This window comes from Somniosus microcephalus, unplaced genomic scaffold (assembly GCF_052327205.1).
Source record: "Somniosus microcephalus isolate GS21.2 unplaced genomic scaffold, FLI_Smic_1.0 unresolved_chr4, whole genome shotgun sequence".
Taxonomy (NCBI): Eukaryota; Metazoa; Chordata; class Chondrichthyes; order Squaliformes; family Somniosidae; genus Somniosus; species Somniosus microcephalus.
In genome coordinates this window covers 5509499-5653677 of record NW_028225182.1, presented here as the reverse complement: position 1 = coordinate 5653677, position 144179 = coordinate 5509499, and the positions used below count along the sequence as shown (strand labels likewise).

Below are 144179 nucleotides of genomic sequence, written 5' to 3'. Positions count from 1 at the left end.
GAGTAAGAGAGAAGGGGAAAAATACTGTTTCCACGGAGAACTAATGCAGAATCCCCTCTGCTGCGCCTGGGGTGGCCTCCTGCAGCCCGGATACATTAACATCCTAACAGCTCATTAACTGTACGAGTGGGACCGGGCGGCGCTTCAGAAGACAGGGCGAAAAGGCAAAGACACTGTGTCGGTCTCAACTGCTCTGCTCATCAAGAATAGCCACACACACAAAATGGTTTTAGCATGGTTACCTCTTATCTGCATTACCGCCAATCAGTCGGCTCTTTGGTCTAGGGGGTTTGATTCTCGCTGCTTGAAACTTGCGAGATATTGTGGGTTGAAATCCTGGACGTACACTACTTTTGTCCACGGATTTTGAACTTGCAGTTGAAACTATTGCAAAGAAAGTCTCCCATTGACACAGCGCTTTTCACGAGCTCAGGACAGCCCAAAGCGCTTTACAACCATTGCAGTATCTTTGAAGTGTTGTAAGGTGGGGAAAGATGTGCCCAAATTCCCCCCACGTGAATCTAAACTCTTTGGGAAGGAGTTTGGTGGAAAGACTCAGGCTCCTCAATGTCTTGGACTTTCTTTGAATGAGTTCTGCCTGTAACTGCACTCGAGCTTGAAACAGCTTCTGGGACTCCATCTCACGGGAGCAGAGTGTGGTCGCTGTGCAGCGGTTAGCGAGTCGGTGACGAGCTCGGGGGTGAGACACGTCGCTTTCAATCTATGAAATTTCACCAAGGGCCAGAGAATAGAAACGCTGAATGGAACAGTCCCTGTGAGCGATGGATTGAAGGGGACGGCGCACCGAGCACAGCTGGAGAACGCGCAGTGCAGCCAAAGTGTTCGCAACATTAAATGTCAGAGTTATTAATCCTGCAATAATTAGACATATAATTAACAACAGCATTTAGACAAATTCTTGCGAATTTTAACCGGAGAACTCAAATACGTTATAATTCCGATCTCGATATACAAGTTAATCAAACCTGTATCGGATTCCAAAGTATCTGTTCCAAACGTCACTTGTACATCCTTTCCTCGCCTCTTCTACGCGGCCCCTCAAACTATTACAGCTGTTCAAATGGATGCTTCACCTCACCTAATACAAATTCTCGAACTGATACACTATCTCAAATTAATACACCTCAAAAAAATATAGCACCTCAAAGTAATACAGCACCTCAAACCAATTCAGCTCCTCAATCTAATGCAGCACCTCAAACTAATCGAGCACCTCAAACAAATACAGGTCAAACTAATATGGCACATCAAATTATTACAGAACCTCAAACTAGTACACCTCAAAATAATACACTACCTCGAACGAATACAAATTCTCAAACTAATACACTATGTCATAATAGTACAACACCTCAAGCTAATACACTGTGTCAAAATAATACAACACCTCAAAATAATACAGCCCCTCAAACTAATATCGCGGCTCAAACTAATGCAACAGCTCAAAATCATACACCTCAAAATAGTACACTGCATCAAACGAATACAAAACCTCAAACGAATACAGCAACTCAAACTAATACAGCCTCTCAAACTAATAAAGCACCTCAAACTAATACAGCACTTCAAAATAGTACACTACATCAAACGAATACAAAACCTCAAACGAATACAGCAACTCAAACTAATACAGCCCCTCAAACTAATAAAGCACCTCAAACTAATACAGCACCTCAAACTAATACAGCGCCTCAAACTAATAGAGCATCTCAAACTAATACAGCACCTCAAACTAATACAGCACCTCAATCTAATACAGAGCCTCAAACTAATACAGCACCTCAAATGAATACGGCAGCTCAAACTAATACAGCACCTCAAACTAATACAGCACCTCAATCTAATACAGCACCTCAAAATAATACAGAGCCTCAAACTAATACAGTGCCTCAAACTAATACAGCACCTCAATCTAATACAGCACCTCAAATGAATACAGCGCCTCAAACTAATACAGCACCTCAAACTAATGCAGCATCTCAAACTAATACAGCCCCTCAAACTAATACAGCACCTCAAACTAATACAACACCTCAAACTAATACAGCACCTCAAACTAATACAGTGCCTCAAACTAATACAGCGCCTCAAACTAATACAGCGCCTCAAATTAATACAGCACCTCAAACTAATACAACACCTCAAACTAATACAACACCTCAAGCTAATACAGCGCCTCAAATTAATACAGCACCTCAAACTAATACAACACCTCAAACTAATACAGCGGCTCAATCTAATACAGCACCTGAAACTAACACAGCCCCTTAAACTAATACAGTGCATCAAACTAATGTAGCACCTCAAGTCATAGAAAGATAGAGGATAGGAGCAGGAGTAAGCCATTCGGCCCCTCGATCCTGTTCCTTCATTCAATGAGATCATGGCTGATCATCCAAATTCAGTACCCTGTCCCTGCCTTCTCCCCATATCCCTTGATCCCTTTAGCATTAAGAAATATATGTAACTCCTTCTTGAATATATTTAATAAATAAATTGGCCTCAACTGCCTTCTGTGGTAGAGAATTCCACAGGTTCACCACTCTCTGGGTGAAGAAATTCCTCCTCATCTCAGTCCTAAATGGCTTACCCCTTATCCTTAGACTGTGACCCCTGATTCTGGAGTCTCCCACCATCGGGAACATCCTTACTGCATCTAGTCTGCCTATTCATATTAGAATTTTTTAACTTTCAATGAAATCCCCTCTCATTCTTCTAAACTCCAGCGAGTATAAGCCCAATCGACCCAATCTCTCCTCATACGTCATTCCTGCCATCCCAGGTAAATCAATACAGCATGTAAAACTAATAAAGCACCTCAAACTAATACGGCACCTCAAACTAATACAGCACCTCAAACTAATACAGCACCTCAAACTAATACGGCACCTCAAACTAAAACAGCACCTCAAACTAATACAGCACCTCAAACTAATACAGCACCTCAAACTAATACAGTGCCTCAAACTAATACAGTGCCTCAAACTAATATGGCACCTCAAACTAATACAGCACCTCAAACTAATACAGCACTTCAAACTAATACAGCACCTCAAACTAATACAGACCCTCAAACTAATACAGCACCTCAAACTAGTACAGCAATGCAAACTAATACAGACCCTCAAACTAATACAGCACCTCAAACTAAAAGATCACCTCAATCTAATACAGCACCTCAAAATAATACAGCACCTCAAACTAATACAGCCCCTCCAACTAATACGGCACCTCAAACTAATACAGCACCTCAAACTAAAAGAGCACCTCAAATTAATACAGCACCTCAAACCAATACAGCGCCTCAAACTAATCCAGCACCTCAAACTAATCACAGAATCAGAGAAACCTCACAGTGCAGTTAGAGGCCATTTCGGCCCATCGAGCCTGCACCGACACATATCCCACCCGATCCCCGCAACCCCTACACCAACACATATCCCACCCTATCCCCGTAACCCCACATATTTAATCCCCCTAACACTAAGGGTCAATTTTTATCATAGCCAATCAACCTAATCCGCACATCTTTGGACTGTGGGAGGAAACCGGAGCACCCGGAGAAAACCCACGCAAACACGGGGAGAATGTGCAAACTCCACACGGACAGTCACCCGAGGCCGGATTCGAACCCGGGTCCCTGGCGCTGTGAGGCAACAGTGCTAACCACTATGCCACCGTGCTGCAATACAGCACCTCAATCTAATACAGCACCTCAATCTAATGCAGCATCTCAAACTAATAAAGCACCTCAAAGTAATACAGCACCTCAAACTAATACAGTGGGTCAAACTAATAAAGCACCTCAAATTAGTACAGCATCTCAAACTAATACAGCACCTCAGACTAATACAGTGCCTCAAACTAATACAGCACCTTAAACTAATGCAGCACCTCAAACTAATACAGCACAAACTAATACGGCACCTCAAACTAATACAGCACCTCAAACTAATACAGCACCTCAAACTAATACGTCACCTCAAACTAATACAGTACCTCAAACTAATACAGCACCTCAAACTAATACAGCACCTCAAACTAATACAGCACCTCAAACTAATACAGAATCTCAAACTAATACAGCACCTCAAACTAATACAGCACCTCAAACCTAATCAAAAATAAAGAATGTCAGAAGTGGGATCTGAACCCACACCTCCAGGGGAGACCGCTCGACCATCCTGACTTCTAAACGTTATGTCGGGGCACCTGCAAGTTGATTCTGAACGAATATCTGTGATCGTGTCTTATCCGCTTATTTAACTGATGCCATCAGGCTCTTCTCTCCCTGACTCTGGGGAAACAGTGAGACAGAATTTCGAGCAAGCGTCTGGTTATTGTGAAACAGCAAAGAAAATATTAAATCTGGATTTATCCAAAAAAGTTGTGACCCGACCTGATTTGAACACACAGCTAACGTTGTGCCATGAGGTCGACAACAACAAGCGGGGATGTTTATATATATAAACGTTCCTCAATAAAAGGGCTTTAAAATCCCACTCCCACTCGGTGTCAGACAGCTGCAGAAGCAGCGCTTACCTGTCAGTCACCGGACGTCTTTTGTTAAACTGTGGTCTTTTTTTCACGGGAAAGCATCATTAATTATCCGATTATTATCTTTTGCACAACTAAAGGAATGCTAACGGAGCGAAAATCGATTCTTCAATCATTTGTTCTGTGCTTTGCATGTTAACTGTTACCCATATCTCATTTTACAGACTGTGCTTTAGGAACCTGGTTTAAAATGTTCATTGCTGATGACACCAGGAATCTGGGCCAAATTTTGTCAAATTGAACAGGACCGGTTATATCTACCGTGCACAGAAAATAGAATCAGCAGTGAATATCAACTCCAATGGTGCTGACTTTCAGATTTAACGCAGTCAGATTTGCAATCAAGTGAAATAATTTCACAGTGAAAAGATTGTAAGTGTTACTCGCATTTGTGCCTTTAATTAAAGTTTGTGGCGTCTGACTCCCGTTCATGTCTCTTCTTCCTCCGTTGAATAAAACAGGAGGGGCTGGACGTTGACCAGACTGCACTGCCCCTGATGTCTGTGAGCTCATCCTTTATATTGAGTGGTTTCTCGCCCTTTGATCGGCTGCAGTGTGGCGGTTACCGTGTCCGCCTCACACGCGATGGATCACTCGGTGAATCAGTTTACTCTCACTCAAAGTTATCTATTTAGTGAAGTGAAATAAGAGCAATTGAAGAGTAAGTGAGCAGTCACTACAGCCCTTTTGGTTAGAGAATGAACTCGGAAGCAAGCATTAAACATAACGCTCACGCCCGGGATCGAATCGGGAACCTACTGCGTGCAAAGCGAACGTGATAACCACTACACAAAAGGCACCGCTGGCTAAGGACTTTTAACAGAGGGGAACTGACCAGTGAAGCAACTCTCTGCTGATTGGTTCACCTTAAACAGCATCACTCATGTAAAGGATGAGCTCACTAATATCAGGCGCAGTGCAGTCTGGCTAACGTCAAAATCCTGCTTTCTTATTAAACAGAGGAAGAAGAGACATGAACCGGAGTCAGACGGCACAAAATTTAATTAAAGGCACAAATACGATTAACAATTACTAACAATCGTTTCACTGATAAAATCTTTCACTTGACGTAAAAGCTGACTACGTTGAATCTGAAAATAAGCACCGTGGGATATTTTGTTCACTACTGATTCTATTCTCTGTGATCACCTGTGCAGCAGTGTCCGTAGTGTATCAGTTATTACGCTCCCCTCACACGCGGAAAATCCCCGGTTCGAGCGCAAGTAAACACAATACATTCGCAAAAATGTTATTCTGTTCAGTGAATAGTCCTGTTAATTTTAGCAAAAGTTGCCCCAGATTTATGCTTTGATAATCAATTAATATTTTAAACGAGATTCCTATAATGCAATGTGTAAAATGAGATATGGTTAACAGTTGATTACTTACAAAGGGCAAAATGCGTTATTGAAGTGTGTTTTGCCTTTCTTTCATTCTGTAAATTATGGTAATCGGTTATTTAATGGTGATTGCAAAAGATTCAACTGCAGTTTGAATAGTGGCCGGCGACACGAGCGCTCGTTTGGGATTTGGGGCTTTATTTATTCAAACAACCGAAGCGAAAAATCGATCCCCGAGAACGCCGGTTCAAATCTAGCCAGGTGAGGAGCTAACCATTGCAAAACCATTTTGTGTGTGTGCCTATTCTTGATGACCAGAGCACTGGAGACCGAGACAGTGACTTTGCCTTTTCGACCTGTCTTCTGAAGCGCCGCCCGGTCCCACTGCTACAGTTAATGAGCTGTTAGGATGTTAATGTATCCGGGCTGCAGGAGGGCGCTCCAGGCACAGCAGAGGAGTCTCTGCATTAGTTCTCCGTGGAAACGGTAATTTCCCCTTCGCTCTTCCTCCTCTCTATATCCCTGTGCTTTTATGTCTCTATTTCTCCCCCGGCTCAGTTTCCGGAATCATAACACGGTGTGGGGCATTTTTGGAGACGCGTTTTCTTTGTTTCTTATTCAATGGACACTCAGGCAGACCGATTGAAACTGCACTTTGAATCCCGTCGCTGACCCTGTGTTTTCCTATTAATCTGTGTTGTTTTGCTTCCACATTCTCAATGAGAAACTTCCCAGCCTCAATTTTTAAATAAAATAAGGCCCACCTCGTCAAATTGCGACACGCGCGGCGGAGATTCCCTAAATCAGCGCCAACTTTCCCCAAATCCTCCTTACAGTACCGCAACCCAAACTGTGTCCTATATGGGAAATACCATTGAGAATTACTTCACTCATTGTAACGCTGCCATTTGAATGGCATAATTCGCCTGTCCATAGGAAGAGGAGAAGGCCATTCAGCCCCTCGAGCCTGTTGCGCCATTCAATTAAATCAGAGCAGATCTGTATCTTCACTCCATCTACCCGCTTTGGTTACGTAACCCTGAATACGCTTACCCAACAAAAATCTATCGACAGTACCGGCAATCTTCAGCCGGAAGCCATCACCTCTCCCGGATCCAGACAGAAACGGTTTCTTACTGACTGCCACCCTGCAGATTCATGGATTACATTTCTGAACTTCAGCGATTCGGAGACTCCAGTGTTTAAAAGTGAACATAAGATGAAATGGGTCTCACTGTGGATCGGTTTTCTCTCACTCGAAGTTATCTATTCAGTGAAGTGAAATAAAGAACAATTAAAGAACAGGGGAGAAGCCGTTGTGGCCCTTTTGACAGGAAGATAAATTCGCCTCTGGTTGCTCGCCAAACCTCGAACGTGACAACCGCTACACTGCGGACACCCCGGCTCTATAGCAGCAGCAGAGGGGACCTGACTCAGTGAACTCCCTCTGTGCTGATCGGCAATGTGTTGCCTCACTTTAAACAACTTCTGTCCCACACTGAAAGCTCTCAGTCCTTCTTCTCCGCTGCCCTTTACAAAAAATGTCACTGATTCCCCCCGCACACCCCTAACGTGTTCTCTTCTGCACCTACACAGTGGGGCCGCTCAGCCTCCCCCTGCCTGATCACGATCAGCCATGTCACCCAGTTTGTAATATTAAACCCAGAACAAGCGCCCCGCAAAGAGAGTCTGTAACCTAAATCTGTAACAGAAAGTACTGTGTTTATTAACGGTGATGGAAGCAATTATAACTCGTCTCACAGACTAGAATTACTTATATAAAGTGAACTGTAGCCAAATCTTTTGTCACGCTGAATTCCTTGATTAAGAATCATAACCGGGTGAGTTCCAGTCGACCACCAAGGACCAGCAATGATTCTTGTCAACCTGAATATGATTGGGAGCTGTCTAGTCCTCGTGTCGCAACGGTAGTGCGCCTGATCCCGAGGCTGCGTGTTCAAATGACGTCGGGGTCATGGTTGCTTTGCAGCTCATATGAGTCTGGATAATTAATATATTAATGGTTATCTCACAACAATGAGAACTTGAATTAAATGTATTTTATTAGATTGGTTTCTGGGATGTAGGTCTCGCTGGCAAGGCCAGCATTTATTGCCCATCCCTGAGGTGCTGGTCAGCCACTGTAGTCGCCTTTCACCACTTACAGAACTACATCATAGAATCAGGGAATGGATACAGAATAGAAAGAGGCCATTCGGCCCGTCCAGCCCGCGCCGGCTCTCTGCAAGAGCCCTTCAGCTAGTCCCACTCCCCCGCCGTTTCCCCGTAGGCCTGCACACTTTATTCCTTCAGTTACTTATCCAATATTTACATGTATCGGTATTATTTATTCATTTATTTGGGTGAAGCTGTCTCATTCAAAAATATGTTCTGGCTATTTATTTCTGTCTTACTTTTAAATTACACGCAAATGACTTTAAGCAGAACACCGATACACACAAAGACATTGATCAATAACACACAGATACATTCACATTTATTCATCACCAGCGCAATGATACACCCAAAATCCATTTAGAAGAATCATAGTTTTAAACACAGATATTTATATATTAATATCCTGAAGTATGTTATAAAAATAAAGAAAATAAATGTACAACTGACTCCAGTATTTTTACATGTATGTGTAACCTTTAGGTCGATGACCTTTCACCATGAATTCTCTATGTACATATATAGAACTGGAAGATGCCAGCACACCGTGTGAGATTACACTTGATTTGTGGCTCTTGTACAGCCGGCATGATGGAAATAGAAGAGGTTCGAGCACTTTAATGAGGTTTCCAATGAAGATAGATGCACCCCAATAAATGGCAAAATATTTCAGATATAATGTAAATAGATCTATAAGCCGCAGAGTCATGAAATTCTTTACATGTAAACACGCGAAATTAATTTGTATTCAATACAGATTGACTCATTCTAATTACGATTATTGCGTCACTTCACTTCAGTGTTCCCTGGCAGTCTCATGATTAGAATTCGGCACTCTTACTGTCTGGGTTCAATTCCCGGTCAGGGAAGACATTTTTATAACAGTTTTTTATTAAATTAAACTAATTTTGTTTCAACTCTAACACGCATCTAACCTGGAAAATTGTCTTAATTATTATGAATTAACCGATAATCTTAATTTACAGAATGACATAAATGCTAAAGATACTTCACTAACATATATTGTGCTTTCTATGTGATGAACTGTTATGCATATCTTATTTTACACCATGGCCCGGATTTTACGGTGCTTCCTACAGCGAATGCACAGCATAGGCGATTGTATGCCTTCAGAACGACTACACAAGTGCCAGGTATCCGCACGGCCAGAATTTGTGATCTGTCAAGTTTCGCTTTGACAGATTCACCGCATCCGCTACAACATCACTTTTGCTTTCACAGAGTTGGGCTAGCTACTGTCCAGCGAATGCCCAGGCAACCCTTACACCTGATGATAGCAGGCATAAGGCTTTCTTTTACCATCGTAAGGGTTAAAATCAATATTAAAATATATTTTTAAAGTGATATAAACATACACTTACATTTAAAATTCGTTTAAGTAAATTTTGTTACGATTTAAAATGTTACATTTATATTTCAAAACATTCAATTTGAATTTTAAATCATAGATTGATAGAATCACAGATGATACGGCACAGAAGGAGGCCATTCAGCCCATTGAGTCTGCACTGGCACATTGAAAGAGCTCTTCAAATAGTCCCACTCCACTGCTTTTCCCCATAGTCCTGCAAATTTCTCCTTTACAATTATTTATTCAATTCACTTTGGAAAGTTACTATTGCGTCTGCTCCACCGCCCTTTCAGGCAGCGCATTCCCGATCACAACAACTGGCTGTGGTAAAAAAAACTCATCTCCCCTCTGGTACTTTTGCCGGTTAGGTTCAATTAGTCTCCTCCAGTTACCGACCCTCCTGCCACTGGAAACAGATTCTCCTTATTTACTCTTATCAAAACATCTTGTAAATTTAGCAACCTCGATTAAATTTCCTCTTAACCTTCTGCAGGAAACAATTCCAGCTTCTCAGTCTCTCAACATAACTGAAGTCAACTCATCCCTGGGACCATTCGCTCTTTGTGCTTGTCTCTATTTCTTTGTCTCTATCTGTCTCTCTCTTTGTCTCTGCCTCTCTCTTTGTCCCTGTCTCTCTCTCTGTCTGTCTGTCCCTTCTGTCTCTTTCTCTCTCTGTTCACAGGTCCATTCTAGTTCTGATCAAACACTGCAGTTTTCAGTTCTTCGTTGGTATTGTGGTGAGTATCCCCGCCTGTCACGTGAGCGACTGGGGTTCACATCCACGACGAAAAGGATTTTTTTTTTACAACCCCAATTTTAAACTTCTTCCCAGCTCCTTGAAATGCTCCTTTGAAAAGTTCAATTGAAATAATTTTAAAAGATTTACTGGCATATGAAGAACTGTATAAAACTTCCTGCACCTGTTCCTCGTTGGAATCGTGCTCGCCCTCTATTTCCCTCTCACTGTTCTGTGGGACAGAGAGGAGTCATAACGTCACAGAATGAGACCATTGAATGCTTAATTAAATTCATTTATTTTGAACATGTGACCATTTATTCTTACTTCCGTGGTGTGAAATGTTATTTATTTGGAGATTTCTATTATGCTTATGGGATTCCGTACATAAAGCATCATAGGAATCCCCCCGTTAGATTGGTTGGCCTGGCCAACGTGAATCCAGGGATGCTGCCGAACCGTGAGTGCCAATGGTATCCGTGGGCCTTTATGCAGGCGTACGCCAGCAGGCCCAAGACCGCAAGTGTGCGAAACTCCGGAGACACCAGTGAATTGGGATTTGTTTCTCGGTTCGGAGGCGTAAGCCGGAGCCAAACCTCCGATCGCAATTTCAAGGCCCATCGTATTTTAGGAGGCTGGTTTAAAATGTTCATTACTTACGACATCAGGAATCTGGGGCAAATTTTGTTCAACATAAACGGACCGGTTATTGCGCAGAATAAAAATGTTCCACTCGAACATATCCACCCGGGCTCGATTTGGGAACTGTTCATGTAGGAGGGGAACATGATAGTCGCTGCACTATGGAAACCGGAGCGTTAGTGTCCACGGAAAAGCGAATCAGCAGCGAACATAAAATCTCATGGTGATCATTTTCAGATTCAGTGCAGTCAGCCATTAAATAAAGTGAAATAATTTTACAGTGAAAAGATTTGGAAGTGTTACTTGTATCTGCGCCTTTAATTAAAGTTTGTGGCGTCTGACTCCCGCTCATGTCTCTGAATAAGAAAGGAGGGGCTTGACGTTGACCAGACTGCACTGTGCCTGATGTTTGTGAGCTCATCCTTTATATTGAGCGGTTTCTCATCCTTTGATCGGCGTTAGCATCAGCTCAGCGGTAACTTCGCAGCCTTAACTTAATTGTAAGCTCGAATCCTCTCTCACCACGGATGTTGTATGGTGATTTTATAGTCATATTCAACCCCCTTCTTCTGCACCGAAACAAATTGTAGCCGTGATTTTAAACCTATGCTGCGTGATTCATAGCGATCACCTTTAAATGATTCAGAAAACCAGTCCTTTCACCTCCGCAACACGATTTCGATTCCTGGTCAGGAAAGTGACTTTTATAACACAGTTCTTAAATCACAACCTGATGAAATTGACTACATTCAGCTGATTTGAAAAAAGTAGAATTGTATAAATTACCATTACTTACCCCATAACTTTCATTTGCAGAACGAAAGAATTAATAGCTTTGCACCATTAAAAATTATTCTGTGTGTCTATTCTTCCTACCAAAGTGAATAACCTCACATTTCCCTACATTATATTTCTTCTGCCACCTTCTTGCCCGCCCACTCACTTAATCTGTCTATATCCCATTGTAGGCTCTTTGTGTCCTTCTCACAGCTTACTTTCCCACCAAGCTTTGCATCATCAGAAAACTTGGATACATTACACTCTGTCCCTTCATCTAAGTCAGTAATATCGACTGTAAATAGCTGAAGCATGCGCACTTGATCCTTGCGGCACCCCACTATTTACAGCCTGCCAATCTGAAAATGACCCGATAATTCCTACTCTCTATTTTCTGTCCATTAACCAAACCTCTATTCTTGCTAATACATTACCTCCAGCCCCATGAGCCCTTATCTTGTGTAACAAGCTTTTACGTGTTTGCTTATCGAATGCCTTTTGGAAATCCAAATATGCTGCCTCCACTGGTTCCCCTTATAGTTCCAATGAATGCCTGAAGCAGAACATCCCGTTGTGCGAATGGAGCCTGTTTGTCGGACAAGGCTACATGTAAGGAACGAGTGTGGTAAGGAGATAAGGGAAGTGATACTCTGGTAACAAGGTCGGGTAATAAAAATATAAAGTGCTGGAAACACTCAACAGGTCAGGCAGCATCTGTGGAGAGAGAAGCGGATTTAACGTTTCCGGTCGAAAACCTTCCACCAGAAAGTGGGCAGTTGTGTTAGGTTACACTATTAAACGTGCACATTGTCACGTAGTAGAGGTAAGGAAAAGATATCAAAAGTTTGGAACAGATACTTTAGAATTCGTTAAAGGTTTGATTAACTTGTATATCGAACTCGGAACTATAACGTGTTGGAGTTCCTCGGCTAAAATTCGCAAAGATTTGTTTCAGAGCTGTTGTTAATTATACAAAATTTGTCTCCACTTGGAGAGGCAAGGATTAATCAGGGATAGTCAACATGGCTTTGTCAAGGGAAGATCATGTCTGATTAATTTGATTGAATTTTTTGAGGGGGTGACTAGGTGTGTGGATGAGGGTAACGCAGTGGATGTGGTATACATGGATTGCAGTAAGGCCTTCGATAAAGTCCCACACAGGAGACTGGTCAAGAAGGTAAGAGCCCATGGAATCCAGGGTGCCTTGGCACATTGGATACAAAACTGGCTTAGTGGCAGAAGGCAGAGGGTGATGGTCGAAGGTTGTTTCTGTGACTGGAAGCCTGTGGCCAGTGGGGTACCACAGGGATCGGTGCTGGGTCCCTTGCTGTTTGTGGTCTACATTAATGACTTGGATATGAATGTAAAGGGTATGATCAGTAAGTTCGCGGATGATACAAAAATTGGTAGGGTGGTAAATAGCGAGGAGGGTAGCCTCAGTCTGCAGGACGATATAGATGGGTTGGTCAGATGGGCGGAACAGTGGCAAATGGAATTTAACCCGGAAAAGTGCGAGGTGATGCACTTTGGGGGGACTAACAAGGCAAAGGAATACACAATGAATGGAAAGACCCCAGGCAAGACGGAGGGTCAGAGGGATCTGGGTGTGCAAGTACACAGATCCGTGAAGGTGGCGGAACAGGTGGATAAGGTGGTAAAAAAGGGATATGGGATACTTGCCTTCATTAGCCGAGGCATTGAATATAAGAGCAAGGAGTTTATGATGGAGCTGTATAAAACACTGGTTAGGCCACAGCTGGAATACTGTGTGCAGTTCTGGTCGCCACACTACAGGAAGGATGTGATCGCGTTAGAGAGGGTGCAGAGGAGGTTCACCAGGATGTTACCAGGGCTGGAGCGCTTCGGCTATGAAGAGAGACTGGGCAGATTGGGTTTGTTTTCCTTGGAGCAGAGGAGGCTGAGGGGGGACATGATTGAGGTGTACAAAATTATGAGGGGCATAGATAGGATGGATGCTGAGGAGCTTTTTCCTTTAGTAGAGGGGTCAATAACTAGGGGGCATAGATTCAAGGTAAAGGGCGGGAGGTTTAGAGGGGATTTGAGAAAGAACTTTTTCACCCAGAGGGTGGTTGGAGTCTGGAACTCACTGCCTAAAAGGGTTGTGGAGGCAGAAACCCTCACAACATTTAAGAAGCATTTGGATGTGCACTTGAAATGCCATAGCATACAAGGCTACGGGCCAAATGCTGGAATATGGGATTAGATTAGGCAGGGCTTGATGGCCGGCGTGGACACGATGGGCCGAAGGGCCTCTATCCGTGCTGTATTACTCTATGACTCTATGACTTCTAATTATTGCATGATTAATAAATCTGACATTTACGGTTGCGAACCCTTTTACTGCACTGCGCGTTCTCCAGCTGAGCTCGGAGCGTCGTCCCCTTCAATCCATCGCTCACAGGGACTGTTCCATTCACCATTTCAATTCTCTGGGCCTTGGTGAAATTTCATAGATTGAAAGCGACGCGTCTCAACCCCAAGCTCGTCACCGACTTGCAAACCGCTGCACAGCGACCACACTCTGCTCCCGTGAGATGGAGGCCCAGGAGCTGTTTCAAGCTCGAGTGCAGTTACAAGCAGAACTAATTCAAAGAAAGTCCACATCATTGAGGCGCCTGAGTCTTTGCACCGAACTCCTTCCCAAAGAGTTGAGATTAATGTGGGGGTGATTTGGGCACATTTTTCCCCACATTACAACACTTCAAAGGGACTTCAATGGGGATAAATCCCTTTGGGACGTCCTGAGTTCGTGAAAAGCTCTGTTTAAAAGCCAGTGTTTTTTTTCTCCAGAAGTTCGAACAGCAAGTTCATAATTCGCGGGCAAAATAAGGGCTCGTCCGGGATCTCCCGCAAGTTTCATCCAATAACCCCGAAGCGAGAATCATACCAACGAGCCAACTGATAAATTTGACTGGAGATAAGAGGTAAGCATTGTAAAACCATTTTGTTTGTGTGGTTGTTCTTGATGAGCAGAGCACTTAAGACCGAGACAGTGACTTTGCCTTTTCGAACTGTCTACTGAAGCGCTGCCCGGGCCCACTGCGACAGTTAATGAGCTGTAGTTGAATATTGGATGGGATAAAAATTGAAAAAGAGGAGGTACTAGAAAGCTGGCTGTACCAGGACCAGTTGAAATGGATCCTAGGATGCTGAGGGGAGTAAAGGTGGGAATTACGGAGGTGCTGACCATAATCTTCCAATACTCATTGGATGTGGGGTGGTGCCAGACGTCTGGAGAATTGCAAATGTTACACCCTTGTTGAAAAAAGTGCATAAGGTTCAACCCAGCAACTACACGCCAGACAGCTTAACGTCGGTAGTGAGGAAGCTTTTAGAAAGGATAACCCTGCACAAAATGACCAGTCACTTGGACAAGTGTGGATTAATTAAGGAAAGTCTGCTCGGATTTGTTAAACGCAACTCGTCTTTTCCCAACTTGATTGAATTTTTTGATGAGGTGAAAGAGAGGGTTGATGAGGGAAATTCATTTGATGTGGTGGACATGGACTTCCAAAAGGCATTTGATAAAGTGCCACGTAACAGGCTTGCCGGCAAAGCTGAAGCCCATGTAATAAAAGGGACAGTGGCAGCATGGATGTCAAATTGGCTAAGTGACAGGAAACAGAGAGTAGTGCTGAACTGTTGCTTCTCTGACTGGAGGAATGTACACAGTGGTGTTCCCCAGGGGTCGGTAGTAGGAGCCTGCTCCTTCATTCAATGAGATCATGGCTGATCATCCAAATTCAGTACCCTGTCCCTGCCTTCTCCCCATATCCCTTGATCCCTTTAGCCTTAAGAAATATATCTAACTCAGTGAAGTGAAATAAAGAGCAATTAAAGAACGAGGTAGAAGCCGCTGTGGCCCATTTGACAGGAGAATAAATTCGCCTCTAGTTGTTCGCCACAGCAAGTTTAAAGCATATATTTTACCACCCGGGCTCGAACCTGATAACCGCTACAATGTGGAAACCACCGGCTCTGTAGCAGCAGCAGAGTGGTACTGAGTCAGTTAACGCGCTCTGTGCGGATCGGCAATGTGTTGCCTCACTTTAAACACCTTCTGTCCCACACTGAATGCTCTCAGTCCTTCTCCCCCGCTGCCCTTTACAAAAAATGTCACTAATTCCCCCACACACCCCTAACATGAATCCTTCCACATCCTGACAGTGGGGCCGCTGAAGCTCCCACTGTCTCCACGTGATCAGCCATCTCACCCAGTTTGTAAAATTAAACGTGGAACAAATGTCACGCAAAGAGCGTCTGTAACCGAAATCTGTAACAGAAAGTGATGGATTTATTTGTCAAGATTAATGCAATTATTACTCGTCTCACAGACTTGAATTATCTTTCTGCAATGCACTGTTCCCAAATCTTATGTCAAGATGAATTCCTTGGTTGTGAATCGAAAGCAGGTGAGTGTCATTCGACCAGCACGGACCAGGTATGATACTTCTGTATATATGAACCTGAATACACAAAGAAAGTTGTCGAGACTTCGTGGCGCAACGGTAGCGCGTCTGACTCCAGATTATAGAGTCATAGAGTCAAAGAGTTTTACAGCACAGAAAGAGGCCCTTCGGCCCATCGTGTCAGCGCCGTCCATCAATCCCTGTCCAGTCTAATCCCATTTTCCAGCATTTGGTCCATAGCCTTGTATGCAATGGCATTTCAAGTGCTCATCCAAATGCTTCTTGAATGGTGTGAGGGTTCCTGCCTCTGCCACCCTTTCAGGCAGTGAGTTCCAGATTCCAACCACACTCTGGGTGAAAAAGTTCCGCCTCAAATCCCCTCTAAATCTCCTGCCCCTTACCCTGAATCTATGCCCCCTTGTTATTGACCCCCCTACTGAGGGGAAACGTTCCTCTTTATCTACCCTATCTATGCCCCTCATCATTTTGTACACCTCAATAAGGTTCCCCCTCAGCCTTCTTTGCTCCAAGGAAAACAACCCCAGCCTGTTTAGCCTTTCTTCATAGCTGAGGCGTTCCATCCCAGGTAACATTCTGGTGAATCTTCTCTGCACCCTCTCCAAAGCAATCACATCCTTCCTATAGTGAGGCGACCAGAACTGCACACAGTACTCCAGCTGTGGCCTCACCAGCGTTTTGTACAGCTCCATCATAACCTCCCTGCTCTTATATACTATACCTTGGCTAATGAAGGCAAGTATCCCATATGCCTTTTAACCACCTTATCTACCTGTTCCGCTGCCTTCAGGGATCTATGTACATGTACACCAAGGTCCCTCTGACCCTCTGTACTTCCTAGGGTCCTACCACTCATTGTGTATTCCCTTGCCTTATTTGTCTGTCCAAAATGCATCACCTCGCACTTTTCAGGGTTAAACTTCATTTGCCACTTTTCTGCCCATCTGTCCAACCCGTTTATATCGTCCTGTAGCCTGAGACTTTCCTCCTCGCAATTTACCACCCCACCAATTTTCGTGTCATCTGCGAACTTACTGATCATACCTTTTACATTCTCATCCAAATCATTTATGTAGATCACAAACAGCAAGGGACCCAGCACCGATCCCTGAGGTACCCCACTGGACACAGGCTTCCAGTCACAAAAGCAACCTTCGACCATCACCCTCTGCCTCCAGCCACTCAGCCAGTTTAGGATCCAACGCGCCAAGGCACCCTGGATCCCATGGGCTCTTACGTTCTTGACCAGTCTCCTATGCGGGACTTTGTCAAAAGCATTACTGAAGTCCATGTAAACCACATCCACAGCATTTCCCTCATCCACACACCTAATCACCCCCTCGAAAAATTCAATCAGATTGCTCAGACATGATTTACCTTTGACAAAGCCATGCTGACTATCCCCGATTAATCCTTGCCTCTCCAAGTGGTGACTAATTTTGTCCCTCAGAATTTTTTCCAATAATTTCCCTACCACAGATGTTAGGCTCACTGGCCTGTAATTCCCTGGTTTATCCCTGCTACCCTTCTTGAATAATGGTACTACGTTAGCTGTTCTCCAGACCTCTGGTACATCCCCTGTGGCCAGAGAGGTTCTGAAAATTTGTGTCAGAGCCCCTGCAATCTCCTCCTTTGCCTCACACAACAGCCTGGGACACATCTCGTCCGGGCCTGGGGATTTATCCACTTTTTGGCCTGCTAAAACAGCTAGTACCCCCTCCATCTCGATGCTAATATGTTCAAGTATGTCACAGTCCCCTTGCCCGATTTCTATGTCTGCATCGTCTTTCTCCATAGTGAACACAGATGCAAAAAATTCATTTAAAACCCCGCCTACATCATCTGGCTCTACACAAAGATTGCCACTTTGGTCCCTAATCGGCCCTAACCTTTCCCTGGTTATCCTCTTGCCCTTAATATACTTATAAAACATCTTAGGTTTTTCCTTTATTTTGCTCACCAGTGTTATTTCATGGCCCCTCCTCGCCCTCCTAATTTCTGTTTTAATTATGCCCCTGCACTTTTGATACTCCTCTAGGGCTTCCTCCGTCTTTAGTCTTTTGTAATTGCCAAAAGCCCCCCTTTTTTCCCTTATGCATTTTTGTATATCCCTTGTCATCCAAGGTTCCCTTTGCATGTTGGTCCCACCCTTGACCTTTACAGGAACATGTTGGCATTGTACTCTCTCTATTTCCCTTCTGAAAGTCTCCCACTGTTTTGATGTGGATTTTCCTATAAGCAGCTGCTCCCAGTCCACTTTGGCCAGATCCTGCCTTATCATATTAAAATCGGCCTTCCCCCAAATTAGAACCCTTCTTTCCGGGCCGTCTTTGTCTTTTTCCATGACCACCTTAAATCTGACCGAATTATGGTCACTGTCGCCAAAATGCTCTCCTACTGACACTTCCACCACTTGCCCGACTACATTCCCGAGAATTAGGTCCATACCGCCCCCTCTCTTGTAGGACTTTCTACATGTTGGCTCAAAAAGCTCTCCTGGATGCACTTTAAGGATTCTGCACCCTCTAAGCCTTTCACACTCTGACTATCCCAATTAATATTGGGGAAGTTGAAATCCCCCACTATTATTACCCTATTATTTTCGCACTTCTCTGAGATTTGCCTACATATCTGTTCCTCTATCTCCCCCTGACTGTTTGGGGGCCTATAGTACACTGCCAGCAAAGTGCTTGCCCCCTTTTTGTTTTTAAGTTCTACCCATATGGCCTCATTAGAGGAACGCGCTAATATATCGTCCCTCCTTACAGCAGTAATTGACTCCTTAATTAATATTGCAACACCCCCTCCCCTTTTACACCCCCCTCTGTCTCGCCTGAAGATTCTATACCCCGGAATATTGAGCTGCCAATCCTGACCCTCCCTCAACCATGTCTCCGTGATAGCAACAATATCGTACTCCCATGTGTTCAACAACAACTTCAGTTCATCCACCTTATTTGCAAGGCTCCTTGCATTAAAATAAATGCCTTCCAGCCCTGCCATATTCCCTTTTGCCTTCACATATTTGCTCTGCCTTCCCAGCTGACTTGTTTTTTCCTCCGTATTTGGCTGTAAATCACCCCCTACTATAGCTCCACTCTGTATCCCATCCCCCTGCCAAGTTAGTTTAAACCCCCCCAGCAGTGCTAGCAAACCTCCCCGCAAGGATAAGAACATAAGAACATAAGATATAGGAGCAGGAGTAGGCCAATCGGCCCCTCGAGCCTGCTCCACCATTCAATAAGATCATGGCTGATCTAATCCTAACCTCAAATCTTCTATCACTCTGCATCCCCCCGAACCCATGTGATCTCCCGGGAGAGGCGAAAAACCAGATAAAGACCCAATGGCCAATTTGGGAGAAAAAAATCTGGGAAATTCCTCTCCGACCCAGCTAGGCGATCGAAATTCTTCCAGGAGATCACTCTGTCCCTATATTTTCTACAGTACTTACCTTCTGTAAAGGCGATCTCCACCCCAGCCAGGAATAGGTTCAGGTGTTAACCGTCCGACTTGTACAAGACCCACCTTTCCCAGAAGCAGACCCAATGATCCAGGAAACTAAAGCCCTCCCTCCTGCACCATCCCTTTAGCCACGCATTCATCTGCTCTATCTTCCTATTCCTATATTCAGTAGCACGTGGCACCGGGAGTAATCCAGAGATTACAACCTTTGAAGTCCTGCTCCTTAATCTTCCACCTAGCTCCCTAAATTCTTGCTGCAGGAACGCATCCCTCTTTTTTCCTATGTCGTTGGTACCAATGTGGACCACGACCTCTGGCTGTTCACCCTCCCCCTCCAGAATGCCCTGCAGCCGCTCAGTGACATCCTTGACCCTGGCACCAGGGAGGCAACAAACCATCCTGGATTCACGTCTATGGCCACAGAAACGCCTATCTGTTCCCCTTACTATAGAATCCCCTACCACTATTGCTCTCCCACTCTTTTTCCTCCCTTCCTGGGCAGCAGGAGCACCCCCAGTGCCAGAAAGTTGGCTGCTGCTGCCTTCCCCTGGTGAGTCATCCCCCTCAACAGTATCCAAATTGGTATACCTGGTATCAGAAGCCTGCGTTTTCAAATCACGTCGGGGTCACTGTTCTTTTACAGCTCATATCAGTCTCGACAATTAATATCTTAATTGTTAACTCACAACAATGAGAAATTATATCAGATGTATGTTTTATATTGGTTAGATGTAGGTCTCGCTGGCAAGGCCAGCATTTATTGCCAATGCCTGAGGTGATGTTGTGTCACTGTAGTCGCCTTTCCCCACTTACAGATCTACACCATAGAAGCAGAAAATGGATACAGCACAGAAGGAGTCCATTCGGCCCGTCCAGCCCGTGCCGGCTCTCTGCAAGAGCCCTTCAGACAGTCCCACTCCGCCGCCCTCTCCCCGTAACCCTGCACATTTTTTTTCCTTCAGGCACTTATCCAAGATTTATATGCATCTGCGTTATTTATTCATTTATTTGGGTGAATCTGTCTCATTCAAAAAGCATGTTCTGGCTATTTATGTCTGTCTTAACTTTAAATGCCACGCAAATACATTTATACAGAACACCAATACACACACATCCATTGAGAAATAACACACAGATACAATCACATTTCTTCATCACCAGCCCACTGATATTCACAAAATCCATTTAGAAGAATCTCACTTTCAAACACAGATATTTATATATTGATAACCTGATGGATATGATAAAAGTCAAGAATATAAATGTACAACTGACACACAAAGGGAGACTGGATAGGCACTTGAGGGAAATAAACTTGCAGAGCTACGGGGATAGAGCGGGGGGAATGGGACTGACTGGATTGCTCCACAGAGAGCCAGCACGGACTGGAATGACCGAATGGCCTCCTTCTGTGCTGTTATGACTCTATGACTCAATGACATGCAAAGGATCGCACTCAGAACACAAACACTCGCTTGATATAGAAACATGCCACCCATGTACACCCACTCACAGCTCATATTGTCACCCGAAGCCGGTTCCATTTCTGTGAAAAGTTATTCTGTAGAAATTCAATCATTTATTTAGCTCTGAGCATGTGATGAGCCTTTATCCCTAGCTCATTGTATTTTAGGAACCTTGGTTTAAAATGTTGAGTGTTTATGACACGCACCCAGCCCCAGAATCGCCACTGTGAAAGTAGGGAACTGCTCGAAATACACAACAGGGCGGGCAACTTCTGAAAAACAATTAAACTTTTGGCGTGTAGACTGTTCACAGAAATGGAACCAGCTTCCTGTGAAAATATGAGCTGTGAGTGGGTGTACATGGGTGGCACGTTTCTATATCAAGCGAGTGTCTGTGTTCTGAGTGCGATCCTTTGCATGTCATTGAGTCATAGAATCATAACGGCACAGAAGGAGGCCATTCGGCCCTTCCAGTCCGTGCCGGCTCTCTGTAGAGCAATCCAGTCAATCTCATTCCCCCCGCTCTATCCCCGTAGCTCTGCAAGCTTATTTCCCTCAAGTGCTTATCCAGTCTCCCTTTGTGTGTCAGTTGTACATTTAATTTCTTGACTTTTATCATATGCATCAGGTTATCAATATATAAATATCTGTGTTTGAACGAGAGATTCTTCTAAATGGATTTTGTGTGTATCAGTGGGCTGGTGATGAATAAATGTGAATGTATCTGTGTGTTATATCTCAATGTATTTGTGTGTATCTGTGTTCCATATAAATGTATTTGCGTGGCATTTAAAAGGAATACAGACATAAAGAGCCAGAACATGCCTTTTAAATGAGACAGATTCACCCAAATAAATAAATCAATAATACAGATGAATGTAAATCTTGGATAAGTGCCTGAAGGGAATAAAATGTGCAGGGCTACGGGGAAAGGGCGGGGGAGTGGGACTAGCTGAAGGGCTGTTGCAGAGAGCCCGCATGGGCTGGACGGGCCGAATGGCCTCCTTCTGTGCTGTATCCATTCTCTGATTCTATGGTGTAGATCTGTAAGTGGTGAAAGGCGACTACAGTGTTTCACCACCACCCCAGAGATGGGCAATAAATGCTGGCCTTGCCAGCGAGACCTACATCCCAGGAACAAAATAAATTAAATATATCTAATACAAGTACTCATTGTTGTGAGTTAACAAATAAGATATTAATTATCCAGACTGATATGAGCTGTAAAAGGACAGTGACCCCGACGTGATTTAAACACGCAGCCTTCTGATCTGATGTCAGACGCGCTACCGTTGCACCATGAGCTCTAGACAGCTTCGATAGTGTATTCAAGTTCATATATACAGAAGTATCATACCTGGTTCCTGGTGGTCGAATGACACTCACCCGCTTTCGATTCTCAATCAAGGAATTTATGTTGACAAAAGATTTGGGAACAGTAAATTGCAGAAAGATAATTCAGGTCTGTGAGACGAGTAATAATTGCTTTAATCTTGGTTAATAAATCTATTACTTTCTGTTACAGATTCTGGTTACAGACGCTCTTTGCGTGACATTTGTTCCGCGATTAATTTTACAAACTGGGTGAGATCGCTGATCGCGGGAAGACAGTGGGAGCTTCAGCTGGCTCCACCGTCAGGATGTGGAAGGATTCACGTTAGGGGCTTGTGGGGGAATCAGTGACATTTTTTATGAAGGGCAGCGGGGGTGAAGGACTGAGAGCATTCAGTGTGGGACAGAAGCTGTTTAAATTGAGGCAACACATTGCCGATCAGCACAGAGGGAGTTAACTGACTCAGTAGCCCTCTGCTGCTGCTACAGATTGTAGCAGTTATCAGGCTCGAGCCCGGCTGGAAACATATATTTTTTAAACTTGCTGTGACGAGCAACCAGAGGCGAATTTATTCTCCTGTCAAAAGAGCCACAGCGGCTTCTACCTTGTTCTTTAATTGCTCTTTATTTCACTTCACTGAGTTAGCTATATTTCTTAATGCTAAATGGATCAAGGGGTATGGGGAGAACGCAGGGACAGGGTACTGAATTTGGATGATCAGCCATTTTAATATTGATTTTAACTCTTACGATGGTAAAAGAAAGTCTACACGCCAAAAGAACCACGCAGAGCTAGAGACAGTACTAGGCCTGGTTAACTACTTAGCCAAGTTTGCCCCGAGTCTCTCCAAAATCAACGCACCCATGCGTCAGTTGCTCAAACAATCCAATGAGTTCCTGTGGGACAAACAACACGGCACAGCATTTCAGAAAATGAAAGACCTAATCACCAGAGAACCAGGACTAAAGTCATACATGAAGGATGGCCTGAGGAAAGGAGGAAACGCCCTCAGAGCATTTCTGAATTCTGGAACCACAGAGACAAACTGTCACAAGTCAACAGAATCGTCTTCAAAGGGGAGAAAATCGTCATTCCTACCAGTCTCAGAGAAGAGATGTTGACAGAAATTCATGCTGGACATATGGGCATGGAAAAATGCAAACAAAGAGCACGTGACATTATGTTTTGGCCCGGAATGTGCAAACATATTGAGGACATTGTCGGAAAATGTTCCATTTGTCTCGAACGCCGCCCATCAAATGTGAAAGAGCCCATGATACATCACCGTATCCCAGACAGGCCCTTGCAGGTCACGGCAATTGATCTGTTCACATGGAACAACGAGGACTACATAGTGACTGTTGATTACAACAGCAGATTTGTTGAACTGGACAAGCTTCACAGCACCACATCTGCAGCTGTGATCCACATGCAAAAGGCAGCCATTGCCAGGCATGGCATGGTAGAGACTTTAGTCTCAGACAATGGCCCCCAATATAAATCAAAAGAGTTCGAGTCGTTTGCCAAGGCATGGGATTTCACACATGTCACATCAAGGCCACATTACCCTCAAAGTAATGGCCTTGCTGAAAAAACTGTCCAGATTGCAAAAACACTCATGGACAAAGCCAAAGCGGGCAAAAGAGACCCCTACGTCAGTCTCCTTGAGTACCGCAACACTCCGGTTGACAACTTCAAGTCACCAGCACATCAGTTGATGAGCCGCAGACCTCGCTCAATCCTTCCACGCACCAACCAGCAGCTGCAGCCAGAGCTCGCCAGCTGCAAGCAAGTGCATGCAAAACGTGTACAGAGACAGCAACACCAAAAGAAATATTATGACAGGTCAGCTAGACTACTGCCGCCACTGCAAAATGGAGAATCCATCAGAATCCAGGAGCATGACTACTGGAAGCCAGCAGTCGTCATCCAGCCAGCTGACACTGAGGGATCGTATCACGTCTGCACCCCAGAAGGACAGGTGTACCGCCGCAATCGCAGGCACCTCCTGAACACCAAGGAACAACACCGTCATTCCGACGAGAGGATCAGTTCAACAGAGTGTGATGAACAGAGCAATACACAAAACATATCATACTTACCTGAACCTAAACCTGAACCTGAATTGTTGACCGATTCAGAGGCATGCTCAGTTCCATACCACACAAGGTCGGGACAAAAGGTCAAGCCTAGAGTTATCCTTGACTTGTGAACTGTCAAAGGGTGTAAGCTGATCGCTGCCTTTAAAAAAACTGTACATCATTATTGAAACGTTGAGATGTTTTCACTGTTAGTTAAATGCTGAGTTTACTTATATGTTGATGCTACTGAGAACATTATGTAGAAGAAAAGTTTAAAAGTAAAGCATAACATTTTTCTTTTAAAAGAAAGGGGCTGTAACATTTGCATATTGAATTTTCATTGGCCCGCAGGCATCTGTAAGGAATACCTAGTATATTCACATGTGATCACATGATGAGTTGTCATTGGCCTGCAGGCATCTGTAAGCACTGCTATTGTTTTGAAGTACAGGCTAGGGGTCCTTACTCCATCTTGTCTCCACGGTACTGCTGTGAGTAAGATCAGAGCTAATGCTTCATAAAAGAGTTTAAACTGCAATACTCCGTGTCCTGCAAGTTATTATTTTGAACAAAGTGTGCAAAACAAGACAGGTATGATTCTCGCTGGTTGAAACTTGCGAGATATTGGCCCAGAATTTCGGGTCGGGGGCTTCCCGTGGGTGTAAGCCCCCGACCTGCACTTAGCTAGTGCGCCGGCAGTTGAGCTGTAGGGCCCCGTGGAATTCCGATCCGGGGCCTGGTCCAGCTGCCGGCGCGCAGTGCTTCGTATCGCAGGGGCGCAGTTAGTGCGATGCATCCCCTGGGATCACGTGAGCCATGGGCAGCCAATCGGAGGAGGGAAAGCCCATTCATAAATCTGACAGGAAGACCTGTCAAGACTTATAAATACTACGGCCCCAAAATAGCATTAAACCTTCAAATAAATTTTTAAAAAATAACACTTTTTAAAATAAACTATAAATTACATTAAATAACTATTTAAAACAATAATTTAAGTTTTTGAAAAAAATAATTTTATATTCTAACAGGGCTAAAAATAAACTTACCTTGCTTTAAAGTATTTAAAAATAATAAACCTGTGGAAAAAATGTTTTAATTTTAATTAATTGACCACTTACCTTGTAAAAAGCAGGCCTTACACCTGCTTTTGACATTTCTAAATCCTGCAGGCTTACGATCCCGGGAAAACCTGCAAAAAAAACCTAAGTTCAACGCGCACGCGCAGCCTCTTCCGCGCACGCGTTCGACCTCTGAACCTCTTCGTTCAGGGGAACGGAAGTGCCGGAGACACGAATTTCTGGGCCAATATTCTGGGTTCAAATCCCCGACATGCCCTTCTTTTGTCCGCGGATTTTGCACTTGCAGTTGAAACTGTTGAAAAGAATGACTTGCATTGATACAGCGCTTTTCATGAACTCAGGACATCCCAAAGCGCTTTATAAACATTGAAGTACCTTTGAAGTGTTGCAATGTGGGGAAAGGTGAGCCGAAATGCCCCCCACATGAATCTGAACTCTTTGGGAAGGAGTTCGGTGCAAAGACTCCGGCTCCTCAATGTCTTGGACTTTCTTTGAATGAGTTCTGCTTGTAACTGCACTCGAGCTTGAAACAGTTCCTGGGCATCCATCTTACGGGAGCAGAGTGTGGTCACTGTGCAGCGGTTAGCGAGTCGGTGACCAGCTTGGGGTGAGACACGTCGCTTTCATTCTATGACATTTCACCAAGGGCCAGAGAATTGAAACGCTGAATGGAACTGTCCCTGTGAGCGATGGATTGAAGGGGACGGCGCTCCAAGCACAGCTGCAGAACGCGCAGTGCAGTAAAAGGGTTCGCAACATTAAATGTCAGAGTTATTAATCATGCAATAATTAGACATATAATTAACAACAGCATTTAGACAAATCCTTGCGAATTTTAACCGATCAACTCAAATACGTTATGGTTCCGATTTCGATATACAAGTTAATCCAACATTGATCGGATTCTAAAATATCTGTTCCAAACGCCACTTTTACATCATTTCCTCACCTCTTTTACCTTATCATTTGCACGGTTAATTGTGTTACCTATCACAACTGCCCAACATCTGATGGAAGGTCATCGACCGGAAATGTTAACTCTGTTTCTCTCTCTACAGATGCTGCCTGACCTGCTGAGTTCGTCCATCATTTTCTCTTTATATTACCGGAACTTGTAACCAGAGTATCAATTCCCTTTTCTCCAAACCACACTCCTTCCTTCCATGTAGCCTTGTCCAATCAACAGAGGGGAACGGACCAGGGAACTCCATCTGTGCTGATTGGCTCACCTAAAATAGCTTCACTCAATATAAAGGATGAGCTCACAAACATCAGGCACAGTGCAGTCTGGTCAAAGTCAAGCCCCTCCTTTCTTATTCAGAGACATGAACGAGAGTCAGACGCCACAAACTTTAATTAAAGACACAAATACGAGTAACACTTACTTCCAAATCGTTTCACTGATAAATTCTTTCACTTGATGTAAACGCTGACTGCTTTGAATCTGAAAATGAATACCGTGGGATAGTTTGTTCACTACTGATTATATTAGCTGTGAGTAGCAATGCAAAGTTTTCCGTAGTGTACTGGCTATCACATTTGCTTTACATGCGAAAAGTCCCGCGTGCCAGCCAAGGCGGGCGGGAACATTACAATAGCCAGTATTTTATTCTGTGCAGTGACCAGTCCTGTTAATTTTTATCGAAAGCTGCCCCATTTTTCTGCTTTCATAAGCAATGCAATTCTAAACGAGGTTCCTAAGATACAATGTGTAAAATTAGATGTGGTTAACAGTTCATTACTTACAAAGGGCAAAATGCTTTATTGAAATGTTTTTCGCCTTTCTTTCATTCTGTAAATTATGGTAATCGGTTATTTAATGGTGATTGCAAAAGATTCAACTGCAAGTTGAATAGTGGCCGGCGACGCGAGCGCTCGTTTGGGATTTGAATCGACGACTTCACGGAAACTTAAACAACCACCGAAGCGAAAATCGGACCCCGAGAACGCCGGTTCAAACCTAGCCAGATGAGAAGCTGACCATTGTAAAACCATTTTGTTTGTGTGGCTATTCTTGATGAGCAGAGCACTGGAGACCGAGACAGTGTCTTTGCCTTTTCGACCTGTCTTCTGACGCGCCGCCCGGGCCCACTCCAACAGTTAATGAGCTGTTAGGATGTTAATGTATCCGGGCTGCAGGAGGCCACCCCAGGCGCAGCAGAGGAGTCTCTGCATTAGTTCTCCGTGGAAACAGTATTTTCCCCTTCTCTCTTCCTCTTCTCTATATCCCTGTGCAGTTTCCTGAATCATTAAAGGGAGGGGACATTTTTAGAGACGCGCTTTTTTATTACTTATTGAATGGACAGCCAGCCGGACCGATTGAAACTGCAATTTCAATCCTGTCGCCGACCTTGTGTTTTCCTATTAATCTGTGTTGTTCTGCTTTCCATATTCTCAATGAGAATGCTCCCACCCTCAATTTTTAAGTCAAATAAGGCCCACCTCTTCAAATAGCGACACGCGAGTGGGAGATTCCCTAAATCAGCGCCAACTTTTCCCAAATCCTTCTTACAGTATCGCAAGCCAAACTGTGTCCTTTATGGGAAATATCATTGAGAATTACTTCATAATTCGCCTGACAATGCGCGTTTTATTTATATTGAACCAAACATGAAATTATTCCAGTTGTCATATTTACTAAACTTGAATGGAGAAAATACCTTAAATTGCCTCTACCCACTTTCGAACCGTTGAGTTTTCGTAAAGCGATCACCAGTACACACCGGAAAACCTCCAACACTTGGGTGCATTGCATTGCAGCGCCTCAATAGGAACAGGAGGAGGCCATTCAGCCCCTCGATCCTGTTGCGCCATTCAATTAGATCAGGGTTGATCTGTTTCATCATTTCATCTACCCGCTTTGTTTCTGTAACCCGTAATAACCTTACCCAACAATAATCTATCAACAGCAGCGGCAATCTTCAGCCTGACTCCAGCTGCACTCCCGGATCCAGACAGAAAAGGCTTCTTACTGAAGGCCACCCTGCAGATCAATGAATTACATTTCTGAACTTCAGGGATTCGGGGATTCCAGGGTTTAAAAGGGAACAAAAGATGAAATGGACCTCACTGTGGATCAGTTTTCTCTCACTCAGACGTATCTGATTGGTGAAGTTAAATAAAGAACAAGGGAGAAGCCGCTGTAGCCCTATTGACAGGAGAATAAACTAGCCATACATCTCTCACGTTTCCCAATTCTAACAGAAGTGTAATCGAATTGAAACGTTCACTCTGTTTCTTTATCCACATATACTGCTTGACCTCTTAAGAATTTCCACCATTTTCATTTTCTATTTGCGATTCCCAGCATTTGCAATAATTTTCTTTTGTCACTTAAAATAAACCCGCTGGTTGTTCATCCACAGCAGCATTAAACACAATGTTCCCGCCCAGGCTCAAACCAGGAACCTTTCGCGTGTAAAGCAAACGTGATAACCACTACACTACGGGAACCGCTGGGTACACATCGTCAACAGAGGGGAACTGACCAGTAAAGCCTCTCTGTGCTGATTGGTTCAGCTGAAACAACATCAGTCAATATAAAGGATGAGCTCACAAATATCAGGCGCAGTGCAGTCTGGTCAACGTCAGCCCCTCCTTTCTTATTCAACAGAGGAAGAAGAGACATGAGCGGGAGTCAGACGTCACAAACTTTTATTAAAGCTACAAATACGAGTAACACATACTTCCAAATCGTTTCACTGAAAACTTCTTTCATTGATGAAAAAGCTGACTGCATTGAATCTGAAAATGCGCACCGGGCAATATTTTGTTCACTACTGATTCTATTCTCGGTGGGTTACGCCGCAGCGGCTGCCGTAGTGTACCGGTTATCCATTTCGCTTCACACGTGAAATACCTGTGGTTCGAGCCCGGTCAGATATACGATATTCGCCAGGATTTCATTATATGCAGTGACCGATCCTGTTGGCTTTAACAAAAGTTGCGTCAAATTTCAGCTTTCATAAGCAATTAACAATTTAATCGTGATTCCTAAAATACAATGTGTAAAATGAGATATGGTTAACAGTTGATTACTTACAAAGTGCAAAATGCGTTGTTGAAGTGTGTTTCGCCTTTGTTGCATTCTGTAAATTATGGTAATCGGTTATTTAATGGTGATTGCAAAAGATTCAACTGCAAGTTGAATAGTGGCCGGCGACACGAGCGCTCCTTTGGGATTTGAACCGTGGGCTTCTCGGAAATTTAAACAAACACCGAAGCGAAAATCGAATGCCGAGAACGCCGGTTCAAACCTAGCCAGGTGAAGAGCTAACCATTGTAAAACCATTTTGTGTGTGCGGCTATTCTTGATGAGCAGAGCACTGGAGACCGAGACAGTGAGATTGCCTTTTCGACACGTCTTCTGAAGCGCCGCCCGGTCCCACTCCTACAGTTAATGAGCTGTTAGGATGTTAATGTATCCGGGCTGCAGGAGGCCGCTCCAGGCGCAGCAGAGGAGTCCCGGCATTAGTTCTCCGTGGAGCAGTATTTTTCGCTTCTCTCTTCCTCTTCTCTATATCGCTGTGCAGTTTCCTGAATCATAACAGGGTGGGGACATTTTTAGTGAGGCGCATTCTTTGTTTCTCATTGAAAAGACACACAGACAGACCGATTGAAACTGCACTTTGAATCCTGTAGCTGATCTTGTGTTTTCCTATTAATCTGTGTTGTTCTGCTTTCCACATTCTCAATGAGAAAGTCCCCAGACTCAATTTTTAAATAAAATAAGGCCCAGCCCGTCAAATAGCGACACGCGAGTGGCAGATTCCCTAAATCAGCGCAAGCTTTCCCCAATACCTGCTTACAGTACTGCAACCAAAACTGTGTCCTATATGGGAAATATCATTGAGAATTACTTCACTCACTGTAACGCTGCCATTTGAATGGCATAATTCGCCTGTCAATGCGTATTTTATTTATACTGAACCAAGCATGCAAATTATTCCAGTTTTCATATTCACTAAACTTGAATGGGTAAAGGGCATTAAATTGCCTCTACCCACTTTCGAACCGTTGAGTTTTCGTGCGTTAGCGGAATGCGATAACCATTACACACCGGAAACCCTCCAGCACTCGGGTGCATTGCATTGCAGTGACTCCATAGGAACAGGAGGATGCCATTCAGCCCCTCGAGCCTGTTGCACCATTCAATTAGATCCGAGCTGATCTGTATCTTCACTCCATCAATCCGCTTTTGTTCCGTAATCTTGAATACCCTTACCCAACAAATATCTATCGCCAGTATCGGCATTCTTCAACCTGAAGCCATCTCCTCTCCCGGACCGAGACAGAAACGATTTCTTACTGACTGCCACCCTGCAGATTAATGGATTACATCTCTGAAATTCAGCGATTCGGAGATTCCAGTGTTTAAAAGAGAACAAAAGATGAAATGGCTCTCACTGTGGATCAGTTTTCTCTCACTCGAAGTTATCTATTCAGTGAAGTGAAATAAAGGGCAATTAAAGAACAAGGGAGAAGCCGCTGTGCCCCTTTTGACAGGAGGATAAATTCACCTCTGGTTGTTCGCCAAACCTCGAACGTGACAACCGCTTCTCTGCGGACACCCCCGGCTCTATAGTAGCAGCAGAGGGGACCTGACTCAATGACCTCCCTCTGTGCTGATCGGCAATGTGTTGCCTCACTTTAAACAACTACTGTCCCACACTGAAAGCTCTCAGTCCCTCTTCTCCGCTGCCCTTTTCAAAAAATGTCACTGATTCCCCCCGCACACCCCTAATGTGTTCTCTTCCACACCCACACATTGGGGCCGCTCAGCCTCCCCCTGCCTCAACGCGATCAGCGATGTCACCCAGTTTGTAATATTAAACCCGGAACAAGTGCCCCAGAAAGAGTGTCTATAAACTAAATCTGTAACAGAATGTACTGGGCTTATTAACGGTGATTCAAGCAATTATTACTCATCTCACAGGCTAGATTTACTTTTATACAGTGCTTTATACAATCTTTTGTCACGCTGAATTCCTTGATTAAGAATCGTAACCGGATGAGTTCCAGTCGACCACCAGGGACCAGCTATGATTCCTGTATATATATATAGATATCAACCTGAATATGATTAGGGCGCTGTCTAGACCTCATGTCGCAACGGTAGTGCACCTGACTGCAGATCCAGAAGCTGCCTATTCAAATTATGTCGGGGTCACGGTTCCTTTGCAGCTCATATGTGTTTGGATAATTAACATATTAATTGTTATCTCACAACAATGAGAACTTGTATTAGATGTGTTTTTTATATTGGTTCAAGTGATGTAGGTCTCGCTGGCAAGGCCAGCATTTATTGCCCATCCCTGGGGTGGTGGTGAGCCACTGTTGTCGCCTTTCACCACTTAAAGGTCTGCATCATAGAATCAGAGAATGGATACAGCATAGAAAGAGGCCATTCGGCCCGTCCAGCCCATGCCGGCTCTCTGCAAGAGCCCTTCAGCTAGTCCCACTTCCCCACCCTCTCCCCATAGCCCTGCACATTTTATTCCTTCAGTTGCTTATCCAATATTTACATGTATCGGTATTATTTATTCATTGATTTGGGTGAATCTGTCTCATTCAAAAATATGTTCTGGCTATTTATTTCTGTCTTACTTTTAAATTACACGCAAATGACCTTATTCGGAACACCGATACACACAAATACATTGATCAATAACACACAGATACATTCACATTTATTCATCACCAGCGCAATGATACACCCAAAATCCATTTAGAAGAATCACAGTTTCAAACACAGGTATTTATATATTAATATCCTGAAGTATGTTATAAAAGTAAAGAAAATAAATATACAACTGACTCAAGTATTTTTACATGTATGTGTAACCTTTAGGTCGATGACCTTTCGTCATTAATTCTCTACCTACATATATAGAACTGGAAGATGCCAGTGCACCGTGTGAGACTGTGGCTGTTGTACAGCCGGTCTGAGGGAAGTAGAAGAGGCTGGAGCACTTTAATAAGGTTTCGAATGAAGATGGATGCACCCCAATAAATGACAAACTTTTTCAGATACATTGTAAATAGATCTGTAAGCCGCCGAGTCATGAAATGCTTTTACATGTAAACACGCAAAATTAATTTGTATCTAATACAGATTGATTCATTCTAATTACAGTTATTGCGTCACTTTACTTCAGTGATCACAAATAGTCGCATGATCAGAATTCGGCACTCTTACTGCCCGGGTTCAATGCCCGGTCAGGGAAATCATTTTTATAACAGTTATTTATTAAATTAAACTAATTTTGCTTCAACTCTAACACGCAGCTAACCTGGAAAATTGTTTTAATTATTATTAATTAAACGATAATCTTAGTTCATAGAATGACATAAATGCTAATGATACTTCATTAACATATATTGAGCTTTCTATGTGATGAACTGTTATGCAGATCTCATTTTACACCATGGCCCGGATTTTACGGTGCTTCCGACAGCGAATGCACAGCATAGGCTATTGTATGCCTTCAGAATGACTACACAAGTGCCAGGTATCCGCACGGCCAGAAATTGCGGTCTGTCAAGTTTCGCTTGGACACATCCACCGCATCCGCTGCAACATCACTTTTACTGTCACAGAATTGGGCTAACTACTGCCCAGCGAATGCCCACGAAACCCTTACACCTGGTAATATCAGGCGAAAGGCCTTCTTTTACCATTGTAAGGGTTAAAATCAATATTAAAATATGTTTTAAAAGTGATATAAACATACACTTACATTTAAAATTCGTTTAGGTAAATTTTGTTATGTTTAAAAATGTTACATTTATATTTCAAAACATTCAATTTGAATTTTAAATCATAGATTCATAGAATCATAGATTGATATGGCACAGAAGGAGGCCATGCAGCCCATTGAGTCTGCACTGGCACTTTGAAAGAGCTCTTCAAATAGTCCCACTCCCCTGCTTTTCCTCATAGTCCTGCAAATTTCTCCTTTACAATTATTTATTCAATTCTCTTTGAAAGTTACTATTGCGTCTGCTCCACCGCCCTTTCAGGCAGTGCATTCCCGATCACAACAACTGGCTGCGGTAAAAAAAAACTCCTCATCTCCCCTCTGGTACCTTTGCCGGTTAGGTTCAATCGGTGTCCTCCAGTTACCGACCCTCCTGCCACTGGAAACAGATTCTCCTTATTTACTCTTATCAAAACATCTTGTAAATTTAAAAACCTCAATTAAATTTCCTCTTAACCTTCTGCAGATAACAATTCCAGCTTCTCAGTCTCTCAAAATAACTAAAACAGCGATTTACTTGTACTTCTTGCAATTTAATATACTGTATTCGCTGCTCACGATACGGTCTCCTCTACATTGGGGAGACCAAATGCAGATTGGGCGACTGCTTTGCAGAACACCTCCACTCAGTCCGTACGGGTGACCCTGAGCTTCTGGTCGCATGTCACTTTAATTCACCGCTTCACTCCCACTCTGATCTCTCTGTCCTCGGGCTATTGCATTGTTCCAATGAAGCTCAACGTAAGCTCGAGGAACAGCACCTCATCTTTCGATTGGGCACTTTGCAGCCTGCCGGAATCAACATTGAGTTCAACAATTTCACATAATTATCCCTGCCCCCATTTTTCATGCAGCATGATTTTTGCCATTCCCATTTGCAACATTTTATCTTTCCTGCCTCTTACAAAAGTACAAGATGCTCTTTCTATTTCTTCCTCCCCTCCTAACCCCGCCCCCTGTCTCTGCACCTGCTTAATATCTGTTACATCTCCAACTTTTTCCAGTTCTAATGAAGGGTCCCAGACCTGAAACGTTAACTCTGTTTCTCTCACCACGGATGCTGCCTGGCCTGCTGAGTATTTCCAGTATTTTCTGTTGTTATTTCAGATTTCCAGCATCCGCAGTATTTTGCAATTATATTGAAGTCAACTCATCCCTGGGACCACACTCTCTTTGTGCGTGTCTCTCTTTCTTAGTCTCTATCTGTCTCTCTCTCTTTGTCTCTGCCTCTCTCTTTGTCCCTGTCTCTCTCTCTGTCTGTCTATCTCTTCTGTCTCTTTCTCACTCTGTTCACAGGTCAATTCTAGTTCTGAGCAAACACTCTGTTTTTCAGTTCCTCGTTAGTATAGTGGTGAGTATCCCCGCCTGTCACGTGGGAGACCGGGGTTCAATTCCCCGACGGGGAGGCTTTATTTTTTTTTATTACAACCCCAATTTTTTAACTTCTTCCCAGCTCCTTGAAATGCTCCTTGGAAAAGTTGAACTGGAAAAGTTCAAGTGAAATAATTTTAAAAGATTTACTGGCATATGAATAACTGTATAAAAACTTCCTGCACCTGTTCCTCGTTGGAATCGTGCTCTCCCTCTCTTTCCCTCTCACTGTTGTGTGGGGCAGAGAGGAGTCATAACGGCACAGAATGAGACCATTGAATGCATAATTAAATTCATTTATTTTGAACATGTGACCAATTATTCTTACTTCCGTGGTGTGAAATGTTATTTATTTGGAGATTTCTATTATGCTTATGGGATTCCGTACATACAGCATCGTAGGAATCCCCTGTGTGATTGGTTGGCCTGGCCAACGGATGATGCCGAACCGTGAGCGCCAATGGTATCCGTGGGACTTTATGCAGGCGTCCGCCAGCAGGCCCAAGAGTGCGAAGCTCCGGAGACACCAGTTAATTGGGATTTGTTTCTCAGTTCGGAGGCGTAAGCCGGCGAAAAACCTCCGATCGCAATTTCAAGGCCCATCGTATTTTAGGAGGCTGGTTTAAAATGTTCATTACTTACGACATCAGGAATCTGGGACAAATTTTGTTCAATATAACCGGACCGGTTATTGCAGAGAATAAAAATGTTCCACTCGAACATATCCACCCGGGTTCGATTTGAGAACTGTTGTTGTAGCAAGGCGAACATGATAGCCGCTGCACTACGGAAACCACGGCCAAGCGCATCAGCAGCGAACATAAAATCTCATGGTGATCACTTTCAGATTCAATGCAGTCAGCCATTAAATAAAGTGAAATAATTTTACAGTGAAAAGATTTGGAAGTGTTACTCGTATCTGTGCCTTTAATTAAAGTTTGTGGCGTCTGACTCCCATTCATGTCTCTGAATAAGAAAGAGAGGCTTGACGTTGACCAGACTGCACTGTGCCTGATGTTTGTGAACTCATCCTTTATATTGAGCGGTGTCTCATTCTTTGATCGGCGTCAAGGTTTAGCTCAGCGGTAACTTCGCAGTCTCAACTTAATTGTATGCTCGACCTCTTTCTCACCGCGGGCGTTGCATGGTGATTTTATTGTCATATTCAATCCCCTTCTTCTACACCGAAACAAATTGTAGCCGTAATTTTAAACCTATGCTGCTCATAGCGATCACCTTTAAATGATTCAGAAAACCAGTCCTTTCACCTCCGTCACACGGTTTCGATGCCTGGTCAGGAAAGTGACTTTTATAACACAGATTTTAAATCACAACCTGATGAAATTGGCTACATTCAGCTGATTTGAAAAAATTAGAATTGTATAAATTACCATTACTTACCCCATAACTTTCATTTGCAGAACGAAAGAATTAATAGCTTTGCACCATTAAAAATATTATGTCTGTCTATTCTTCCTACCAAAGTGAATAACCTCACATTTCCCTACATTATATTCCTTCTGCCACCTTATTGCCCGCCCACTCACTTAATCTGTCTATATCCCATTGTAGGCTCTTTGTGTCCTTCTCACAACTTACTTTCCCACCTAGCTTTGGATCATCAGGAAACTTGGATACATTACACTCTGTCCCTTCATCTAAGTCAGTAATATAGACTGTAAATAGCTGAAGCATGCGCACTTGATCCTTGCGGCACCTCACTACTTACAGCCTGCCAATCTGAAAATCACCCGATAATTCCTGCTCTCTATTTTCTGTCCGTTAACCAATCCTCTATTCTTGCTAATACATTACCTCCTGTCCCATGAGCCCTTATCTTGTGTAACAAGCTTTTACGTGTTTCCTTATCGAATGCCTTTTGGAAATCCAAATATGCTGCCTCCACTGGTTCCCCTTATAGTTCCAATGAATGCCTGAAGCAGAACATCCCGTTGCGCGAATGGAGCCTGTTTGTCGGACAATGCTACATGTCAGGAAGGAGTGTGGTAAGGAGATAAGGGAAGTGATACTCTGGTAACAAGGTCGGGTAATAAAAATCGAAAGTGCTGGAAACACTCAACAGGTCAGGCAGCAGCTGTGGAGAGAAGCAGATTTAACGTTTCCGGTCGCAAAACCTTCCATCAGAAGGTGGGCAGTTGTGTTAGGTTACACTATTAAACGTGCAAATTGTCACGTAGTAGAGGTAAGGAAAAGATATCAAATGTTTGGAACAGATACTTTAGAATTCGATAAAGGTTTGATTAACTTGTATATCGAACTCGGAACTATAACGTGTTGGAGTTCCTCGGCTAAAATTCGCAAAGATTTGTTTAAGAGCTGTTGTTAATTACATGTCTAATTATTGCGGGATTAATAAATCTGACATATAATGCTGCGAACACTTTTGCTGCACTGCGCGTTCTCCAGCTGTGCTCGGAGCGCCGTCCCCTTCAATCCATCGCTCACAGGGACTGTTCCATTCAGCATTTCTTTTCTCTGGGCCTTGGTGAAATTTCATAGATTGAAAGCGACGCGTCTCAACCCCAAGCTCGTCACCCACATGCTAACCGCTACACAGCAACCACACTCTGCTCCCGTGAGATGTAAGCCCGGGAAATGTTTCAAGCTCGAGTGCAGTTACAAGCAGAACTCATTCAAAGAAAGTCCACATCATTGAGGCGCCTGAGTCTTTGCACCGAACTCCTTCCCAAAGAGTTGAGATTAATGCGGGGGTGATTTGGGCACATCTTTCCCCACATTACAATACTTCAAAGGGACTTCAATGGGCTTAAAGCGCTTTGGGACGTCCTGAGTTCGTGAAAAGCTGTGTATCAAAGCCAGTGTTTTTTTTTGCAAAAGTTCGAACAGCAAGTTCATAATTCGCGGGCAAAATAAGGGCTCGTCCGGGATCCCTCGCAAGTTTCATCCAATAACCCCGAAGCAAGAATCATGCCAACCTAGCGAGCTGATAAATTTGACTGGAGATAAGAGGTAAGCATTTTAAAACCATTTTGTTTGTGTGGTTGTTCTTGATGAGCAGAGCACTTAAGACTGAGACAGTGACTTTGTCTTTTCGAACTGTCTACTGAAGCGCCGCCCGGGCCCACTGCTACAGTTAATGAGCTGTGTTGAATATTGGATGGGATAAAAATTGATAAAGAGGAGGTACTAGAAAGCTGGCTGTACCAGGACCAGTTGAAATGCATCCTAGGATGCTGAGGGGAGTAAAGGTGGGAATTACGGAGGTGCTGACCATAATCTTCCAATACTCATTGGATATGGGGTGGTGCCAGACGTCTGGAGAATCGCAAATGTTACACCCTTGTTGAAAAAAGTGTATAAGGTTCAACCCAGCAACTACACGCCAGTCAGCTTAACGTCGGTAGTGAGGAAGCTTTTAGAAAGGGTAACCCTGCACAAAATGACCAGTCACTTGGACAAGTGTGGATTAATTAAGGAAAGTCTGCTCGGATTTGTTAAACGCAAATCGTCTTTTCCCAACTTGATTGCATTTTTTGATGAGGTGAAGGAGAGGGTTGATGAGTGATATGCAGTTGATGTGGTGGACATGGACTTCCAAAAGGCATTTGATAAAGTGCCACGTAACAGGCTTGCCAGCAAATCTGAAGCCCATGGAATAAAATGGACAGTGGCAGCATGGATGTCAAATTGGCGAAGTGACAGGAAACAGAGAGTAGTGCTAAACTGTTGTTTCTCTGAATGGAGGAATGTACACACTGGTGTTCCCCAGGGATCGGTACTACGACCACGGCCCTTCTTGACATATATTAATCCTTTGGAGTTAGGTGTCCAGGGCACAATTTCATAATTTGCAGATGATACAAAACTTGGAAGTATAGTGAGCAGTGAGGAGTATAGTGATAGACTTCAAGAGGACATGGATCGGCTGGTGGAATGGGCGGACATGTGGCAGATGAAGTTAAAAACAGAAAAGTGCGAATTGATACATTTTGGTCGGAAGAATGAGGAGAGGCAATATAAAATAAAGGATACATTTCCAAAGTGGTTGCAGGAACAGAGATACCTGGGGGTGTATGTACACAAATCGTTCAATGTGGCAGGACAGGTTGAGAAACCAATTTAAAAAGCTTACAGTAACCGGGGCTTTATAAATAAAGGCGCAGAGTACAAAAGCAAGGAAGTTATGATGAACCTTGATAAAACATTGGCTCGGCCACAACTGCAGAAATTATGTGTTCCAGAAAATTTTATCCCGTGCAATAACTGGTCCCATTAAATTAAACAAAAGTTGCCCCAGATTCCTGGTGACATAAGCAACGAGCATTTTAAACCAGACTCCTGAAATACAATCGGCCTGGAAAATGCGATCGGAAACTCGCCGCTGGCTAACGCCTCTGAATCAAAAAACCAATACGACTTACCTGGTGTCTCCAGAGCTTCGGTCTCTTGCTGCCCTGGGCCTGCTGGCATACGCCTGCATAAAGGCCCATGGATCCCAGGGGCACACACGGTTCGCAAGCCTGGGTGTCCTTGTGCACCAGTCGCTGAAGGTAAGCATGCAGGTGCAGCAGGCGGTTAAGAAGGCAAATGGTATGTTGGCTTTCGTAGCGAGAGGATTCGAGTACAGGAGCAAGGATGCCTTGCTGCAGTTGTACAGGGCCTTGGTGAGACCACATCTTGAGTATTGTGTGCAGTTTTGGTCGCCTTATCTGAGGAAGGATGTTCTTGCCATGGAAGGAGTTCAGCGAATATTGACCAGGCTGATACCTGGGATGGCAGGAATGACATATGAGGAGAGATTGGGAGGATTGGGCTCGTACTCGCTGGAGTTTAGAAGAATGAGAGGGGATCTCATTGAACTTATAAAATTCTGACAGTACTGGAAAGACTAGATGCAGGAAGGATGTTCCTGATGGTCGGGGACTCCAGAACCAGGGGTCACAGTCTAAGGATAAGGGGTAGGCCATTTAGGACAGACATGAGGAGGAATTTCTTCACCCAGAGAGTGGTGAACCTGTGGAATTCTCTACCACAGAAGGCAGTAGAAACCAATTCATTAAATATATTCAAGAAGGAGTTGGATATATTTCTTAAGGCTAAAGGGATCCAGGTGTATGGGGAGAAAGCAAGTTTAACCAGAGGAATATCCGCAGTCAGGAGCTGAAAAGGAACAAGAGCTGAAGAAACACCAGAAAAAAGATAAGAAATATCAGCAATTGCGATCAACTCTTTAATGCGTGTTCTCGTAGTTTAGTGGTTTAATTGTTGTAATCAACATTCATTAACCGAAAGCGTTGTTTTGCAGAATGGAAGAAATGCTCACAGTAAGGGACAGTCGAAAGTTGAGTAATTTAACTTTAATAATTTGTGAAAGTTTATTCATTGACGAAGATTTATACCCTATCAGAATTTACGCACTGTGTATTTTAGGATTCTGCTTTAAATTGTTCGTTGCTTCTGACACAAGAAAGCTGTTAAATGTATTTCACAGAAAAATAATGTTTCTGTCCGGGCTCGAAACGGGGACATTTCGCGTGTGAATCGAACTTGATAACCGCTACACTATGGAAACCTCTGCTTAATTGAGCATCGAGAAAGCACTGTTCAGACAGAAGTGACACTACAGAATCGCTCTTTCTGCAATGATTTCCTTTCACTGGCATTTCTCTGACCGAACTGCACAAGTCAATAATGTTCCTTTCAAACTCATTAAACTGCCGAATTTCCTTCCCTCTGATTTAACGCATAGGTTTAAATTGTTCTGCAAACCATGAACCAGGTTCACCTGAATTCCAAGGTGTGTAAGGAAATCAAGCATCAAAAGCCCTTTCATTAACCACAGGGATTCAGGCAATTTTCTGATCGCAAAGCGCTTTCTCACCTTGTCAATATCTCTCGTCTATTTGCCGGTGTTTCCCGATTCTGCCTGTCTCTCTGGCTCTGTTTATTCTGTGTGGCCACCTGCAGGTTGATTTTGAGCGAATACCTGTGCTTGTGTCTTGTCACATTAAATAAATGAGGAATTGTGGCGCTTCTCTCCCTGACACTGGGGAAAGAGTGAGACAGTCGTTGGAGCAAGTGTCTGGTTATTGTGAAACGGCAAAGAAAAGAATAATTCTGGAATTACCCAAAGGAACAGTGACCCCGACGTGATTTGAAAACGCAGGCCTTCTGATGCGGAGTCAGACACGCTACCGTTGCGCCACGAGCTCCGACAATATAAAACGCGCTGTTTTCATATACACACGTTCCACAAACACTGTTTCATTCCTCCTGCCTTCTCCTGATTCCTCAGTGTCATTCGCAGAAGCGCCTGATGCCCTCATTTGTTTAACGTAACAAGCAGACACAAACACAGGTATTCCTTCAAAATCAAGCCGCAGGTGGCCACAGACACAATAAACAGAGCCAGAGAGAAAGACAGAATCGGGAATCTCCGGAAAATAGACAAGAGATATTGACAAGGACTAAAGCACTTTGCGATCAGAAAATTGCCTGAACCCCTGTGGTTAATGAAAGGGATTTTGCTGCTTGAGTTCCTTATACGACTTGGGCTTCTGGAGAACTTGTTTCGTAGTGTCCAGAAACGCGGCCCAGACATGCTGTTGTGACCGGGCCGGGCCTGACTGCAATCAGCGACAATGAAATAGAGTTTCGACCGGCCCGGCTAGCTCAGTCGGTAGAGCATGAGACTCTTAATTTCAGTAGTCGTGGGTTCCAGCCCCACGTTAGCCGGTATTTATTTTGTTAAACTTTTATGTTGCTTTCAAAGCGTCATTAATTGAGCGATAACCTTGTTTAGCACAATGAAAGAAATGCGAACTGAGAAAATACTGCAGATGCTGGAAATCTGAATTGAAACAGAAAATGCTGGAGATACTCAGCAGGTCAGGCAGCTTCTGCGAAGAGAGAAACAGAGTTAGCGTTTCAGGTCGATAACCTTTCGTCAGAAATGGAAAAAAGAGGTAATGGAACAGATTTTTAAGCAAATGTAGGGGATTCTATGAGATCATGGCTGATCTCCTGCCTCAAATCCATTCACCGGCCCTATCGCCATATCCCTTGATGCCCTTACCAGACAGAAATCTGCCGACTTCTGCTTTGAACATACCCAATGACTTGACCTCCACAGCCATCTGGGGTAGAAAATTCCAAAGATTCACCACCCTCTGTGTGAAGAAATTTCTTCTCCTCTCAGTCCTGAATGGCCTAACCTTTATCCTGAGGCTGTGGCCCCTGGTTCTAGACTCGCCAGCCAAGGGAAACATTCTCCCAGCATCCAACCGATCAAACCCTGTAATAATTTTGCATGCTTAATGAGATCCCCTCCCATTCTTCCGAATTCAAGAGATTGCAGGCCTAGTTTACTCAATCTCTTCTCATACGAGGTCAGTGACAGTCTTGCAAATGGTGACTTGATATTCGGTAGTGGGGTCATGGTCCAGGCGGAGGTAGGAGGAGGTGTTGGAGAGTTGGCGTACAGCTTCCGCTAGGTAGAGGTCGGTTCGCCAAACAGCAACAGCACCACCCTTGTCAGCAAGTTTTGTGCTTTGCATGTTAACTGTTAACTGTTACCCATATCTCATTTTACACAATATATGGGCTACTCCAGCTCCTAATTCTTTTGTTTTATTTGTTATTTCCACACACAGGAGAGCAATCTCGCCCCTGGACAAGCAGAAGGAGCAAGTTCCAACAAAATGATTCCGCAAACGTGATAACTGCTACACTGTGGAACCGTCTCCACTTTCAGTACCAGGTCAGATGGAAATGTTAGACTTTTTTGAGGATGTAACTGGTAGAATAGATAAGGGAGAACCAGTGGATGTGGTGAATTTGGACTTTCAGAAGGCTTTCGATAAGGTCCCACATAAGAGATTGGCGTGCAAAGTTAAAGCACATGGGATTGGGGGTAAGGTACAGACTTAGAGAGAGAACTGGTGGGCAGACAGGAAGCAAAGAGTATGTCTAAACGGGTCTGTTTCCAAGTGGCAGGCAATTACTAGTGGGGTAGGGCAGGGATAAGTGCTAGGACTCCAGCTACTCACAATATATATTAATGATCTAGAAGGTTGAACTAGATGTAATAACTCCAAGTTTGCAGATGACACAAAGCTGGGTGGGCATGTGTGCTGTGAGGAGGATGCAGAGAAACTCCAGTATGATATGGACAGGTCAGGTGATTTAGCAGAAGCATGGCAGATGCAGTATAATGTGGATAAATGTGAGGTTATCAACTTTGGTGGCAAAAACAGGAAGACAGCTTATTATCAGAATGTCAATAGATTGGGAAAAGGGGAACTGCAATGAGACCTGGGTGTCCGTGTGCACCAATCGCTGAAGGTAAGTATGCAGGTGCAGCAGGTGGTTAAGAAGGCAAATGTTGGCCTTTATAGTGAGAGGTTTCGAGTACAGGAGCAAGGATGTCTTGCTGCATTTGTACAAGGCCTTGGTGAGACCATACCTTGAGTATTGTGTGCAGCTTTGGTCACCTTATCTGAGGAAGGATGTTCTTGCCATGGAGGGAGTGCAGCGAAGATTCACCAGACTGATACATGGGATGGCAGGAATGACGTATGAAGACAGATTGAGATGATTAGGCTTATATTCGCTAGAGTTAAAAGAACGAGAGGGGATCTCATTGAAACTTACAAAATTCTAACAGGACTAGACACACTAGATGCAGGAAGAATGATCCCGATGGTGCGGGAATCCAGAACCAGCGGTCACAGTCTAAGGATAAGGGGTAAGCCACTAAGGGCTGAGATGAGGAGGAATTTCTTCACCCAGAGAGTGGTGAACCTGTTGAATTCTGTACCACAGAAGGCAGTTGAGGCCAATTCATTAAATATATTCAAGAAGGAGTTAGATATATTTCTTAAGGCTAAAGAGATAAAGGGATATGGGGAGAAAGCAGGGACAGGGTACTGAATGTGGATGATCAGCCATGATCTCATTAAATGGCGGAGCAGGCTCGAGGGGCCGAATGGCCTACTCCTGCTCCTATCTTCTATGTTTCTATGTGAATGGAGCAGGTGAACTGCTGAATCCCACTTTTAAGGGATGCCCCAATGTCATTGCAGTGGTGTGAAATTAAATGAGTTCCGCTAGGTAATTAGAAGTAAAGACTGAAAGCAGCGCCTTAGACCGCTCGGCCATCCTGACTCGTCCAGTTAATTTCTGCATCTCATCACTTCCGCATGAAGAACGTTTCCGTCCGGGTGCTTGTTCAATGCTGATGAAGGCTCAGTGACCGGGATATCATCTCCCCCGGGGTTTTCCTGAACTTGTGCTCGGTGTATGGGAAGGTTTGTCCTGGGTCCCTGGTATCTTGCAGCTCCAGGGATGGGCAGTAACAATCTGAGCTCTGGAGCTGGGGAAAAGCGAGTAATTAATGGATTTAACCCAGGGGTTTAAATTGTTCTGCAAACCATGAACCAGGTTCATCTGAATTCCAAGGTGTGTATGGAAATCAAGCATCAAAAGCCCTTTCATTAACCACAGGGATTCAGGCAATTTTTTGATCGCAAAGCGCTTTCTCACCTTGTCAATATCTCTCGTGTATTTGCCGGTGTTTCCCGATTCTGCCTGTCTCTCTGGCTCTGTTTATTCTGTGTGACCACCTGCAGGTTGATTTTGAGCGAATACCTGTGCTTGTGTCTTGTCACATTAAATAAATGAGGAATTGTGGCGCCTCTCTCCCTGACACTGGGGAAAGAGTGAGACAGTCTTTGGAGCAAGTGTCTGGTTATTGTGAAACGGCAAAGAAAACAATAATTCTGAAATTACCCGGAAGAACATTGACCCCGACGTGATTTGAACACGCAGCCTTCTGATGCGGAGTTAGACGCGCTACCGTTGCGCTTCGAGCTCCTACATTTCAAACCGCGCTGTTTTTATATACACACGTTCCACAAACACTGTTTCATTCCTCCTGCCTTCTCCTGATTCCTCAGTGTCATGCACAGAAGCGCCTGATGCCCTCATTTGTTCAACGTACCAAGCAGACACAAACACAGGTATTCCTTCAAAATCAACCCGCAGGTGGCCACAGACACAATAAACAGAGCCAGAGAGAAAGACAGAATCGGGAATCTCCGGGAAAAAGACAAGAGATATTGACAAGGACTAAAGCGCTTTGCGATCAGAAAATTGCCTGAACCCCTGTGGTTAATGAAAGGGATTTTGCTGCTTGAGTTCCTTATACGCCTTGTCTTCTGGAGAACTTGTTTCGTAGTTTGCAGAAACGCGGCTCAGACATGCTGTTGTGACTGGGCCGGGCCTGACTGCAATCAGCGACAATGAAATATAGTTTCAACTGGCCCGGCTAGCTCAGTCGGTAGAGCATGAGACTTTTAATTTCAGAGGCGTGGGTTCGAGTCCCACGTTAGGCGGTATTTATTTTGTTAAACTTTTATGTTGCTTTCAAAGCGTCATTAATTGAGCGATAACCTTGTTTTGCACAATGAAAGAAATGCGAACTGAGAAAATACTGCAGATGCTGGAAATCTGAATTGAAACAGAAAATGCTGGAGATACTCAGCAGATCAGGCAGCTTCTGCGAAGAGAGAAACAGAGTTAACGTTTCAGGTCGATAACCTTTCGTCAGAGATAATGGAACAGATTTTTAAGCAAATGCAGGGGATTCTATGAGACCATGGCTGATCTCCTGCCTCAAATCCATTCACCGGCCCTATCGCCATATCCCTTGATGCCCTTACCAGACAGAAATCTACCGACTTCTGTTTTGAACATACCCAATGACTGAGCCTCCACAGCCATCTGGGGTAGAAAATTCCAAAGATTCACCACCCTCTGTGTGAAGAAATTTCTTCTCCTCTCAGTCCTGAATGGCCTAACCTTTATCCTGAGGTTGTGGCCCCTGGTTCTAGACTCCCCAGCCAAGGGAAACATTCTCCCAGCATCCAACCGATCAAACCCTGTAATAATTTTGCATGCTTAATGAGATCCCCTCCCATTCTTCCGAATTCAAGAGATTGCAGGCCTAGTTTACTCAATCTCTTCTCATACGAGGTCAGTGACAGTCTTGCAAATGGTGACTTGAGATTCGGTAGTGGGGTCATGGTCCAGGCGGAGGTAGGAGGAGGTATTGGAGAGTTGGCGTACAGCTTCCGCTAGGTAGAGGTCGGTTCGCCAAACAGCAACAGCACCACCCTTGTCAGCAAGTTTTGTGCTTTGCATGTTAACTGTTAACTGTTACCCATATCTCATTTTACACAATATATGGGCTACTCCAGCTCCTAATTCTTTTGTTTTATTTGTTATTTCCACACACAGGAGAGCAATTTCGCCCCTGGACAAGCAGAAGGAGCAAGTTCCAACAAAATGATTCCGCAAACGTGATAACTGCTACATTGTGGAACCGTCTCCACTTTCAGTACCAGGTCAGATGGAAATGTTAGAATTTTTTGAGGATGTAACTGGTGGAATAGATAAGGGAGAACCAGTGGATGTGGTGTATTTGGACTTTCAGAAGGCTTTCGATGAGGTCCCACATAAGAGATTGGCGTGCAAAGTTAAAGCACATGGGATTGGGGGTAAGGTACAGACTTAGATAGAGAACTGGTTGGCAGACAGGAAGCAAAGAGTATGTCTAAACGGGTCTGTTTCCAAGTGGCAGGCAATTACTAGTGGGGTAGGGCAGGGATAAGTGATGGACTCCAGCTACTCACAATATATATTAATAATCTAGAAGGTTGAACTAGATGTAATAACTCCAAGTGTGCAGACGACACAAAGCTGGGTGGGCATGTGTGCTGTGAGGAGGATGCAGAGAAACTCCAGTATGATATGGACAGGTTAGGTGATTAACAGAAGCATGGCAGATGCAGTATAATGTGGATAAATGTGAGGTTATCAACTTTGGTGGCAAAAACAGGAAGACAGCTTATTATCAGAATGTCAATAGATTGGGAAAAGGGGAACTGCAATGAGACCTGGGTGTCCGTGTGCACCAATCGCTGAAGGTAAGCATGCAGGTGCAGCAGGTGGTTAAGAAGGCAAATGTTGGCCTTTATAGTGAGAGGTTTCGAGTACAGGAGCAAGGATGTCTTGCTGCATTTATACAAGGCCTTGGTGAGACCATACCTAGAGTATTGTGTGCAGCTTTGGTCACCTTATCTGAGGAAGGATGTTCTTGCCATGGAGGGAGTGCAGCGAAGATTCACCAGACTGATACATGGGATGGCAGGAATGACGTATGAAGACAGATTGAGATGATTAGGCTTATATTCGCTAGAGTTAAAAGAACGAGAGGGGATCTCATTGAAACTTACAAAATTCTAACAGGACTAGACACACTAGATGCAGGAAGAATGATCCCGATGGTGCGGGAATCCAGAACCAGCGGTCACAGTCTAAGGATAAGGGGTAAGCCACTAAGGGCTGAGATGAGGAGGAATTTCTTCACCCAGAGAGTGGTGTACCTGTTGAATTCTGTACCACAGAAGGCAGTTGAGGCCAATTCATTAAACATATTCAAGAAGGAGTTAGATATATTTCTTAAGGCTAAAGAGATAAAGGGATATGGGGAGAAAGCAGGGACAGGGTACTGAATGTGGATGATCAGCCATGATCTCATTAAATGGCGGAGCGGAGCCGAATGGCCTACTCCTGCTCCTATCTTCTATGTTTCTATGTGAATGGAGCAGGTGAACTGCTGAATCCCACTTTTCAGGGATGTCCCAATGTCATTACAGTGGTGTGAAAATAAATGAGTTCCGCTTGGTAATTAAAAGTAAAGACTGTCAGAAGTGGGATTCGAACCCACGCCTCCAGAGGAGACTGCGACCTGAACGCAGCGCCTTAGACCGCTCGGCCATCCTGACTTGCTCCGTTAAGTTCTGCATCTCATCACTTCCACATGAAGAACGTTTCCGTCCGGGTGCTTGTTGAATGCTGATGAAGGCTCAGTGACCGGCATATCATCTCCCCCGGGGTTTTCCTGAACTTGTGCTCGGTGTATGGGGAGGTTTGTCCTGGGTCCCTGGTATCTTGCAGCTCCAGGGATGGGCAGTAACAATCTGAGCTCTGGAGCTGGGGAAAAGCGAATAATTAATGGATTTAACCCAAGGGTTTAAATTGTTCTGCAAACCATGAACCAGGTTCATCTGAATTCCAAGGTGTGTAAGGAAATCAAGCATCAAAAGCCCTTTCATTAACCACAGGGATTCAGGCAATTTTTTGATCGCAAAGCGCTTTCTCACCTTGTCAATATCTCTCGTGTATTTGCCGGTGTTTCCCGATTCTGCCTGTCTCTCTGGCTCTGTTTATTCTGTGTGACCACCTGCAGGTTGATTTTGAGCGAATACCTGTGCTTGTGTCTTGTCACATTAAATAAATGAGGAATTGTGGCGCTTCTCTCCCTGACACTGGGGAAAGAGTGAGACAGTCTTTGGAGCAAGAGTCTGGTTATTGTGAAACGGCAAAGAAAACAATAAATCTTAAATTACCCGGAAGAACATTGACCCCGACGTGATTTGAACACGCAGCCTTCTGATCTGGAGTCAGACGCGCTACCGTTGCGCCACGAGGTCCGAAAATATAAACCGCGCTGTTTTCATATACACACGTTCCACAAACACTGTTTCATTCCTCCTGCCTTCTCCTGATTCCTCAGTGTCATTCACAGAAGCGCCTGATGCCCTCATTTGTTTAACGTACCAAGCAGACACAAACACAGGTATTCCTTCAAAATCAACCCGCAGGTGGCCACAGACACAATAAACAGAGCCAGAGAGAAAGACAGAATCGGGAATCTCCGGGAAATAGACAAGAGATATTGACAAGGACTAAAGCGCTTTGCGATCAGAAAATTGCCTGTGGTTAATGAAAGGGATTTTGCTGCTTGAGTTCCTTATACGCCTTGGGCTTCTGGAGAACTTGTTTCGTAGTTTGCAGAAACGCGGCTCAGACATGCTGTTGTGACCGGGCCGGGCCTGACTGCAATCAGCGACAATGAAATACAGTTTCGACCGGCCCGGCTAGCTCAGTCGGTAGAGCATGAGACTCTTAATTTCAGAGTCGTGGGTTCGAGCCCCACGTTAGGCGGTATTTATTTTGTTAAACTTTTATGTTGCTTTCAAAGCGTCATTAATTGAGCGATAACCTTGTTTTGCACAATGAAAGAAATGCGAACTGAGAAAATACTGCAGATGCTGGAAATCTGAATTGAAACAGAAAATGCTGGAGATACTCAGCAGGTCAGGCAGCTTCTGCGAAGAGAGAAACAGAGTTAACGTTTCAGGTCGATCACCTTTCGTCAGAGATAATGGAACAGATTTTTAAGCAAATCTGGGGATTCTATGAGACCATGGCTGATCTCCTGCCTCAAATCCATTCACCGGCCCTATCGCCATATCCCTTGATGCCCTTACCAGACAGAAATCTACCGACTTCTGTTTTGAACATACCCAATGACTGAGCCTCCACAGCCATCTGGGGTAGAAAATTCCAAAGATTCACCACCCTCTGTGTGAAGAAATTTCTTCTCCTCTCAGTCCTGAATGGCCTAACCTTTAGCCTGAGGCTGTGGCCCCTGGTTCTAGACTCCCCAGCCAAGGGAAACATTCTCCCAGCATCCAACCGATCAAACCCTGTAATAATTTTGCATGCTTAATGAAATCCCCTCCCATTCTTCCGAATTCAAGAGATTGCAGGCCTAGTTTACTCAATCTCTTCTCATACGAGTTCAGTGACAGTCTTGCAAATGGTGACTTGATATTCGGTAGTGGGGTCATGGTCCAGGCGGAGGTAGGAGGAGGTGTTGGAGAGTTGGCGTACAGCTTCCGCTAGGTAGAGGTCGGTTCGCCAAACAGCAACAGCACCACCCTTGTCAGCAAGTTTTGTGCTTTGCATGTTAACTGTTAACTGTTACCCATATCTCATTTTACACAATATATGGGCTACTCCAGCTCCTAATTCTTTTGTTTTATTTGTTATTTCCACACACAGGAGAGCAATCTCGCCCCTGGACAAGCAGAAGGAGCAAGTTCCAACAAAATGATTCCGCAAACGTGATAACTGCTACACTGTGGAACCGTCTCCACTTTCAGTACCAGGTCAGATGGAAATGTTAGAATTTTTTGAGGATGTAACTGGTAGAATAGATAAGGGAGAACCAGTGGATGTGGTGTATTTGGACTTTCAGAAGGCTTTCGATAAGGTCCCACATAAGAGATTGGCGTGCAAAGTTAAAGCACATGGGATTGGGAGTAAGGTACAGACTTAGATAGAGAACTGGTTGGCAGACAGGAAGCAAAGAGTATGTCTAAACGGGTCTGTTTCCAAGTGGCAGGCAATTACTAGTGGGGTAGGGCAGGGATAAGTGCTAGGACTCCAGCTACTCACAATATATATTAATGATCTAGAAGGTTGAACTAGATGTAATAACTCCAAGTGTGCAGACGACACAAAGCTGGGTGGGCATGTGTGCTGTGAGGAGGATGCAGAGAAACTCCAGTATGATATGGACAGGTTAGGTGATTAACAGAAGCATGGCAGATGCAGTATAATGTGGATAAATGTGAGGTTATCAACTTTGGTGGCAAAAACAGGAAGACAGCTTATTATCAGAATGTCAATAGATTGGGAAAAGGGGAACTGCAATGAGACCTGGGTGTCCGTGTGCACCAATCGCTGAAGGTAAGCATGCAGGTGCAGCAGGTGGTTAAGAAGGCAAATGTTGGCCTTTATAGTGAGAGCTTTCGAGTACAGGAGCAAGGATGTCTTGCTGCATTTGTACAAGGCCTTGGTGAGACCATACCTAGAGTATTGTGTGCAGCATTGGTCACCTTATCTGAGGAAGGATGTTCTTGCCATGGAGGGAGTGCAGCGAAGATTCACCAGACTGATACATGGGATGGCAGGAATGACGTATGAAGACAGATTGAGATGATTAGGCTTATATTCGCTAGAGTTAAAAGAACGAGAGGGGATCTCATTGAAACTTACAAAATTCTAACAGGACTAGACACACTAGATGCAGGAAGAATGATCCCGATGGTGCGGGAATCCAGAACCAGCGGTCACAGTCTAAGGATAAGGGGTAAGCCACTAAGGGCTGAGATGAGGAGGAATTTCTTCACCCAGAGAGTGGTGAACCTGTTGAATTCTGTACCACAGAAGGCAGTTGAGGCCAATTCATTAAATATATTCAAGAAGGAGTTAGATATATTTCTTAAGGCTAAAGAGATAAAGGGATATGGGGAGAAAGCAGGGACAGGGTACTGAATGTGGATGATCAGCCATGATCTCATTAAATGGCGGAGCGGGGCCGAATGGCCTACTCCTGCTCCTATCTTCTATGTTTCTATGTGAATGGAGCAGGTGAACTGCTGAATCCCACTTTTAAGGGATGTCCCAATGTCATTACAGTGGTGTGAAAATAAATGAGTTCCGCTTGGTAATTAAAAGTAAAGACTGTCAGAAGTGGGATTCGAACCCACGCCTCCAGAGGAGACTGCGACCTGAACGCAGCTCCTTAGACCGCTCGGCCATCCTGACTTGCTCCGTTAACTTCTGCATCTCATCACTTCCACATGAAGAACGTTTCCGTCCGGGTGCTTGTTGAATGCTGATGAAGGCTCAGTGACCGGCATATCATCTCCCCCGGGGTTTTCCTGAACTTGTGCTCGGTGTATGGGGTGGTTTGTCCTGGGTCCCTGGTATCTTGCAGCTCCAGGGTTGGGCAGTAACAATCTGAGATCTGGAGCTGGGGAAAAGCGAATAATTAATGGATTTAACCCAAGGGTTTAAATTGTTCTGCAAACCATGAACCAGGTTCATCTGAATTCCAAGGTGTGTAAGGAAATCAAGCATCAAAAGCCCTTTCATTAACCACAGGGATTCAGGCAATTTTTTGATCGCAAAGCGCTTTCTCACCTTGTCAATATCTCTCGTGTATTTGCCGGTGTTTCCCGATTCTGCCTGTCTCTCTGGCTCTGTTTATTCTGTGTGACCACCTGCAGGTTGATTTTGAGCGAATACCTGTGCTTGTGTCTTGTCACATTAAATAAATGAGGAATTGTGGCGCTTCTCTCCCTGACACTGGGGAAAGAGTGAGACAGTCTTTGGAGCAAGAGTCTGGTTATTGTGAAACGGCAAAGAAAACAATAAATCTTAAATTACCCGGAAGAACATTGACCCCGACGTGATTTGAACACGCAGCCTTCTGATCTGGAGTCAGACGCGCTACCGTTGCGCCACGAGGTCCCCGGTTCGAAACCGGGCGGAAGCATTTTGTAAATCATGTTCATTTAAATCGTAGAAAAATGGATCAATTCGCATTTGTTATGCAATGTAACAAAGTCCTGTTACATTTGTGTTAATCTGTACAGTTGTACACACACACAGAACACTACGGTTTCGCTCGCTGACTTCCGTTTCCAGCCCTGACCGTGCAGACAGCCCCTCTCAAAGTTGCACATTCCGGCTGCTTTCAGTTGAATTGTGAAAGATTATTCAAGGATCCTGCAGCTTTACCTCGGTTCACAACAGCAGATCTAAGCCCCGTTTCTGCAAACTACAAACCATGTTTTCCAGAATTCCAAGGTGTATACGGAACTCAACCATTAAAATTCCCTTCATTAACCACAGGGGTTCAGGCGATTTTCTATGATTCTATAAAAAGTTATTGAAGTTTGACTGTCATCCGGTATACATGTTAGCAATTCCTGCAGTGTGCAACAAAATGTTGTGGGTTGATTAATGATAATAGAAACAGTTATGAAGTGTCTCACAGACTTCAATGATCCCTTAATACCGTTGGTTAACTAAAATCTATCAATTGCAGGTTAAAATGAGGAATTCATATTGCATCTTTGAAAGAGCTATCCAATCAGTCCCACTCCGCTGCTCTTCCCCCATAGCCCTGCTGACACTCCTGCCAGTGGAAACGGTTTCCCCCTTAATTTTGATCACCTCTATTAAATCTCCCCTGACCAGTGAATAATGGAGCTCAACGCGGGCAAGTGTCAGATCATCCACTTGGGGCCTAGCAAAGATCAGTCAGTGTGTGGTCTGAAAACATCATGTGAGAGAATCGGTTTTTTCTGTGAAATAGCCGGTCCCGTTAAATTTTACAAATGTTGCCCCAGATCGCTGCTCTCTCAAGCAATGAACATTTTAAACCATTCTCCTGAAATGCAATGTGTAAAATGAGATATGGGTTAACAGTTCAGGAGATGCAAAGAGCAAAATAAATGAATGAAGTTTCGACTGTCCCTCAGTAACCATATTATTATGTCTTTCATTCCGCAAAATAAAGTTACCGGTTAATTAATGGTGATTAAAGCAGTTCTTATTTATTCACATTAGATGCATGTAATTAATTTAATAAAGTTACATCGCATTCATGAATAAGAAACGGTGATATCAAAATTTCTTCCCTAACCGTGAATCGAACCCAGCCTGCAACACTGATAGGAATAAATTATTGAATCATTTAATGGTGCCTCGAAAAATATCACACTACTAAATTAAAATCACTGCTTTAATGTGTTTCGGTGTTGAAGGGGATTGAAAAAAGCCCAGACTGCGCCCGCGGTGAGACAGAGTTCGAACTTACAAAGAAGTTGGTGCTGCGAAGTAACCGCCAAGCGAAAGCTGACAACGATTAAAGAAGGAGACAGCGCTCAATATAAAGGAAGAGCTCACAAAAGTTAACTTTCTGTATTCTATGTAAAAGGACTCTCAAATCCTTGAATATACTCAATGACTGAGCATCCACTGCCCTCTGAGGTTGAGAATTGCAAAGATCACAAGCCTCTGAGTGAAGAAATGTCTCCTCATCTGAGTCTCAAATAGCCGGCCCCTAATCCTCAGACTCTGCCCCCCAGTTCTAGACTCTCCAGCCAGGGGAAACAACCTCTCAGCTTCTATTCTTTCAAGCCCTCCAAGAAAATTGTACCTTTCAATGACAACACATCTCGTACTTCTGAACTCCAGAGATTATAGGCCCAATCTACTCAATCTCTCCTCATAGGACAATCCAATCATCATTGAATACAATCAGGTTTGATTCCCAGTCAGGGATTTCAGTTCTGACAAAGACAATTGAAGTCTGTGAGAATCTTATTAATTGTATTAAAACGAACAAAAATGTGTGTTGCACACTGAAGGAAATTGTAACATGTTTGCTGGGTGACAGTCAAACTTAAATAACTTTCTTCATAGATTCATAGATTTATAGCCAAAGGCGACTGTTTTATCCAGCGTTTCCGTAGTGTAGTGGTTATCACGTTCGCCTAACACGCGAAAGTCCCCGGTTCAAAACCGGGCGGAAACATTTTGTAAATCATGTTCATTTAAATCGTAGAAAAATGGATCAATTCGCATTTGTTATGCAATGTAACAAAGTCCTGTTACATTTGTGTTATTCTGTACAGTTGTACACACACACAGAACACTACGGTTTCGCTCGCTCACTTCCGTTTCCAGCCCTGACCGTGCAGACAGCCCCTCTCAAAGTTGCACATTCCGGCTGCTTTCAGTTGAATTGTGAAAGATTATTCAAGGATCCTGCAGCTTTACCTCGGTTCACAACAGCAGATCTAAGCCCCGTTTCTGCAAACTACAAACCATGTTTTCCAGAATTCCAAGGTGTATACGGAACTCAACCATTAAAATTCCCTTCATTAACCACAGGGGTTCAGGCAATTTTCTATGATTCTATAAAAAGTTATTGAAGTTTGACTGTCATCCGGTATACATGTTAGCAATTCCTGCAGTGTGCAACAAAATGTTGTGGGTTGATTAATGATAATAGAAACAGTTATGAAGTGTCTCACAGACTTCAATGATCCCTTAATACCGTTGGTTAACTAAAATCTATCAATTGCAGGTTAAAATGAGGAATTCATATTGCATCTTTGAAAGAGCTATCCAATCAGTCCCACTCCGCTGCTCTTCCCCCATAGCCCTGCTGACACTCCTGCCAGTGGAAACGGTTTCCCCCTTAATTTTGATCACCTCTATTAAATCTCCCCTGACCAGTGAATAATGGAGCTCAACGCGGGCAAGTGTCAGATCATCCACTTGGGGCCTAGCAAAGATCAGTCAGTGTGTGGTCTGAAAACATCATGTGAGAGAATCGGTTTTTTCTGTGAAATAGCCGGTCCCGTTAAATTTTACAAATGTTGCCCCAGATCGCTGCTCTCTCAAGCAATGAACATTTTAAACCATTCTCCTGAAATGCAATGTGTAAAATGAGATATGGGTTAACAGTTCAGGAGATGCAAAGAGCAAAATAAATGAATGAAGTTTCGACTGTCCCTCAGTAACCATATTATTATGTCTTTCATTCCGCAAAATAAAGTTACCGGTTAATTAATGGTGATTAAAGCAGTTCTTATTTATTCACATTAGATGCATGTAATTAATTTAATAAAATTACATCGCATTCATGAATAAGAAACGGTGATATCAAAATTTCTTCCCTAACCGTGAATCGAACCCAGCCTGCAACACTGATAGGAATAAATTATTGAATCATTTAATGGTGCCTCGAAAAATATCACACTACTAAATTAAAATCACTGCTTTAATGTGTTTCGGTGTTGAAGGGGATTGAAAAAAGCCCAGACTGCGCCCGCGGTGAGACAGAGTTCGAACTTACAAAGAAGTTGGTGCTGCGAAGTAACCGCCAAGCGAAAGCTGACAACGATTAAAGAAGGAGACAGCGCTCAATATAAAGGAAGAGCTCACAAAAGTTAACTTTCTGTATTCTATGTAAAAGGACTCTCAAATGCTTGAATATACTCACTGACTGAGCATCCACTGCCCTCTGAGGTTGAGAATTGCAAAGATCACAAGCCTCTGAGTGAAGAAATGTCTCCTCATCTGAGTCTCAAATAGCCGGCCCCTAATCCTCAGACTCTGCCCCCCAGTTCTAGACTCTCCAGCCAGGGGAAACAACCTCTCAGCTTCTATCCTTTCAAGCCCTCCAAGAAAATTGTACCTTTCAATGACAACACATCTCGTACTTCTGAACTCCAGAGATTATAGGCCCAATCTACTCAATCTCTCCTCATAGGACAATCCAATCATCATTGAATACAATCAGGTTTGATTCCCAGTCAGGGATTTCAGTTCTGACAAAGACAATTGAAGTCTGTGAGAATCTTATTAATTGTATTAAAACGAACAAAAATGTGTGTTGCACACTGAAGGAAATTGTAACATGTTTGCTGGGTGACAGTCAAACTTAAATAACTTTCTTCATAGATTCATAGATTTATAGCCAAAGGCGACTGTTTTATCCAGCGTTTCCGTAGTGTAGTGGTTATCACGTTCGCCTAACACGCGAAAGGTCCCCGGTTCGAAACCGGGCGGAAACATTTTGTAAATCATGTTCATTTAAATCGTAGAAAAATGGATCAATTCGCATTTGTTATGCAATGTAACAAAGTCCTGTTACATTTGTGTTATTCTGTACAGTTGTACACACACACAGAACACTACGGTTTCGCTCGCTCACTTCCGTTTCCAGCCCTGACCGTGCAGACAGCCCCTCTCAAAGTTGCACATTCCGGCTGCTTTCAGTTGAATTGTGAAAGATTATTCAAGGATCCTGCAGCTTTACCTCGGTTCACAACAGCAGATCTAAGCCCCGTTTCTGCAAACTACAAACCATGTTTTCCAGAATTCCAAGGTGTATACGGAACTCAACCATTAAAATTCCCTTCATTAACCACAGGGGTTCAGGCAATTTTCTATGATTCTATAAAAAGTTATTGAAGTTTGACTGTCATCCGGTATACATGTTAGCAATTCCTGCAGTGTGCAACAAAATGTTGTGGGTTGATTAATGATAATAGAAACAGTTATGAAGTGTCTCACAGACTTCAATGATCCCTTAATACCGTTGGTTAACTAAAATCTATCAATTGCAGGTTAAAATGAGGAATTCATATTGCATCTTTGAAAGAGCTATCCAATCAGTCCCACTCCGCTGCTCTTCCCCCATAGCCCTGCTGACACTCCTGCCAGTGGAAACGGTTTCCCCCTTAATTTTGATCACCTCTATTAAATCTCCCCTGACCAGTGAATAATGGAGCTCAACGCGGGCAAGTGTCAGATCATCCACTTGGGGCCTAGCAAAGATCAGTCAGTGTGTGGTCTGAAAACATCATGTGAGAGAATCGGTTTTTTCTGTGAAATAGCCGGTCCCGTTAAATTTTACAAATGTTGCCCCAGATCGCTGCTCTCTCAAGCAATGAACATTTCAAACCATTCTCCTGAAATGCAATGTGTAAAATGAGATATGGGTTAACAGTTCAGGAGATGCAAAGAGCAAAATAAATGAATGAAGTTTCGACTGTCCCTCAGTAACCATATTATTATGTCTTTCATTCCGCAAAATAAAGTTACCGGTTAATTAATGGTGATTAAAGCAGTTCTTATTTATTCACATTAGATGCATGTAATTAATTTAATAAAATTACATCGCATTCATGAATAAGAAACGGTGATATCAAAATTTCTTCCCTAACCATGAATCGAACCCAGCCTGCAACACTGATAGGAATAAATTATTGAATCATTTAATGGTGCCTCGAAAAATATAACACTACTAAATTAAAATCACTGCTTTAATGTGTTTCGGTGTTGAAGGGGATTGAAAAAAGCCCAGACTGCGCCCGCGGTGAGACAGAGTTCGAACTTACAAAGAAGTTGGTGCTGCGAAGTAACCGCCGAGCGAAAGCTGACAACGATTAAAGAAGGAGACAGCGCTCAATATAAAGGAAGAGCTCACAAAAGTTAACTTTCTGTATTCTATGTAAAAGGACTCTCAAATCCTTGAATATACTCACTGACTGAGCATCCACTGCCCTCTGAGGTTGAGAATTGCAAAGATCACAAGCCTCTGAGTGAAGAAATGTCTCCTCATCTGAGTCTCAAATAGCCGGCCCCTAATCCTCAGACTCTGCCCCCCAGTTCTAGACTCTCCAGCCAGGGGAAACAACCTCTCAGCTTCTATCCTTTCAAGCCCTCCAAGAAAATTGTACCTTTCAATGACAACACATCTCGTACTTCTGAACTCCAGAGATTATAGGCCCAATCTACTCAATCTCTCCTCATAGGACAATCCAATCATCATTGAATACAATCAGGTTTGATTCCCAGTCAGGGATTTCAGTTCTGACAAAGACAATTGAAGTCTGTGAGAATCTTATTAATTGTATTAAAACGAACAAAAATGTGTGTTGCACACTGAAGGAAATTGTAACATGTTTGCTGGGTGACAGTCAAACTTAAATAACTTTCTTCATAGATTCATAGATTTATAGCCAAAGGCGACTGTTTTATCCAGCGTTTCCGTAGTGTAGTGGTTATCACGTTCGCCTAACACGCGAAAGGTCCCCGGTTCGAAACCGGGCGGAAACATTTTGTAAATCATGTTCATTTAAATCGTAGAAAAATGGATCAATTCGCATTTGTTATGCAATGTAACAAAGTCCTGTTACATTTGTGTTATTCTGTACAGTTGTACACACACACAGAACACTACGGTTTCGCTCGCTCACTTCCGTTTCCAGCCCTGACCGTGCAGACAGCCCCTCTCAAAGTTGCACATTCCGGCTGCTTTCAGTTGAATTGTGAAAGATTATTCAAGGATCCTGCAGCTTTACCTCGGTTCACAACAGCAGATCTAAGCCCCGTTTCTGCAAACTACAAACCATGTTTTCCAGAATTCCAAGGTGTATACGGAACTCAACCATTAAAATTCCCTTCATTAACCACAGGGGTTCAGGCAATTTTCTATGATTCTATAAAAAGTTATTGAAGTTTGACTGTCATCCGGTATACATGTTAGCAATTCCTGCAGTGTGCAACAAAATGTTGTGGGTTGATTAATGATAATAGAAACAGTTATGAAGTGTCTCACAGACTTCAATGATCCCTTAATACCGTTGGTTAACTAAAATCTATCAATTGCAGGTTAAAATGAGGAATTCATATTGCATCTTTGAAAGAGCTATCCAATCAGTCCCACTCCGCTGCTCTTCCCCCATAGCCCTGCTGACACTCCTGCCAGTGGAAACGGTTTCCCCCTTAATTTTGATCACCTCTATTAAATCTCCCCTGACCAGTGAATAATGGAGCTCAACGCGGGCAAGTGTCAGATCATCCACTTGGGGCCTAGCAAAGATCAGTCAGTGTGTGGTCTGAAAACATCATGTGAGAGAATCGGTTTTTTCTGTGAAATAGCCGGTCCCGTTAAATTTTACAAATGTTGCCCCAGATCGCTGCTCTCTCAAGCAATGAACATTTTAAACCATTCTCCTGAAATGCAATGTGTAAAATGAGATATGGGTTAACAGTTCAGGAGATGCAAAGAGCAAAATAAATGAATGAAGTTTCGACTGTCCCTCAGTAACCATATTATTATGTCTTTCATTCCGCAAAATAAAGTTACCGGTTAATTAATGGTGATTAAAGCAGTTCTTATTTATTCACATTAGATGCATGTAATTAATTTAATAAAATTACATCGCATTCATGAATAAGAAACGGTGATATCAAAATTTCTTCCCTAACCGTGAATCGAACCCAGCCTGCAACACTGATAGGAATAAATTATTGAATCATTTAATGGTGCCTCGAAAAATATCACACTACTAAATTATAATCACTGCTTTAATGTGTTTCGGTGTTGAAGGGGATTGAAAAAAGCCCAGACTGCGCCCGCGGTGAGACAGAGTTCGAACTTACAAAGAAGTTGGTGCTGCGAAGTAACCGCCAAGCGAAAGCTGACAACGATTAAAGAAGGAGACAGCGCTCAATATAAAGGAAGAGCTCACAAAAGTTAACTTTCTGTATTCTATGTAAAAGGACTCTCAAATCCTTGAATATACTCAATGACTGAGCATCCACTGCCCTCTGAGGTTGAGAATTGCAAAGATCACAAGCCTCTGAGTGAAGAAATGTCTCCTCATCTGAGTCTCAAATAGCCGGCCCCTAATCCTCAGACTCTGCCCCCCAGTTCTAGACTCTCCAGCCAGGGGAAACAACCTCTCAGCTTCTATCCTTTCAAGCCCTCCAAGAAAATTGTACCTTTCAATGACAACACATCTCGTACTTCTGAACTCCAGAGATTATAGGCCCAATCTACTCAATCTCTCCTCATAGGACAATCCAATCATCATTGAATACAATCAGGTTTGATTCCCAGTCAGGGATTTCAGTTCTGACAAAGACAATTGAAGTCTGTGAGAATCTTATTAATTGTATTAAAACGAACAAAAATGTGTGTTGCACACTGAAGGAAATTGTAAGATGTTTGCTGGGTGACAGTCAAACTTAAATAACTTTCTTCATAGATTCATAGATTTATAGCCAAAGGCGACTGTTTTATCCAGCGTTTCCGTAGTGTAGTGGTTATCACGTTCGCCTAACACGCGAAAGGTCCCCGGTTCGAAACCGGGCGGAAACATTTTGTAAATCATGTTCATTTAAATCGTAGAAAAATGGATCAATTCGCATTTGTTATGCAATGTAACAAAGTCCTGTTACATTTGTGTTATTCTGTACAGTTGTACACACACACAGAACACTACGGTTTCGCTCGCTCACTTCCGTTTCCAGCCCTGACCGTGCAGACAGCCCCTCTCAAAGTTGCACATTCCGGCTGCTTTCAGTTGAATTGTGAAAGATTATTCAAGGATCCTGCAGCTTTACCTCGGTTCACAACAGCAGATCTAAGCCCCGTTTCTGCAAACTACAAACCATGTTTTCCAGAATTCCAAGGTGTATACGGAACTCAACCATTAAAATTCCCTTCATTAACCACAGGGGTTCAGGCAATTTTCTATGATTCTATAAAAAGTTATTGAAGTTTGACTGTCATCCGGTATACATGTTAGCAATTCCTGCAGTGTGCAACAAAATGTTGTGGGTTGATTAATGATAATAGAAACAGTTATGAAGTGTCTCACAGACTTCAATGATCCCTTAATACCGTTGGTTAACTAAAATCTATCAATTGCAGGTTAAAATGAGGAATTCATATTGCATCTTTGAAAGAGCTATCCAATCAGTCCCACTCCGCTGCTCTTCCCCCATAGCCCTGCTGACACTCCTGCCAGTGGAAACGGTTTCCCCCTTAATTTTGATCACCTCTATTAAATCTCCCCTGACCAGTGAATAATGGAGCTCAACGCGGGCAAGTGTCAGATCATCCACTTGGGGCCTAGTAAAGATCAGTCAGTGTGTGGTCTGAAAACATCATGTGAGAGAATCGTTTTTTTCTGTGAAATAGCCGGTCCCGTTAAATTTTACAAATGTTGCCCCAGATCGCTGCTCTCTCAAGCAATGAACATTTTAAACCATTCTCCTGAAATGCAATGTGTAAAATGAGATATGGGTTAACAGTTCAGGAGATGCAAAGAGCAAAATAAATGAATGAAGTTTCGACTGTCCCTCAGTAACCATATTATTATGTCTTTCATTCCACAAAATAAAGTTACCGGTTAATTAATGGTGATTAAAGCAGTTCTTATTTATTCACATTAGATGCATGTAATTAATTTAATAAAATTACATCGCATTCATGAATAAGAAACGGTGATATCAAAATTTCTTCCCTAACCGTGAATCGAACCCAGCCTGCAACACTGATAGGAATAAATTATTGAATCATTTAATGGTGCCTCGAAAAATATCACACTACTAAATTAAAATCACTGCTTTAATGTGTTTCGGTGTTGAAGGGGATTGAAAAAAGCCCAGACTGCGCCCGCGGTGAGACAGAGTTCGAACTTACAAAGAAGTTGGTGCTGCGAAGTAACCGCCAAGCGAAAGCTGACAACGATTAAAGAAGGAGACAGCGCTCAATATAAAGGAAGAGCTCACAAAAGTTAACTTTCTGTATTCTATGTAAAAGGACTCTCAAATCCTTGAATATACTCAATGACTGAGCATCCACTGCCCTCTGAGGTTGAGAATTGCAAAGATCACAAGCCTCTGAGTGAAGAAAGGTCTCCTCATCTGAGTCTCAAACAGCCGGCCCCTAATCCTCAGACTCTGCCCCCCAGTTCTAGACTCTCCAGCCAGGGGAAACAACCTCTCATCTTCTACCGTTTCAAGCCCTCCAAGAAAATTATACCTTTCAATGAGAACACATCTCGTTCTTCTGAACTCCAAAGATTATAGGCCCAATCTGCTCAATCTCTCCTCATAGGACAATCCTATCATCATTGAAAACAATCAGGTTTGATTCCCAGTCAGGGATTTCAGTTCTGACAAAGACCATTGAAGTCTGTGAGAATCTTAATAATTGTATTAAAACGAACAAAAATGTGTGTTGCACACTGAAGGAAATTGTAACATGTTTGCCGGGTGACAGTCAAACTTTAATAACTTTCGTCAGAGATTCATAGATTTATAGCAAAAGGCGACTGATTTCTCCAGCGTTTCTGTAGTGTAGTGGTTATCACGTTCGCTTAACACGCGAAAGGTCCCCGGTTCGAAACCGGGCGGAAACATTTTGTAAATCATGTTAATTTAAATCGTAGAAAAATGGATCAATTCGCATTTGTTATGCAAAGTAACAAAGTTCTGTTACATTTGTGTTATTCTGTACAGTTATGCACACACACAGAACACTACGGTGTCGCTCGCTCACTTCCGTTTCCAGCCCTGGCCGTGCAGACAGCCCCTCTCAAAGCTACACAATCCGGCTGCTTTCAGTTGAATTGTGAAAGATTATTCAAGGATCCTGCAGCTTTACTTCGGTTCACAACAGCAGATCGAAGCCGCGTTGCTGCAAACAACAAACCATGTTTTCCAGAATTCCAAGGTGTATACGGAACTCAACCATTAAAATTCCCTTCATTAACCTCAGGGGTTCAGGTAATTTTCTATGATTCTATAACAAGTTATTAAAGTTTGACTGTCATCCGGTATATATGTTAGCAATTCCTGCAGTGTGCAACAAAATGTTGTGGGTTGATTAATGATAATAGAAACAATTATGAAGTGTCTCACAGACTTCAATGATTCCTTAATACCGTTGGTTGACTAAAAGCTATCAATCGCAGGTTAAAATGAGCAATTCATGATGCATCTTTGAAAGAGCTATCCAATCAGTCCCACTCCGCTGCTCTTCCCCCATAGCCCTGCTGACACTCCTGCCAGTGGAAACTGTTTCCCCCATAATTTTGATCACCTCTATTAAATCTCCCCTGACCAGTGATTAATGGAGTTCAACGCGGGCAAGTATCAGATCATCCACTTGGGGCCGAGCAAAGATCGGTCAGTGTGTGGTCTGAAAACATCATGTGAGAGAATAGGTTTTTTCTGTGAAGTAGCCGGTCCCGTTAAATTTTGCAAATGTTGCCCCAGATCGCTGCTCTCTCAAGCAATGAACATTTTAAACCATTCTCCTAAAATGCAATGTGTAAAATGAGATATGAGTTATCAGTTCAGGAGATGCAAAGAGCAAAATAAATGAATGAAGTTTCGACTGTCCCTCAGTAACCATATTATCATGTCTTTCATTCCGCTAAATAAAGTTACCGGTTAATTAATGGTGATTAAAGCAGTTCTTATTTATTCACATTAGATGCATGTAATTAATTTAATAAAATTACATCGCATTCATGAATAAGAAACGGTGATATCAAAATTTCTTACCTAACCGGGAATCGAACCCAGCTCGCTATACTGATAGGTATACGTTATTGAATCATTTAATGGTGCCTCAAAAAATATCACACTGCTAAATTAAAATCACTGCTTTAATGTGTTTCGGTGTTGAAGGGGATTGAAAAAAGCCCAGACTGCGCCCGCGGTGAGACAGAGTTCGAAATTACAAAGAAGTTGGTGCTGTGAAGTAACAGCTGGGCGAAAGCTGACACCGATTGAAGGACGAGAAACCGCTCAATATAAAGGATGAGCTCACAAACGTTACTTTCTGTATTCTGTGTAAAAGGACTCCCAAATTCTTGAATATACTCAATGACTGAGCATCCACTGCCCTCTGAGGTTGAGAATTGCAAAGATTCACAAGCCTCTGAGTGAAGAAATGTCTCCTCATCTGAGTCTCAAATGGCCGGCCCATTATCCTGAGACTCTGCCTCCTAGTTCGAGACTCTCCAGCCAGGGGAAACAACCTCTCATCTTCTACCGTTTCAAGACCTCCAAGAAAATTGTACCTTTCAATGACAACACATCTCGTACTTCTGAACTCCAGAGATTATAGGCCCAATCTACTCAATCTCTCCTCATAGGACAATCCAATCATCATTGAAAACAATCAGGTTTGATTCCCAGTCAGGGATTTCAGTTCTGACAAAGACAATTGAAGTCTGTGAGAATCTTATTAATTGCATTAAAACGAACAAAAATGTGTGTTGCACACTGAAGGAAATTGCAACATGTTTGCTGGGTGACAGTCAAACTTAAATAACTTTCTTCATAGATTCATAGATTTATAGCCAAAGGCGACTGTTTTATCCAGCGTTTCCGTAGTGTAGTGGTTATCACGTTCGCCTAACACGCGAAAGGTCCCCGGTTCAAAACCGGGCGGAAACATTTTGTAAATCATGTTGATTTAAATCGTAGAAAAATGGATCAATTCGCATTTGTTATGCAATGTAACAAAGTCCTGTTACATTTGTGTTATTCTGTACAGTTGTACACACACACAGAACACTACGGTTTCGCTCGCTCACTTCCGTTTCCAGCCCTGACCGTGCAGACAGCCCCTCTCAAAGTTGCACATTCCGGCTGCTTTCAGTTGAATTGTGAAAGATTATTCAAGGATCCTGCAGCTTTACCTCGGTTCACAACAGCAGATCTAAGCCCCGTTTCTGCAAACTACAAACCATGTTTTCCAGAATTCCAAGGTGTATACGGAACTCAACCATTAAAATTCCCTTCATTAACCACAGGGGTTCAGGCAATTTTCTATGATTCTATAAAAAGTTATTGAAGTTTGACTGTCATCCGGTATACATGTTAGCAATTCCTGCAGTGTGCAACAAAATGTTGTGGGTTGATTAATGATAATAGAAACAGTTATGAAGTGTCTCACAGACTTCAATGATCCCTTAATACCGTTGGTTAACTAAAATCTATCAATTGCAGGTTAAAATGAGGAATTCATATTGCATCTTTGAAAGAGCTATCCAATCAGTCCCACTCCGCTGCTCTTCCCCCATAGCCCTGCTGACACTCCTGCCAGTGGAAACGGTTTCCCCCTTAATTTTGATCACCTCTATTAAATCTCCCCTGACCAGTGAATAATGGAGCTCAACGCGGGCAAGTGTCAGATCATCCACTTGGGGCCTAGCAAAGATCAGTCAGTGTGTGGTCTGAAAACATCATGTGAGAGAATCGGTTTTTTCTGTGAAATAGCCGGTCCCGTTAAATTTTACAAATGTTGCCCCAGATCGCTGCTCTCTCAAGCAATGAACATTTTAAACCATTCTCCTGAAATCCAATGTGTAAAATGAGATATGGGTTAACAGTTCAGGAGATGCAAAGAGCAAAATAAATGAATGAAGTTTCGACTGTCCCTCAGTAACCATATTATTATGTCTTTCATTCCGCAAAATAAAGTTACCGGTTAATTAATGGTGATTAAAGCAGTTCTTATTTATTCACATTAGATGCATGTAATTAATTTAATAAAATTACATCGCATTCATGAATAAGAAACGGTGATATCAAAATTTCTTCCCTAACCATGAATCGAACCCAGCCTGCAACACTGATAGGAATAAATTATTGAATCATTTAATGGTGCCTCGAAAAATATAACACTACTAAATTAAAATCACTGCTTTAATGTGTTTCGGTGTTGAAGGGGATTGAAAAAAGCCCAGACTGCGCCCGCGGTGAGACAGAGTTCGAACTTACAAAGAAGTTGGTGCTGCGAAGTAACCGCCAAGCGAAAGCTGACAACGATTAAAGAAGGAGACAGCGCTCAATATAAAGGAAGAGCTCACAAAAGTTAACTTTCTGTATTCTATGTAAAAGGACTCTCAAATCCTTGAATATACTCAATGACTGAGCATCCACTGCCCTCTGAGGTTGAGAATTGCAAAGATCACAAGCCTCTGAGTGAAGAAATGTCTCCTCATCTGAGTCTCAAATAGCCGGCCCCTAATCCTCAGACTCTGCCCCCCAGTTCTAGACTCTCCAGCCAGGGGAAACAACCTCTCAGCTTCTATCCTTTCAAGCCCTCCAAGAAAATTGTACCTTTCAATGACAACACATCTCGTACTTCTGAACTCCAGAGATTATAGGCCCAATCTACTCAATCTCTCCTCATAGGACAATCCAATCATCATTGAATACAATCAGGTTTGATTCCCAGTCAGGGATTTCAGTTCTGACAAAGACAATTGAAGTCTGTGAGAATCTTATTAATTGTATTAAAACGAACAAAAATGTGTGTTGCACACTGAAGGAAATTGTAACATGTTTGCTGGGTGACAGTCAAACTTAAATAACTTTCTTCATAGATTCATAGATTTATAGCCAAAGGCGACTGTTTTATCCAGCGTTTCCGTAGTGTAGTGGTTATCACGTTCGCCTAACACGCGAAAGGTCCCCGGTTCGAAACCGGGCGGAAACATTTTGTAAATCATGTTCATTTAAATCGTAGAAAAATGGATCAATTCGCATTTGTTATGCAATGTAACAAAGTCCTGTTACATTTGTGTTATTCTGTACAGTTGTACACACACACAGAACACTACGGTTTCGCTCGCTCACTTCCGTTTCCAGCCCTGACCGTGCAGACAGCCCCTCTCAAAGTTGCACATTCCGGCTGCTTTCAGTTGAATTGTGAAAGATTATTCAAGGATCCTGCAGCTTTACCTCGGTTCACAACAGCAGATCTAAGCCCCGTTTCTGCAAACTACAAACCATGTTTTCCAGAATTCCAAGGTGTATACGGAACTCAACCATTAAAATTCCCTTCATTAACCACAGGGGTTCAGGCAATTTTCTATGATTCTATAAAAAGTTATTGAAGTTTGACTGTCATCCGGTATACATGTTAGCAATTCCTGCAGTGTGCAACAAAATGTTGTGGGTTGATTAATGATAATAGAAACAGTTATGAAGTGTCTCACAGACTTCAATGATCCCTTAATACCGTTGGTTAACTAAAATCTATCAATTGCAGGTTAAAATGAGGAATTCATATTGCATCTTTGAAAGAGCTATCCAATCAGTCCCACTCCGCTGCTCTTCCCCCATAGCCCTGCTGACACTCCTGCCAGTGGAAACGGTTTCCCCCTTAATTTTGATCACCTCTATTAAATCTCCCCTGACCAGTGAATAATGGAGCTCAACGCGGGCAAGTGTCAGATCATCCACTTGGGGCCTAGCAAAGATCAGTCAGTGTGTGGTCTGAAAACATCATGTGAGAGAATCGGTTTTTTCTGTGAAATAGCCGGTCCCGTTAAATTTTACAAATGTTGCCCCAGATCGCTGCTCTCTCAAGCAATGAACATTTTAAACCATTCTCCTGAAATGCAATGTGTAAAATGAGATATGGGTTAACAGTTCAGGAGATGCAAAGAGCAAAATAAATGAATGAAGTTTCGACTGTCCCTCAGTAACCATATTATTATGTCTTTCATTCCGCAAAATAAAGTTACCGGTTAATTAATGGTGATTAAAGCAGTTCTTATTTATTCACATTAGATGCATGTAATTAATTTAATAAAATTACATCGCATTCATGAATAAGAAACGGTGATATCAAAATTTCTTCCCTAACCGTGAATCGAACCCAGCCTGCAACACTGATAGGAATAAATTATTGAATCATTTAATGGTGCCTCGAAAAATATCACACTACTAAATTAAAATCACTGCTTTAATGTGTTTCGGTGTTGAAGGGGATTGAAAAAAGCCCAGACTGCGCCCGCGGTGAGACAGAGTTCGAACTTACAAAGAAGTTGGTGCTGCGAAGTAACCGCCAAGCGAAAGCTGACAACGATTAAAGAAGGAGACAGCGCTCAATATAAAGGAAGAGCTCACAAAAGTTAACTTTCTGTATTCTATGTAAAAGGACTCTCAAATGCTTGAATATACTCACTGACTGAGCATCCACTGCCCTCTGAGGTTGAGAATTGCAAAGATCACAAGCCTCTGAGTGAAGAAATGTCTCCTCATCTGAGTCTCAAATAGCCGGCCCCTAATCCTCAGACTCTGCCCCCCAGTTCTAGACTCTCCAGCCAGGGGAAACAACCTCTCAGCTTCTATCCTTTCAAGCCCTCCAAGAAAATTGTACCTTTCAATGACAACACATCTCGTACTTCTGAACTCCAGAGATTATAGGCCCAATCTACTCAATCTCTCCTCATAGGACAATCCAATCATCATTGAATACAATCAGGTTTGATTCCCAGTCAGGGATTTCAGTTCTGACAAAGACAATTGAAGTCTGTGAGAATCTTATTAATTGTATTAAAACGAACAAAAATGTGTGTTGCACACTGAAGGAAATTGTAACATGTTTGCTGGGTGACAGTCAAACTTAAATAACTTTCTTCATAGATTCATAGATTTATAGCCAAAGGCGACTGTTTTATCCACCGTTTCCGTAGTGTAGTGGTTATCACGTTCGCCTAACACGCGAAAGGTCCCCGGTTCGAAACCGGGCGGAAACATTTTGTAAATCATGTTCATTTAAATCGTAGAAAAATGGATCAATTCGCATTTGTTATGCAATGTAACAAAGTCCTGTTACATTTGTGTTATTCTGTACAGTTGTACACACACACAGAACACTACGGTTTCGCTCGCTCACTTCCGTTTCCAGCCCTGACCGTGCAGACAGCCCCTCTCAAAGTTGCACATTCCGGCTGCTTTCAGTTGAATTGTGAAAGATTATTCAAGGATCCTGCAGCTTTACCTCGGTTCACAACAGCAGATCTAAGCCCCGTTTCTGCAAACTACAAACCATGTTTTCCAGAATTCCAAGGTGTATACGGAACTCAACCATTAAAATTCCCTTCATTAACCACAGGGGTTCAGGCAATTTTCTATGATTCTATAAAAAGTTATTGAAGTTTGACTGTCATCCGGTATACATGTTAGCAATTCCTGCAGTGTGCAACAAAATGTTGTGGGTTGATTAATGATAATAGAAACAGTTATGAAGTGTCTCACAGACTTCAATGATCCCTTAATACCGTTGGTTAACTAAAATCTATCAATTGCAGGTTAAAATGAGGAATTCATATTGCATCTTTGAAAGAGCTATCCAATCAGTCCCACTCCGCTGCTCTTCCCCCATAGCCCTGCTGACACTCCTGCCAGTGGAAACGGTTTCCCCCTTAATTTTGATCACCTCTATTAAATCTCCCCTGACCAGTGAATAATGGAGCTCAACGCGGGCAAGTGTCAGATCATCCACTTGGGGCCTAGCAAAGATCAGTCAGTGTGTGGTCTGAAAACATCATGTGAGAGAATCGGTTTTTTCTGTGAAATAGCCGGTCCCGTTAAATTTTACAAATGTTGCCCCAGATCGCTGCTCTCTCAAGCAATGAACATTTTAAACCATTCTCCTGAAATGCAATGTGTAAAATGAGATATGGGTTAACAGTTCAGGAGATGCAAAGAGCAAAATAAATGAATGAAGTTTCGACTGTCCCTCAGTAACCATATTATTATGTCTTTCATTCCGCAAAATAAAGTTACCGGTTAATTAATGGTGATTAAAGCAGTTCTTATTTATTCACATTAGATGCATGTAATTAATTTAATAAAATTACATCGCATTCATGAATAAGAAACGGTGATATCAAAATTTCTTCCCTAACCGTGAATCGAACCCAGCCTGCAACACTGATAGGAATAAATTATTGAATCATTTAATGGTGCCTCGAAAAATATAACACTACTAAATTAAAATCACTGCTTTAATGTGTTTCGGTGTTGAAGGGGATTGAAAAAAGCCCAGACTGCGCCCGCGGTGAGACAGAGTTCGAACTTACAAAGAAGTTGGTGCTGCGAAGTAACCGCCAAGCGAAAGCTGACAACGATTAAAGAAGGAGACAGCGCTCAATATAAAGGAAGAGCTCACAAAAGTTAACTTTCTGTATTCTATGTAAAAGGACTCTCAAATCCTTGAATATACTCAATGACTGAGCATCCACTGCCCTCTGAGGTTGAGAATTGCAAAGATCACAAGCCTCTGAGTGAAGAAATGTCTCCTCATCTGAGTCTCAAATAGCCGGCCCCTAATCCTCAGACTCTGCCCCCCAGTTCTAGACTCTCCAGCCAGGGGAAACAACCTCTCAGCTTCTATCCTTTCAAGCCCTCCAAGAAAATTGTACCTTTCAATGACAACACATCTCGTACTTCTGAACTCCAGAGATTATAGGCCCAATCTACTCAATCTCTCCTCATAGGACAATCCAATCATCATTGAATACAATCAGGTTTGATTCCCAGTCAGGGATTTCAGTTCTGACAAAGACAATTGAAGTCTGTGAGAATCTTATTAATTGTATTAAAACGAACAAAAATGTGTGTTGCACACTGAAGGAAATTGTAACATGTTTGCTGGGTGACAGTCAAACTTAAATAACTTTCTTCATAGATTCATAGATTTATAGCCAAAGGCGACTGTTTTATCCAGCGTTTCCGTAGTGTAGTGGTTATCACGTTCGCCTAACACGCGAAAGGTCCCCGGTTCGAAACCGGGCGGAAACATTTTGTAAATCATGTTCATTTAAATCGTAGAAAAATGGATCAATTCGCATTTGTTATGCAATGTAACAAAGTCCTGTTACATTTGTGTTATTCTGTACAGTTGTACACACACACAGAACACTACGGTTTCGCTCGCTCACTTCCGTTTCCAGCCCTGACCGTGCAGACAGCCCCTCTCAAAGTTGCACATTCCGGCTGCTTTCAGTTGAATTGTGAAAGATTATTCAAGGATCCTGCAGCTTTACCTCGGTTCACAACAGCAGATCTAAGCCCCGTTTCTGCAAACTACAAACCATGTTTTCCAGAATTCCAAGGTGTATACGGAACTCAACCATTAAAATTCCCTTCATTAACCACAGGGGTTCAGGCAATTTTCTATGATTCTATAAAAAGTTATTGAAGTTTGACTGTCATCCGGTATACATGTTAGCAATTCCTGCAATGTGCAACAAAATGTTGTGGGTTGATTAATGATAATAGAAACAGTTATGAAGTGTCTCACAGACTTCAATGATCCCTTAATACCGTTGGTTAACTAAAATCTATCAATTGCAGGTTAAAATGAGGAATTCATATTGCATCTTTGAAAGAGCTATCCAATCAGTCCCACTCCGCTGCTCTTCCCCCATAGCCCTGCTGACACTCCTGCCAGTGGAAACGGTTTCCCCCTTAATTTTGATCACCTCTATTAAATCTCCCCTGACCAGTGAATAATGGAGCTCAACGCGGGCAAGTGTCAGATCATCCACTTGGGGCCTAGCAAAGATCAGTCAGTGTGTGGTCTGAAAACATCATGTGAGAGAATCGGTTTTTTCTGTGAAATAGCCGGTCCCGTTAAATTTTACAAATGTTGCCCCAGATCGCTGCTCTCTCAAGCAATGAACATTTTAAACCATTCTCCTGAAATGCAATGTGTAAAATGAGATATGGGTTAACAGTTCAGGAGATGCAAAGAGCAAAATAAATGAATGAAGTTTCGACTGTCCCTCAGTAACCATATTATTATGTCTTTCATTCCGCAAAATAAAGTTACCGGTTAATTAATGGTGATTAAAGCAGTTCTTATTTATTCACATTAGATGCATGTAATTAATTTAATAAAATTACATCGCATTCATGAATAAGAAACGGTGATATCAAAATTTCTTCCCTAACCGTGAATCGAACCCATCCTGCAACACTGATAGGAATAAATTATTGAATCATTTAATGGTGCCTCGAAAAATATCACACTACTAAATTAAAATCACTGCTTTAATGTGTTTCGGTGTTGAAGGGGATTGAAAAAAGCCCAGACTGCGCCCGCGGTGAGACAGAGTTCGAACTTACAAAGAAGTTGGTGCTGCGAAGTAACCGCCAAGCGAAAGCTGACAACGATTAAAGAAGGAGACAGCGCTCAATATAAAGGAAGAGCTCACAAAAGTTAACTTTCTGTATTCTATGTAAAAGGACTCTCAAATGCTTGAATATACTCAATGACTGAGCATCCACTGCCCTCTGAGGTTGAGAATTGCAAAGATCACAAGCCTCTGAGTGAAGAAATGTCTCCTCATCTGAGTCTCAAATAGCCGGCCCCTAATCCTCAGACTCTGCCCCCCAGTTCTAGACTCTCCAGCCAGGGGAAACAACCTCTCAGCTTCTATCCTTTCAAGCCCTCCAAGAAAATTGTACCTTTCAATGACAACACATCTCGTACTTCTGAACTCCAGAGATTATAGGCCCAATCTACTCAATCTCTCCTCATAGGACAATCCAATCATCATTGAAAACAATCAGGTTTGATTCCCAGTCAGGGATTTCAGTTCTGACAAAGACAATTGAAGTCTGTGAGAATCTTATTAATTGTATTAAAACGAACAAAAATGTGTGTTGCACACTGAAGGAAATTGTAACATGTTTGCTGGGTGACAGTCAAACTTAAATAACTTTCTTCATAGATTCATAGATTTATAGCCAAAGGCGACTGTTTTATCCAGCGTTTCCGTAGTGTAGTGGTTATCACGTTCGCCTAACACGCGAAAGGTCCCCGGTACGAAACCGGGCGGAAACATTTTGTAAATCATGTTCATTTAAGTCGTAGAAAAATGGATCAATTCGCATTTGTTATGCAATGTAACAAAGTCCTGTTACATTTGTGTTATTCTGTACAGTTGTACACACACACAGAACACTACGGTTTCGCTCGCTCACTTCCGTTTCCAGCCCTGACCGTGCAGACAGCCCCTCTCAAAGTTGCACATTCCGGCTGCTTTCAGTTGAATTGTGAAAGATTATTCAAGGATCCTGCAGCTTTACCTCGGTTCACAACAGCAGATCTAAGCCCCGTTTCTGCAAACTACAAACCATGTTTTCCAGAATTCCAAGGTGTATACGGAACTCAACCATTAAAATTCCCTTCATTAACCACAGGGGTTCAGGCAATTTTCTATGATTCTATAAAAAGTTATTGAAGTTTGACTGTCATCCGGTATACATGTTAGCAATTCCTGCAGTGTGCAACAAAATGTTGTGGGTTGATTAATGATAATAGAAACAGTTATGAAGTGTCTCACAGACTTCAATGATCCCTTAATACCGTTGGTTAACTAAAATCTATCAATTGCAGGTTAAAATGAGGAATTCATATTGCATCTTTGAAAGAGCTATCCAATCAGTCCCACTCCGCTGCTCTTCCCCCATAGCCCTGCTGATACTCCTGCCAGTGGAAACGGTTTCCCCCTTAATTTTGATCACCTCTATTAAATCTCCCCTGACCAGTGAATAATTGAGCTCAACGCGGGCAAGTGTCAGATCATCCACTTGGGGCCTAGCAAAGATCAGTCAGTGTGTGGTCTGAAAACATCATGTGAGAGAATCGGTTTTTTCTGTGAAATAGCCGGTCCCGTTAAATTTTACAAATGTTGCCCCAGATCGCTGCTCTCTCAAGCAATGAACATTTTAAACCATTCTCCTGAAATGCAATGTGTAAAATGAGATATGGGTTAACAGTTCAGGAGATGCAAAGAGCAAAATAAATGAATGAAGTTTCGACTGTCCCTCAGTAACCATATTATTATGTCTTTCATTCCGCAAAATAAAGTTACCGGTTAATTAATGGTGATTAAAGCAGTTCTTATTTATTCACATTAGATGCATGTAATTAATTTAATAAAATTACATCGCATTCATGAATAAGAAACGGTGATATCAAAATTTCTTCCCTAACCGTGAATCGAACCCAGCCTGCAACACTGATAGGAATAAATTATTGAATCATTTAATGGTGCCTCGAAAAATATCACACTACTAAATTAAAATCACTGCTATAATGTGTTTCGGTGTTGAAGGGGATTGAAAAAAGCCCAGACTGCGCCCGCGGTGAGACAGAGTTCGAACTTTCAAAGAAGTTGGTGCTGCGAAGTAACCGCCAAGCGAAAGCTGACAACGATTAAAGAACAGACAGCGCTCAATATAAAGGAAGAGCTCACAAAAGTTAACTTTCTGTATTCTATGTAAAAGGACTCTCAAATCCTTGAATATACTCAATGACTGAGCATCCACTGCCCTCTGAGGTTGAGAATTGCAAAGATCACAAGCCTCTGAGTGAAGAAATGTCTCCTCATCTGAGTCTCAAATAGCCGGCCCCTAATCCTCAGACTCTGCCCCCCAGTTCTAGACTCTCCAGCCAGGGGAAACAACCTCTCAGCTTCTATCCTTTCATGCCCTCCAAGAAAATTGTACCTTTCAATGACAACACATCTCGTACTTCTGAACTCCAGAGATTATAGGCCCAATCTACTCAATCTCTCCTCATAGGACAATCCAATCATCATTGAATACAATCAGGTTTGATTCCCAGTCAGGGATTTCAGTTCTGACAATGACAATTGAAGTCTGTGAGAATCTTATTAATTGTATTAAAACGAACAAAAATGTGTGTTGCACACTGAAGGAAATTGTAACATGTTTGCTGGGTGACAGTCAAACTTAAATAACTTTCTTCATAGATTCATAGATTTATAGCCAAAGGCGACTGTTTTATCCAGCGTTTCCGTAGTGTAGTGGTTATCACGTTCGCCTAACACGCGAAAGGTCCCCCGTTCGAAACCGGGCGGAAACATTTTGTAAATCATGTTCATTTAAATCGTAGAAAAATGGATCAATTCGCATTTGTTATGCAATGTAACAAAGTCCTGTTACATTTGTGTTATTCTGTACAGTTGTACACACACACAGAACACTACGGTTTCGCTCGCTCACTTCCGTTTCCAGCCCTGACCGTGCAGACAGCCCCTCTCAAAGTTGCACATTCCGGCTGCTTTCAGTTGAATTGTGAAAGATTATTCAAGGATCCTGCAGCTTTACCTCGGTTCACAACAGCAGATCTCAGCCCCGTTTCTGCAAACTACAAACCATGTTTTCCAGAATTCCAAGGTGTATACGGAACTCAACCATTAAAATTCCCTTCATTAACCACAGGGGTTCAGGCAATTTTCTATGATTCTATAAAAAGTTATTGAAGTTTGACTGTCATCCGGTATACATGTTAGCAATTCCTGCAGTGTGCAACAAAATGTTGTGGGTTGATTAATGATAATAGAAACAGTTATGAAGTGTCTCACAGACTTCAATGATCCCTTAATACCGTTGGTTAACTAAAATCTATCAATTGCAGGTTAAAATGAGGAATTCATATTGCATCTTTGAAAGAGCTATCCAATCAGTCCCACTCCGCTGCTCTTCCCCCATAGCCCTGCTGACACTCCTGCCAGTGGAAACGGTTTCCCCCTTAATTTTGATCACCTCTATTAAATCTCCCCTGACCAGTGAATAATGGAGCTCAACGCGGGCAAGTGTCAGATCATCCACTTGGGGCCTAGCAAAGATCAGTCAGTGTGTGGTCTGAAAACATCATGTGAGAGAATCGGTTTTTTCTGTGAAATAGCCGGTCCCGTTAAATTTTACAAATGTTGCCCCAGATCGCTGCTCTCTCAAGCAATGAACATTTTAAACCATTCTCCTGAAATGCAATGTGTAAAATGAGATATGGGTTAACAGTTCAGGAGATGCAAAGAGCAAAATAAATGAATGAAGTTTCGACTGTCCCTCAGTAACCATATTATTATGTCTTTCATTCCGCAAAATAAAGTTACCGGTTAATTAATGGTGATTAAAGCAGTTCTTATTTATTCACATTAGATGCATGTAATTAATTTAATAAAATTACATCGCATTCATGAATAAGAAACGGTGATATCAAAATTTCTTCCCTAACCGTGAATCGAACCCAGCCTGCAACACTGATAGGAATAAATTATTGAATCATTTAATGGTGCCTCGAAAAATATCACACTACTAAATTAAAATCACTGCTTTAATGTGTTTCGGTGTTGAAGGGGATTGAAAAAAGCCCAGACTGCGCCCGCGGTGAGACAGAGTTCGAACTTACAAAGAAGTTGGTGCTGCGAAGTAACCGCCAAGCGAAAGCTGACAACGATTAAAGAAGGAGACAGCGCTCAATATAAAGGAAGAGCTCACAAAAGTTAACTTTCTGTATTCTATGTAAAAGGACTCTCAAATCCTTGAATATACTCAATGACTGAGCATCCACTGCCCTCTGAGGTTGAGAATTGCAAAGATCACAAGCCTCTGAGTGAAGAAATGTCTCCTCATCTGAGTCTCAAATAGCCGGCCCCTAATCCTCAGACTCTGCCCCCCAGTTCTAGACTCTCCAGCCAGGGGAAACAACCTCTCAGCTTCTATCCTTTCAAGCCCTCCAAGAAAATTGTACCTTTCAATGACAACACATCTCGTACTTCTGAACTCCAGAGATTATAGGCCCAATCTACTCAATCTCTCCTCATAGGACAATCCAATCATCATTGAATACAATCAGGTTTGATTCCCAGTCAGGGATTTCAGTTCTGACAAAGACAATTGAAGTCTGTGAGAATCTTATTAATTGTATTAAAACGAACAAAAATGTGTGTTGCACACTGAAGGAAATTGTAACATGTTTGCTGGGTGACAGTCAAACTTAAATAACTTTCTTCATAGATTCATAGATTTATAGCCAAAGGCGACTGTTTTATCCAGCGTTTCCGTAGTGTAGTGGTTATCACGTTCGCCTAACACGCGAAAGGTCCCCGGTTCGAAACCGGGCGGAAACATTTTGTAAATCATGTTCATTTAAATCGTAGAAAAATGGATCAATTCGCATTTGTTATGCAATGTAACAAAGTCCTGTTACATTTGTGTTATTCTGTACAGTTGTACACACACACAGAACACTACGGTTTCGCTCGCTCACTTCCGTTTCCAGCCCTGACCGTGCAGACAGCCCCTCTCAAAGTTGCACATTCCGGCTGCTTTCAGTTGAATTGTGAAAGATTATTCAAGGATCCTGCAGCTTTACCTCGGTTCACAACAGCAGATCTAAGCCCCGTTTCTGCAAACTACAAACCATGTTTTCCAGAATTCCAAGGTGTATACGGAACTCAACCATTAAAATTCCCTTCATTAACCACAGGGGTTCAGGCAATTTTCTATGATTCTATAAAAAGTTATTGAAGTTTGACTGTCATCCGGTATACATGTTAGCAATTCCTGCAGTGTGCAACAAAATGTTGTGGGTTGATTAATGATAATAGAAACAGTTATGAAGTGTCTCACAGACTTCAATGATCCCTTAATACCGTTGGTTAACTAAAATCTATCAATTGCAGGTTAAAATGAGGAATTCATATTGCATCTTTGAAAGAGCTATCCAATCAGTCCCACTCCGCTGCTCTTCCCCCATAGCCCTGCTGACACTCCTGCCAGTGGAAACGGTTTCCCCCTTAATTTTGATCACCTCTATTAAATCTCCCCTGACCAGTGAATAATGGAGCTCAACGCGGGCAAGTGTCAGATCATCCACTTGGGGCCTAGCAAAGATCAGTCAGTGTGTGGTCTGAAAACATCATGTGAGAAAATCGGTTTTTTCTGTGAAATAGCCGGTCCCGTTAAATTTTACAAATGTTGCCCCAGATCGCTGCTCTCTCAAGCAATGAACATTTTAAACCATTCTCCTGAAATGCAATGTGTAAAATGAGATATGGGTTAACAGTTCAGGAGATGCAAAGAGCAAAATAAATGAATGAAGTTTCGACTGTCCCTCAGTAACCATATTATTATGTCTTTCATTCCGCAAAATAAAGTTACCGGTTAATTAATGGTGATTAAAGCAGTTCTTATTTATTCACATTAGATGCATGTAATTAATTTAATAAAATTACATCGCATTCATGAATAAGAAACGGTGATATCAAAATTTCTTCCCTAACCGTGAATCGAACCCAGCCTGCAACACTGATAGGAATAAATTATTGAATCATTTAATGGTGCCTCGAAAAATATCACACTACTAAATTAAAATCACTGCTTTAATGTGTTTCGGTGTTGAAGGGGATTGAAAAAAGCCCAGACTGCGCCCGCGGTGAGACAGAGTTCGAACTTACAAAGAAGTTGGTGCTGCGAAGTAACCGCCAAGCGAAAGCTGACAACGATTAAAGAAGGAGACAGCGCTCAATATAAAGGAAGAGCTCACAAAAGTTAACTTTCTGTATTCTATGTAAAAGGACTCTCAAATCCTTGAATATACTCAATGACTGAGCATCCACTGCCCTCTGAGGTTGAGAATTGCAAAGATCACAAGCCTCTGAGTGAAGAAATGTCTCCTCATCTGAGTGTCAAATAGCCGGCCCCTAATCCTCAGACTCTGCCCCCCAGTTCTAGACTCTCCAGCCAGGGGAAACAACCTCTCAGCTTCTATCCTTTCAAGCCCTCCAAGAAAATTGTACCTTTCAATGACAACACATCTCGTACTTCTGAACTCCAGAGATTATAGGCCCAATCTACTCAATCTCTCCTCATAGGACAATCCAATCATCATTGAATACAATCAGGTTTGATTCCCAGTCAGGGATTTCAGTTCTGACAAAGACAATTGAAGTCTGTGAGAATCTTATTAATTGTATTAAAACGAACAAAAATGTGTGTTGCACACTGAAGGAAATTGTAACATGTTTGCTGGGTGACAGTCAAACTTAAATAACTTTCTTCATAGATTCATAGATTTATAGCCAAAGGCGACTGTTTTATCCAGCGTTTCCGTAGTGTAGTGGTTATCACGTTCGCCTAACACGCGAAAGGTCCCCGGTTCGAAACCGGGCGGAAACATTTTGTAAATCATGTTCATTTAAATCGTAGAAAAATGGATCAATTCGCATTTGTTATGCAATGTAACAAAGTCCTGTTACATTTGTGTTATTCTGTACAGTTGTACACACACACAGAACACTACGGTTTCGCTCGCTCACTTCCGTTTCCAGCCCTGACCGTGCAGACAGCCCCTCTCAAAGTTGCACATTCCGGCTGCTTTCAGTTGAATTGTGAAAGATTATTCAAGGATCCTGCAGCTTTACCTCGGTTCACAACAGCAGATCTAAGCCCCGTTTCTGCAAACTACAAACCATGTTTTCCAGAATTCCAAGGTGTATACGGAACTCAACCATTAAAATTCCCTTCATTAACCACAGGGGTTCAGGCAATTTTCTATGATTCTATAAAAAGTTATTGAAGTTTGACTGTCATCCGGTATACATGTTAGCAATTCCTGCAGTGTGCAACAAAATGTTGTGGGTTGATTAATGATAATAGAAACAGTTATGAAGTGTCTCACAGACTTCAATGATCCCTTAATACCGTTGGTTAACTAAAATCTATCAATTGCAGGTTAAAATGAGGAATTCATATTGCATCTTTGAAAGAGCTATCCAATCAGTCCCACTCCGCTGCTCTTCCCCCATAGCCCTGCTGACACTCCTGCCAGTGGAAACGGTTTCCCCCTTAATTTTGATCACCTCTATTAAATCTCCCCTGACCAGTGAATAATGGAGCTCAACGCGGGCAAGTGTCAGATCATCCACTTGGGGCCTAGCAAAGATCAGTCAGTGTGTGGTCTGAAAACATCATGTGAGAGAATCGGTTTTTTCTGTGAAATAGCCGGTCCCGTTAAATTTTACAAATGTTGCCCCAGATCGCTGCTCTCTCAAGCAATGAACATTTTAAACCATTCTCCTGAAATGCAATGTGTAAAATGAGATATGGGTTAACAGTTCAGGAGATGCAAAGAGCAAAATAAATGAATGAAGTTTCGACTGTCCCTCAGTAACCATATTATTATGTCTTTCATTCCGCAAAATAAAGTTACCGGTTAATTAATGGTGATTAAAGCAGTTCTTATTTATTCACATTAGATGCATGTAATTAATTTAATAAAATTACATCGCATTCATGAATAAGAAACGGTGATATCAAAATTTCTTCCCTAACTGGGAATCGAACCCAGCCTGCAACACTGATAGGAATAAATTATTGAATCATTTAATGGTGCCTCGAAAAATATCACACTACTAAATTAAAATCACTGCTTTAATGTGTTTCGGTGTTGAAGGGGATTGAAAAAAGCCCAGACTGCGCCCGCGGTGAGACAGAGTTCGAACTTTCAAAGAAGTTGGTGCTGCGAAGTAACCGCCAAACGAAAGCTGACAACGATTAAAGAAGGAGACAGCGCTCAATATAAAGGAAGAGCTCACAAAAGTTAACTTTCTGTATTCTATGTAAAAGGACTCTCAAATGCTTGAATATACTCAATGACTGAGCATCCACTGCCCTCTGAGGTTGAGAATTGCAAAGATCACAAGCCTCTGAGTGAAGAAATGTCTCCTCATCTGAGTCTCAAATAGCCGGCCCCTAATCCTCAGACTCTGCCCCCCAGTTCTAGACTCTCCAGCCAGGGGAAAGAACCTCTCAGCTTCTATCCTTTCAAGCCCTCCAAGAAAATTGTACCTTTCAATGACAACACATCTCGTACTTCTGAACTCCAGAGATTATAGGTCCAATCTACTCAATCTCTCCTCATAGGACAATCCAATCATCATTGAAAACAATCAGGTTTGATTCCCAGTCAGGGATTTCAGTTCTGACAAAGACAATTGAAGTCTGTGAGAATCTTATTAATTGTATTAAAACGAACAAAAATGTGTGTTGCACACTGAAGGAAATTGTAACATGTTTGCTGGGTGACAGTCAAACTTAAATAACTTTCTTCATAGATTCATAGATTTATAGCCAAAGGCGACTGTTTTATCCAGCGTTTCCGTAGTGTAGTGGTTATCACGTTCGCCTAACACGCGAAAGGTCACCGGTTCGAAACCGGGCGGAAACATTTTGTAAATCATGTTCATTTAAATCGTAGAAAAATGGATCAATTCGCATTTGTTATGCAATGTAACAAAGTCCTGTTACATTTGTGTTATTCTGTACAGTTGTACACACACACAGAACACTACGGTTTCGCTCGCTTACTTCCGTTTCCAGCCCTGACCGTGCAGACAGCCCCTCTCAAAGTTGCACATTCCGGCTGCTTTCAGTTGAATTGTGAAAGATTATTCAAGGATCCTGCAGCTTTACCTCGGTTCACAACAGCAGATCTAAGCCCCGTTTCTGCAAACTACAAACCATGTTTTCCAGAATTCCAAGGTGTATACGGAACTCAACCATTAAAATTCCCTTCATTAACCACAGGGGTTCAGGCAATTTTCTATGATTCTATAAAAAGTTATTGAAGTTTGACTGTCATCCGGTATACATGTTAGCAATTCCTGCAGTGTGCAACAAAATGTTGTGGGTTGATTAATGATAATAGAAACAGTTATGAAGTGTCTCACAGACTTCAATGATCCCTTAATACCGTTGGTTAACTAAAATCTATCAATTGCAGGTTAAAATGAGGAATTCATATTGCATCTTTGAAAGAGCTATCCAATCAGTCCCACTCCGCTGCTCTTCCCCCATAGCCCTGCTGACACTCCTGCCAGTGGAAACGGTTTCCCCCTTAATTTTGATCACCTCTATTAAATCTCCCCTGACCAGTGAATAATTGAGCTCAACGCGGGCAAGTGTCAGATCATCCACTTGGGGCCTAGCAAAGATCAGTCAGTGTGTGGTCTGAAAACATCATGTGAGAGAATCGGTTTTTTCTGTGAAATAGCCGGTCCCGTTAAATTTTACAAATGTTGCCCCAGATCGCTGCTCTCTCAAGCAATGAACATTTTAAACCATTCTCCTGAAATGCAATGTGTAAAATGAGATATGGGTTAACAGTTCAGGAGATGCAAAGAGCAAAATAAATGAATGAAGTTTCGACTGTCCCTCAGTAACCATATTATTATGTCTTTCATTCCGCAAAATAAAGTTACCGGTTAATTAATGGTGATTAAAGCAGTTCTTATTTATTCACATTAGATGCATGTAATTAATTTAATAAAATTACATCGCATTCATGAATAAGAAACGGTGATATCAAAATTTCTTCCCTAACCGTGAATCGAACCCAGCCTGCAACACTGATAGGAATAAATTATTGAATCATTTAATGGTGCCTCGAAAAATATCACACTACTAAATTAAAATCACTGCTATAATGTGTTTCGGTGTTGAAGGGGATTGAAAAAAGCCCAGACTGCGCCCGCGGTGAGACAGAGTTCGAACTTTCAAAGAAGTTGGTGCTGCGAAGTAACCGCCAAGCGAAAGCTGACAACGATTAAAGAAGGAGACAGCGCTCAATATAAAGGAAGAGCTCACAAAAGTTAACTTTCTGTATTCTATGTAAAAGGACTCTCAAATGCTTGAATATACTCAATGACTGAGCATCCACTGCCCTCTGAGGTTGAGAATTGCAAAGATCACAAGCCTCTGAGTGAAGAAATGTCTCCTCATCTGAGTCTCAAATAGCCGGCCCCTAATCCTCAGACTCTGCCCCCCAGTTCTAGACTCTCCAGCCAGGGGAAACAACCTCTCAGCTTCTATCCTTTCAAGCCCTCCAAGAAAATTGTACCTTTCAATGACAACACATCTCGTACTTCTGAACTCCAGAGATTATAGGCCCAATCTACTCAATCTCTCCTCATAGGACAATCCAATCATCATTGAAAACAATCAGGTTTGATTCCCAGTCAGGGATTTCAGTTCTGACAAAGACAATTGAAGTCTGTGAGAATCTTATTAATTGTATTAAAACGAACAAAAATGTGTGTTGCACACTGAAGGAAATTGTAACATGTTTGCTGGGTGACAGTCAAACTTAAATAACTTTCTTCATAGATTCATAGATTTATAGCCAAAGGCGACTGTTTTATTCAGCGTTTCCGTAGTGTAGTGGTTATCACGTTCGCCTAACACGCGAAAGGTCCCCGGTTCGAAACCGGGCGGAAGCATTTTGTAAATCATGTTCATTTAAATCGTAGAAAAATGGATCAATTCGCATTTGTTATGCAATGTAACAAAGTCCTGTTACATTTGTGTTAATCTGTACAGTTGTACACACACACAGAACACTACGGTTTCGCTCGCTCACTTCCGTTTCCAGCCCTGACCGTGCAGACAGCCCCTCTCAAAGTTGCACATTCCGGCTGCTTTCAGTTGAATTGTGAAAGATTATTCAAGGATCCTGCAGCTTTACCTCGGTTCACAACAGCAGATCTAAGCCCCGTTTCTGCAAACTACAAACCATGTTTTCCAGAATTCCAAGGTGTATACGGAACTCAACCATTAAAATTCCCTTCATTAACCACAGGGGTTCAGGCAATTTTCTATGATTCTATAAAAAGTTATTGAAGTTTGACTGTCATCCGGTATACATGTTAGCAATTCCTGCAGTGTGCAACAAAATGTTGTGGGTTGATTAATGATAATAGAAACAGTTATGAAGTGTCTCACAGACTTCAATGATCCCTTAATACCGTTGGTTAACTAAAATCTATCAATTGCAGGTTAAAATGAGGAATTCATATTGCATCTTTGAAAGAGCTATCCAATCAGTCCCACTCCGCTGCTCTTCCCCCATAGCCCTGCTGACACTCCTGCCAGTGGAAACGGTTTCCCCCTTAATTTTGATCACCTCTATTAAATCTCCCCTGACCAGTGAATAATGGAGCTCAACGCGGGCAAGTGTCAGATCATCCACTTGGGGCCTAGCAAAGATCAGTCAGTGTGTGGTCTGAAAACATCATGTGAGAGAATCGGTTTTTTCTGTGAAATAGCCGGTCCCGTTAAATTTTACAAATGTTGCCCCAGATCGCTGCTCTCTCAAGCAATGAACATTTTAAACCATTCTCCTGAAATGCAATGTGTAAAATGAGATATGGGTTAACAGTTCAGGAGATGCAAAGAGCAAAATAAATGAATGAAGTTTCGACTGTCCCTCAGTAACCATATTATTATGTCTTTCATTCCGCAAAATAAAGTTACCGGTTAATTAATGGTGATTAAAGCAGTTCTTATTTATTCACATTAGATGCATGTAATTAATTTAATAAAATTACATCGCATTCATGAATAAGAAACGGTGATATCAAAATTTCTTCCCTAACCGTGAATCGAACCCAGCCTGCAACACTGATAGGAATAAATTATTGAATCATTTAATGGTGCCTCGAAAAATATCACACTACTAAATTAAAATCACTGCTTTAATGTGTTTCGGTGTTGAAGGGGATTGAAAAAAGCCCAGACTGCGCCCGCGGTGAGACAGAGTTCGAACTTACAAAGAAGTTGGTGCTGCGAAGTAACCGCCAAGCGAAAGCTGACAACGATTAAAGAAGGAGACAGCGCTCAATATAAAGGAAGAGCTCACAAAAGTTAACTTTCTGTATTCTATGTAAAAGGACTCTCAAATCCTTGAATATACTCAATGACTGAGCATCCACTGCCCTCTGAGGTTGAGAATTGCAAAGATCACAAGCCTCTGAGTGAAGAAATGTCTCCTCATCTGAGTCTCAAATAGCCGGCCCCTAATCCTCAGACTCTGCCCCCCAGTTCTAGACTCTCCAGCCAGGGGAAAGAACCTCTCAGCTTCTATCCTTTCATGCCCTCCAAGAAAATTGTACCTTTCAATGACAACACATCTCGTACTTCTGAACTCCAGAGATTATAGGCCCAATCTACTCAATCTCTCCTCATAGGACAATCCAATCATCATTGAATACAATCAGGTTTGATTCCCAGTCAGGGATTTCAGTTCTGACAATGACAATTGAAGTCTGTGAGAATCTTATTAATTGTATTAAAACGAACAAAAATGTGTGTTGCACACTGAAGGAAATTGGAACATGTTTGCTGGGTGACAGTCAAACTTAAATAACTTTCTTCATAGATTCATAGATTTATAGCCAAAGGCGACTGTTTTATCCAGCGTTTCCGTAGTGTAGTGGTTATCACGTTCGCCTAACACGCGAAAGGTCCCCGGTTCGAAACCGGGCGGAAACATTTTGTAAATCATGTTCATTTAAATCGTAGAAAAATGGATCAATTCGCATTTGTTATGCAATGTAACAAAGTCCTGTTACATTTGTGTTATTCTGTACAGTTGTACACACACACAGAACACTACGGTTTCGCTCGCTCACTTCCGTTTCCAGCCCTGACCGTGCAGACAGCCCCTCTCAAAGTTGCACATTCCGGCTGCTTTCAGTTGAATTGTGAAAGATTATTCAAGGATCCTGCAGCTTTACCTCGGTTCACAACAGCAGATCTCAGCCCCGTTTCTGCAAACTACAAACCATGTTTTCCAGAATTCCAAGGTGTATACGGAACTCAACCATTAAAATTCCCTTCATTAACCACAGGGGTTCAGGCAATTTTCTATGATTCTATAAAAAGTTATTGAAGTTTGACTGTCATCCGGTATACATGTTAGCAATTCCTGCAGTGTGCAACAAAATGTTGTGGGTTGATTAATGATAATAGAAACAGTTATGAAGTGTCTCACAGACTTCAATGATCCCTTAATACCGTTGGTTAACTAAAATCTATCAATTGCAGGTTAAAATGAGGAATTCATATTGCATCTTTGAAAGAGCTATCCAATCAGTCCCACTCCGCTGCTCTTCCCCCATAGCCCTGCTGACACTCCTGCCAGTGGAAACGGTTTCCCCCTTAATTTTGATCACCTCTATTAAATCTCCCCTGACCAGTGAATAATGGAGCTCAACGCGGGCAAGTGTCAGATCATCCACTTGGGGCCTAGCAAAGATCAGTCAGTGTGTGGTCTGAAAACATCATGTGAGAGAATCGGTTTTTTCTGTGAAATAGCCGGTCCCGTTAAATTTTACAAATGTTGCCCCAGATCGCTGCTCTCTCAAGCAATGAACATTTTAAACCATTCTCCTGAAATGCAATGTGTAAAATGAGATATGGGTTAACAGTTCAGGAGATGCAAAGAGCAAAATAAATGAATGAAGTTTCGACTGTCCCTCAGTAACCATATTATTATGTCTTTCATTCCGCAAAATAAAGTTACCGGTTAATTAATGGTGATTAAAGCAGTTCTTATTTATTCACATTAGATGCATGTAATTAATTTAATAAAATTACATCGCATTCATGAATAAGAAACGGTGATATCAAAATTTCTTCCCTAACCGTGAATCGAACCCAGCCTGCAACACTGATAGGAATAAATTATTGAATCATTTAATGGTGCCTCGAAAAATATCACACTACTAAATTAAAATCACTGCTTTAATGTGTTTCGGTGTTGAAGGGGATTGAAAAAAGCCCAGACTGCGCCCGCGGTGAGACAGAGTTCGAACTTACAAAGAAGTTGGTGCTGCGAAGTAACCGCCAAGCGAAAGCTGACAACGATTAAAGAAGGAGACAGCGCTCAATATAAAGGAAGAGCTCACAAAAGTTAACTTTCTGTATTCTATGTAAAAGGACTCTCAAATCCTTGAATATACTCAATGACTGAGCATCCACTGCCCTCTGAGGTTGAGAATTGCAAAGATCACAAGCCTCTGAGTGAAGAAATGTCTCCTCATCTGAGTCTCAAATAGCCGGCCCCTAATCCTCAGACTCTGCCCCCCAGTTCTAGACTGTCCAGCCAGGGGAAACAACCTCTCAGCTTCTATCCTTTCAAGCCCTCCAAGAAAATTGTACCTTTCAATGACAACACATCTCGTACTTCTGAACTCCAGAGATTATAGGCCCAATCTACTCAATCTCTCCTCATAGGACAATCCAATCATCATTGAATACAATCAGGTTTGATTCCCAGTCAGGGATTTCAGTTCTGACAAAGACAATTGAAGTCTGTGAGAATCTTATTAATTGTATTAAAACGAACAAAAATGTGTGTTGCACACTGAAGGAAATTGTAACATGTTTGCTGGGTGACAGTCAAACTTAAATAACTTTCTTCATAGATTCATAGATTTATAGCCAAAGGCGACTGTTTTATCCAGCGTTTCCGTAGTGTAGTGGTTATCACGTTCGCCTAACACGCGAAAGGTCCCCGGTTCGAAACCGGGCGGAAACATTTTGTAAATCATGTTCATTTAAATCGTAGAAAAATGGATCAATTCGCATTTGTTATGCAATGTAACAAAGTCCTGTTACATTTGTGTTATTCTGTACAGTTGTACACACACACAGAACACTACGGTTTCGCTCGCTCACTTCCGTTTCCAGCCCTGACCGTGCAGACAGCCCCTCTCAAAGTTGCACATTCCGGCTGCTTTCAGTTGAATTGTGAAAGATTATTCAAGGATCCTGCAGCTTTACCTCGGTTCACAACAGCAGATCTAAGCCCCGTTTCTGCAAACTACAAACCATGTTTTCCAGAATTCCAAGGTGTATACGGAACTCAACCATTAAAATTCCCTTCATTAACCACAGGGGTTCAGGCAATTTTCTATGATTCTATAAAAAGTTATTGAAGTTTGACTGTCATCCGGTATACATGTTAGCAATTCCTGCAGTGTGCAACAAAATGTTGTGGGTTGATTAATGATAATAGAAACAGTTATGAAGTGTCTCACAGACTTCAATGATCCCTTAATACCGTTGGTTAACTAAAATCTATCAATTGCAGGTTAAAATGAGGAATTCATATTGCATCTTTGAAAGAGCTATCCAATCAGTCCCACTCCGCTGCTCTTCCCCCATAGCCCTGCTGACACTCCTGCCAGTGGAAACGGTTTCCCCCTTAATTTTGATCACCTCTATTAAATCTCCCCTGACCAGTGAATAATGGAGCTCAACGCGGGCAAGTGTCAGATCATCCACTTGGGGCCTAGCAAAGATCAGTCAGTGTGTGGTCTGAAAACATCATGTGAGAGAATCGGTTTTTTCTGTGAAATAGCCGGTCCCGTTAAATTTTACAAATGTTGCCCCAGATCGCTGCTCTCTCAAGCAATGAACATTTTAAACCATTCTCCTGAAATGCAATGTGTAAAATGAGATATGGGTTAACAGTTCAGGAGATGCAAAGAGCAAAATAAATGAATGAAGTTTCGACTGTCCCTCAGTAACCATATTATTATGTCTTTCATTCCGCAAAATAAAGTTACCGGTTAATTAATGGTGATTAAAGCAGTTCTTATTTATTCACATTAGATGCATGTAATTAATTTAATAAAATTACATCGCATTCATGAATAAGAAACGGTGATATCAAAATTTCTTCCCTAACTGGGAATCGAACCCAGCCTGCAACACTGATAGGAATAAATTATTGAATCATTTAATGGTGCCTCGAAAAATATCACACTACTAAATTAAAATCACTGCTTTAATGTGTTTCGGTGTTGAAGGGGATTGAAAAAAGCCCAGACTGCGCCCGCGGTGAGACAGAGTTCGAACTTACAAAGAAGTTGGTGCTGCGAAGTAACCGCTGAGCGAAAGCTGACACCGATTAAAGAAGGAGACACCGCTCAATATAAAGGAAGAGCTCACAAAAGTTAACTTTCTGTATTCTATGTAAAAGGACTCTCAAATCCTTGAATATACTCAATGACTGAGCATCCACTGCCCTCTGAGGTTGAGAATTGCAAAGATCACAAGCCTCTGAGTGAAGAAATGTCTCCTCATCTGAGTCTCAAATAGCCGGCCCCTAATCCTCAGACTCTGCCCCCCAGTTCTAGACTGTCCAGCCAGGGGAAACAACCTCTCAGCTTCTATCCTTTCAAGCCCTCCAAGAAAATTGTACCTTTCAATGACAACACATCTCGTACTTCTGAACTCCAGAGATTATAGGCCCAATCTACTCAATCTCTCCTCATAGGACAATCCAATCATCATTGAATACAATCAGGTTTGATTCCCAGTCAGGGATTTCAGTTCTGACAAAGACAATTGAAGTCTGTGAGAATCTTATTAATTGTATTAAAACGAACAAAAATGTGTGTTGCACACTGAAGGAAATTGTAACATGTTTGCTGGGTGACAGTCAAACTTAAATAACTTTCTTCATAGATTCATAGATTTATAGCCAAAGGCGACTGTTTTATCCAGCGTTTCCGTAGTGTAGTGGTTATCACGTTCGCCTAACACGCGAAAGGTCCCCGGTTCGAAACCGGGCGGAAACATTTTGTAAATCATGTTCATTTAAATCGTAGAAAAATGGATCAATTCGCATTTGTTATGCAATGTAACAAAGTCCTGTTACATTTGTGTTATTCTGTACAGTTGTACACACACACAGAACACTACGGTTTCGCTCGCTCACTTCCGTTTCCAGCCCTGACCGTGCAGACAGCCCCTCTCAAAGTTGCACATTCCGGCTGCTTTCAGTTGAATTGTGAAAGATTATTCAAGGATCCTGCAGCTTTACCTCGGTTCACAACAGCAGATCTAAGCCCCGTTTCTGCAAACTACAAACCATGTTTTCCAGAATTCCAAGGTGTATACGGAACTCAACCATTAAAATTCCCTTCATTAACCACAGGGGTTCAGGCAATTTTCTATGATTCTATAAAAAGTTATTGAAGTTTGACTGTCATCCGGTATACATGTTAGCAATTCCTGCAGTGTGCAACAAAATGTTGTGGGTTGATTAATGATAATAGAAACAGTTATGAAGTGTCTCACAGACTTCAATGATCCCTTAATACCGTTGGTTAACTAAAATCTATCAATTGCAGGTTAAAATGAGGAATTCATATTGCATCTTTGAAAGAGCTATCCAATCAGTCCCACTCCGCTGCTCTTCCCCCATAGCCCTGCTGACACTCCTGCCAGTGGAAACGGTTTCCCCCTTAATTTTGATCACCTCTATTAAATCTCCCCTGACCAGTGAATAATGGAGCTCAACGCGGGCAAGTGTCAGATCATCCACTTGGGGCCTAGCAAAGATCAGTCAGTGTGTGGTCTGAAAACATCATGTGAGAGAATCGGTTTTTTCTGTGAAATAGCCGGTCCCGTTAAATTTTACAAATGTTGCCCCAGATCGCTGCTCTCTCAAGCAATGAACATTTTAAACCATTCTCCTGAAATGCAATGTGTAAAATGAGATATGGGTTAACAGTTCAGGAGATGCAAAGAGCAAAATAAATGAATGAAGTTTCGACTGTCCCTCAGTAACCATATTATTATGTCTTTCATTCCGCAAAATAAAGTTACCGGTTAATTAATGGTGATTAAAGCAGTTCTTATTTATTCACATTAGATGCATGTAATTAATTTAATAAAATTACATCGCATTCATGAATAAGAAACGGTGATATCAAAATTTCTTCCCTAACCGTGAATCGAACCCTGCCTGCAACACTGATAGGAATAAATTATTGAATCATTTAATGGTGCCTCGAAAAATATCACACTACTAAATTAAAATCACTGCTTTAATGTGTTTCGGTGTTGAAGGGGATTGAAAAAAGCCCAGACTGCGCCCGCGGTGAGACAGAGTTCGAACTTACAAAGAAGTTGGTGCTGCGAAGTAACCGCCAAGCGAAAGCTGACAACGATTAAAGAAGGAGACAGCGCTCAATATAAAGGAAGAGCTCACAAAAGTTAACTTTCTGTATTCTATGTAAAAGGACTCTCAAATCCTTGAATATACTCAATGACTGAGCATCCACTGCCCTCTGAGGTTGAGAATTGCAAAGATCACAAGCCTCTGAGTGAAGAAATGTCTCCTCATCTGAGTCTCAAATAGCCGGCCCCTAATCCTCAGACTCTGCCCCCCAGTTCTAGACTCTCCAGCCAGGGGAAACAACCTCTCAGCTTCTATCCTTTCAAGCCCTCCAAGAAAATTGTACCTTTCAATGACAACACATCTCGTACTTCTGAACTCCAGAGATTATAGGCCCAATCTACTCAATCTCTCCTCATAGGACAATCCAATCATCATTGAATACAATCAGGTTTGATTCCCAGTCAGGGATTTCAGTTCTGACAAAGACAATTGAAGTCTGTGAGAATCTTATTAATTGTATTAAAACGAACAAAAATGTGTGTTGCACACTGAAGGAAATTGTAACATGTTTGCTGGGTGACAGTCAAACTTAAATAACTTTCTTCATAGATTCATAGATTTATAGCCAAAGGCGACTGTTTTATCCAGCGTTTCCGTAGTGTAGTGGTTATCACGTTCGCCTAACACGCGAAAGGTCCCCGGTTCGAAACCGGGCGGAAACATTTTGTAAATCATGTTCATTTAAATCGTAGAAAAATGGATCAATTCGCATTTGTTATGCAATGTAACAAAGTCCTGTTACATTTGTGTTATTCTGTACAGTTGTACACACACACAGAACACTACGGTTTCGCTCGCTCACTTCCGTTTCCAGCCCTGACCGTGCAGACAGCCCCTCTCAAAGCTGCACATTCCGGCTGCTTTCAGTTGAATTGTGAAAGATTATTCAAGGATCCTGCAGCTTTACCTCGGTTCACAACAGCAGATCTAAGCCCCGTTTCTGCAAACTACAAACCATGTTTTCCAGAATTCCAAGGTGTATACGGAACTCAACCATTAAAATTCCCTTCATTAACCACAGGGGTTCAGGCAATTTTCTATGATTCTATAAAAAGTTATTGAAGTTTGACTGTCATCCGGTATACATGTTAGCAATTCCTGCAGTGTGCAACAAAATGTTGTGGGTTGATTAATGATAATAGAAACAGTTATGAAGTGTCTCACAGACTTCAATGATCCCTTAATACCGTTGGTTAACTAAAATCTATCAATTGCAGGTTAAAATGAGGAATTCATATTGCATCTTTGAAAGAGCTATCCAATCAGTCCCACTCCGCTGCTCTTCCCCCATAGCCCTGCTGAAACTCCTGCCAGTGGAAACGGTTTCCCCCTTAATTTTGATCACCTCTATTAAATCTCCCCTGACCAGTGAATAATGGAGCTCAACGCGGGCAAGTGTCAGATCATCCACTTGGGGCCTAGCAAAGATCAGTCAGTGTGTGGTCTGAAAACATCATGTGAGAAAATCGGTTTTTTCTGTGAAATAGCCGGTCCCGTTAAATTTTACAAATGTTGCCCCAGATCGCTGCTCTCTCAAGCAATGAACATTTTAAACCATTCTCCTGAAATGCAATGTGTAAAATGAGATATGGGTTAACAGTTCAGGAGATGCAAAGAGCAAAATAAATGAATGAAGTTTCGACTGTCCCTCAGTAACCATATTATTATGTCTTTCATTCCGCAAAATAAAGTTACCGGTTAATTAATGGTGATTAAAGCAGTTCTTATTTATTCACATTAGATGCATGTAATTAATTTAATAAAATTACATCGCATTCATGAATAAGAAACGGTGATATCAAAATTTCTTCCCTAACCGTGAATCGAACCCAGCCTGCAACACTGATAGGAATAAATTATTGAATCATTTAATGGTGCCTCGAAAAATATCACACTACTAAATTAAAATCACTGCTTTAATGTGTTTCGGTGTTGAAGGGGATTGAAAAAAGCCCAGACTGCGCCCGCGGTGAGACAGAGTTCGAACTTACAAAGAAGTTGGTGCTGCGAAGTAACCGCCAAGCGAAAGCTGACAACGATTAAAGAAGGAGACAGCGCTCAATATAAAGGAAGAGCTCACAAAAGTTAACTTTCTGTATTCTATGTAAAAGGACTCTCAAATCCTTGAATATACTCAATGACTGAGCATCCACTGCCCTCTGAGGTTGAGAATTGCAAAGATCACAAGCCTCTGAGTGAAGAAATGTCTCCTCATCTGAGTCTCAAATAGCCGGCCCCTAATCCTCAGACTCTGCCCCCCAGTTCTAGACTCTCCAGCCAGGGGAAACAACCTCTCAGCTTCTATCCTTTCAAGCCCTCCAAGAAAATTGTACCTTTCAATGACAACACATCTCGTACTTCTGAACTCCAGAGATTATAGGCCCAATCTACTCAATCTCTCCTCATAGGACAATCCAATCATCATTGAATACAATCAGGTTTGATTCCCAGTCAGGGATTTCAGTTCTGACAAAGACAATTGAAGTCTGTGAGAATCTTATTAATTGTATTAAAACGAACAAAAATGTGTGTTGCACACTGAAGGAAATTGTAACATGTTTGCTGGGTGACAGTCAAACTTAAATAACTTTCTTCATAGATTCATAGATTTATAGCCAAAGGCGACTGTTTTATCCAGCGTTTCCGTAGTGTAGTGGTTATCACGTTCGCCTACCACGCGAAAGGTCCCCGGTTCGAAACCGGGCGGAAACATTTTGTAAATCATGTTCATTTAAATCGTAGAAAAATGGATCAATTCGCATTTGTTATGCAATGTAACAAAGTCCTGTTACATTTGTGTTATTCTGTACAGTTGTACACACACACAGAACACTACGGTTTCGCTCGCTCACTTCCGTTTCCAGCCCTGACCGTGCAGACAGCCCCTCTCAAAGTTGCACATTCCGGCTGCTTTCAGTTGAATTGTGAAAGATTATTCAAGGATCCTGCAGCTTTACCTCGGTTCACAACAGCAGATCTAAGCCCCGTTTCTGCAAACTACAAACCATGTTTTCCAGAATTCCAAGGTGTATACGGAACTCAACCATTAAAATTCCCTTCATTAACCACAGGGGTTCAGGCAATTTTCTATGATTCTATAAAAAGTTATTGAAGTTTGACTGTCATCCGGTATACATGTTAGCAATTCCTGCAGTGTGCAACAAAATGTTGTGGGTTGATTAATGATAATAGAAACAGTTATGAAGTGTCTCACAGACTTCAATGATCCCTTAATACCGTTGGTTAACTAAAATCTATCAATTGCAGGTTAAAATGAGGAATTCATATTGCATCTTTGAAAGAGCTATCCAATCAGTCCCACTCCGCTGCTCTTCCCCCATAGCCCTGCTGACACTCCTGCCAGTGGAAACGGTTTCCCCCTTAATTTTGATCACCTCTATTAAATCTCCCCTGACCAGTGAATAATGGAGCTCAACGCGGGCAAGTGTCAGATCATCCACTTGGGGCCTAGCAAAGATCAGTCAGTGTGTGGTCTGAAAACATCATGTGAGAGAATCGGTTTTTTCTGTGAAATAGCCGGTCCCGTTAAATTTTACAAATGTTGCCCCAGATCGCTGCTCTCTCAAGCAATGAACATTTTAAACCATTCTCCTGAAATGCAATGTGTAAAATGAGATATGGGTTAACAGTTCAGGAGATGCAAAGAGCAAAATAAATGAATGAAGTTTCGACTGTCCCTCAGTAACCATATTATTATGTCTTTCATTCCGCAAAATAAAGTTACCGGTTAATTAATGGTGATTAAAGCAGTTCTTATTTATTCACATTAGATGCATGTAATTAATTTAATAAAATTACATCGCATTCATGAATAAGAAACGGTGATATCAAAATTTCTTCCCTAACTGGGAATCGAACCCAGCCTGCAACACTGATAGGAATAAATTATTGAATCATTTAATGGTGCCTCGAAAAATATCACACTACTAAATTAAAATCACTGCTTTAATGTGTTTCGGTGTTGAAGGGGATTGAAAAAAGCCCAGACTGCGCCCGCGGTGAGACAGAGTTCGAACTTACAAAGAAGTTGGTGCTGCGAAGTAACCGCTGAGCGAAAGCTGACACCGATTAAAGAAGGAGACACCGCTCAATATAAAGGAAGAGCTCACAAAAGTTAACTTTCTGTATTCTATGTAAAAGGACTCTCAAATCCTTGAATATACTCAATGACTGAGCATCCACTGCCCTCTGAGGTTGAGAATTGCAAAGATCACAAGCCTCTGAGTGAAGAAATGTCTCCTCATCTGAGTCTCAAATAGCCGGCCCCTAATCCTCAGACTCTGCCCCCCAGTTCTAGACTGTCCAGCCAGGGGAAACAACCTCTCAGCTTCTATCCTTTCAAGCCCTCCAAGAAAATTGTACCTTTCAATGACAACACATCTCGTACTTCTGAACTCCAGAGATTATAGGCCCAATCTACTCAATCTCTCCTCATAGGACAATCCAATCATCATTGAATACAATCAGGTTTGATTCCCAGTCAGGGATTTCAGTTCTGACAAAGACAATTGAAGTCTGTGAGAATCTTATTAATTGTATTAAAACGAACAAAAATGTGTGTTGCACACTGAAGGAAATTGTAACATGTTTGCTGGGTGACAGTCAAACTTAAATAACTTTCTTCATAGATTCATAGATTTATAGCCAAAGGCGACTGTTTTATCCAGCGTTTCCGTAGTGTAGTGGTTATCACGTTCGCCTAACACGCGAAAGGTCCCCGGTTCGAAACCGGGCGGAAACATTTTGTAAATCATGTTCATTTAAATCGTAGAAAAATGGATCAATTCGCATTTGTTATGCAATGTAACAAAGTCCTGTTACATTTGTGTTATTCTGTACAGTTGTACACACACACAGAACACTACGGTTTCGCTCGCTCACTTCCGTTTCCAGCCCTGACCGTGCAGACAGCCCCTCTCAAAGTTGCACATTCCGGCTGCTTTCAGTTGAATTGTGAAAGATTATTCAAGGATCCTGCAGCTTTACCTCGGTTCACAACAGCAGATCTAAGCCCCGTTTCTGCAAACTACAAACCATGTTTTCCAGAATTCCAAGGTGTATACGGAACTCAACCATTAAAATTCCCTTCATTAACCACAGGGGTTCAGGCAATTTTCTATGATTCTATAAAAAGTTATTGAAGTTTGACTGTCATCCGGTATACATGTTAGCAATTCCTGCAGTGTGCAACAAAATGTTGTGGGTTGATTAATGATAATAGAAACAGTTATGAAGTGTCTCACAGACTTCAATGATCCCTTAATACCGTTGGTTAACTAAAATCTATCAATTGCAGGTTAAAATGAGGAATTCATATTGCATCTTTGAAAGAGCTATCCAATCAGTCCCACTCCGCTGCTCTTCCCCCATAGCCCTGCTGACACTCCTGCCAGTGGAAACGGTTTCCCCCTTAATTTTGATCACCTCTATTAAATCTCCCCTGACCAGTGAATAATGGAGCTCAACGCGGGCAAGTGTCAGATCATCCACTTGGGGCCTAGCAAAGATCAGTCAGTGTGTGGTCTGAAAACATCATGTGAGAGAATCGGTTTTTTCTGTGAAATAGCCGGTCCCGTTAAATTTTACAAATGTTGCCCCAGATCGCTGCTCTCTCAAGCAATGAACATTTTAAACCATTCTCCTGAAATGCAATGTGTAAAATGAGATATGGGTTAACAGTTCAGGAGATGCAAAGAGCAAAATAAATGAATGAAGTTTCGACTGTCCCTCAGTAACCATATTATTATGTCTTTCATTCCGCAAAATAAAGTTACCGGTTAATTAATGGTGATTAAAGCAGTTCTTATTTATTCACATTAGATGCATGTAATTAATTTAATAAAATTACATCGCATTCATGAATAAGAAACGGTGATATCAAAATTTCTTCCCTAACCGTGAATCGAACCCTGCCTGCAACACTGATAGGAATAAATTATTGAATCATTTAATGGTGCCTCGAAAAATATCACACTACTAAATTAAAATCACTGCTTTAATGTGTTTCGGTGTTGAAGGGGATTGAAAAAAGCCCAGACTGCGCCCGCGGTGAGACAGAGTTCGAACTTACAAAGAAGTTGGTGCTGCGAAGTAACCGCCAAGCGAAAGCTGACAACGATTAAAGAAGGAGACAGCGCTCAATATAAAGGAAGAGCTCACAAAAGTTAACTTTCTGTATTCTATGTAAAAGGACTCTCAAATCCTTGAATATACTCAATGACTGAGCATCCACTGCCCTCTGAGGTTGAGAATTGCAAAGATCACAAGCCTCTGAGTGAAGAAATGTCTCCTCATCTGAGTCTCAAATAGCCGGCCCCTAATCCTCAGACTCTGCCCCCCAGTTCTAGACTCTCCAGCCAGGGGAAACAACCTCTCAGCTTCTATCCTTTCAAGCCCTCCAAGAAAATTGTACCTTTCAATGACAACACATCTCGTACTTCTGAACTCCAGAGATTATAGGCCCAATCTACTCAATCTCTCCTCATAGGACAATCCAATCATCATTGAATACAATCAGGTTTGATTCCCAGTCAGGGATTTCAGTTCTGACAAAGACAATTGAAGTCTGTGAGAATCTTATTAATTGTATTAAAACGAACAAAAATGTGTGTTGCACACTGAAGGAAATTGTAACATGTTTGCTGGGTGACAGTCAAACTTAAATAACTTTCTTCATAGATTCATAGATTTATAGCCAAAGGCGACTGTTTTATCCAGCGTTTCCGTAGTGTAGTGGTTATCACGTTCGCCTAACACGCGAAAGGTCCCCGGTTCGAAACCGGGCGGAAACATTTTGTAAATCATGTTCATTTAAATCGTAGAAAAATGGATCAATTCGCATTTGTTATGCAATGTAACAAAGTCCTGTTACATTTGTGTTATTCTGTACAGTTGTACACACACACAGAACACTACGGTTTCGCTCGCTCACTTCCGTTTCCAGCCCTGACCGTGCAGACAGCCCCTCTCAAAGCTGCACATTCCGGCTGCTTTCAGTTGAATTGTGAAAGATTATTCAAGGATCCTGCAGCTTTACCTCGGTTCACAACAGCAGATCTAAGCCCCGTTTCTGCAAACTACAAACCATGTTTTCCAGAATTCCAAGGTGTATACGGAACTCAACCATTAAAATTCCCTTCATTAACCACAGGGGTTCAGGCAATTTTCTATGATTCTATAAAAAGTTATTGAAGTTTGACTGTCATCCGGTATACATGTTAGCAATTCCTGCAGTGTGCAACAAAATGTTGTGGGTTGATTAATGATAATAGAAACAGTTATGAAGTGTCTCACAGACTTCAATGATCCCTTAATACCGTTGGTTAACTAAAATCTATCAATTGCAGGTTAAAATGAGGAATTCATATTGCATCTTTGAAAGAGCTATCCAATCAGTCCCACTCCGCTGCTCTTCCCCCATAGCCCTGCTGAAACTCCTGCCAGTGGAAACGGTTTCCCCCTTAATTTTGATCACCTCTATTAAATCTCCCCTGACCAGTGAATAATGGAGCTCAACGCGGGCAAGTGTCAGATCATCCACTTGGGGCCTAGCAAAGATCAGTCAGTGTGTGGTCTGAAAACATCATGTGAGAAAATCGGTTTTTTCTGTGAAATAGCCGGTCCCGTTAAATTTTACAAATGTTGCCCCAGATCGCTGCTCTCTCAAGCAATGAACATTTTAAACCATTCTCCTGAAATGCAATGTGTAAAATGAGATATGGGTTAACAGTTCAGGAGATGCAAAGAGCAAAATAAATGAATGAAGTTTCGACTGTCCCTCAGTAACCATATTATTATGTCTTTCATTCCGCAAAATAAAGTTACCGGTTAATTAATGGTGATTAAAGCAGTTCTTATTTATTCACATTAGATGCATGTAATTAATTTAATAAAATTACATCGCATTCATGAATAAGAAACGGTGATATCAAAATTTCTTCCCTAACCGTGAATCGAACCCAGCCTGCAACACTGATAGGAATAAATTATTGAATCATTTAATGGTGCCTCGAAAAATATCACACTACTAAATTAAAATCACTGCTTTAATGTGTTTCGGTGTTGAAGGGGATTGAAAAAAGCCCAGACTGCGCCCGCGGTGAGACAGAGTTCGAACTTACAAAGAAGTTGGTGCTGCGAAGTAACCGCCAAGCGAAAGCTGACAACGATTAAAGAAGGAGACAGCGCTCAATATAAAGGAAGAGCTCACAAAAGTTAACTTTCTGTATTCTATGTAAAAGGACTCTCAAATCCTTGAATATACTCAATGACTGAGCATCCACTGCCCTCTGAGGTTGAGAATTGCAAAGATCACAAGCCTCTGAGTGAAGAAATGTCTCCTCATCTGAGTCTCAAATAGCCGGCCCCTAATCCTCAGACTCTGCCCCCCAGTTCTAGACTCTCCAGCCAGGGGAAACAACCTCTCAGCTTCTATCCTTTCAAGCCCTCCAAGAAAATTGTACCTTTCAATGACAACACATCTCGTACTTCTGAACTCCAGAGATTATAGGCCCAATCTACTCAATCTCTCCTCATAGGACAATCCAATCATCATTGAATACAATCAGGTTTGATTCCCAGTCAGGGATTTCAGTTCTGACAAAGACAATTGAAGTCTGTGAGAATCTTATTAATTGTATTAAAACGAACAAAAATGTGTGTTGCACACTGAAGGAAATTGTAACATGTTTGCTGGGTGACAGTCAAACTTAAATAACTTTCTTCATAGATTCATAGATTTATAGCCAAAGGCGACTGTTTTATCCAGCGTTTCCGTAGTGTAGTGGTTATCACGTTCGCCTAACACGCGAAAGGTCCCCGGTTCGAAACCGGGCGGAAACATTTTGTAAATCATGTTCATTTAAATCGTAGAAAAATGGATCAATTCGCATTTGTTATGCAATGTAACAAAGTCCTGTTACATTTGTGTTATTCTGTACAGTTGTACACACACACAGAACACTACGGTTTCGCTCGCTCACTTCCGTTTCCAGCCCTGACCGTGCAGACAGCCCCTCTCAAAGTTGCACATTCCGGCTGCTTTCAGTTGAATTGTGAAAGATTATTCAAGGATCCTGCAGCTTTACCTCGGTTCACAACAGCAGATCTAAGCCCCGTTTCTGCAAACTACAAACCATGTTTTCCAGAATTCCAAGGTGTATACGGAACTCAACCATTAAAATTCCCTTCATTAACCACAGGGGTTCAGGCAATTTTCTATGATTCTATAAAAAGTTATTGAAGTTTGACTGTCATCCGGTATACATGTTAGCAATTCCTGCAGTGTGCAACAAAATGTTGTGGGTTGATTAATGATAATAGAAACAGTTATGAAGTGTCTCACAGACTTCAATGATCCCTTAATACCGTTGGTTAACTAAAATCTATCAATTGCAGGTTAAAATGAGGAATTCATATTGCATCTTTGAAAGAGCTATCCAATCAGTCCCACTCCGCTGCTCTTCCCCCATAGCCCTGCTGACACTCCTGCCAGTGGAAACGGTTTCCCCCTTAATTTTGATCACCTCTATTAAATCTCCCCTGACCAGTGAATAATGGAGCTCAACGCGGGCAAGTGTCAGATCATCCACTTGGGGCCTAGCAAAGATCAGTCAGTGTGTGGTCTGAAAACATCATGTGAGAGAATCGGTTTTTTCTGTGAAATAGCCGGTCCCGTTAAATTTTACAAATGTTGCCCCAGATCGCTGCTCTCTCAAGCAATGAACATTTTAAACCATTCTCCTGAAATGCAATGTGTAAAATGAGATATGGGTTAACAGTTCAGGAGATGCAAAGAGCAAAATAAATGAATGAAGTTTCGACTGTCCCTCAGTAACCATATTATTATGTCTTTCATTCTGCAAAATAAAGTTACCGGTTAATTAATGGTGATTAAAGCAGTTCTTATTTATTCACATTAGATGCATGTAATTAATTTAATAAAATTACATCACATTCATGAATAAGAAACGGTGATATCAAAATTTCTTCCCTAACTGGGAATCGAACCCAGCCTGCAACACTGATAGGAATAAATTATTGAATCATTTAATGGTGCCTCGAAAAATATCACACTACTAAATTAAAATCACTGCTTTAATGTGTTTCGGTGTTGAAGGGGATTGAAAAAAGCCCAGACTGCGCCCGCGGTGAGACAGAGTTCGAACTTACAAAGAAGTTGGTGCTGCGAAGTAACCGCTGAGCGAAAGCTGACACCGATTAAAGAAGGAGACACCGCTCAATATAAAGGAAGAGCTCACAAAAGTTAACTTTCTGTATTCTATGTAAAAGGACTCTCAAATCCTTGAATATACTCAATGACTGAGCATCCACTGCCCTCTGAGGTTGAGAATTGCAAAGATCACAAGCCTCTGAGTGAAGAAATGTCTCCTCATCTGAGTCTCAAATAGCCGGCCCCTAATCCTCAGACTCTGCCCCCCAGTTCTAGACTGTCCAGCCAGGGGAAACAACCTCTCAGCTTCTATCCTTTCAAGCCCTCCAAGAAAATTGTACCTTTCAATGACAACACATCTCGTACTTCTGAACTCCAGAGATTATAGGCCCAATCTACTCAATCTCTCCTCATAGGACAATCCAATCATCATTGAATACAATCAGGTTTGATTCCCAGTCAGGGATTTCAGTTCTGACAAAGACAATTGAAGTCTGTGAGAATCTTATTAATTGTATTAAAACGAACAAAAATGTGTGTTGCACACTGAAGGAAATTGTAACATGTTTGCTGGGTGACAGTCAAACTTAAATAACTTTCTTCATAGATTCATAGATTTATAGCCAAAGGCGACTGTTTTATCCAGCGTTTCCGTAGTGTAGTGGTTATCACGTTCGCCTAACACGCGAAAGGTCCCCGGTTCGAAACCGGGCGGAAACATTTTGTAAATCATGTTCATTTAAATCGTAGAAAAATGGATCAATTCGCATTTGTTATGCAATGTAACAAAGTCCTGTTACATTTGTGTTATTCTGTACAGTTGTACACACACACAGAACACTACGGTTTCGCTCGCTCACTTCCGTTTCCAGCCCTGACCGTGCAGACAGCCCCTCTCAAAGTTGCACATTCCGGCTGCTTTCAGTTGAATTGTGAAAGATTATTCAAGGATCCTGCAGCTTTACCTCGGTTCACAACAGCAGATCTAAGCCCCGTTTCTGCAAACTACAAACCATGTTTTCCAGAATTCCAAGGTGTATACGGAACTCAACCATTAAAATTCCCTTCATTAACCACAGGGGTTCAGGCAATTTTCTATGATTCTATAAAAAGTTATTGAAGTTTGACTGTCATCCGGTATACATGTTAGCAATTCCTGCAGTGTGCAACAAAATGTTGTGGGTTGATTAATGATAATAGAAACAGTTATGAAGTGTCTCACAGACTTCAATGATCCCTTAATACCGTTGGTTAACTAAAATCTATCAATTGCAGGTTAAAATGAGGAATTCATATTGCATCTTTGAAAGAGCTATCCAATCAGTCCCACTCCGCTGCTCTTCCCCCATAGCCCTGCTGACACTCCTGCCAGTGGAAACGGTTTCCCCCTTAATTTTGATCACCTCTATTAAATCTCCCCTGACCAGTGAATAATGGAGCTCAACGCGGGCAAGTGTCAGATCATCCACTTGGGGCCTAGCAAAGATCAGTCAGTGTGTGGTCTGAAAACATCATGTGAGAGAATCGGTTTTTTCTGTGAAATAGCCGGTCCCGTTAAATTTTACAAATGTTGCCCCAGATCGCTGCTCTCTCAAGCAATGAACATTTTAAACCATTCTCCTGAAATGCAATGTGTAAAATGAGATATGGGTTAACAGTTCAGGAGATGCAAAGAGCAAAATAAATGAATGAAGTTTCGACTGTCCCTCAGTAACCATATTATTATGTCTTTCATTCTGCAAAATAAAGTTACCGGTTAATTAATGGTGATTAAAGCAGTTCTTATTTATTCACATTAGATGCATGTAATTAATTTAATAAAATTACATCACATTCATGAATAAGAAACGGTGATATCAAAATTTCTTCCCTAACTGGGAATCGAACCCAGCCTGCAACACTGATAGGAATAAATTATTGAATCATTTAATGGTGCCTCGAAAAATATCACACTACTAAATTAAAATCACTGCTTTAATGTGTTTCGGTGTTGAAGGGGATTGAAAAAAGCCCAGACTGCGCCCGCGGTGAGACAGAGTTCGAACTTACAAAGAAGTTGGTGCTGCGAAGTAACCGCTGAGCGAAAGCTGACACCGATTAAAGAAGGAGACACCGCTCAATATAAAGGAAGAGCTCACAAAAGTTAACTTTCTGTATTCTATGTAAAAGGACTCTCAAATCCTTGAATATACTCAATGACTGAGCATCCACTGCCCTCTGAGGTTGAGAATTGCAAAGATCACAAGCCTCTGAGTGAACAAATGTCTCCTCATCTGAGTCTCAAATAGCCGGCCCCTAATCCTCAGACTCTGCCCCCCAGTTCTAGACTCTCCAGCCAGGGGAAACAACCTCTCAGCTTCTATCCTTTCAAGCCCTCCAAGAAAATTGTACCTTTCAATGACAACACATCTCGTACTTCTGAACTCCAGAGATTATAGGCCCAATCTACTCAATCTCTCCTCATAGGACAATCCAATCATCATTGAATACAATCAGGTTTGATTCCCAGTCAGGGATTTCAGTTCTGACAAAGACAATTGAAGTCTGTGAGAATCTTATTAATTGTATTAAAACGAACAAAAATGTGTGTTGCACACTGAAGGAAATTGTAACATGTTTGCTGGGTGACAGTCAAACTTAAATAACTTTCTTCATAGATTCATAGATTTATAGCCAAAGGCGACTGTTTTATCCAGCGTTTCCGTAGTGTAGTGGTTATCACGTTCGCCTAACACGCGAAAGGTCCCCGGTTCGAAACCGGGCGGAAACATTTTGTAAATCATGTTCATTTAAATCGTAGAAAAATGGATCAATTCGCATTTGTTATGCAATGTAACAAAGTCCTGTTACATTTGTGTTATTCTGTACAGTTGTACACACACACAGAACACTACGGTTTCGCTCGCTCACTTCCGTTTCCAGCCCTGACCGTGCAGACAGCCCCTCTCAAAGTTGCACATTCCGGCTGCTTTCAGTTGAATTGTGAAAGATTGTTCAAGGATCCTGCAGCTTTACCTCGGTTCACAACAGCAGATCTAAGCCCCGTTTCTGCAAACTACAAACCATGTTTTCCAGAATTCCAAGGTGTATACGGAACTCAACCATTAAAATTCCCTTCATTAACCACAGGGGTTCAGGCAATTTTCTATGATTCTATAAAAAGTTATTGAAGTTTGACTGTCATCCGGTATACATGTTAGCAATTCCTGCAGTGTGCAACAAAATGTTGTGGGTTGATTAATGATAATAGAAACAGTTATGAAGTGTCTCACAGACTTCAATGATCCCTTAATACCGTTGGTTAACTAAAATCTATCAATTGCAGGTTAAAATGAGGAATTCATATTGCATCTTTGAAAGAGCTATCCAATCAGTCCCACTCCGCTGCTCTTCCCCCATAGCCCTGCTGACACTCCTGCCAGTGGAAACGGTTTCCCCCTTAATTTTGATCACCTCTATTAAATCTCCCCTGACCAGTGAATAATGGAGCTCAACGCGGGCAAGTGTCAGATCATCCACTTGGGGCCTAGCAAAGATCAGTCAGTGTGTGGTCTGAAAACATCATGTGAGAGAATCGGTTTTTTCTGTGAAATAGCCGGTCCCGTTAAATTTTACAAATGTTGCCCCAGATCGCTGCTCTCTCAAGCAATGAACATTTTAAACCATTCTCCTGAAATGCAATGTGTAAAATGAGATATGGGTTAACAGTTCAGGAGATGCAAAGAGCAAAATAAATGAATGAAGTTTCGACTGTCCCTCAGTAACCATATTATTATGTCTTTCATTCCGCAAAATAAAGTTACCGGTTAATTAATGGTGATTAAAGCAGTTCTTATTTATTCACATTAGATGCATGTAATTAATTTAATAAAATTACATCGCATTCATGAATAAGAAACGGTGATATCAAAATTTCTTCCCTAACCGTGAATCGAACCCAGCCTGCAACACTGATAGGAATAAATTATTGAATCATTTAATGGTGCCTCGAAAAATATCACACTACTAAATTAAAATCACTGCTATAATGTGTTTCGGTGTTGAAGGGGATTGAAAAAAGCCCAGACTGCGCCCGCGGTGAGACAGAGTTCGAACTTTCAAAGAAGTTGGTGCTGCGAAGTAACCGCCAAGCGAAAGCTGACAACGATTAAAGAAGGAGACAGCGCTCAATATAAAGGAAGAGCTCACAAAAGTTAACTTTCTGTATTCTATGTAAAAGGACTCTCAAATGCTTGAATATACTCAATGACTGAGCATCCACTGCCCTCTGAGGTTGAGAATTGCAAAGATCACAAGCCTCTGAGTGAAGAAATGTCTCCTCATCTGAGTCTCAAATAGCCGGCCCCTAATCCTCAGACTCTGCCCCCCAGTTCTAGACTCTCCAGCCAGGGGAAACAACCTCTCAGCTTCTATCCTTTCAAGCCCTCCAAGAAAATTGTACCTTTCAATGACAACACATCTCGTACTTCTGAACTCCAGAGATTATAGGCCCAATCTACTCAATCTCTCCTCATAGGACAATCCAATCATCATTGAAAACAATCAGGTTTGATTCCCAGTCAGGGATTTCAGTTCTGACGAAGACAATTGAAGTCTGTGAGAATCTTATTAATTGTATTAAAACGAACAAAAATGTGTGTTGCACACTGAAGGAAATTGTAACATGTTTGCTGGGTGACAGTCAAACTTAAATAACTTTCTTCATAGATTCATAGATTTATAGCCAAAGGCGACTGTTTTATCCAGCGTTTCCGTAGTGTAGTGGTTATCACGTTCGCCTAACACGCGAAAGGTCCCCGGTTCGAAACCGGGCGGAAACATTTTGTAAATCATGTTCATTTAAATCGTAGAAAAATGGATCAATTCGCATTTGTTATGCAATGTAACAAAGTCCTGTTACATTTGTGTTATTCTGTACAGTTGTACACACACACAGAACACTACGGTTTCGCTCGCTCACTTCCGTTTCCAGCCCTGACCGTGCAGACAGCCCCTCTCAAAGTTGCACATTCCGGCTGCTTTCAGTTGAATTGTGAAAGATTGTTCAAGGATCCTGCAGCTTTACCTCGGTTCACAACAGCAGATCTAAGCCCCGTTTCTGCAAACTACAAACCATGTTTTCCAGAATTCCAAGGTGTATACGGAACTCAACCATTAAAATTCCCTTCATTAACCACAGGGGTTCAGGCAATTTTCTATGATTCTATAAAAAGTTATTGAAGTTTGACTGTCATCCGGTATACATGTTAGCAATTCCTGCAGTGTGCAACAAAATGTTGTGGGTTGATTAATGATAATAGAAACAGTTATGAAGTGTCTCACAGACTTCAATGATCCCTTAATACCGTTGGTTAACTAAAATCTATCAATTGCAGGTTAAAATGAGGAATTCATATTGCATCTTTGAAAGAGCTATCCAATCAGTCCCACTCCGCTGCTCTTCCCCCATAGCCCTGCTGACACTCCTGCCAGTGGAAACGGTTTCCCCCTTAATTTTGATCACCTCTATTAAATCTCCCCTGACCAGTGAATAATGGAGCTCAACGCGGGCAAGTGTCAGATCATCCACTTGGGGCCTAGCAAAGATCAGTCAGTGTGTGGTCTGAAAACATCATGTGAGAGAATCGGTTTTTTCTGTGAAATAGCCGGTCCCGTTAAATTTTACAAATGTTGCCCCAGATCGCTGCTCTCTCAAGCAATGAACATTTTAAACCATTCTCCTGAAATGCAATGTGTAAAATGAGATATGGGTTAACAGTTCAGGAGATGCAAAGAGCAAAATAAATGAATGAAGTTTCGACTGTCCCTCAGTAACCATATTATTATGTCTTTCATTCCGCAAAATAAAGTTACCGGTTAATTAATGGTGATTAAAGCAGTTCTTATTTATTCACATTAGATGCATGTAATTAATTTAATAAAATTACATCGCATTCATGAATAAGAAACGGTGATATCAAAATTTCTTCCCTAACCGTGAATCGAACCCAGCCTGCAACACTGATAGGAATAAATTATTGAATCATTTAATGGTGCCTCGAAAAATATCACACTACTAAATTAAAATCACTGCTATAATGTGTTTCGGTGTTGAAGGGGATTGAAAAAAGCCCAGACTGCGCCCGCGGTGAGACAGAGTTCGAACTTTCAAAGAAGTTGGTGCTGCGAAGTAACCGCCAAGCGAAAGCTGACAACGATTAAAGAAGGAGACAGCGCTCAATATAAAGGAAGAGCTCACAAAAGTTAACTTTCTGTATTCTATGTAAAAGGACTCTCAAATGCTTGAATATACTCAATGACTGAGCATCCACTGCCCTCTGAGGTTGAGAATTGCAAAGATCACAAGCCTCTGAGTGAAGAAATGTCTCCTCATCTGAGTCTCAAATAGCCGGCCCCTAATCCTCAGACTCTGCCCCCCAGTTCTAGACTCTCCAGCCAGGGGAAACAACCTCTCAGCTTCTATCCTTTCAAGCCCTCCAAGAAAATTGTACCTTTCAATGACAACACATCTCGTACTTCTGAACTCCAGAGATTATAGGCCCAATCTACTCAATCTCTCCTCATAGGACAATCCAATCATCATTGAAAACAATCAGGTTTGATTCCCAGTCAGGGATTTCAGTTCTGACGAAGACAATTGAAGTCTGTGAGAATCTTATTAATTGTATTAAAACGAACAAAAATGTGTGTTGCACACTGAAGGAAATTGTAACATGTTTGCTGGGTGACAGTCAAACTTAAATAACTTTCTTCATAGATTCATAGATTTATAGCCAAAGGCGACTGTTTTATTCAGCGTTTCCGTAGTGTAGTGGTTATCACGTTCGCCTAACACGCGAAAGGTCCCCGGTTCGAAACCGGGCGGAAGCATTTTGTAAATCATGTTCATTTAAATCGTAGAAAAATGGATCAATTCGCATTTGTTATGCAATGTAACAAAGTCCTGTTACATTTGTGTTATTCTGTACAGTTGTACACACACACAGAACACTACGGTTTCGCTCGCTCACTTCCGTTTCCAGCCCTGACCGTGCAGACAGCCCCTCTCAAAGTTGCACATTCCGGCTGCTTTCAGTTGAATTGTGAAAGATTATTCAAGGATCCTGCAGCTTTACCTCGGTTCACAACAGCAGATCTAAGCCCCGTTTCTGCAAACTACAAACCATGTTTTCCAGAATTCCAAGGTGTATACGGAACTCAACCATTAAAATTCCCTTCATTAACCACAGGGGTTCAGGCAATTTTCTATGATTCTATAAAAAGTTATTGAAGTTTGACTGTCATCCGGTATACATGTTAGCAATTCTTGCAGTGTGCAACAAAATGTTGTGGGTTGATTAATGATAATAGAAACAGTTATGAAGTGTCTCACAGACTTCAATGATCCCTTAATACCGTTGGTTAACTAAAATCTATCAATTGCAGGTTAAAATGAGGAATTCATATTGCATCTTTGAAAGAGCGATCCAATCAGTCCCACTCCGCTGCTCTTCCCCCATAGCCCTGCTGACACTCCTGCCAGTGTAAACGGTTTCCCCCTTAATTTTGATCACCTCTATTAAATCTCCCCTGACCAGTGAATAATGGAGCTCAACGCGGGCAAGTGTCAGATCATCCACTTGGGGCCTAGCAAAGATCAGTCAGTGTGTGGTCTGAAAACATCATGTGAGAGAATCGGTTTTTTCTGTGAAATAGCCGGTCCCGTTAAATTTTACAAATGTTGCCCCAGATCGCTGCTCTCTCAAGCAATGAACATTTTAAACCATTCTCCTGAAATGCAATGTGTAAAATGAGATATGGGTTAACAGTTCAGGAGATGCAAAGAGCAAAATAAATGAATGAAGTTTCGACTGTCCCTCAGTAACCATATTATTATGTCTTTCATTCCGCAAAATAAAGTTACCGGTTAATTAATGGTGATTAAAGCAGTTCTTATTTATTCACATTAGATGCATGTAATTAATTTAATAAAATTACATCGCATTCATGAATAAGAAACGGTGATATCAAAATTTCTTCCCTAACCGTGAATCGAACCCAGCCTGCAACACTGATAGGAATAAATTATTGAATCATTTAATGGTGGCTCGAAAAATATCACACTACTAAATTAAAATCACTGCTATAATGTGTTTCGGTGTTGAAGGGGATTGAGAAAAGCCCAGACTGCGCCCGCGGGGAGACAGAGTTCGAAGTTACAAAGAAGTTGGTGCTGCGAAGTAACCGCCAAGCGAAAGCTGACAACGATTAAAGAAGGAGACAGCGCTCAATATAAAGGAAGAGCTCACAAACGTTAACTTTCTGTATTCTATGTAAAAGGACTCTCAAATCCTTGAATATACTCAATGACTGAGCATCCACTGCCCTCTGAGGTTGAGAATTGCAAAGATCACAAGCCTCTGAGTGAAGAAATGTCTCCTCATCTGAGTCTCAAATAGCCGGCCCCTAATCCTCAGACTCTGCCCCCCAGTTCTAGACTCTCCAGCCAGGGGAAACAACCTCTCAGCTTCTATCCTTTCAAGCCCTCCAAGAAAATTATACCTTTCAATGAGAACACCTCTCGTTCTTCTGAACTCCAAAGATTATAGGCCCAATCTGCTCAATCTCTCCTCATAGGACAATCCTATCATCATTGAAAACAATCAGGTTTGATTCCCAGTCAGGGATTTCAGTTCTGACAAAGACCATTGAAGTCTGTGAGAATCTTAATAATTGTATTAAAACCAACAAAAATGTGTGTTGCACACTGAAGGAAATTGTAACATGTTTGCCGGGTGACAGTCAAACTTTAATAACTTTCTTCATAGATTCATAGATTTATAACAAAAGGCGACTGATTTCGCCAGCGTTTCCGTAGTGTAGTGGTTATCACGTTCGCCTAACACGTGAAAAGTCCCCGGTTCGAAACCGGGCGGAAACATTTTGTAAATCATGTTCATTTAAATCGTAGAAAAATGGATCAATTCCCATTTGTTATGCAAAGTAACAAAGTCCTGTTACAGTTGTGTTATTCTGTACAGTTATGCACACACACAGAACACTACGGTGTCGCTCGCTCACTTCCGTTTCCAGCCCTGACCGTGCAGACAGCCCCTCTCAAAGCTACACAATCCGGCTGCTTTCAGTTGAATTGTGAAAGATTATTCAAGGATCCTGCAGCTTTACTTCGGTTCACAACAGCAGATCGAAGCCGCGTTGCTGCAAACAACAAACCATGTTTTCCAGAATTCCAAGGTGTATACGGAACTCAACCATTAAAATTCCCTTCATTAACCTCAGGGGTTCAGGTAATTTTCTATGATTCTATAACAAGTTATTGAAGTTTGACTGTCATCCGGTATACATGTTAGCAATTCCTGCAGTGTGCAACAAAATGTTGTGGGTTGATTAATGATAATAGAAACAGTTATGAAGTGTCTCACAGACTTCAATGATCCCTTAATACCGTTGGTTAACTAAAATCTATCAATTGCAGGTTAAAATGAGGAATTCATATTGCATCTTTGAAAGAGCTATCCAATCAGTCCCACTCCGCTGCTCTTCCCCCATAGCCCTGCTGACACTCCTGCCAGTGGAAACGGTTTCCCCCTTAATTTTGATCACCTCCATTAAATCTCCCCTGACCAGTGAATAATGGAGCTCAACGCGGGCAAGTGTCAGATCATCCACTTGGGGCCTAGCAAAGATCAGTCAGTGTGTGGTCTGAAAAGATCATGTGAGAGAATCGGTTTTTTCTGTGAAATAGCCGGTCCCGTTAAATTTTACAAATGTTGCCCCAGATCGCTGCTCTCTCAAGCAATGAACATTTTAAACCATTCTCCTGAAATGCAATGTGTAAAATGAGATATGGGTTAACAGTTCAGGAGATGCAAAGAGCAAAATAAATGAATGAAGTTTCGACTGTCCCTCAGTAACCATATTATTATGACTTTCATTCCGCAAAATAAAGTTACCGGTTAATTAATGGTGATTAAAGCAGTTCTTATTTATTCACATTAGATGCATGTAATTAATTTAATAAAATTACATCGCATTCATGAATAAGAAACGGTGATATCAAAATTTCTTCCCTAACCGGGAATCGAACCCAGCTCGCGATACTGATAGGAATACGTTATTGAATCATTTAATGGTGCCTCAAAAAATATCACACTGCTAAATTAAAATCACTGTTTTAATGTGTTTCGGTGTTGAAGGGGATTGAAAAAAGCCCAGACTGCGCCCGCGGTGAGACAGAGTTCGAACTTACAAAGAAGTTGGTGCTGTGAAGTAACAGCTGGGCGAAAGCTGACACCGATTGAAGGACGAGAAACCGCTCAATATAAAGGATGAGCTCACAAACGTTAATTTCTGTATTCTGTGTAAAAGGACTCCCAAATTCTTGAATATACTCAATGACTGAGCATCCACTGCCCTCTGAGGTTGAGAATTGCAAAGATTCACAAGCCTCTGAGTGAAGAAATGTCTCCTCATCTGAGTCTCAAATGGCCGGCCCCTTATCCTGAGACTCTGCCTCCTAGTTCGAGACTCTCCAGCCAGGGGAAACAACCTCTCATCTTCTCCCGTTTCATGCCCTCCAAGAAAATTGTACCTTTCAATGACAACACATCTCGTACTTCTGAACTCCAGAGGTTATAGGCCCAATCTACCCAATCTCTCCTCATAGGACAATCCAATCATCGTTGAAAACAATCAGGTTTGATTCCCAGTCAGGGATTTCAGTTCTGACAAAGACAATTGAAGTCTGTGAGAATCTTATTAACTGTATGTAAACGCTGACTGCTTTGAATCTGAAAATGAACACCGTGGGATAGTTTGTTCACTACTGATTATATTAGCTGTGAGTAGCAATGCAAAGTTTTCCGTAGTGTAGTGGCTATCACATTCGCTTTACATGCGAAAAGTCTCGCGTGCCAGCCAAGGCGGGCGGGAACATTACAATAGCCAGTATTTTATTCTGTGCAGTGACCAGTCCTGTTAATTTTTATCGAAAGTCGCCCCATTTTTCTGCTTTCATAAGCAATGCAATTTTAAACGAGGTTCCTAAGATACAATGTGTAAAATTAGATGTGTTTAACAGTTCATTACTTACAAAGGGCAAAATGCTTTATTGAAATGTTTTTCGCCTTTCTTTCATTCTGTAAATTATGGTAATCGGTTATTTAATGGTGATTGCAAAAGATTCAACTGCAAGTTGAATAGTGGCCGGCGACACGAGCGCTCGTTTGGGATTTGAATCGAGGACTTCACGGAAACTTAAACAACCAACCGAAGCGAAAATCGGACCGCGAGAACGCCGGTTCAAACCTAGCCAGATGAGAAGCTGACCATTGTAAAACCATTTTGTTTGTGTGGCTATTCTTGATGAGCAGAGCACTGGAGACCGAGACAGTGTCTTTGCCTTTTCGACCTGTCTTCTGAAGCGCCGCCCGGGCCCACTCCAACAGTTAATGAGCTGTTAGGATGTTAATGTATCCGGGCTGCAGGAGGCCACCCCAGGCGCAGCAGAGGAGTCTCTGCATTAGTTCTCCGTGGAAACAGTATTTTCCCCTTCTCTCTTCCTCTTCTCTATATCCCTGAGCAGTTTCCTGAATCATAACAGGGAGGGGACATTTTTAGAGACGCGCTTCTTTATTACTTATTGAATGGACAGCCAGCCGGACCGATTGAAACTGCAATTTCAATCCTGTCGCCGACCTTGTGTTTTCCTATTAATCTGTGTTGTTCTGCTTTCCATATTCTCAATGAGAATGCTCCCAGCCTCAATTTTTAAGTCAAACAAGGCCCACCTCTTCAAATAGCGACACGCGAGTAGGAGATTCCCTAAATCAGCGCCAACTTTTCCCAAATCCTTCTTACAGTATCGCAAGCCAAACTGTGTCCTTTATGGGAAATATCATTGAGAATTACTTCATAATTCGCCTGACAATGCGTGTTTTATTTATACTGAACCAAACATGAAATTATTCCAGTTTTCATATTTACTAAACTTGAATGGAGAAAATACCTTAAATTGCCTCTACCCACTTTCGAACCGTTGAGTTTTCGTAAAGCGATCACCAGTACACACCGGAAACCCTCCAAAACTTGTGTGCATTGCATTGTAGCGCCTCAATAGGAACAGGAGGTGGCCATTCAGCCCCTCGATCCTGTTGCGCCATTCAATTAGATCAGGGTTGATCTGTTTCATCATTTCATCTACCCGCTTTGTTTCCGTAACCCGTAATAACCTTAGCCAACAAAAATCTATCACCAGTATCGGCAATCTTCAGCCTGAAGCCATCTCCTCTCCCGGATCCAGACAGAAACGATTTCATACTGACTGCCACCCTGCAGATTAATGGATTACATCTCTGAACTTCAGCGATTCGGAGATTCCAGTGTTTAAAAGTGAACAAAAGATGAAATGGCTCTCACTGTGGATCAGTTTTCTATCACTCGAAGTTATCTATTCAGTGAAGTGAAATAAAGGGCAATTAAAGAACAAGGGAGAAGCCGCTGTGCCCCTTTTGACAGGAGGATAAATTCACCTCTGGTTGTTCGCCAAACCTCGAACGTGACAACCGCTTCTCTGCGGACACCCCCGGCTCTATAGTAGCAGCAGAGGGGACCTGACTCAGCGACCTCCCTCTGTGCTGATCGGCAATGTGTTGCCTCACTTTAAACAACTACTGTCCCACACTGAAAGCTCTCAGTCCCTCTTCTCCGCAGCCCTTTTCAAATAATGTCACTGATTCCCCCCGCACACCCCTAACGTGTTCTCTTCCACACCCACACATTGGGGCCGCTCAGCCTCCCCCTGCCTCAACGCGATCAGCGATGTCACCCAGTTTGTAATATTAAACCCGGAACAAGTGCCCCAGAAAGAGAGTCTGTAACCTAAATCTGTAACAGAAAGTACTGGGCTTATTAACGGTGATTCAAGCAATTATTACTCATCTCACAGACTAGATTTACTTTTATACAGTACTTTATACAATCTTTTGTCACGCTGAATTCCTTGATTAAGAATCGTAACCGGATGAGTTCCAGTCGACCACCAGGGACCAGCTATGATTCCTGTATATATATATAGATATCAACCTGAATAAGATTAGGGAGCTGTCTAGACCTCATGTCGCAATGGTAGTGCACCTGACTGCAGATCCGGAAGCTGCGTATTCAAATTATGTCGGGGTCACGGTTCCTTTGCAGCTCATATGTGTTTGGATAATTAACATATTAATTGTTATCTCACAACAATGAGAACTTGTATCAGATGTGTTTTTTATATTGGCTCAAGTGATGTAGGTCTCGCTGGCAAGGCCAACATTTATTGCCCATCCCTGGGGTGGTGGTGAGCCACTGTAGTCGCCTTTCACCACTTACAGATCTGCATCATAGAATCAGAGAATGGATACAGCATAGAAAGAGGCCATTCGGCCCGTCCAGCCCGTGCCAGCTCTCTGCAAGAGCCCTTCAGCCAGTCCCACTTCCCCGCCATCTCCCCATAGCCCTGCACATTTTATTCCTCCAGCTGCTTATCCAATATTTACATGTATCGGTATTATTTATTAATTGATTTGGGTGAATCTGTCTCATTCAAAAATATGTTCTGGCTATTTATTTCTGTCTTACTTTTAAATTACACGCAAATGACCTTATTCGGAACACCGATACACACAAATACATTGATCAATAACACACAGATACATTCACATTTATTCATCACCAGCGCAATGATACACCCAAAATCCATTTTGAAGAATCACAGTTTCAAACACAGGTATTTATATATTAATATCCTGAAGTATGTTATAAAAGTAAAGAAAATAAATATACAACTGACTCAAGTATTTTTACATGTATGTGTAACCTTTAGGTCGATGATCTTTCGTCATTAATTCTCTATATACATATATAGAACTGGAAGATGCCAGTGCACCGTGTGAGACTGTGGCTATTGTACAGCCGGTCTGAGGGAAGTAGAAGAGGCTGGAGCACTTTAATAAGCTTTCGAATGAAGATGGATGCACCCCAATAAATGACAAACTTTTTCAGATACATTGTAAATAGATCTGTAAGCCGCAGAGTCATGAAATGCTTTTACATGTAAACACGCAAAATTAATTTGTATCTAATACAGATTGACTCATTCTAATTACAGTTATTGCGTCACTTTACTTCAGTGATCCCTAATAGTCTCATGATCAGAATTCGACACTCTTACTGCCCGGGTTCAATGCCCGTTCAGGGAAATCATATATATGACAGTTTTTTATTAAATTAAACTAATTTTGCTTCAACTCTAACGCGCAGCTAACCTGGAAAATTGTTTTAATTATTATTAATTAAACGATAATCTTAGTTCATAGAATGACATAAATGCTAATGATACTTCACTAACATATATTGAGCTTTCAATGTGATGAACTGTTATGCAGATCTCATTTTACACCATGGCCCGGATTTTACGGTGCTTCCTACAGCGAATGCACAGCATAGGCTATTGTACGCCTTCAGAATGACTACACAAGTGCCAGGTATCCGCACGGCCAGAAATTGCGGTCTGTCAAGGTTCGCTTGGACACATCCACCGCATCCGCTGCAACATCACTTTTACTGTCACAGAATTGGGCTAATTACTGCCCAGCGAATGCCCACGAAACCCTTACACCTGGTAATATCAGGCGAAAGGCCTTCTTTTACCATTGTAAGGGTTAAAATCAATATTAAAATATATTTTAAAAGTGATATAAACATACACTTACATTTAAAATTCGTTTAGGTAAATTTTGTTAAGTTTTAAAATGTTACATTTATATTTCAAAACATTAAATTTGAATTTTAAATCATAGATTCATAGAATCATAGATTGATATGGCACAGAAGGAGGCCATGCAGCCCATTGAGTCTGCACTGGCACTTTGAAAGAGCTCTTCAAATAGTCCCACTCCCCTGCTTTTCCTCATAGTCCTGCAAATTTCTCCTTTACAATTATTTATTCAATTCTCTTTGAAAGTTACTATTGCGTCTGCTCCACCGCCCTTTCAGGCAGTGCATTCCCGATCACAACAATTGGCTGCGGTAAAAAAAAAACTCCTCATCTCCCCTCTGGTACCTTTGCCGGTTAGGTTCAATCGGTGTCCTCCAGTTACCGACCCTCCTGCCACTGGAAACAGATTCTCCTTATTTACTCTTATCAAAACATCTTGTAAATTGAAAAACCTCTATTAAATTTCCTCTTAACCTTCTGCAGATAACAATTCCAGCTTCTCAGTCTCTCAAAATAACTGAAACAGCGATTTACTTGTACTTCTTGCAATTTAATATACTGTATTCGCTGCTCACGATACGGTCTCCTCTACATTGGGGAGACCAAACGCAGATTGGGCGACTGCTTTGCGGAACACCTCCGCTCAGTCCGTACGGGTGACCCTGAGCTTCTGGTCGCCTGTCACTTTAATTCACCGCTTCACTCCCACTCTGATCTCTCTGTCCTCGGGCTATTGCATTGTTCCAATGAAGCTCAACGTAAGCTCGAGGAAGAGCACCTCATCTTTCGATTGGGCACTTTGCAGCCTGCCGGAATCAACATTGAGTTCAACAATTTCACATAATTATCCCTGCCCCCATTTTTCATGCAGTATGATTATTGCCATTCCCATTTGCAACATTTTATCTTTTCTGCCTCTGACAAAAGTACAGGATGTTTTTTCTATTTCTTCCTCCCCTCCTAACCCCGCCCCCCTGTCTCTGCACCTGCTTAATATCTGTTACATCTCCAACTTTTTCCAGTTCTGAAGAAGGGTCCCAGACCTGAAACGTTAACTCTGTTTCTCTCACCACGGATGCTGCCTGGCCTGCTGAGTATTTCCAGTATTTTCTGTTGCTATTTCAGATTTCCAGCATCCGCAGTATTTTGCAATTATATTGAAGTTAACTCTTCCCTGGGACCACTCGCTCTTTGTGTGTGTCTCTCTTTCTTAGTCTCTATCTGTCTCTCTCTCTTTGTCTCTGCCTCTCTCTTTGTCCCTGTCTCTCTCTCTGTCTGTCTGTCTCTTCTGCCTCTTTCTCACTCTGTTCACAGGTCCATTCTAGTTCTGAGCAAACAGCGCTTTTTTTCAGTTCCTCCTTAGTATAGTGGTGAGTATCCCCGCCTGTCACGCGGGAGACCGGGGTTCAATTCCCCGACGGGGAGATTTTTTTTTTTTTTTAACAACCCCAATTTTTTAACTTCTTCCCAGCTCCTTGAAATGCTCCTTGGAAAAGTTGAACTGGAAAAGTTCAAGTGAAATAATTTTTTAAAGGTTTACTGGCATATGAATAACTGTATAAAAACTTCCTGCACCTGTTCCTCGTTGGAATCGTGCTCTCCTTCTATTTCCCTCTCACTGTTGTGTGGGGCAGAGAGGAGTCATAACGGCACAGAATGAGACCATTGAATGCTTAATTAAATTCATTTATTTTGAACATGTGACCAATTATTCTTACTTCGGTGGCGTGAAACGTTATTTATTTGGAGATTTCTATTATGCTTATGGGATTCCGTACAGACAGCATCGTAGGAATCCCCTCGTGTGATTGGTTGGCCTGGCCAACGGATGATGCCGAACCGTGAGCGCCAATGGTATCCGTGGGACTTTATGCAGGCGTACGCCAGCAGGCCCAAGACCGCAAGAGTGCGAAGCTCCGGAGACACCAGTTAATTGGGATTTGTTTCTCAGTTCGGAGGCGTAAGCCGGCGACAAACCTCCGATCGCAATTTCAAGGCCCATCGTATTTTAGGAGGCTGGTTTAAAATGTTCATTACTTACGACATCAGGAATCTGGGACAAATTTTGTTCAATATAACCGGACCGGTTATTGCAGAGAATAAAAATGTTCCACTCGAACCTATCCACCCGGGTTCGATTTGGGAACTGTTGTTGTAGGAGGCGAACATGATAGTCGCTGCACTACGGAAACCACGGCAAAGCGAATCAGCAGCGAACATAAAATCTCATGGTGATCATTTTCAGATTCAATGCAGTCAGCCATTAAATAAAGTGAAATAATTTTACAGTGAAAACATTTGGAAGTGTTACTCGTATCTGTGCCTTTAATTAAAGTTTGAGGCGTCTGACTCCCGTTCATGTCTCTGAATAAGAAAGAGAGGCTTGACGTTGCCCAGACTGCACTGTGCCTGATGTTTGTGAACTCATTCTTTATATTGAGCGGTTTCTCATTCCTTGATCGGCGTCAGGTTTAGCTCAGCCGTAACTTCGCAGCTTCAATTTAATTGTGTGCTCGACCTCTTTCTCACCGCGGGCGTTGCATGGTGATTTTATTGTCATATTCAATCCCCTTCTTCGACAGCGAAACAAATTGTAGCCGTGATTTTAAACCTATGCTGCGTGATTCACAGCGATCACCTTTAAATGTTTCAAAAAAACAGTCCTTTAACCTCCGCCACATGGTTTCGATTCCTGGTCAGGAAAGTGACTTTTATAACAGATTTTAAATCACAACCTGATGAAATTGACTACATTCAGCTGATTTGAAAAAATTAGAATTGTATAAATTACCATTACTTACCCCATAACTTTCATTTGCAGAACGAAAGAATTAATAGCTTTGCTATTTAAAAATATTTTGTTTGTCTATTCTTCCGACCAAAGTGAATAACCTCACATTTCCTACATTATATTCCATCTGCCACCTTATTGACCGCCCACTCACTTAATCTGTCTATATCCCATTGTAGGCTCTTTGTGTCCTCCTCACAGCTTACTTTCCCACCTAGCTTTGGAGTATCAGAAAACTTGGATTCATTACACCCTGTCCCTTCATCTAAGTCAGTAATATAGACTGTAAATAGCCGAAGCATGCACACTTGATCCTTGCGGCACACCACTAGTTACAGCCTGCCAACCTGTAAATCACCCGATAATTCCTGCTCTCTATTTTCTGTCCGTTAACCAATCCTCTATTCTTGCTAATACATTACCTCCAGTCCCATGAGCCCTTATCTTGTGCAACAAGCTTTAACGTGTTTCCTTATCGAATGCCTTTTGGAAATCCAAATATGCTGCCTCCACTGGTTCCCCTTATAGTTCCAATGAATGTCTGAAGCAGAACATCCCGTTGTGCGAATGGAGCCTGTTGGTCGGACAATGCTACATGTAAGGAAGCAGTGTGGTAAGGAGATAAGGGAAGTGATACTCTGGTAACAAGGTCGGGTAATAAAAATAGAAAGTGCTGGAAACACTCAACAGGTCAGGCAGCAGCTGTGGAGAGAGAAGCAGATTTAACGTTTCCGGTCGAAAACCTTCCATCAGAAGGTGGGCAGTTGTGTTCGGTTGCACTATTAAACGTGCAAATTGTCACGTAGTAAAGATAAGGAGAAGATATCAAATGTTTGGAACAGATACTTTAGAATTCGATAAAGGTTTGATTAACTTGTATATCAAACTCGGAAATATAACGTGTTGGAGTTCCTCGGCTAAAATTCGCAAAGATTTGTTTAAGAGCTGTTGTTAATTATATGTCTAATTATTGCGGGATTAATAAATCTGACATTTAATGCTGCGAACACTTTTGCTGCACTGCGCGTTCTCCAGCTGTGCTCGGAGCGCCGTCCCCTTCAATCCATCGCTCACAGGGACTGTTCCATTCAGCATTTTTTTTCTCTGGGCCTTGGTGAAATTTCATAGATTGAAAGCGACGCCTCTCAACCCCAAGCTCGTCACCGACATGCTAAGCTCTGCTCAGCAACCGCACTCTGCTCCCGTGAGATGGAAGCCCGGGAGATGTTTCAAGCTCGAGTGCAGTTACAAGCAGAACTCATTCAAAGAAAGTCCACATCATTGAGGCGCCTGAGTCTTTGCACCGAACTCCTTCCCAAAGAGTTGAGATTCATGTGGGGGTGACTTGGGCACATGCATTAACCGAAAGCGTTGTTTTGCAGAATGGAAGAAATGCTCACAGTAAGGGACAGTCGAAAGTTGAGTAATTTAACTTTAATAATTTGTGAAAGTTTATTCATTGACGAAGATTTATACCCTATCAGAATTTACGCACTGTGTATTTTAGGAGTCTGCTTTAAATTATTCGTTGCTTCTGACACAAGAAAGCTGTTAAATTTATTTCACAGAAAAATAAAGTTTCCGCCCGGGCTCGAACCGGGGATCTTTCGCGTGTAAGGCGAACGTGATAACCGCTACACTACGGAAACCTCTGCTTATTTAAGCATCGAAAAAGCACTGTTCCGACAAAAGGGACACTACAGAATCGCTGTTTCTGCAATGATTTCCTTTCACTGGTATTTCTCTGACCGAAATGCACAAGTCAAAAATGTTCCTTTCAAACTCATTAAACTGCCGAATTTCCTTCCCTCTGGTTTAACCCAGGAGTTTAAATTGTTCTGCAAACCATGAACCAGGTTCACCTGAATTCCAAGGTGTGTAAGGAAATCAAGCATCAAAACCCCTTTCATTAACCACAGGGATTCAGGCAATTTTCTGATCGCAAAGCGCTTTCTCACCTTGTCAATATCTCTCGTCTATTTGCCGGTGTTTCCCGATTCTGCCTGTCTCTCTGGCTCTGTTTATTCTGTGTGACCACCTGCAGGTTGATTTTGAGCGAATACCTGTGCTTGTGTCTTGTCACTTTAAATAAATGAGGAATTGTGGCGCTTCCCTCCCTGACACTGGGGAAAGAGTGAGACAGTCTTTGGAGCACGTGTCTGGTTATTGTGAAACGGCAAAGAAAACAATAATTCTGGAATTACGCGGAAGAACAGTGACCCCGTCGTGAATTGAACACGCAGCATTTTGATCTATATTCAGACGCGCTACTGTTCCGACACGAGCTCCCACAATGCAAAGCGCGCTGTTTTTATATACACACGTTTCACAAACACTGTTTCATTCCTCCTGCCTTCTCCTGATTCCTCAGTGTCATGTACAGAAGCGCCTGATGCCCTCATTTGTTTAAGTAACAAGGAGACACAAACACAGGTATTCCTTCAAAATCAACCCGCAGGTGGCCACAGACACAATAAATAGAGCCAGAGAGAAAGACAGAATCGGGAATCTCCGGGAAATAGATAAGAGATATTTACAAGGATTAAAGCGCTTTGCGATCAGAAAATTGCCTGAACCCCTGTGGTTAATGAAAGGGATTTTGCTGCTTGAGTTCCTGATACGCCTTGGGCTTCTGGAGAACTTGTTTCGTAGTTTGCAGAAACACGGCTCAGACATGCTGTTGTGACCGGGCCGGAGCCACCAGGTACCTGACTGCAATCAGCGACAATGAAAATCACTTTTAACCGGCCCGGCTAGCTCAGTCCGTAGAGCTTGAGACTCTTAATCAGTGGATCGTGGGTTCGAGCCCCACGTTGGGCGGTAGTTATTTTGTTAAACTTTTATGTTGCTTTCAAAGCGTCATTAATTGAACGATAACATTGTTTTGCACAATGAAAGAAATGCGACCTGAGAAAATGCTGCAGATGCTGGAAATCTGAATTGAAACAGAAAATGCTGGCGATACTCAGCAGGTCAGGCAGCTTCTGCGAAGAGAGAAACAGAGTTAACGTTTCAGGTCGATAACCTTTCGTCAGAACTGGAAAAAAGACTTAATGGAACAGATTTTTAAGCAAGTGTAGGGGATTCTATGAGATCATGGCTGATCTCCTGCCTCAATTCCATTCACCGGCCCTATCGCCATATCCCTTGATGCCCTTACCGTCAGAAATCTACCGACTTCTGTTTTGAACATACCCAATGACTGTGCCTCCACAGCTCTCTGGGGTAGAGAATTCCAAAGATTCACCTCCCTCTGTGTGAAGAAATTTCTTCTCCTCTCAGTCCTGAATGGCCTAACCTTTATCCTGAGGCTGTGGCCCCTGGTTCTAGACTCCCCAGCCAAGGGAAACACTCTCCCAGCATCCAACCGATCAAACCCTGTAATAATTTTGCATGCTTAATGAGATCCCCTCTCATTCTTCCGAATTCAAGAGATTGCAGGCCTGGTTTACTCAATCTCTTCTCATACGAGGTCAGTGACAGTCTTGCAAATGGCGACTTTATATTCGGTAGTGGGGTCATGGTCCAGGCGGAGGTAGGATGAGGTGTTGGAGAGTTGGCGTACAGCTTCTGCTAGGTCGAGGTCGGTTCGCCAAACAGCAACAGCACAACCCTTGTCAGCAGGTTTTGTGCTTTGCATGTTAACTGTTACCCATATCTCATTTTACACAATATATGGGCTACTCCAGCTCCTAATTCTTTTGTTCTTAGTTGTTATTTCCTCACACAGGACAGCAGTCTCGCCCCTGGACAAGCAGAAGGAGCAAGTTCCAACAAAATGATTCCGCAAACGTGATAACTGCAACACTGTGGAACGGTCTCCACTTTCAGTAACAGGTCAGATGGAAATGTAAAATTTTTTTGAGGATGTAACTGGTAGAATAGATAAGGGAGAACCAGTGGATGTGGTGTATTTGGACTTTCAGAAGGCTTTCGATAAGGTCCCACATAAGAGATTGGCGTGCAAAGTTAAAGCACATGGGATCGGGGGTAAGGTACTGACTTGGATAGAGAACTGGTTGGCAGACAGGAAGCAAAGAGTATGTCTAAACGGGTCTTTTTCCAAGTGGCAGGCAGTTACTAGTGGGGTAGGGCAGGGATAAGTGCTAGGACCCCAGCTACTCACAATATATATTAATGATCTAGAAGGTTGAACTAGATGTAATAACTCCAAGTTTGCAGACGACACAAAGCTGGGTGGGCATGTGTGCTGTGAGGAGGATGCAGAGAAACTCCAGTATGATATGGACAGGTTAGGTGATTTAGCAGAAGCATGGCAGATGCAGTATAATGTGGATAAATGTGAGGTTATCAACTTTGGTGGCAAAAACAGGAAGACTGCTTATTATCAGAATGTCAATAGATTGGGAAAAGGGGAACTGCAATGAGACCTGGGTGTCCGTGTGCACCAATCGCTGAAGGTCAGCATGCAGGTGCAGCAGGTGGTTAACAAGGCAAATGTTGGCCTTTATTGTGAGAGGTTTCGAGTACAGGAGCAAGGATGTCTTGCTGCAGTTGTACAAGGCCTTGGTGAGGCCATACCTTGAGTATTGTGTGCAGCTTTGGTCACCTTATCTGAGGAAGGATGTTCTTGCCATGGAGGGAGTGCAGCGAAGATTCACCAGACTGATACATGGGATGGCAGGAATGACGTACGAAGACAGATTGAGATGATTCGGCTTACATTCGCTAGAGTTTAGAAGAACGAGAGGGGATCTCATTGAAACTTACAAAATTCTAACAGGACTAGACACACTAGATGCAGGAAGAATGATCCCGATGGTGCGGGAATCCAGAACCAGCAGTCACAGTCTAAGGATAAGGGGTAAGCCACTTCGGGCTGAGATGAGGAGGAATTTCTTCACCCAGAGAGTGGTGAACCTGTTGAATTCTGTACCACAGAAGGCAGTTGAGGCCAATTCATTAAATATATTCAAGAAGGAGTTGGATATATTTCTTAAGGCTGAAGAGATAAAGGGATATGGGGAGAAAGCAGGGACAGGGTACTGAATGTGGATGATCAGCCATGATCTCATTAAATGGCGTTGCAGGCTCGAGGGGCTTCTCTTTTATGTTTCTATGTGAATGGAGCAGGTGAACTGCTGAATCCCACTTTTAAGGGATGTCCCAAAGTGCTTGACGTTGCTGTGAAATTAAATGAGTTCCGCTTGGTAATTAAATGTAAAGACTGTCACAAGTGGGATTCGAACCCGCCACCTCCAGAGCAGACTGCGACCTGAACGGAGCGCCTTAGACCGCTCGGCCATCCTGACTTGTTTTATTAATTTCGGAATCTCATCACTTCCACATGAAGAACGTTTCCGTCCGGGTGCTTGTTCAATGCTGTTGAAGACTCATTTGCTGGGATATCATCTCCCCCGGGGTTTTCCTGAGCTTGTGCTCGGTGTATGGGGAGGTTTGTCCCGGGTCCCTGGAATCTTGCAGCTCCAGGGATGGGCAGTAACAATCTGAGCTCTGGAGCTGGGGAAAAGCGAATAATTAATGGGTTTGTTTTCGGGCCTGAAATGCGGCTTAGATCTGTTGGTATTAACCAAGGCCGCGGCTGCGAGATATTTCAGTTTGTTCACGTTTAATCAGAGGAATATCCGCAGTCAGGAGCTGAAAAGGACCAAGAGCTGAAAAAACACCAGAAGAAAGATAAGAAATATCAGCAATTGTGATCAACTCTTTAATGTGTGTTCTGGTAGTTTAGTGGTTTAATTGTTTTAATCAACATTCATTCACCGAAAGCGTTGTTTTGCAGAATGAAAGAAATGCTCACAGTAAGGGACAGTCGAAAGTTGAGTAATTTAACTTTAATAATTTATGAAAGTTTATTCATTGACGAAGATTTATACCCTATCAGAATTTGCGCACTGTGTATTTTAGGAGTCTGCTTTAAATTGTTCGTTGCTTCTGACACAAGAAACCTGTGAAATTTATTTCACAGAAAGATAATGTTTCCGCCCGGGCACCTTTCGCGAGTGAGGCAAACGTGGTAACCGCTACACTACGGAAACCTCTACTTAATTCAGCATCGAGAAAGCACTGTTCAGACAGAAGGGACACTACAGAATCGCTCCTTCTGCAATGATTTCCTTTCACTGGCATTTCTCTGACCGAAATGCACAAGTCAAAAATGTTCCTTTCAAACTCATTAAACTGCCGAATTTCCTTCCCTCTGGTTTAACCCAGGGGTTTAAATTGTTCTGCAAACCATGAACCAGGATCACCTGAATTCCAAGGTGTGTAAGGAAATCAAGCATCAAAAGCCCTTTCATTAACCACAGGGATTCAGCCAATTTTCTGATCGCAAAGCGCGTTCTCACCTTGTCAATATCTCTCGTGTGTTTGTCCTCGGCTAAAATTCGCAAAGATTTGTTTAAAAGCTGTTGTTAATTATACTTCTAATTGTTGCAAAATTAATAAATCTGACATTTATCGTTGCGAACACTTTTACTGCTCTGCGCGTTTCCCAGCTGTGCTCGGAGCGCCGCCCCCTTCAGTCCATCGCTCACAGGGTCTGTTCCATTCAGCGTTTCTATTCTCTGGACCTTGGTGAAATTTCATAGATTGAAAGCGACGCGACTCAACCCCGAGCTCGTCACCGACTCGCTAACCTCTGCACAGCGACCACACTCTGCTCCCGTGAGATGGAGGCCCAGGAGCTGTTTCAAGCTCGAGTGCAGTTACAAGCAGAACTCATTCAAAGAAAGTCCAAGTCATTGAGGCGCCTGATTCTTTGCACCTTCCCAACGTGTTGAGATTCATGTGGGGGTGATTTGGGCACGCCTTTCCCCACATTGCAACACTTCAAATGTACTTCAATGGTTATAAAGCGCTTTGGGACGTCCTGAGTTCGTGAAAAGCTCTGTATCAATGCCAGTGTTTTTTTTTTTTGCAGAAGTTCGAACAGCAAGTTCATAATTCGTGGGCAAAATAAAGGATCGTCCGGGATTTGAACCGTTGACTTCTCGTCAGTTATCGAACTAATAGTCCCGAAGGGAGAATCATACCTCTAAAGCAACGAGCAAACTGATAGATAAAACTGGAAATAAGAGCTAACCATTGTAAAACCATTTTTTCTGTGTGGTTTTACTTGATGATCAGAGCACTTGAGACCGAGACAATGACTTTGCCTTTTGGACCTGTCTTCTCAAGCGCCGCCCGGTCCCAGACCTACAGTTAATGAGCTGTGGTTCAGATATTGGATGGGATAAAAATTGATAAAGAGGAGGTACTAGAAAGGCTGGCTGTAAACCTTTTGTTTATATTCTCTTCTGGACGCCGGTTTGCTGCAGCTCTCTTTTTCCCATAACATACTGAAAACCAAGGAGCCGACTGGTTAAAAGTAGTGGAGATAAGAGGTAACTATTGTAAAAACCATTTTGTGTATGTGGCTATTCTTGATGAGCACAGCACTTGAAACCGAGACAGTGACTGTGCCTTTTGGACCTGTCTTCTGAAGCGCCGCCCAGTCCCAGACCTACAGTTATTGAGCTGTGGTTGAGATATTGGATGTGATAACAATTGTTAAAGAGGAGGTGCCAGGAAAGCTGGCTGTATTTATGTCCATAAGTCACCAGGACCAGATGAAATGCATCCTAGGATGCTCAGGGAAGCACAGGTGGAAATTGTGAAGTTACTGGCCAGAATCTTCCAATACTCATTGGATATGGCGGTGGTGCCAGACGTGTGGAGAATTGCAAATGTTACACCCTTGTTCAAAAAGGAGTATAAGGTTCAAACCAGCAACTACAGGCCAGTCAGCTTAACGTCGGTAGTCAGGAAGCTTTTAGACAGGATAATCCTGGACAAAATGACCGGTCACTTGGACAAGTATGGATGAATTAAGGAAAGTCTGCACGGATTTGTTAAAGGCAAATCGTCTTTTACCAACTTGATTAAATTATTTGATGAGGTGAAAGAAAGGGTTGATGAGGGAAATGCGGTTGATGTGGTGAACATGGACTTCCAAAAGGCACTTGATAAAGTGCCGCATAACAGGCTTGCCAGCAATGTTGAAGCCCATGGAATAAGAGGGACAGTGGCAGCATGGATGTGAAATTGGCTAAGAGATAGGAAACAGAGTAGTGGTGAACGGTTATTTCTCTGACTGGAGGAAGGTGTTCCCCAGGGGTCGGTACTAGGACCACGGCACATCTTGACATATATTAATTATTTGGAGTCAGGTGTCCAGGGCACAATTTCAAAACTTGCTGATGATACAAAACTTGGAAGTATAGTGAGCAGTGAGGAGTGCAGTGATAGACTCCAAGTGGACATGGACAGGCTGGTGGAATGGGCGGACATGTGGCAGATGAAGTTAAATGCAGAAAACTGTGAAGTGATACATTTTGGTTGGAAGAATGAGGAGAGGCAATATAAATTAAAGGATACATTTCCAAAGTGGGTGCAGGAACAGAGAGACCTGGGGGTATATGTGCACAAATCATTGAAGGTGGCAGGACAGGTTGAGAAATCAGTTTAAAAAGCTTATGGAACCCGGGGCTTTACAGATAGAGGCATAGAGCACAAAAGCAAGGAAGTTATGATGAACCTTTATAAAACACTGGTTCGGCCTCAACTGCAGTATTCATGTTCCAGAAAATGTTATTCTGTGCAATAACAGGTCCTGTTAAATTGAACAAAAGTTGCACAAGACACCTGGTGACATAAGCAATGAACATTTTAAACCAGACTCCTGAAATACATTGGCCTGGAAATTGCGATCGGGGGCTCGCCACCGGCTAAGGCCTCGGAATCGAAAAACAAATCCGAATTACCTGGTGTCTCTGGAGCTTCGCACTCTTGCCGCCCTGGGCCTGCTGGCGTCCGCCTGCATAAAGGCCCACGGATCCCAGGGGCGCACACGGTTCGCAAGCATCCCTGAGATCACATGGGCCAGACCAACCAATCAAAAAGGGGGGTTCCTATGAGGGTAATGGGGATTCCATTTATGTACAGAAACCCCACAACATAGTCGACATCTCCAAATAAATAACATTTCACACCACGGAAATAAAAATAAATGATGACTTGTTCAAACTTAATGAAATTAATTAAACATTTAAAATACAATTTTTAATTTTATGAAATATATATTTGAACATTTTAAAGCGGGCCAGAGTTTACCTAAACTAATTTAAAATGTATGTATGTGTATATCATTAAAAAAAAATATTTTAACATTTATTTTCACCCGTGCACTGGCAAAAGAAGGTCTTACGCCTGCTATTAGGCTGGATAGCTCTTTCGACCAACGTGGACACGAAGGGCCGAATGGCCTCTTTCTGTGCCGTAAATTTCTATGATTCTATTACCAGGTGTAAGGGTTTCCAGGGCATCCGCTGGGCAGTAGTTAGCCCAACTCTGCACCAGCAAAAGTGATGTTGTAGCGGATGCGGTGGCTCTGTCCCAGCGAAACTTGACAGATCACAAGTTCTGGGCTTTCGGGCGTGCGGAAACCTGGAACTTGCGGGGTGGTTCTGAAGGCATACGAGAGCCTACGCTGTGCATTCGCTGTCGGAAGCACCGTAAAATCCGGGCTATGGTGTAAAATGAGATATGCATAACAGTTCATCACATAGAAAGCACAATACACGTTATTGAAGTATCTTTAGCATTTAATTCATTCTGCAAATTAAGATTATCGGTTAATTAATGGTAATTAAAACATTTGTTCACAATAGATACATGTAAGTAATTTTACAAGTTGGTTTAAATTAATTAAAGACTGTTACAAAAATTGCTTCCCTGACCAGCCGCGGCGGTGAGCACGCCGAATCCTAACCACTAGACTACCAGGGAACACGGAATAATAATGCGATAATTGTAAATAGAATGGGTCAATCCGTATTGGATACAAATTCGTTTTGATTGTTTACATCAAAAAGCAATTCATGACACTGCGGCTTACAAATCTAGTTACATGTACCTGAAGCTATGATAAATTGACCCTTAGTGTTAGGGGGATTAAACACGTGGGGTTACCGGGATAGGGTGGGGTATGTGTTGGTGTAGGGGTTACGGGTACCGGGTGGGATATGTGTCGGTGCAGGCTCGATGGGCCGAAATGGCCTCTATCTGCACTGTGGGGTTTCTGTGATTCTGTGATTTATTGGGGTGCATTTATCTTCATTCGAAACCTCAGTAAAATGCTCCAACCTCTTCTGTTTCCCTCATACCGGCTGTGTAACAGCCACAACTCAAATGTAACATCACACGGCGCGCTGGCGTCTTCCAGTTCTATATCTGTATATAGAGAATTAATGACGAAAGGTCATCGACCTAAAGATTACACGTACATGTAAAAATATTTATAGCATTCAGGACTCAACATCGAGTTCAACAATTTCAGACCATAACCTCTGCTCCTATTTTTTCAGATGGCAGCTGTTGATGATTCTGCCATTCCCATTTACACCTCCTCTGGTCCCATCTCTCCTTCCTTTACTTGTCCCATTGCCATCTCCTTTTGCCTCGCACCTTCATCCCTTTTGTCATTTAATCTCTCCTGCCTTCCAACCTTATCACTAATATTGCCTCTTGCTGTTTCCTCCTCTCCCCCATTTGCCTAAAATCTGTTTCATCTCTAACTTCTCCCAGTTCTGACGAAAGGTCATCGACCTGAAACGTTAACTCTGTTTCTCTCTCCACAGATGCTGCCTGAGTTGCTGAGTATTTCTAGAATTTTCTGTTTTTATGTCAGATTCCCAGCCTCTGCAGTATTTCGCTATTGCATACTTTACTCCAAATAGACTCACATGCATTGATAAATATTGTGACGGTGCAATGCAACGTTCCCTAGTGGGTAGGATTCAGCGTTCTCTTTGATTCGTTTGATTCCCGGTCAGGGGAGTAACAGTTTTTAATTCGAGACCTGATTTAAATGAATTACATGACTTTCATGTGGAAAAAAGAATAATTGGTTTAAACATCATTTATTAATCCATAAAGTTATTTTGTGGAACTTCAATCATTTAATTAGCCCTCAGCATGTGATGAACCTTTATCCCGAGCTCATTGTATTTTTGGAGCCTTGGTGTAAAATCTTGAGTGTTTATGACACGGACCCAGCCCCAGAATCGCCACTCTGAAAGTAGGAAACTGCTCGAAATACACAACAGGGCGGGCAGTTTGTGAAAAACAATTAAACTTTTGGCGTGTAGACTTTTCACAGAAATGGAACCAGCTTCGTGTGACAATATGAGCTGTGACTCTGTGTACATGGGTGGCATGTTTCTATATCAAGTGAGTGTTTGTGTTCTGATGCGATCCTTTGCATGTCATTGAGTCATAGAGTCATAGCGGCACAGAAGGAGGCCATTCGGCCGTTCGAGTCCGTGCCGGCTCTCTGTGGAGCAATCCAGTCAGTCCCATTCCCCCCGCTCGATCCGCGTAGCCCTGAAAGTTTATTTCCCTCAAGTGCCTATCCAGTCTCCCCTTGTGTGTCAGTTGTACATTTAATTTCTTGACTTTTATCATATGCAGCAGGTTGTCAATATATAAATATCTCTGTTTGAAAGTGAGATTCTTCTAAATGGATTTTAGGTGTATCAGTGAGCTGGTGATGAATAAATGTGATTGTATCTGTGTGTTATTTCTCAATGTATTTGTGCGTAACTGTGTTCTGTATAAATGTATTTGCGTGGCATTTAAAAGGAATACAGACATAAAGAGCCAGAACATGCTTTTTGAATGAGACAGATTCCCCCAAATAAATAAATCAATAACACAGATGCATGGAAATCTTGGATAAGTGCCTGAAGGAAATAAAATGTGCAGGGCTCCTGGGAAAGGGCGGGGGAGTGGGACTAGCTGAAGGGCTCTTGCAGAGAGCCGGCACGGGCTGGACGGGCCGAATGGCCTCCTTCTGTGCTGTATCCATTCTCTGATTCTATGATGTAGATCTATCTGTAAGTGGTGAAAGGCGACTACAGTGATTCACCACCACCTCGGTGATGGGCAATAAATGCTGGCCTTGCCAGCGAAACCTACATCCCAGGAACGAATATAAAAAATATATCTAATACCAGTACTCATTGTTGTGAGTTAACAAATAAGATATTAATTGTCCAGACTGATATGAGCTGTAAAAGAATAGTCACCCGACATGTTTTGAACACGCAGCTTTCTGATTTGGAGTAAGACACGCTACCGTTGCGCCAGAAGGTCTGGACAGCTTTTGCTCTGTATTCAAGTTCATATATACAAAAGTATCATACCTGGTTCCTGGTGGTCGAATGACACTCACCTGCTTTCGATTCTCAATCAAGGCATTTATGTTGACACAAGATTTGGGAACAGTAAATTACAGAAAGATAATTCAAGTCTGTGAGACGAGTGATAATTGCTTTAATCTTGGTTAATAAATCCATTACTTTCTGTTACAGATTTCGGTTACAGACGCTCTTTTCGTGACATTTGTTCCGCGTTTAATTTTGCAAACTGGGAGAGATCGCTGATCGCGGGGAGACAGTGGGAGCTTCAGCGGCCCCACTGTCAGGATGTGGAAGGATTCACGTTAGGGGCGTGCGGGGGGAATCAGTGACATTTTTTGTAAAGGGCAGCGGGGGAGAAGGACTGAGAGCATTCAGTGTGGGACAGAAGCTGTTTAAATTGAGGCAGCACATTGCCGATCAGCACAGAGGGAGTTAACTGACTCAGTGCCCCTCTGCTGCTGCTACAGAGCCGGTGATTTCCACATTGTAGCGGTTATCAGATTCGAGCCCGCGTGGAAATAAATCTGTTTTAAACTTGCTGTGCCGAACAAACAGAGGCGAATTGATTCTCCTGTCAAAAGGGCCACAGCGGCTTCTACCTTGTTCTTTAATTGCTCTTTATTTCACTTCACTGAGTTAGGTATATTTCTTATGGCTAAAGGGATCAAGGAATATGTGGAGAAGGCAGGGACAGGGCACCTAATTTGGATGATCAGCCATGATCTCATTGACTGACGGAGCAGGCTCGACAGACCGAATGGCCTACTCCTGCTCCTACCTTCTATGTTTCTCTGTTTCTATGAATAGATAACTTTGAGTGAGAGAAAACTGATCCAGAAATATAATCCATTAATCTGCAGGGTGGCCGTCAGTAAGAAGCCATTTCTCTCTGGATCCGGCAGCGATTCTGGTTTCAGGCTCAAGATTGCCGGTACTGTCGATAGATTTTTGTTGAGTAAGGGTATTAAGGGTTAAGGAATCAAAGCGGGTAGCTGGAGTGAAGATACAGACTAGCCCTGATCTAATTCAATGATGGAACAGGCTCGAGGGGCTGAATGGCCTCCTCCTGTTCCTATGGAGTCGCTGCAATGCAATGCACTCGATGCTGGACGGTTTCTGGTGTGTAATAGTTATCGCATTCCGCTAACACACGAAAACTCAATGGTTCGGAAGTGGGTAGAGGCAATTTAATGCCTTTTCTCCATTCAAGATTACTAAATATGAAAACAGGAATAATTTACATGTTTGTACAAATAAAACACGCATTGTCAGGCGAATTATACCTTTCAAATGGCAGCGTTACAGTGAGTGAAGTAATTCTCAATAATATGTCCCATATAGGACACAGTTTGGGTTGCGGTACTGTAAGCAGAGTTTGGGGAAAATTGGCATGATTTAGGGAATCTCCCCCTCGCGTGTCGCTACATTAAAGAGGTTCAGAATGCGGAAGCAAAATAACACAGATTAATAGGAAAACACAGGGTGAGCGACGGGATTCGAAGTGCAGTTTGAATCGGTCTGTCTGGGTGTCCTTTCAATAACTAACAAAGAAAGCGCGTCTCCAATAATGTCCCACACCGTGTTATGATTCAGGAAACTGAGACGGGGGTAGAAATAAGAAAAAAAAAGAGTGATATAGAGAAGAGTAAGAGAGAAGGGGAAAAATACTGTTTCCACGGAGAACTAATGCAGAATCCCCTCTGCTGCGCCTGGGGTGGCCTCCTGCAGCCCGGATACATTAACATCCTAACAGCTCATTAACTGTATGAGTGGGACCGGGCGGCGCTTCAGAAGACAGGGCGAAAAGGCAAAGACACTGTGTCGGTCTCATCTGCTCTGCTCATCAAGAATAGCCACACACACAAAATGGTTTTAGCATGGTTACCTCTTATCTGCTTTACCGCCAATCAGTCGGCTCTTTGGTCTAGGGGGTTTGATTCTCGCTGCTTGAAACTTGCGAGATATTGTGGGTTGAAATCCTGGACGTACACTACTTTTGTCCACGGATTTTGAACTTGCAGTTGAAACTATTGCAAAGAAAGTCTCCCATTGACACAGCGCTTTTCACGAGCTCAGGACAGCCCAAAGCGCTTTACAACCATTGCAGTATCTTTGAAGTGTTGTAAGGTGGGGAAAGATGTGCCCAAATTCCCCCCACGTGAATCTAAACTCTTTGGGAAGGAGTTTGGTGGAAAGACTCAGGCTCCTCAATGTCTTGGACTTTCTTTGAATGAGTTCTGCCTGTAACTGCACTCGAGCTTGAAACAGCTTCTGGGACTCCATCTCACGGGAGCAGAGTGTGGTCGCTGTGCAGCGGTTAGCGAGTCGGTGACGAACTCGGGGGTGAGACACGTCGCTTTCAATCTATGAAATTTCACCAAGGGCCAGAGAATAGAAACGCTGAATGGAACAGTCCCTGTGAGCGATGGATTGAAGGGGACGGCGCACCGAGCACAGCTGGAGAACGCGCAGTGCAGCCAAAGTGTTCGCAACATTAAATGTCAGAGTTATTAATCCTGCAATAATTAGACATATAATTAACAACAGCATTTAGACAAATTCTTGCGAATTTTAACCGGAGAACTCAAATACGTTATAGTTCCGATCTCGATATACAAGTTAATCAAACCTGTATCGGATTCCAAAGTATCTGTTCCAAACGTCACTTGTACATCCTTTCCTCGCCTCTTCTACGCGGCCCCTCAAACTATTACAGCTGTTCAAATGGATGCTTCACCTCACCTAATACAAATTATCGAACTGATACACTATCTCAAATTAATACACCTCAAAAAAATATAGCACCTCAAAGTAATACAGCACCTCAAACCAATTCAGCTCCTCAATCTAATGCAGCACCTCAAACTAATCGAGCACCTCAAACAAATACAGGTCAAACTAATATGGCACATCAAATTATTACAGAACCTCAAACTAGTACACCTCAAAATAATACACTACCTCCAACTAATAAAAATTCTCAAACTAATACACTATGTCATAATAGTACAACACCTCAAGCTAATACACTGTGTCAAAATAATACAACACCTCAAAATAATACAGCCCCTCAAACTAATATCGCGGCTCAAACTAATGCAACAGCTCAAAATCATACACCTCAAAATAGTACACTGCATCAAACGAATGCAAAACCTCAAACGAATACAGCAACTCAAACTAATACAGCCTCTCAAACTAATAAAGCACCTCAAACTAATACAGCACCTCAAAATAGTACACTACATCAAACGAATACAAAACCTCAAACGAATACAGCAACTCAAACTAATGCAGACCCTCAAACTAATAAAGCACCTCAAACTAATACAGCACCTCAAACTAATACAGCGCCTCAAACTAATACAGCGCCTCAAACTAATAGAGCATCTCAAACTAATACAGCACCTCAAACTAATACAGCACCTCAATCTAATACAGAGCCTCAAACTAATACAGCACCTCAAATGAATACGGCATCTCAAACTAATACAGCACCTCAAACTAATACAGCACCTCAAACTAATACAGCACCTCAAAATAATACAGAGCCTCAAACTAATACAGTGCCTCAAACTAATACAGCACCTCAATCTAATACAGCACCTCAAATGAATACAGCGCCTCAAACTAATACAGCACCTCAAACTAATGCAGCATGTCAAACTAATACAGCCCCTCAAACTAATACAGCACCTCAAACTAATACAACACCTCAAACTAATACAGCACCTCAAACTAATACAGTGCCTCAAACTAATACAGCGCCTCAAACTAATACAGCGCCTCAAATTAATACAGCACCACAAACTAATACAACACCTCAAACTAATACAACACCTCAAGCTAATACAGCGCCTCAAATTAATACAGCACCTCAAACTAATACAACACCTCAAACTAATACAGCGGCTCAATCTAATACAGCACCTGAAACTAACACAGCCCCTTAAACTAATACAGTGCATCAAACTAATGTAGCACCTCAAGTCATAGAAAGATAGAGGATAGGAGCAGGAGTAGGCCATTCGGCCCCTCGATCCTGTTCCTTCATTCAATGAGATCATGGCTGATCATCCAAATTCAGTACCCTGTCTCTGCCTTCTCCCCATATCCCTTGATCCCTTTAGCCTTAAGAAATATATCTAACTCCTTCTTGAATATATTTAATAAATAAATTGGCCTCAACTGCCTTCTGTGGTAGACAATTCCACAGGTTCACCACTCTCTGCATGAAGAAATTCCTCCTCATCTCAGTCCTAAATGGCTTACCCCTTATCCTTAGACTGTGACCCCTGATTCTGGCGTCTCCCACCATCGGGAACATCCTTACTGCATCTAGTCTGCCTATTCATATTAGAATTTTTTAAGTTTCAATGAAATCCCCTCTCATTCTTCTAAACTCCAGCGAGTGTAAGCCCAATCGACCCAATCTCTCCTCATACGTCATTCCTGCCATCCCAGGTAAATCAATACAGCATGTAAAACTAATAAAGCACCTCAAACTAATACGGCACCTCACACTAATACAGCACCTCAAACTAATACGGCACCTCAAACTAAAACAGCACCTCAAACTAATACAGCACCTCAAACTAATACAGCGCCTCAAACTAATACAGTGCCTCAAACTAATATGGCACCTCAAACTAATACAGCACCTCAAACTAATACAGCACTTCAAACTAATACAGCACCTCAAACTAATACAGACCCTCAAACTAATACAGCACCTCAAACTAGTACAGCAATGCAAACTAATACAGACCCTCAAACTAATACAGCACCTCAAACTAAAAGATCACCTCAATCTAATACAGCACCTCAAAATAATACAGCACCTCAAACTAATACAGCCCCTCCAACTAATACGGCACCTCAAACTAAAAGAGCACCTCAAACCAATACAGCGCCTGCAAACTAATACAGCACCTCAAAGTAATACCGCACCTCAAACTACTCACAGAATCACAGAAAACTCACAGTGCAGATAGAGGCCATTTCGGCCCATCGAGCCTGCACCGACACATATCCCACCCGATCCCCGCAACCCCAACACCAATCCCACCCTATCCCCATAACCCCACATATTTAATCCCCCTAACACTAAGGGTCAATTTTTATCATAGCCAATCAACCTAACCCGCACATCTTTGGACTGTGGGAGGAAACCGGAGCACCCGGAGAAAACCCACGCAAACACGGGGAGAATGTGCAAACTCCACACAGACAGTCACCTGAGGCCGGATTCGAACCCGGGTCCCTGGTGCTGTGAGGCAACATTGCTAACCACTATGCCACCGTGCTGCAATACAGCACCTCAATCTAATACAGCACCTCAATCTAATACAGCATCTCAAACTAATAAAGCACCTCAAAGTAATACAGCACCTCAAACTAATACAGTGGGTCAAACTAATAAAGCACCTCAAATTAGTACAGCATCTCAAACTAATACAGCACCTCAGACTAATACAGCGCCTCAAACTAATACAGCACCTTAAACTAATACAGCACCTCAAACTAATACAGCACAAACTAATACGGCACCTCAAACTAATACAGCACCTCAAACTAATACAGCACCTCAAACTAATACGTCACCTCAAACTAATACAGTACCTCAAACTAATACAGCACCTCAAACTAATACAGCACCTCAAACTAATACAGCACCTCAAACTAAGACAGAACCTCAAACTAATACAGCACCTCAAACTAATACAGCACCTCAAACCTAATCAAAAATAAAGAATGTCAGGAGTGGGATCTGAACCCACACCTCCAGGGGAGACCGCTCGACCATCCTGACTTCTAAACGTTTTGTCGGGGCACCTGCAAGTTGATTCTGAACGAATATCTGTGATCGTGTCTTGTCCGCTTATTTAACTGATGCCATCAGGCTCTTCTCTCCCTGACTCTGGGGAAACAGTGAGACAGAATTTCGAGCAAGCGTCTGGTTATTGTGAAACAGCAAAGAAAATATTAAATCTGGATTTATCCAAAAAAGTTGTGACCCGACCTGATTTGAACACACAGCTAACGTTGTGCCATGAGGTCGACAACAACAAGCGGGGATGTTTATATATATAAACGTTCCTCAATAAAAGTGCTTTAAAATCCCACTCCCACTCGGTGTCAGACAGCTGCAGAAGCAGCGCTTACCTGTCAGTCACCGGACGTCTTTTGTTAAACTGTGGTCTTTTTTTCACGGGAAAGCATCATTAATTATCCGATTATTATCTTTTGCACAACTAAAGGAATGCTAATGGAGCGAGAATCGATTCTTCAATCAATTGTTCTGTGCTTTGCATGTTAACTGTTACCCATATCTCATTTTACAGACTGTGCTTTAGGAACCTGGTTTAAAATGTTCATTGCTGATGACACCAGGAATCTGGGCCAACTTTTGTCAAATTGAACAGGACCGGTTATATCTACCGTGCACAGAAAATGGAATCAGCAGTGAATATCAACTCCAATGGTGCTGACTTTCAGATTTAACGCAGTCAGATTTGCAATCAAGTAAAATAATTTCACAGTGAAAAGATTGTAAGTGTTACTCGCATTTGTGCCTTTAATTAAAGTTTGTGGCGTCTGACTCCCGTTCATGTCTCTTCTTCCTCCGTTGAATAAAACAGGAGGGGCTGGACGTTGACCAGACTGCACTGCCCCTGATGTCTGTGAGCTCATCCTTTATATTGAGTGGTTTCTCGCCCTTTGATCGGCTGCAGTGTGGCGGTTACCGTGTCCGCCTCACACGCGATGGATCACTCGGTGAATCAGTTTACTCTCACTCAAAGTTATCTATTTAGTGAAGTGAAATAAGAGCAATTGAAGAGTAAGTGAGCAGTCACTACAGCCCTTTTGGTTAGAGAATGAACTCGGAAGCAAGCTTAAACATAACGCTCACGCCCGGGATCGAATCGGGAACCTACTGCGTGCAAAGCGAACGTGATAACCACTACACAAAAGGAACCGCTGGCTAAGGACTTTTAACAGAGGGGAACTGACCAGTGAAGCAACTCTCTGCTGATTGGTTCACCTTAAACAGCATCACTCATGTAAAGGATGAGCTCACTAATATCAGGCGCAGTGCAGTCTGGCTAACGTCAAAACCCTGCTTTCTTATTAAACAGAGGAAGAAGAGACATGAACCGGAGTCAGACGGCACAAAATTTAATTAAAGGCACAAATACGATTAACAATTACTAACAATCGTTTCACTGATAAAATCTTTCACTTGACGTAAAAGCTGACTATGTTGAATCTGAAAATGAGCACCGTGGGATATTTTGTTCACTACTGATTCTATTCTCTGTGATCACCTGTGCAGCAGTGTCCGTAGTGTATCGGTTATCACGCTCCCCTCACACGCGGAAAATCCCCGGTTCGAGCGCAAGTAAACACAATACATTCGCAAAAATGTTATTCTGTTCAGTGAATAGTCCTGTTAATTTTAGCAAAAGTTGCCCCAGATTTATGCTTTGATAATCAATTAATATTTTAAACGAGATTCCTATAATGCAATGTGTAAAATGAGATATGGTTAACAGTTGATTAATTACAAAGGGCAAAATGCATTATTGAAGTGTGTATCGCCTTTCTTTCATTCTGTAAATTATGGTAATCGATTATTTAATGGTGATTGCAAAAGATTCAACTGCAGGTTGAATAGTGGCCGGCGACACGAGCGCTCGTTTGGGATTTGGTGCTTCACTGAAATTTATTCAAACAACCGAAGCGAAAAATCGATCCCCGAGAACGCCGGGTCAAATCTAGCCAGGTGAGGAGCTAACCATTGCAAAGCCATTTTGTGTGTGTGGCTATTCTTGATGACCAGAGCACTGGAGACCGAGACAGTGACTTTGCCTTTTCGACCTGTCTTCTGAAGCGCCGCCCGGTCCCACTGCTACAGTTAATGAGCTGTTAGGATGTTAATGTATCCGGGCTGCAGGAGGGCGCTCCAGGCGCAGCAGAGGAGTCCCGGCATTAGTTCTCCGTGGAAACGGTAATTTCCCCTTCGCTCTTCCTCCTCTCTATATCCCTGTGCTTTTATGTCTCTATTTCTCCCCCGGCTCAGTTTCCGGAATCATAACACGGTGTGGGGCATTTTTGGAGACGCGTTTTCTTTGTTTCTTATTCAATGGACACTCAGGCAGACCGATTGAAACTGTACTTTGAATCCCGTCGCTGACCCTGTGTTTTCCTATTAATCTGTGTTGTTTTGCTTCCACATTCTCAATGAGAAAGTCCCCAGCCTCAATTTTTCAATAAAATAAGGCCCACCTCGTCAAATTGCGACACGCGCGGCGGAGATTCCCTAAATCAGCGCCAACTTTCCCCAAATCCTCCTTACAGTACCGCAACCCAAACTGTGTCCTATATGGGAAATACCATTGAGAATTACTTCACTCATTGTAACGCTGCCATTTGAATGGCATAATTCGCCTGTCCATAGGAAGAGGAGAAGGCCATTCAGCCCCTCGAGCCTGTTGCGCCATTCAATTAAATCAGAGCAGATCTGTATCTTCACTCCATCTACCCGCTTTGGTTACGTAACCCTGAATACACTTACCCAACAAAAATCTATCGACAGTACCGGCAATCTTCAGCCGGAAGCCATCACCTCTCCCGGATCCAGACAGAAACGGTTTCTTACTGACTGCCACCCTGCAGATTCATGGATTACATTTCTGAACTTCAGCGATTCGGAGACTCCAGTGTTTAAAAGTGAACATAAGATGAAATGGGTCTCACTGTGGATCGGTTTTCTCTCACTCGAAGTTATCTATTCAGTGAAGTGAAATAAAGAACAATTAAAGAACAAGTGAGAAGCCGTTGTGGCCCTTTTGACAGGAAGATAAATTCGCCTCTGGTTGCTCGCCAAACCTCGAACGTGACAACCGCTACACTGCGGACACCCCGGCTCTATAGCAGCAGCAGAGGGGACCTGACTCAGTGAACTCCCTCTGTGCTGATCGGCAATGTGTTGCCTCACTTTAAACAACTTCTGTCCCACACTGAAAGCTCTCAGTCCTTCTTCTCCGCTGCCCTTTACAAAAAATGTCACTGATTCCCCCCGCACACCCCTAACGTGTTCTCTTCCACACCCACACAGTGGGGCCGCTCAGCCTCCCCCTGCCTGATCACGATCAGCCATGTCACCCAGTTTGTAATATTAAACCCATAACAAGCGCCCCGCAAAGAGAGTCTGTAACTTAAATCTGTAACAGAAAGTACTGGGTTTATTAACGGTGATGGAAGCAATTATAACTCGTCTCACAGACTAGAATTACTTATATAAAGTGAACTGTAGCCAAATCTTTTGTCACGCTGAATTCCTTGATTAAGAATCATAACCGGGTGAGTTCCAGTCGACCACCAAGGACCAGCAATGATTCTTGTCAACCTGAATATGATTGGGAGCTGTCTAGTCCTCGTGTCGCAACGGTAGTGCGCCTGATCCCGAGGCTGCGTGTTCAAATGACGTCGGGGTCATGGTTGCTTTGCAGCTCATATGAGTCTGGATAATTAATATATTAATGGTTATCTCACAACAATGAGAACTTGAATTAAATGTATTTTATTAGATTGGTTTCTGGGATGTAGGTCTCGCTGGCAAGGCCAGCATTTATTGCCCATCCCTGAGGTGCTGGTCAGCCACTGTAGTCGCCTTTCACCACTTACAGAACTACATCATAGAATCAGGGAATGGATACAGAATAGAAAGAGGCCATTCGGCCCGTCCAGCCCGCGCCGGCTCTCTGCAAGAGCCCTTCAGCTAGTCCCACTCCCCCGCCGTTTCCCCGTAGGCCTGCACACTTTATTCCTTCAGTTACTTATCCAATATTTACATGTATCGGTATTATTTATTCATTTATTTGGGTGAAGCTGTCTCATTCAAAAATATGTTCTGGCTATTTATTTCTGTCTTGCTTTTAAATTACACGCAAATGACTTTAAGCAGAACACCGATACACACAAATACATTGATCAATAACACACAGATACATTCTCATTTATTCATCACCAGCGCAATGATACACCCAAAATCCATTTAGAAGAATCACAGTTTTAAACACAGATATTTATATATTAATATCCTGAAGTATGTTATAAAAATAAAGAAAATAAATGTACAACTGACTCCAGTATTTTTACATGTATGTGTAACCTTTAGGTCGATGACCTTTCACCATGAATTCTCTATATACATATATAGAACTGGAAGATGCCAGCACGCCGTGTGAGATTACATTTGATTTGTGGCTCTTGTACAGCCGGCATAATGGAAATAGAAGAGGTTCGAGCACTTTAATGAGGTTTCCAATGAAGATAGATGCACCCCAATAAATGGCAAAATATTTCAGATATAATGTAAATAGATCTATAAGCCGCAGAGTCATGAAATTCTTTACATGTAAACACGCGAAATTAATTTGTATCCAATACAGATTGACTCATTCTAATTTCGATTATTGTGTCACTTTACTTAAGTGTTCCCTGGCAGTCTCATGATTAGAATTCGGCACTCTTACTGTCTGGGTTCAATTCCCGGTCAGGGAAGACATTTTTATAACAGTTTTTTATTAAATTAAACTAATTTTGTTTCAACTCTAACACGCATCTAACCTGGAAAATTGTCTTAATTATTATGAATTAACCGATAATCTTAATTTACAGAATGACATAAATGCTAAAGATACTTCACTAACATATATTGTGCTTTCTATGTGATGAACTGTTATGCATATCTTATTTTACACCATGGCCCGGATTTTACGGTGCTTCCTCCAGCGAATGCACAGCATCGGCGATTGTATGCCTTCAGAACGACTACACAAGTGCCAGGTATCCGCACGCCCAGAATTTGCGGTCTGTCAATTTTCGCTTGGACAGATCCAGCGCATCCGCTACAACATCACTTTTGCTGTCACAGAGTTGGGCTAACTACTGTCCAGCGAATGCACAGGAAACCCTTTCACCTGATAATAGCAGGCATAAGACTTTCTTTTACCATAGTAAGGGTTAAAATCAATATTAAAATATATTTTTAAAGTGATATAAACATACACTTACATTTAAAATTCGTTTAAGTAAATTTTGTTACGATTTAAAATGTTACATTTATATTTCAAAACATTCAATTTGAATTTTAAATCATAGATTCATAGAATCATAGATGATACGGCACAGAAGGAGGCCATGCAGCCCATGGAGTCTGCACTGGCACTTTGAAAGAGCTCTTCAAATAGTCCCACTCCACTGCTTTTCCCCATAGTCCTGCAAATTTCTCCTTTACAATTATTTATTCAATTCACTTTGGAAAGTTACTATTGCGTCTGCTCCACCGCCCTTTCAGGCAGCGCATTCCCGATCACAACAACTGGCTGTGGTAAAAAAAAACTCATCTCCCCTCTGGTACATTTGCCGGTTAGGTTCAATTAGTCTCCTCCAGTTACCGACCCTCCTGCCACTGGAAACAGATTCTCCTTATTTACTCTTATCAAAACATCTTGTAAATTTAGAAACCTCGATTAAATTTCCTCTTAACCTTCTGCAGGAAACAATTCCAGCTTCTCAGTCTCTCAACATAACTGAAGTCAACTCATCCCTGGGACCTCTCGCTCTTTGTGCTTGTCTCTCTTTCTTTGCCTCTATCTGTCTCACTCTTTGTCTCTGCCTCTCTCTTTGTCCCTGTCTCTCTCTCTGTCTGTCTGTCCCTTCTGTCTCTTTCTCACTCTGTTCACAGGTCCATTCTAGTTCTGATCAAACACTGCAGTTTTCAGTTCTTCGTTGGTATAGTGGTGAGTATCCTCGCCTGTCACGTGAGCGACTGGGGTTCACATCCCCGACGGAGAGGATTTTTTTTTTTAACAACCCCAATTTTAAACTTCTTCCCAGCTCCTTGAAATGCTCCTTTGAAAAGTTCAATTGAAATAATTTTAAAAGATTTACTGGCATATGAAGAACTGTATAAAAACTTCCTGCACCTGTTCCTCGTTGGAATCGTGCTCTCCCTCTATTTCCCTCTCACTGTTCTGTGGGACAGAGAGGAGTCATAACGTCACAGAATGAGACCATTGAATGCTTAATTAAATTCATTTATTTTGAACATGTGACCATTTATTCTTACTTCCGTGGTGTGAAATGATATTTATTTGGAGATTTCTATTATGCTTATGGGATTCCGTACATAAAGCATCATAGGAATCCCCCCGTTAGATTGGTTGGCCTGGCCAACGTGAATCCAGGGATGCTGCCGAACCGTGAGCGCCAATGGTATCCGTGGGCCTTTATGCAGGCGTACGCCAGCAGGCCCAAGACCGCAAGTGTGCGAAACTCCGGAGACACCAGTGAATTGGGATTTGTTTCTCGGTTCGGAGGCGTAAGCCGGAGCCAAACCTCCGATCGCAATTTCAAGGCCCATCGTATTTTAGGAGGCTGGTTTAAAATGTTCATTACTTACGACATCAGGAATCTGGGGCAAATTTTGTTCAACATAAACGGACCGGTTATTGCGCAGAATAAAAATGTTCCACTCGAACATATCCACCCGGGCTCGATTTGGGAACTGTTCATGTAGGAGGCGAACATGATAGTCGCTGCACTACGGAAACCGGAGCGTTCGTGTCCACGGAAAAGCGAATCAGCAGCGAACATAAAATCTCATGGTGATCATTTTCAGATTCAATGCAGTCAGCCATTAAATAAAGTGAAATAATTTTACAGTGAAAAGATTTGGAATTGTTACTTGTATCTGCGCCTTTAATTAAAGTTTGTGGCGTCTGACTCCCGCTCATGTCTCTGAATAAGAAAGGAGGGGCTTGACGTTGACCAGACTGCACTGTGCCTGATGTTTGTGAGCTCATCCTTTATATTGAGCGGTTTCTCATCCTTTGATCGGCGTTAGCATCAGCTCAGCGGTAACTTCACAGCCTTAACTTAATTGTAAGCTCGAATCCTCTCTCACCACGGATATTGTATGGTGATTTTACAGTCATATTCAACCCCCTTCTTCTACACCGAAACAAATTGTAGCCGTGATTTTAAACCTATGCTGCGTGATTCATAGCGATCACCTTTAAATGATTCAGAAAACCAGTCCTTTCACCTCCGCAACACGATTTCGATTCCTGGTCAGGAAAGTGACTTTTATAACACAGTTCTTAAATCACAACCTGATGAAATTGACTACATTCAGCTGATTTGAAAAAAGTAGAATTGTATAAATTACCATTACTTACCCCATAACTTTCATTTGCAGAACGAAAGAATTAATAGCTTTGCACCATTAAAAATTATTCTGTGTGTCTATTCTTCCTACCAAAGTGAATAACCTCACATTTCCCTACATTATATTCCATCTGCCACCTTCTTGCCCACCCACTCACTTAATCTGTCTATATCCCATTGTAGGCTCTTTGTGTCCTTCTCACAGCTTACTTTCCCACCAAGCTTTGTATCATCAGAAAACTTGGATACATTACACTCTGTCCCTTCATCTAAGTCAGTAATATCGACTGTAAATAGCTGAAGCATGCGCACTTGATCCTTGCGGCACCCCACTATTTACAGCCTGCCAATCTGAAAATGACCCGATAATTCCTACTCTCTATTTTCTGTCCATTAACCAAACCTCTATTCTTGCTAATACATTACCTCCAGCCCCATGAGCCCTTATCTTGTGTAACAAGCTTTTACGTGTTTGCTTATCGAATGCCTTTTGGAAATCCAAATATGCTGCCTCCACTGGTTCCCCTTATAGTTCCAATGAATGCCTGAAGCAGAACATCCCGTTGTGCGAATGGAGTCTGTTTGTCGGACAAGGCTACATGTAAGGAAGGAGTGTGGTAAGGAGATAAGGGAAGTGATACTCTGGTAACAAGGTCGGGTAATAAAAATAGAAAGTGCTGGAAACACTCAACAGGTCAGGCAGCAGCTGTGGAGAGAGAAGCAGATTTAACGTTTCCGGTCGAAAACCTTCCATCAGAAGGTGGGCAGTTGTGTTAGGTTACACTATTAAACGTGCAAATTGTCACGTAGTAGAGGTAAGGAAAAGATAT

General features: G+C 42.3%; 36 non-coding genes across 36 annotated transcripts; 30 read left to right on the top strand and 6 right to left on the bottom strand.

Annotated features, from left to right (window-relative positions):
• Positions 1 to 28872: 28872 nt before the first annotated feature.
• On the bottom strand, positions 28873 to 28945 carry trnav-uac (transfer RNA valine (anticodon UAC)). Its single transcript has one exon. It is a non-coding gene; the product is annotated as a tRNA-Val (tRNA).
• A 15981-nt stretch (positions 28946 to 44926) lies between these two features.
• On the top strand, positions 44927 to 44999 carry trnak-uuu (transfer RNA lysine (anticodon UUU)). Its single transcript has one exon. It is a non-coding gene; the product is annotated as a tRNA-Lys (tRNA).
• A 2371-nt stretch (positions 45000 to 47370) lies between these two features.
• On the bottom strand, positions 47371 to 47453 carry trnal-cag (transfer RNA leucine (anticodon CAG)). Its single transcript has one exon. It is a non-coding gene; the product is annotated as a tRNA-Leu (tRNA).
• A 636-nt stretch (positions 47454 to 48089) lies between these two features.
• trnaw-cca (transfer RNA tryptophan (anticodon CCA)) lies at positions 48090 to 48161 on the bottom strand. Its single transcript has one exon. It is a non-coding gene; the product is annotated as a tRNA-Trp (tRNA).
• Positions 48162 to 48602: 441 nt separating this feature from the next.
• On the top strand, positions 48603 to 48675 carry trnak-cuu (transfer RNA lysine (anticodon CUU)). The gene has a single exon. It is a non-coding gene; the product is annotated as a tRNA-Lys (tRNA).
• A 2371-nt stretch (positions 48676 to 51046) lies between these two features.
• Positions 51047 to 51129, bottom strand: trnal-cag (transfer RNA leucine (anticodon CAG)). The gene has a single exon. It is a non-coding gene; the product is annotated as a tRNA-Leu (tRNA).
• A 636-nt stretch (positions 51130 to 51765) lies between these two features.
• On the bottom strand, positions 51766 to 51837 carry trnaw-cca (transfer RNA tryptophan (anticodon CCA)). The gene has a single exon. It is a non-coding gene; the product is annotated as a tRNA-Trp (tRNA).
• A 2002-nt stretch (positions 51838 to 53839) lies between these two features.
• Positions 53840 to 53911, top strand: trnav-aac (transfer RNA valine (anticodon AAC)). Its single transcript has one exon. It is a non-coding gene; the product is annotated as a tRNA-Val (tRNA).
• Positions 53912 to 55888: 1977 nt separating this feature from the next.
• On the top strand, positions 55889 to 55961 carry trnav-aac (transfer RNA valine (anticodon AAC)). Its single transcript has one exon. It is a non-coding gene; the product is annotated as a tRNA-Val (tRNA).
• A 1977-nt stretch (positions 55962 to 57938) lies between these two features.
• Positions 57939 to 58011, top strand: trnav-aac (transfer RNA valine (anticodon AAC)). The gene has a single exon. It is a non-coding gene; the product is annotated as a tRNA-Val (tRNA).
• A 1977-nt stretch (positions 58012 to 59988) lies between these two features.
• Positions 59989 to 60061, top strand: trnav-aac (transfer RNA valine (anticodon AAC)). Its single transcript has one exon. It is a non-coding gene; the product is annotated as a tRNA-Val (tRNA).
• A 1977-nt stretch (positions 60062 to 62038) lies between these two features.
• Positions 62039 to 62111, top strand: trnav-aac (transfer RNA valine (anticodon AAC)). The gene has a single exon. It is a non-coding gene; the product is annotated as a tRNA-Val (tRNA).
• Positions 62112 to 64088: 1977 nt separating this feature from the next.
• On the top strand, positions 64089 to 64161 carry trnav-aac (transfer RNA valine (anticodon AAC)). The gene has a single exon. It is a non-coding gene; the product is annotated as a tRNA-Val (tRNA).
• A 1977-nt stretch (positions 64162 to 66138) lies between these two features.
• Positions 66139 to 66211, top strand: trnav-aac (transfer RNA valine (anticodon AAC)). The gene has a single exon. It is a non-coding gene; the product is annotated as a tRNA-Val (tRNA).
• A 1977-nt stretch (positions 66212 to 68188) lies between these two features.
• Positions 68189 to 68261, top strand: trnav-aac (transfer RNA valine (anticodon AAC)). The gene has a single exon. It is a non-coding gene; the product is annotated as a tRNA-Val (tRNA).
• A 1977-nt stretch (positions 68262 to 70238) lies between these two features.
• trnav-aac (transfer RNA valine (anticodon AAC)) lies at positions 70239 to 70311 on the top strand. Its single transcript has one exon. It is a non-coding gene; the product is annotated as a tRNA-Val (tRNA).
• A 1977-nt stretch (positions 70312 to 72288) lies between these two features.
• On the top strand, positions 72289 to 72361 carry trnav-aac (transfer RNA valine (anticodon AAC)). Its single transcript has one exon. It is a non-coding gene; the product is annotated as a tRNA-Val (tRNA).
• A 1976-nt stretch (positions 72362 to 74337) lies between these two features.
• Positions 74338 to 74410, top strand: trnav-aac (transfer RNA valine (anticodon AAC)). The gene has a single exon. It is a non-coding gene; the product is annotated as a tRNA-Val (tRNA).
• A 1977-nt stretch (positions 74411 to 76387) lies between these two features.
• On the top strand, positions 76388 to 76460 carry trnav-aac (transfer RNA valine (anticodon AAC)). Its single transcript has one exon. It is a non-coding gene; the product is annotated as a tRNA-Val (tRNA).
• A 1977-nt stretch (positions 76461 to 78437) lies between these two features.
• Positions 78438 to 78510, top strand: trnav-aac (transfer RNA valine (anticodon AAC)). Its single transcript has one exon. It is a non-coding gene; the product is annotated as a tRNA-Val (tRNA).
• Positions 78511 to 80487: 1977 nt separating this feature from the next.
• trnav-aac (transfer RNA valine (anticodon AAC)) lies at positions 80488 to 80560 on the top strand. The gene has a single exon. It is a non-coding gene; the product is annotated as a tRNA-Val (tRNA).
• A 1977-nt stretch (positions 80561 to 82537) lies between these two features.
• Positions 82538 to 82610, top strand: trnav-aac (transfer RNA valine (anticodon AAC)). The gene has a single exon. It is a non-coding gene; the product is annotated as a tRNA-Val (tRNA).
• A 1977-nt stretch (positions 82611 to 84587) lies between these two features.
• trnav-aac (transfer RNA valine (anticodon AAC)) lies at positions 84588 to 84660 on the top strand. Its single transcript has one exon. It is a non-coding gene; the product is annotated as a tRNA-Val (tRNA).
• A 1977-nt stretch (positions 84661 to 86637) lies between these two features.
• trnav-aac (transfer RNA valine (anticodon AAC)) lies at positions 86638 to 86710 on the top strand. Its single transcript has one exon. It is a non-coding gene; the product is annotated as a tRNA-Val (tRNA).
• A 1977-nt stretch (positions 86711 to 88687) lies between these two features.
• Positions 88688 to 88760, top strand: trnav-aac (transfer RNA valine (anticodon AAC)). The gene has a single exon. It is a non-coding gene; the product is annotated as a tRNA-Val (tRNA).
• A 1977-nt stretch (positions 88761 to 90737) lies between these two features.
• trnav-aac (transfer RNA valine (anticodon AAC)) lies at positions 90738 to 90810 on the top strand. The gene has a single exon. It is a non-coding gene; the product is annotated as a tRNA-Val (tRNA).
• A 1977-nt stretch (positions 90811 to 92787) lies between these two features.
• Positions 92788 to 92860, top strand: trnag-acc (transfer RNA glycine (anticodon ACC)). The gene has a single exon. It is a non-coding gene; the product is annotated as a tRNA-Gly (tRNA).
• A 1977-nt stretch (positions 92861 to 94837) lies between these two features.
• On the top strand, positions 94838 to 94910 carry trnav-aac (transfer RNA valine (anticodon AAC)). The gene has a single exon. It is a non-coding gene; the product is annotated as a tRNA-Val (tRNA).
• Positions 94911 to 96887: 1977 nt separating this feature from the next.
• Positions 96888 to 96960, top strand: trnav-aac (transfer RNA valine (anticodon AAC)). Its single transcript has one exon. It is a non-coding gene; the product is annotated as a tRNA-Val (tRNA).
• A 1977-nt stretch (positions 96961 to 98937) lies between these two features.
• trnav-aac (transfer RNA valine (anticodon AAC)) lies at positions 98938 to 99010 on the top strand. Its single transcript has one exon. It is a non-coding gene; the product is annotated as a tRNA-Val (tRNA).
• A 1977-nt stretch (positions 99011 to 100987) lies between these two features.
• Positions 100988 to 101060, top strand: trnav-aac (transfer RNA valine (anticodon AAC)). The gene has a single exon. It is a non-coding gene; the product is annotated as a tRNA-Val (tRNA).
• Positions 101061 to 103037: 1977 nt separating this feature from the next.
• trnav-aac (transfer RNA valine (anticodon AAC)) lies at positions 103038 to 103110 on the top strand. The gene has a single exon. It is a non-coding gene; the product is annotated as a tRNA-Val (tRNA).
• A 1977-nt stretch (positions 103111 to 105087) lies between these two features.
• On the top strand, positions 105088 to 105160 carry trnav-aac (transfer RNA valine (anticodon AAC)). Its single transcript has one exon. It is a non-coding gene; the product is annotated as a tRNA-Val (tRNA).
• Positions 105161 to 107137: 1977 nt separating this feature from the next.
• Positions 107138 to 107210, top strand: trnav-aac (transfer RNA valine (anticodon AAC)). Its single transcript has one exon. It is a non-coding gene; the product is annotated as a tRNA-Val (tRNA).
• A 1977-nt stretch (positions 107211 to 109187) lies between these two features.
• trnav-aac (transfer RNA valine (anticodon AAC)) lies at positions 109188 to 109260 on the top strand. Its single transcript has one exon. It is a non-coding gene; the product is annotated as a tRNA-Val (tRNA).
• A 10202-nt stretch (positions 109261 to 119462) lies between these two features.
• On the bottom strand, positions 119463 to 119535 carry trnav-uac (transfer RNA valine (anticodon UAC)). The gene has a single exon. It is a non-coding gene; the product is annotated as a tRNA-Val (tRNA).
• Positions 119536 to 144179: the final 24644 nt, after the last annotated feature.